Here is a 134,865-nt window from a genome sequence, read left to right on the forward strand (position 1 = left end):
AGACCACACAAGGAAGAAAAAGACAACCTATGCGCACACTATCAACTGTTTACTGCAAGAAAATTGGCACATTTATAACCCTCACTCATCATGGGACACCGCTCTATCGCTCCCAACCCAGTAACAAGTAATATGCAAATTACAGGATTAGACGCAAAACGCAGAAGGCTTACCAACAATGTACTGAAGGCACTAGCTTATACTAAGATTATACAAAGTACTAGCTTATACAAGAAATATAAACCAAACAAATCTTAGCAATAGCATTGTCAGTATATTGTAGCAAAAGCAGTGTCATGCATTTTAAGCAAAAGCAGTCAACACCTGATTTACGTCTCAGATATTCTCTTCTCTAATTAATGTGCAGAAAAAGGTATCATACTTCGCATTTTACCGCAGTCACCTTGGATTTGTCTTGTGGGTTTGGTCCCTTGTGCATTTTCTCCCTCTTTTGAAAATGCCTTACTGCGCCCGTCGGAACACGTAACGTCTCCGAATAAGAGAACGCTTCTGCAGTTGTAAAGCGATGTGCAGCGCTGCATAATTCTGCACTATTTATGACAAAAACATATGCATTGTCCTTTCGTTTTCTTCAGGCTGTGGTAGATACATTGAAAGATTCTCTGATCATCTCGCCGACTTTTGCCATCTTGGTCGACGTAAGTACGCGCAGTCAAATTGAATGCACGGTTGTTCCCAGCAGCACCAGCTTGACGAAAATGTTTTTGCGTAAACGCCGAACATAGGTTCACGATAGAAAGAACCAGGTGAATTGCACTCATTGAGAGCACTTGCAATCTGGTAAATGTTCACGCACGTATTCCCTGGAACTTGCTTCAGAAGGTTTTGTTTCGTGCGGCCAGATGTATTTAGGTGGTTACCGCCTGTATGGCTATATGGTTAGCGCAGTTAGGACCGAAGCATTTTGTTCGTAGTGTCAGTCTAAAAGTACAAGAAAAGCAATCCGCCCTTTTCAAAAGAAGTGGCTCCCTCTGGGGAGTGGCGAAAATTCGTCTGCATCGTTAAAGATCCCCAGGTGGTCGAAATTATTTGCCGGAGCCCTCCACCAAGGCACCTCTTTCGTCCCTTCTTTTACTTCACCCTTTATCCCTTCCCTTACGGCCCGGTTCAGGTGTCCGCCGATGTGTGAGACAGGTACTGCACCGTTTCCTTTCCCCAAAAACAAATTTACCAATTTACCGGAGTTCCCGCGTTTGAACCCGACCGCGGCGGCTGCGTTTTTATGGAGGAAAAACGCTCAGGCGCCCGTGTGCTGTTTGATGTCAGTGCACGTTAAAGATCCCCAGGTGGTCGAAATTATTCCGGAGCCCTCCACTACGGCACCTCTTCTTCCTTTCTTCTTTCACTCCCTCCTTTATCCCTTCCGTTACGGCGTGGTTCAGGTGTCCAACGATATATTAGACAGATACTGCGCCATTTCCTTTCCCCCAAAACCAATTAATAATAATATTAATAATACTGGTTGAAAACAAACGCACGTTGCAGAAGCAAGTGTCATCTGGTTCCACGAGAAGCCAGCTGCGCCTGCGAAGTGGTAATTTTGGTGTGTGCTTGACAGCTGCCGCCATCTGTTGCATGAGCTTGTAACTGACATGAACTGCGCATGCGCAGTAGGAGCAGGTGGTTTCATTTTCAACCAGTGGAGCTGAAGGAGAACCGACGCGCATGCGCAGAGTGGCCTGGTTAAAAAGGCGGATTCAGTTCAAGCGCGAAGCCGAATCGTGGAACACGTTCCCTTTTATCGACTACGGCTAGCACAAAAGTTGAAAGAACATGCACCGCCTTTTGCTCCGCAGTTGCTAGATTTGAGGCCCCGCAGTCTTGCGTAGCACCAACACCGGGATGCTTTCGGTGCACCCAGGCTGGTGATTGTACCTCTTTTGTAATCCAATAGGGCTTTTTGGCGGGCTGGTTGGCGCACGAAGTCATGAGAAGAAAACAGCACAAAAGACAGCACGTGACACGATTGCAGGGGCACTGAACCGTGGCCTAAAGAAGGCAGGATAGGCCGGAACAGCAAGACGACGTCCGGTGGAAGGTACCGTCTCTGCCAAAAGTAACCGGGCATCGGTGGTTTGTCCCTTAGCCGCGTAGCGAAGCACTTATGGCAGTCCTTAAGACCTGAATCTACGTAAAGTAAGGTCAGAGGCATTCCCCTCACGTACTGGCATCTTCTGGTTTTTAGGAGTGCCGTAAAGGTTCCGTTATATGGTTGAGAAGCAAAAACCTGTTGCTCGCTTACTTTCGGCAAAGGGGATACGAGTAGGCGCTCGAGAAGATATAGAGACAGGCCCGACAAGTGGCAGCGACAGTTAGGGTAACACATAACGAGGGACCTCGAAGAAAAAAAGAAGTGATGCCCAGAAATTCTGGACAAAAGCATTTTTGAGCGGGGAACCGTTCATGAAGGCAATTTTGTCATATAATGTAAGATTAAACTATAACAATCAATCCGAAGACCATCCGACTGCAGACTTTTATTTTTTTCCCCTTCACGCTACCGTCCAAAGCGTTACACATTGGTTTTCATAGAGTTTTAACTGTTCGATGCGATGGACGGAAACACTTTAAATGAAATATTTTGCTACATATTGTAATAATGGACCATTACCTTCAATACTTCCATGAGATTGTCTCCAATTTTCCAGTTTTCCAAATTTTTGCCCCAGAGAGAAGAGCAGTAGACGCACTGCCAAGGGATTCCGCGATGCTTGAACAAAAGGCAGCTGAACGCACTGCGAGAGAGCAGACTCAGAGAAAAGATGGCGCCGACTAGAGCGCCTCCTGCCAGCCATTCAACGCTCGCTTGCATTCTCTTTGGCCAACCTCACATCGCCAATGACTTCAACCTAGTTCAGGACCCATACCTTGTGTTTATACCGCCACGAATTCATTAAAGTAAGCCGGAAAATTGAGCACCCGAGCCGTACAAGTACGATTATGATATGACGTCATTTAATAGCGTTAATATCGTTCGAGCTCAATCTTTCCTATTCGTAACGCAGCTTTCTCTATGTAATTTTCTGCGCAGGTTATCGTCATATGGCGCATAGGATTGTACGTGAACAAGATGCCCGGTTAGAGACGACGCTGTAAAGGCACCAGAGGCAGTCGGTCTCCATGCCTTCAATGCTCCAGGTGTTTTCGGCCTGTGCTGTGCTTTGCAGATGCTCATTTGGCTGTCCGCGCGAATAAATCTCTGAGGCTGACAAAGGTGCACGAAGGTTACGCGTTTGTTCGATATTGAAGTATATAGCTTTTGTTTAGGAACCATCAATGCAAATTTATCACACGAGGAAGGCGAAGAAATAAGCAACCTGAATGTTGACGCCAAAGAGAACCTTCAATTGGCGGCGCAACGGTATGTTTCGGGGTGCCTCGCGGCAATGCGCTTTGCGCGCCCCCATGGTGACTCGATTTACAAGGGCGGAGCAACAGAGGACCTCAAAGTGCCTAAGTGCTCCTCGGACGAAGTTGATGCAACGGCACGCAACTGCGACAAGGAAAAGGAGCCTTGTATATAGCCAGTGTTCAACGCGCCTCAATGTTAGCAAACACACCTCTCGGCGTGTTTGCTTCGTCGACGTGCCAAGTTCGCTGGGCTGCATAACCAACCCTACGAGGACTATTATTACAGATATTCCCGCACGTACCGGTCTCTACACATCAGTCGTGACGGTGGCTCGGCGGTGTCAGCGACGCTGCCGACTCGTCGGCGCTCGGACTATCTTGCCAGACCGGCCGCTACGATCCTCAAAAGGTTTTAGGTCGTTGAAGTGCAGGCAGCAGTTTGCGAGAACCTCATTACCGGAATCATGAACGGGATCCATTGTAACGTTGGTGCAAACGCGAACTAAGCGGCAACGAATGATAGAGGCTTTAAATGTCCCGCCTGCGGTAGTTTTTATTTCGGCTGCTGCTAGGCAGCAGCGCAGCACTCGCGCCAGCAATCACGGAGTCCGCGTTTCGACCAGTTTACGTAATTTTTCTCCTCTGTCGTCATCACAGAGTCCCGAGTTTGAATAAGAGCGGCGGAAAAAAGTATTTCTACTTCGAATCCAAATCTCTTCGCAATAAATGACCTTTCGCTGTCGGACAAGCGGAAACAAAGCCACGAAATGCCGGACTATCGGATTTTACTAGCAACAAAAATTTGATAACGTTGTCCTCAGTGTCCTTTTAAGCGTCCTCCCATTATTTTTTTGTTTTACGTGGTGTCTTTCGATGTAGGCAATCTTCAAAACGGTTCAAGAGGGTCCGTTAAAAATACCAATCAACCCCGTGAGATTGATGTCACTGTTTGGCACATGTGGGGAGTCTCCTTGCTCTCTCCCCTTGTAGCTAATTTCCCGTGGTGCGTCTTCCCTAGTTCCCTTAACTAATAAGCGAGGGTGCTTGCGCGGCAGCGACACTAGCACCAGAAACGGCGTGATTGTTGCGGGCGTGGGTAGGACAGCTCTCTCCCTCTCCGAGGCTCCGGGAGTCGTCGGGTGCGGATATTTGGGTGCGACGCTCCGCTGATCGCCAGCGGGGCGAGGCCTCGCAGGAACCTTTCCCGCGAACTCATCCCGCCCGGCCTCGGAGTTTCTCCCCTGCTCTAGAGGGAGCGAACCTTCGCTGATAACCTTGCTGGTGAGTCGCACGACCACGATTTCTTAGCGTGTTTTGTCGTTAGCCGGCGTTATTGTTGCTGCAGCAATACATGCCGTTTTCTCAGCCACTGTCTTTGTTCCTTTGTTCTGACAGGGCAAAACACGGCCGCGGATAAGCGGGGAAAACCTATTCATTCCCCCATTTTACCCCAACATCTCACAGGCCAACATGGGGCCTGCTCTTGGAAGATTGGACGACTGTCCGGTTCAAGGAACGCTTTGTCTGGACCTGACAATTGCTAGGCCATAACGTGAATTTGGATCGGTAGGACCTGTGGCACGCTTTTTTGAATGCGCGGCGGATGGCGCTTCCGCATATTTGAACTAATCAACATTCCCAACACATTTTGCTTCAAGTTTTGCCATGAACCTCGTTCACTACGAAAGACAAGTGGTGCGCACCGATGGAGCACGAGGCCTAGCGCGCGCGGAGTTCCCAAGATCGGGTGAGTACGTAATCCGTGTGTGTTGACTGAGTTTTCCTGTGCATATTTTCTCACACAGTCTTTGTTTTGACTCCGGGAGTCGCGGCTCCGATAGCCGGGGGTAGCCTTGGGCCACGGAGGCCACAACAAGCTTGTTGGTGTTGCAGCTTGGCCCCGGGCACTCCGACACCGTTCTATACTGTTGGCGCCGACCGCTCAGAAGTTGCTTCATACAACAAGCGGGATATACGACCATCGTACAGAGCTGATGTCTCCTCGCGGCTACCCGTAACCCCTTTCGGGTCATTTATTGTTCTGTTCCCTGTCGTTGTCAGAGTGGTAGCCAGGTCTAAGGCTTTTCATAGCTGCCTGCACCATGTCAAGAGAGACACGACAGTGAGGAGCGTGGCGATGAAAGGGGCGCACTCATAGAGCCGTCTGGTTCAACACAAGAACAAAGCTTTGTTCACTCAAACTTTTCATTTGCACAGCTGTGCGACACGTTTCGCTAGCGAGTTCAGCATTGCGCCACGAATCCCACGCGGACGCAGTTTCCTTTCCTGCGACCTACGTTAAAGGCATGTGAAGAAGCCCTGTCTACATGAACCCGACAGGACCGGGTAGAGTCAGCGTCGGGCTAGGTGACTCGCCTCTGACTCGTCCCGATTGGTGTCTACATGAACTCTGTTCAAGCGCGTAAGTATCGCAGCGGCGCCTAGCGTCGAGGTTCGCAGTTACCGTGCAAGTTTCCGGGTCCTGTTTTTGGCCCGCGGGTTCCCGCAGCGCGCTCATGTGGTCATACCACTTCCAAGCCGACGGTGCAGCTCCACTTCTCTCTTGCTCCAACCGTTCCTGTCACACAAGACAGAATTGTGCTGCAACGTCGTATCATTCCGTATGGGTGTCGAAACTTGGGTGAGCGAATGTTTATACTCACGGCCGTGAATCGCTTCTTCAAATTCTTCCAGCAGTTCCGCAACTGCTGCCACGTCCAGTGGTAGCCGAGATTGGCCATTTCGGCCTGCAGATCTTTGAACACATCTTGGTTGCGCTGTCGTCTGCTGTCCAGCGCCTCGCTCACTTTTTTTTCATTTATTAGTCCCAGAAAACATTCCACTTCCCGGTCGGTCCAAGAAGCTCGGGTGGAAACAGCGCGGGGACCGACGGCGGCTGCCATTTTGGTCGACTGATCACATGACCGAAATCTTTCCCAGAGTTCCCTGTTACCCGACTCCCTGACCCGACTGCGTATACATGGTTTTTAGAAAGGCGGGTCAGGCGAGTTAACCTACCCCCTGCAGGCGAGTTAACTCGACTCGCTCTGCCGCTTATTTTACTCGACCCGACAGCGTCTGCATGAACCCGGCAACTGGTTTTTTACCCGACAAGCAAACTCTACTCGACTCTATCGGGTTCATGTAGACAGGGCTATGTGAAGAGTGTTTTGGCAATCATGTAGACGCAGATGCCGCCACCCGGGCTTGCTGTCCTGTGGCCATCGTCTCGCTTCCGCTGGTTCCGACGCTGCTGCTGTTTCCTGTTTAGCTCTTCCATTCGAGGCAGCTGTGGCGAGTTCACACACCTGACACCTCCAGCTGCTGTTACCCTGGCGGCTACTGCAGAATCCTGGCCTTCAATATTCAGCCGACCTTTTCAACGCGGTCAACTCCTGTGTTCTCGGTGCGATCATGGTTTACATGTGCCTGTGGCCTCCCTTACGGACTCAGGTCTGGACCGTATACCTCGCTTCGTACCGCCTACTGAATGTTGGCGCCAGCCGCATCAGGTGAACGTAGAAGACGGAGCGAGGCGCGAGTGGCTCGTCGATGGAATCTTAAGCCACACTGGTAGTCGGGCTACAGGCTTTGAGACGCCCCTTACAAAAATTATTTAGACAGACTATTGACTGTCCATAGAGTTCTGTCTATAAAGCCTATAGAGTCTCTATAGAAAAACCCTAGAGAACAGTCTCTAGGCAATACATATCCTACACACAGTCCATAGGCAACCTATAGATTTATGGAAATACACTTTAGTAGACTTTTGTCTATAGAGAGTCTAAAGGCTATGAATAGACAAAAAGAAACATCTATAGGAATGAAATAGAGTCTGTATAGAGTGTATATACTGTATATAGATCATTTTTAAAGGGTGCGGCTGGTGAGCAATTTTAACTAACAAATATTTATGGCGTGCCTTATTGGAGAACTAAAAGTGGGAAAATAAATTCTGGCAGAAGCGTTCAGACTTTAAAATCCCCTGACCTAGTAGCCAGATGGTGGGCTCCAGTTATCCTTTCTTCGTGCTCAAAGCTCTGACGAGGCTTTGCTCCCCGTGCGAAGCCAAAAAATGTTGCCACGTGAGAAATGTATATCAGGTGTATAATCATTGCATATGCAGGCAAGAGCGTATGCTAGTAGACTATTTCATGCCTGTGCAGATTGCCCGCATTACTTTTCGGCGGCCTTGTTTTCATGGTTTGCTTATAAATATAAGAATTAAAAAATGATGACCATTTTGCTCAATATCTTTCCGAAACAATTAAATTGCCGCAGAAAGCATGAAACAATGAATAGCAAGCGAGTCTAGACCGCAAATGCGCGATTGAGTATTAAGTAGGACAAAAGCAGGTAAGACAAACAATGCTCATGCAAAGCCTTAACCGGCTTGTCTTAACCTTCGAGCTTCCTTCAAAGAGCAAGCTTTGATTTCTGGACATTAGCTTCTTCGTCATTCCAGTCATACCTGCCCCTCTGCAAACTTTGAAATGGCAAGCTCTGTTGCCCTTCATTTCAGCTCACCACACATTTGGTTGATCGCCAATCTTTCCTTTCAAAATGCCCTTCTAAAATCATGTCAGCAGTTGATCTTTACGCGTTTCTAGGAACAGCGCAACGGTCTCATTCGCCTACTATCCTCTTCAGGAGCGAATGTCTTTGGCAGAACAACTGCGCTGAACAATGAACTCTCATGTGCAAGCATGTACCAGTGCACCCTTCAAGAGACAGAACAAACTAGCAGCTCCCTCACAAATATTTCTTTAGACAGTCTATAGACTTCTGCCTATAAAGTCTACAGACTGCCTATAGACAAATCATAGAGAATTGTTTATAGGCAATACAAAATCTATAGACTGTCTGTAATGCGAAGGCAAGATAACCACTGGTCATTAGGGGTAACGGAGTGGATTCCAAGAGAATGCTAGCGTAGCAGGGGGCGGCAGAAAGTTAGGTGAGTGGATGAGATTAGGAAGTTTGCAGGCATAGGGTGGCCGCAGCTGGCAAAGGACAGGGTTAATTGGAGAGACATGGGAGAGGCCTTTGCCCTGCAGTGGGCGTAGTCAGGCTGAAGACGACATCGCGCAGAACACGGGCGGTTTTTGCGTTTCACCTCCGCCGACTTGTGACCACCGCGGTCGGGTTTGAACCCGGGTACTCCGGCTCAGTAGCTGGACGCCTTAACCACAGAGCCACCGAGGCAGGTTGGCGTTCTGAGTGCTCTATCTCAAAAGTTCGCTGTTTTTAAGCAACGCAGATATAAAAAAAGGGCATCGCGAACAGCTGGTAACAAAAAAAAGAACAATCCACCTGTTTTGCTCCGAAAAGTATCGTTTGACCCCGGTTTTCTCGCTAGGAGCTTCTTCGTCGCACTCGAAAACGTCGCAATGCCACTCTGCTTGTCTGCATCATTCCGTGCCTGCCCGTCTGCGTAGCGCTCTTCTCTGTGATTTAGAACTACGAAGCAACTGGTCCGACAACAAGTTCTGATAAGGCTGCTCCGGAAGTCTCTTTATATCTAAACTCGTTCCTCCTGTTGCACTGGTAGCTTCAAGGACTGCAGAGAGGCGGTTAAAGGGTTGCACTTGTTTATTTTGTCCTGCCCGATGCCAAGGAGAGGGCAAGGAGAGGCACACGCCCCGCTTGCCCTCACTCGATTTTGCTGTCTTTTTTTTTTGCGTTTACAAACTGGACAGCAAAAGCGACGTGTACTTCTATTCGCAGCGTGCTTCGCCGGCTGCCGGGTCACTGTCAAGATCGCCGTCTGCATTCAGCGCACCGACCCAAGTATTCGTAAGGGCGTTTGACGAAGCAGTCGCGCAGCAGACGGCCGAGAAGCTGATCTTGCCTACGTGGAACGGGAGGCAGCATCGAGGGTTCTGCGATGGTGATCCTAAATAGTGCACGGTGTGTCCTTGGTCTGCTGCTTCTCTGCACGGCGTTCGGCGATGGTCTTGAGCTCAGTCGTGAGCATATCGAACAGCGTGACATGATGTTCTCGCAGGACCCGAAACAGGTGGGCGAGGTTCTGTTGGTATTGACATATTTACCTCGAATTATTCGTTGCTTCGAGGTCGTCAACCCTGTTGTGCTTGTGAATAATAAGCCTCGAGTTTCTCATGCTTCAACTATAGACATAACAGTTTATTCTGCAGTGCATACGCTAGAAAACGCGTTCACATTCCTATCTCTAGGCATATTTCGTCAGTGCGTTTCTCGCTGTGTGTTGTTTTCTCCTGTTGTTCCATTGAAACCTTACGCCCCTACTCCAACCCCAACACCCGTTGAATGTTTACTGAATCCGCCAACTTCAACAAGTCAGCGCCGTACTCTTGCGCCCACAACCGCCTTACCTGTGTCTGCATAACTAAATATCAATGACTGACGCAAGAGGGATCGTGCGTTACACGGCGCGACGCATTCCTACCCTGCACAACATTGCCACAGGAGTAAACCCCTGGTCATTCCTGGTCGTCGCCGGCGTCTTGTACACACACCGCGTCCCCACATCTCTTGACTGCTTATTGCACGCGGCTACACCAACGCTGTCATCGCCGCACCCCTACGTCCATATCTCGCCCCGCCTCGCCACCCCACCACACCCCTCACCCATACCCATGGCTACAGAACACTCCGAACGGCATCAACATGTCGCTCTAATCAAGCTTCCTCTCATATTCGTATTATGTCCGGTTTGAACGGCCCGGGAATTTTCTAAGACAACGACTTCCTCTCCCCAGTTCCATGAACCATGACAGTGTTTCTCTGACTACCGCCGTCGCCAAAGTGTAATAAAGCGGCGCTTAGAGAAGAGGGGGGAACGTTATTAAATTAGAGCGCAACACTGCGTAATAAAGCTCTCCGGAGCTCATATTTCGGTCCCAACTGAAGAAAATAAAAGCTAATCAAACTAAGGCACTAAAAACAGAGTATTATCTTTTTATGCCATCCTTCAATCATAACGCACGTAGACCATGTTTTGAGCATGGTATGAGTGAGCGAAACTCTATTTCATTGTGGGTGGCACAGCGCGAACTAGACGACGGACAAAAAAAAAAAAAGACAACACAGAGGAGCGCTCCTTGCTTCTGTCCGTCGTATAGTCAGCGCTGTACCACTCACAATGAATTGTAACCAACTCGCCCAGCTACCCATCCTTCTTCTGTGTATGTCTATTTCACACAACTTAAGTATTTAACAACAACTGTATTTAAAAATACAGTTGTTTCAACTTGATACAGTACAGCGTGGACTCAGCCTTCTCAATTAGTTCCACATTTGTGCATATAACACGCACGAGCCGTCTTGTGATTCTTAACGACTATTGGTTATCTTTCCTTCGCATCATATGCCTTAGGGGCTGTATTGTTATTCACAAAGTGGCACCGGCCACTTTCTTCCGCTTGCACACTTCGATAAGGGGCCACGTCAGCTGTTTTGCAGCGCTTCACCTCATAAGCCTGTGAATTTCAAGCGTGGATGTTGAGATTTTTTTTTTTTTGTGAAGCTGACACTCAACAAAATTCACCAGGGGCGATCTTATGAACGTAACGCAAATCAATACATGTTCAATTAATACGCCCAGCTGAAGTGGTTCTGACTGAATGCGGCTAGTTACAAAGGCACTTGGCTTTGGAGTGTTTGCTTGTTGAATAGTCTTGAAAAATGATCTTCAATTTGCGTTTTTTATTACACTGACAACGTGACTCAAACACTCACTTTACTCTAATGCGATAGCATTTGCCCTTACAGCCACAGGTCTAAGTACGACCATGTAGTATTAGTTACTAGCACACCCACGGCTGGTGCTAACATACAAGCCAAGATTAACAGGAAGTGGCTTCTCACCGCACAGCCTACCAGATCCGTATATTACCAAAAAAAAAAGCAACTCAGATAGCTCTGACGTACGCATAGATAATACTCATCGAGAAATGCCAAACATTTGATTGCGAAATAAGCGCGCAAAATTACGTCGGATTTTAATAAAGGAAAAGTCTATAATTCGAGCCCCTAGACACAGCTTATTTATAGCTACCCAGCACGGTCGTGATATTGCTGCATGATCATGGCACTAACGGAACGAAGTGCCCGCGCTCATTTTGGAACCGTGGCCTGTTTATCCATAGCAGCTTTGCGTAACCGAGTCTCTTCAATTGGGGCTCGTTTGAGGGCGCTACCCTCTCAAAGCATGCGCGCGAGCCCCTTGAAAATTTAGAATTCAAATCTCGCGGGCTTTCTTATGAGCTATAAAATGGAACTACGTTATACTTACTTTAAATAAATCAACAAAGGACATTTCTCAACGTGAAGATTTGCTCTTCGATAACGTTATAAATTCAAGTAATTTAGCTTCGTTCAGTAGCGAATTAAAAATATGCGGATGATGATGATGATGAAAACTTTTTTTAATTGGACCTGAAATTGTTGGTCCAGTGCCCTATACCAGGAGTTCGTTGGACCTTGCTGTGGCTCTTGTCCTTTCGGTCAGCCCCTGCTGAACTTACGTGTATAAGCAGTAAAGCATTTCCTCCCACCGATCCCCAATAGTGGGTTCTTCTAGCCTTTCTATTTCTGTCATGCCTTCGCAGATCTATACCATGCGGTACAGGTCCGCCACTATGCCACAGTATGTGCATTGTGGCACATAGTCTTCTGGCTAGATTGCGTGAAGTCTTTTTGGGCTTGAGTACGTATTTGTCTGCGACCTTCTCGGTGTTATTTCTTGTTCCTTGTCTAGTTCTTCGACCGGTAGCGCAAAAAGATATGTTGAACTGGCGAGGATTATGAAGTGTTATCCGGCCTCGGTATGATACAAAATCAAGTGAGGCACCAAGAGCTGCTTATTGGGTGGAAAGAGTAGAAGAGGAAGTTAAGACAGCCACGCGATGAAAGGGTACGAAAGCGGAGGGAGTTCAGTGCCCTCTAGGCATACAGGGAGCCGGCCGGAGCGGCCGAGGTGATAACCGGAACGAGATGTCGAGAGAAATACTACTCTCGGACAGGGCAGAATGTAGTACATGGAAGCGCCGCTCGGAGCGGCAGTGCTACGATACACGGCAGACAACTGCTTGCCACCCTGCACTATTAGAATCTTCGTAAAATATGTTCGTTTTCAGTTCTTTGGCACTACTTATCTGAAACATCCTCCCAGTCCTCTCATTGAAACATGATCCCAGTCATCAGTCAATGCAACGAAAATTTGTGATTTGAAAAAAAAATTGGTTTTAACGTTCCAAAGCGGCTCAGGCTATGAGGGACGCCGTAGTGAAGGGCTCCGGAAATTTCAACCGCCTGGGGTCCTTTAACGTGCACTGACATCGCACAGTACACGGGCCTCTGGAATTTCGCCTCCATCGAAATTCGACCGCCGCGGCCGGGATCGAACCCGTGTTTTTCGGGCCGGCAGCCGAGCGCCGTAACCACTCAGCCACTGCGGCGGCTTGAAAAAAACTGGGCTCACGGGAAAAAAAGACGCTTTCTATCGAGATCACTTTTCAATCGTACCATGGCATCATAGATGTGGTATGGGGCACAGTGTCTACGCAGAACGGGACGTCGGCTCCAGTCTTGAAACCGGGAGCTGAAATCCGGTGGTGGCGCAGGCAGCGAGAAACTCCAGGAGACCAAAACGACTTCCTCTTCGCCAGTGCGAGGCTTTGATGCAAGCATGCGCCGATATATATTCTAGAGTGACAATGCACGTAACCATCTCCGCAATCACTTATCTTCTTCTTTTGAAAGAAAATCTAAGCCTCAGTACACATGGGAGCCTGCCGAAGCCATACGTTGGTGACAGCACCGCACAACCGATACACCAAGATCATGATCATTAAACTATGTTTAGCAGTTCCATAACAAAAGGAGAAAAGCCCACGAAAACATGTCAAAGCGACAATTCAAGAAAATACATAATGCAAGCAATAGAGTCCTTTCGGCACATAAAAACATCATTTTCCAAGGTCTTGTATTATCCCTTGTGCACTTCTTTAATATGGGGATCTAACGTACGGCTAAAGACGTTGCTTGTCCTCCGGCTGTCCCGTTGCGGTTCCGGAATTTCATCGCTTCTCCAGCAGGAAGTAGGTGGATTTTTCAGAGTCAAGCGGACACAGAATGCATTGCTGACTTGCTCCAGCAAGTACGAAACTCGACCACTTCTATCCGCCGCTCAAAGTCCAGCACGTCCATGACCTACTTGCCTAATTGGCAGCGGCAGATGTTTGGCTATACCTCCTCCCCGAATCCGTCCGTCCCGTTCTGCGAAAGGAATTTCTGAAACATGTCAGTTCCAAACTGGGCGCCAGAAATAAAATTGCATTCTCTCTCCCACCCAGAGAAATGATATCGGCGGTCCGTGCCGGAACGGCAACCACTGCCGGCCAGAGCTGTGCTGCCTGCTGAGCCGGGACCACAGCCGAACCTGCCAGCCGCGGGCCGCACTGGGCGAACAGTGCACCGAATTCCAGGTCAAGGGTGGAGCCTATCCGGATCACTGCCCTTGCCTTGAAGGTATATGCAGTCGCAACGAACCCGAGCAATCCGCCGGAATGCTCCCCGTCCACTTTTCATACGCTTTCAATCATTATAGTTGCAATGAGGTGTGTCTTGTGTGGCCCTGAAGAGTGTTAGCGTAGAGGAGACATACCAGTGTAGCACGCCTCCCTTATATTTCATCCGTTATTTCCGTGCATCGAAATGCTTGGCACCAGCAGCACTTCCCCCATGGGTGCGCAGTTGAGCCGCTTGAGTCACGAGATTGAAGTATGGGTGTGCGAATAATACTTTTCGCAACCAAATCGAATTCGAATATTGTAGCTAAAACACGAAGAGAATACAAATCGAATATTGGTATGATTGTTCACTACCTGTGATAATATTCGTAGGAACCGAATATTCATGCGAAACAAAGAATATCTAACTACAGCGCTCTAACTCACGGAGCTATGGTAAGGCGCAACAGTGGTCTCCACTATGAGGCACGTAGCAAGAAGTCATTATAGTAACTCGGTTATTGTCATTTTTGTGGCTCGGAAAATTACTTTTGCTTCTGAAGACGACGACGATGAACTAACGCCACACCTCAGTTTATGAGAGGGACAATAGTTGTGCCTCCGACATCAGGCAATAAGCAAGGGTTTGCTGAACCTATCTTAACGCTACCGCGTCGAAAAGTCTTCGAGACCTTATGTTTGAGCATTGTGAACGCTGCCACATGACTGGATCACGTCGGCGCGTTGAACGCGCAGCCTATTCTCGGCAGCATACTATGCCACATCGGAGCGGGCCCTGTTTTTGACAACGCCGTGGAAGAAAAGTGCGGCGTGCCCGACTTGAAATTTGTCTCAGTTATTAGAAAGCTATTATAGAACTTGACTTAATATTCGATTCGTTTCCAATAATTTTAACTATGCGCAAACTGATTCGTTTAGCGAATCGTATAGGAGAGTATTCGATTCGCCAGTCGAAAATATCGAATATTCCCACACCCTTAGAAAGAGGAGCTCGACTGTGTACTTGCACAAAAAGGTAAGAAAGCAGCCAAGGCGACCAAAGGGTTCGCCGAGGCCAACGAAGCTCTGACGACCGTTGTAGCGCGTCAAACCGCAAAAGCAGCGTTGGCCACTAAGCGGGCTGCCCATCGTAAAAAGCAGAAGCAACTGAACGCAGCCGCACGCAAAGCACGAAGGACGTTGAAGGAAGCCTAGCATGCGGTGCAACTAAGAAAAGCGCCTGATGAGGAAAGCTCCTCAAGCTGCAAAGGCAGCCAGAGGAAAAGTGCGCGTTGCCTATTTTGAAGCACCGAGGCAGGCGAAGACTGGGCCACGTTTATAGCATCGAAATGCCTTGACGTATACCGCTGTGCAGCTAGCATCGTCTATTAGCCGTTTTATAGATGCGCTACACATTTAGTGCACTTCATTTCGTGCTAACGCCCACTCTCGCGATGACAAGATTGGCTATAAATATTCTGGTCATGCTCAATTTGACAGTTTGACTCCTTGTGGCTCCATGGGCACTTGTAAGTGAAAAGCGTATTTATAGCCCATATATATGGGGTTAAATTTTTATATTTTCCTCCCTACACGGTTCAAAACTGTGACATTGATGATGGCGTTGAGTGCTTTGGGGACTCCAAGACGGCAAGTCTTCAAGTCGTGCAGCCTCAGAGATCTGTAAATAAAAATTGCTTGACATCAAGACCTATACAGTTTTTTTAATGGCGTGTGGCGTCAATACCTGTCATTCATTCTGTGATCTTTGTTTAGCTTTCACTTTTTATTTTCGTCAGAAGAGTTATGTTTTGCCATTACAGTGCGGGTAGTCCACAGACGTTATAGGCCAGCTCCAGTTTCTCCTCAGTGTCCCAGTTAAGTGACCGTCATCAAAGACGACGACGACTTAGTGTCCTCACAGCATTATGTACCAATTACAACACGTAGCGTGGGAGGCTGCGGCGGTGGTTGAGTGGTCTGAGGCCTCCAGAAAAGAAGGCCTTCCAAATGCATCGAATTTGTTTCAAATACCTCTGAGGGCAGATTCTTTAAGGAAAAATAGGGAAAGGGTTTTCAGTCTCCTATACAGCACAGCGGTGCAGGCCGAAACAAACTCCACACAGTAAAAGTGCTGCCTGCCTAATTTAGTCACTACCAACTTGTCTAAATCGCAGCCTTAGTTTTTTTTAAAGCCAATTTGACAGAAAATTTCTGGATGCTTTAGAAACTGCCGGGCTCAGGTTGGGGTTTATCCCTGGCATCGGGCTTCGCCTTCACTTCGAAAGATATCCGCCTGTGTTTGCCAGAGATCAGTGGTATGAGAATTGAATGCTCATAAACTGTTCCGCAAATATACCATGTTCAGAGGTTCTTTTCAAACTTCAGCGTGTTGGTGCACAACATAGCCCTCTCATGTTCCCTTCTGTTTGTTCGCGCGCTGTTTCGTGTAATTTACGAGATAATACTCTGCGCTTCTAAAAAAAAGACGCTTATAGGCGGTTCCTCCCACCTTCGAGACGACCGCACTGTCACATGATTCTTTAAACAACTTCGTTCTTTATCATGGAAACCGGGCAGTACTGAATTAGGCCTTCTGGCTTCTAAACAAACTTCACGGCACTGAACTAGTCTACACATGATGACGGTACTTTATTAAGCGTTTCCATGAGTGCTGAGAGAGGTGTGGTAGGAAACTGATCCGTCGTGACTGGTAGAGCTTAGTTGATTTTCAGACTCAAGTATTATGACAGAGGGATTGCTGGCAGATTGGTGAAAGATAACTCCTTCAGTAGTTAACAAATAACTTTACGATACCAAATACGTCATACAAACCGTTCCTCGCAGGCATCTGTTCGCTGACCCAGGATCGGCGCCACAACCTGGGTGGCAATGCAACGTGCGTGACGTCCCAGGAAGAGCACTACGGGCCGTCCAGGCAGCAGGAGGGGCACTAGTTCTCTAGACCCGCGCAGCCAAGGCAGCTTCGGTCCTTATAACGGCAAAGAGGCCGCTCCGTGAAGAAGGCTGCCATCATGCCGCATTGCATTACACTTTCCAGCAGCCACTGTACGCATTGAGGCTTTTCGTTAATACCTATAACCTCACAAAGCCACAACCACATGAATGGAGCTCAATCTGCTCTACGCAAGTCGGGAAATGAGTTAACCTCAAATGGCCTGCTTTTTGCAATCCATTTGAAAGAAAATAACGATAGCAAGCCTACAAACAAAAGTAGAACACAAAAAGTTGGATTTCAAGGCAATTGTTCTTCAGTGCTTCGTCTATTCGAACGGTACGCCGAGTTACATGCTTTGTGCGTTAAAAAAAATTCAGCTGCCGCCCAAGACAGGTGTTCTTTTTTTGGTTTTCATGGACCTGAAAGGACAGGTTTAGTGCCTATGAGCAGCACCGGCTGCTCCTTCTCGTGCAAGAAAGTAAAACCACACAGCGACCGACTGCACAATTTACCACGAAACACGGCTACAACACAAGAAATACAAGGCACGGAAAACTGTGCAGGCGTCGGTAACGCTAATCTGAAATGAGAAATAAAATGTGTGCCATGTGTATTTTTTTTCTTTTTCTTTATTTGATTTTTACAGTGAAACTGGAGCAGGAGCTAAAGACAGAAGGCCTGACAGAGGCTCCTGCCCTAGGTAGCAATTTCTGCAGAGCGCGCAAAATACATCATGGTAGTAATACTAAAGATATATTGTGGATATATACAGTACAAATGTGTACAAATAGGCAAAAAATGTTCATTCGATATGAAAATTGTATGAAAAGTGATCAAATTATTAACAAAACACAAGTTATACATATATTACTTACACATGTTGAAATGAACATAGTACCACTTAAAAAAAATGTATATGTATACGTGCATATTAAGAATACGCAACATGGCATCTCGTATAGCATATACAGTGTTTATATATATATATATATATATATATATATATATATATATATATATATATAAGTCATGGTGGCTGGGGCTGGAACTATTAAGAAAAATAGAAAATAAATGGAGTGGTTTATAAAACATTATTTGACATATTGTTCATATCTGGGATGTTGAAAGTCGACTTTTCTTGAAATAATATTTAATAAATGCGGTATGTGAAAATTTAAGGTCCGTAGGCCGTAGCTGGTTCTAGTTACTGGTATTCTTTGCTCTTTACGAAGGGAGTACTTTGACATACTGTGACCTTAAGTAGTGAGGTATAGATTACTGTTGTTTATGTGTTGCAATAATTTGTAGCAGTATATCTGTGTGGCTGGAAGCATTGTGTGTTTGATAAATATATTTTCAGTAGAAAGATCGCGTACCTTACCGTGAAAATTCTCAAATAGTCTTAATACCTTTTTCTGTAATACTAACAACAGGTCATAATTATTAGCAGTAGTAGTTCCCCATACTAGTACACAGTATGATAATAGAAGAATAAACTTACTAATTCTATATATGAATCCAACAGTTTTACCTAATTCTACGGCTAGTTGAGGGATATGTAGGAAAATACAAGTATGAAAATACCCCTCAAACAAAATTTGTGAGGGCCCGAGTGAGATGTTCGCATGAGTCGATGTTCACTTGACTAAAATTAGCTCTCATCGAGTGACTTTGACGAGATGAGAAAAATTACGGTTTTCTGGAAATGTCCACGAAGTGGTTCATTTCTAGATACCGAAAAGCAGCTTCATCTAATGTACTCAGTGCTTATGATAGAACGCAGTAAGCTTCTTTTAAAGTTTCGTGCGCAGCATTGTTATTCGTACCGAAGAACTCTGTCACTCAGTGAAGAAAAGTACTTGCTGTGCTCCATGATCGCAGCCCCTCGATACGGCTATGACTTCGAATAAGTTGTGTGCACTGCCCAGTGTGTACGGGTACGTCGGAGGCTATAGCCAGCCACATCAACCTTAAGCAGATAAGACATTCCGCTGTTTCGTTTGGGAAATTTACGACTTCGTGGGGATTCGGATGCTGCGCTGTTATGCGATTCCAGCGGCGGCAGCTTAGCAAAATAAACCCAGTGCGCGTCTACGAGAATTATGCTTCCTCACCAGCACGCAGTAATTTAGTGTTTTTCAAAAAGTGCGCTAAAATGAAATTCGCTGAGCACTGAATTTTGTTGAATTGAAAATTATTTGCGCTGGATACAATGACGTTTCGACCGCAGAGTTTGCGAAAATTTGTGCTAAATCCGAAAGCTTGTACCCACGGCCGTGTGAGTGTACACTGCTGCGAGAGGTTTTGCGAGTACGCGAGGTATCTTGGGAGGGTCCGGTCTTCCCAGCAGGTTCACGAATTGAAGCGACTGGAAAATTGGGCACATTTTTATGTCAACAACCTCTAGAAAAGCTCCGGCATTTCTCGCCTAGCCTTCATTTCAGTCGACCAACTGTCGCTTACTGAACTCTATATGCTGTAGTCGAAATTGTCGTTGCTCACTTGGACACATGCCGAAGGGCGACCTCAGGACTCATCGAATACAATCGACACGCGTGATCGATGACTTGGAATGCAGTCTTCATGTGAAAGACATGCAAGACAGAAGGCGCAGACCGGAGAACTTTGGTATGTAAGTTGCTTTCAAACAAACTATTTTCACAACACGGAAAATTCACTAAAACTTGTAGGTTCGTTTTAGTTTGTCCGGCCTTTAAAAAAAGCTCCCATTATAGTGCAATATTTTCCGGAGCATTCAGAGCGATTTGTTTCAAAATAATACTAGGATTAAGTGACCCAACATCAGCATCTAGCGTAATGACAAAAATTGCACCATTTCAATAAAGCGTGTTGGAACTCAACGCCATCTTTTTCCTTCCTCGCAACTATAGTTGCTCTCTCTCTGATGTATGTCATAGATTGATTGAAATAACTTTATTACCCAACAGAGAACGATTGGTGATCCATCTGTTTAGACGATGGCTCCGAGCTCTTGGGTCCGGACGGCGTCGTCAGCCAGTTGGATGAGAGCAAGTTGAGTGGTTGAGCCCGAGCTGAGCATCAGTCTTCCAAAAGGCCTCTGTTCTTTCTTCGTAATGTGTTTGCTTTATGTTTGGGCACGTCCAGACAATGTGCACCATGTCAGCTGTGTTTTTGCACCTTTTGCATGTGCCTTCGTATAGTCCTGGCTACTCATAAGCAGGGGGTGGGGTATCATGTGGTTTGTAGGAGTCTCCAGATGCTCTTTGCTCTTTGTTTAATGATCTCTCAGCCGGTGAGTATAACGGAATAAATATTTTTACGCTTCCCATTTATGATCTCACCCTGACAGGCGAAAAAACCTGTCAGTGTGAGGTCATAAATGCTACCTAAAATATATTGGCACATATCACGTTGTCTCTACCTCAACGCTATGGTTTGTGGGCTCAGCAGATCGATGGCTCTGTGTACTGGCACTATCCACCCAGGATGAAGGGCCACGCATATTGTACAAGAATAATGTGACCGATCTGAAGGTGACGGTGACCTCCAGCCCACACCCCATCCCGTTTAGAGACCATATTGCCGAATAGTTAGGGCACAATAGATCGTCAAGCCGCTCCGCTTCCTGTAGACGCGTCTGCCAGCTATACCGCACTGGGGCGGCTCCACAGCGGAACCGATCTGCTTATGCCCCGCGTATTCGGTCATTCCAGCTCCTATAGGTGGCGCGGCGGCTGTACGACATGGCGGACGAGGCGGTGATGGCGCCGATAGCCGGATGCCATAGCAAAGCGGCTTCTTGACGTTGGGGCACCTTTCGTGTGATTTTTAGAGTGTAGATAAGCGGCAGTAAATTATTCTTGGTTATTAATAAGGCCATATGCTTAAGTTTGGCTTCATTACAGGCTCGAAATAAATATTTATCGTTATGAGCATGGAATCGCCAGTTTGTAAGTGCCGCAAAAACTCCGTTGAAACTTGCGAACTAAGCTTAGTAAAGCGCGACAAACACTTTGAACTGTGATTTTTTTTTCGCGTTCACTTTCTTGTTCTTTCGGCACTTACACGAAAGCGGAAAGAAACTACTTAAGCGACTGCAGTCTGACGCTATATTTCGTGCGGCCTTTGCCGCATAAATACTGCGTGTATTGATTGCGCGCTGATTTTATAAGGACACAGTTTAAAAGGAAATAAACAGTTCGTAACACTGGCCACGGTCTGCGGCGTAATATAGCTGCACTCTACCAATTACAACACAAATCGAAATAATCCTTTTAATGTTGGGCTGTATCAAACAAGCCAAAAGATCAAAATCCTTGAGCCTACAATTTCGACTCGTGATTGGCTGCTTGTTTAGTTAAACAGAAAAGTTTTACCAGTGGTTTACATTTTCTCACGGATGAATTCTGTCCGGTGCTCCTGAATGTAGGCGGAGCTTTGCTGCAGCCTTAATTCTATCCGACTATAGTCCACCTGCAGCGTACGTTGGTCACATGTATGCGGTAATAGAAGAGACAATGCAGCTGTTGTTTAAAGCTGCAGTAAAGGGGTCTTTCGAGCTTTAATTATAATATAGTCGAAATAGCGCACAAAATGTGTTTTTGACTAGCGAGGGAAAATGCTGTGATGAGGAAGCGTTTGCGATTATTCATCCACTTTGCGCATTATATCCGAGAAATGAAGGTGAGGTTCTTTCCACTCATATCGCTATTTAGGAATCACGTTGTGGCCAGAAAGCCGTATTTAAGCTAGGCCAAAATGGACTGAAGCTTGATGAAAAATGTTTGTTTGCTGCAAACGTCTGCCTTAAAATATAACCGTTATACTTCATATCAGCCCACTGTATAAGCACTGCACTGCTTTCATGCAGTTGTAATGCGATACTTGGTCGCATGATCCAAACATCGAATAGGAATGCATTGACGACATCGTGTCGTGGCGTCAACAGAGTACGTCGCTGACGAACAGGCGGGTCACTGGGCTGAAACACGTTACCAACCTGCAGAATGCACTTGATTACTGCTTTTTGAACTCTTTACGTATTCGCAGAAACAACATGTTTGTTGTTGGAATGTTCGCAGATCAATAACAGAATATGCTTATTTTTGACGCGTATCTTACGCTCCAAACCACTGCGATTGCACGCGCCACGCAGAGGTATCACCGGCTCGCCGCTTCAGGAAGAAGCCACGTGGCGCCGCCACCGTCGCTAGAACGACAGAATAATGTACGATGATTACTGTACGAATGGTAAATTGCATTTCGGCTGGAAAAGTAATGCCATATCCTCGCAGTATAAGCTAAACTATTTTCCCGACCTTTTTCTGAAACAAAAGTCCTACTATCAGCTTCCATGCACGATGAATGCCTAGCGTAAGACAGATCACTGTAAATAATAAAATTGCGTTTCTTCCTTGTATTTCAACGAGTGGTTTGCTGCGTCACACGGTGAAATTTAATTTGAAATTTTCCTCGTGACATATTTGATATGATTAATAACGTGTGCAGGCTTAGCGTTCTTAAGCGTTCGAAAATTGCTTAAGTTGCGAATTTTATGTACAGTATAATACATAATACTAAATTGCGAATTTTACATAAACTATAATACCACGAACCATTGCACTGTTTTTTAACGCTCAGTGCCTGCGGCATTGAGAGTTGTCGTTTGCTTTACGAGTTGCTTGTGACGCTGGATGCAACCAGACTTATCTCTAATGATCGCAGCCATGCGAAACTGCTTCGTCCTTGCTCCAGATTTTTTTTTTGGTTGCTTTGGCGCCCTATCTTGATGGTTCCTTGCCAGCTTTGCAAAAGCGGCAGGCATTCTGTTCGACGACCGCGGAACACGCTTGTAGCTATATCGCCGCCTCCATGTCATTCAGTTGTTTGTGGGCGCGAGTCGGCCCAAAAAAAAGTTTCTTTTGGAAGCTTTTTCGCCGTCTCTCTGACTGCCGGACTGCCGTCATCACTACGTGGTAATACTTTTATTTTGACTCGCAGTTTTGTGATTGTTCTACGACACAAGTGCCAGTAACGCCTGGTGCAGTTATACGACCTTAAGTGGATGAAAATAATATCGTGTTTTGAAGATTGTATGAATATAAAAAAAAATTGAAGCAGGTATTGCGCATGATCATGAAAATCCAGGCGCGTTCCTACGCTTCTGCTTATAAGTTCCGCCTATTTCAGCGTGGACATTCCGGCTTCGAAACCTCAGAGAAAGTGACACTTAATGCGAGTGATACAACGCTCCACACTGCTCACACTCTTCAAACCTAAAGTAGCGGTGCAGGCGCTGCAGTGGGCGACGCTGAAGAACGCGAAGCTGTCGCCGAAGCAGACACCGCTGTCGCTGTCGCCGACACAGGCAGTATTGCGCTTCCAGCAAAAATGTGGGTGCCGAGGGAATTGCAGTGCCTTACTGGCATCTTTTGCGTGCCTTGTGCACTGTTCACGGCTACAAATGATGAAAAAATTTTTAATACCAGAGAAATACATGCTAAAAAAACGAGATGAAATGGCAGCAAGGAAACAAGAACATGAATGAGATACAAATCAAAGGAAAAATGTTTAGAATGATCCCCCAAGATGGAGTAGATATTGCAATAATGGAGTGATTACTAATTGGCATCCACGGCTGCCAGGTAAAGCTGTACAGCTTTCACAGAAACTTCGTAGACGAAAAAAAATTAGCTTTAAGCGTGGATTAAACCCGGGATCACCGCCTTTGCGGGTCAGGCGGCTACCAACTGAGCTAACCCGGACGGCTAGCAGATAGTAGAGCGGCACAAAATCGATTAACAACTCGAAGTGGCAACGGTGCTAGTTCGAAGTTTGCGAGAACAACCAGAGTGAAATAAATCTGAAAAGATTTGTAAGCGATTTCCCGGAAAGGCGGTGGTTGCGGGCTCGTTCCCCGCACCAGGACCAATTTTTCTTCAAATGCGAAGATTTTGCAAAAGTGTTTTAGCCTTAAAGCTGTGTGGAGCAAACGGCGCGGCGAATTCAAGGCGGTGCAAGGCAGAAGGAGGTGCTACTAAAAGTTAATCCGTGAGACCACGTCTCCGGCGCCGTCTAAATGCGTGTTTCTACCCAGAATGGTCCATATATGCGTCATTCTATGTTTTCATGGTTTCATCGGCGTGCGTTCTTTCTTTTTGAACTGTATATACAGGCTCAAAAATCATCTGTCGTTTGGTTGGTGAAGGCCGTGAAAACTTCATTCAATCAGAACGGCTAAATCTAGTGAACACACTGACATTAAAGAATTTGATGAAATTCCCGGAGAAATAGCTATTACTGACATTAATGCAATGTAAAAGAGCACTTACAACTTAGGTGTGCTTCATTCAAAAGTTCGTTAGCAACTGCTGATTTCGTCTTCGTCTCCCAGCTCTTTCAGTCGCCGCCAACCCCAATGCCTTTCGGCATGCAGCGACGTACAACGAGTAAATTAGAAATGATCATTGCTCACTGATGTAGGGGCCGTACTTGAAGGCCAGCCTTTCAAGGGGTAACGCCCGGAAACACTGTCGTCTAGCGCTCAACATTTTTCTGTGCAGCCCTAAATGCCCCTTTAGTTTCAGGCGATGGCGCATGCCCACGATGGGGATTGGCCAGGGTTTGGTGCAGATACAAACAGGAGAAAAAGTCATCCAGGATTCGTCTCCAGCTGTAAGCTTCCCGCATGAAGAAGAAGACGAGGAGAAGAGATGGCCGAACCAAACTCCTCCTCGTCCCAGACGACGTCGCAAAAGGCAAAATCTTCCTGGCTCAACAGACACATTTATACTACAGCCCACCGCTGTCACCTGCGCCTTCCCGTTTGCGTCGTGGTTGCCGTATCGGTCGTCACACTGGCTGTCATAGCGCTACGTGTCTACGCGGGCCAGCGCTGGATCAGAGGTGGGGAATTCGTTGGCCGAGAACGTGCTTTCTGCTGCTCCGACGAAGCGATGGCGATGTACCGCTTTGTCAACACAAGTGTCAACCCTTGTCACGACTTCTTCGCGTACGTCTGTTCCGACGTCGTCAAGACAGGGCTCTCGGATCGAGACCTGCTGCAGGCCAAGCTCGAGGAGATCATGATTACCGGAGTGGTACCGAACAAGGTACGAGGCCGACAGGCAGCAGACTTTCTCATCAGGTACCACAGAGCATGTGTTGAAACCATGGCGCGCCCCGACGTCTTCATCTCTTCCGTCACTGATGCCCTCCTGATAGAGAATCACAAGCTTCTGACAAACCTGAGCAGCAAAAACGCTCTAATCTACATGATGAAGGCGTCCATCACGTACAAGCTGTCATCCGCAATAACCATCCAGTACAACTCTGCTACGAGGACGCTATACCTCAGGAGCAGTGACCTTTGCCCAATCACAGCCTTTCACCTAGAAATCCTCACCTTTGTGCTTCACAGTCTCAACAACACCTTAAACATTACTGAATCAAAAGAAACAACTGCTAAGTTCGCGAAAGACTTGTGCGTCCGCTTGCATTCAGGCAGCGAACAGATGGTGTTCTATACTGGAGCCAACTTAAGCCATGCTTACGATAGAGAGGTGTGGAACCTGGATCACTTAAGCGCGGCACTGACAGCGAACGGATACTCACTGAATAGCAGGACGGTCCTACAGGTCGCAGGGGTCCAAAGAGTTCGGACGCTCCACAAAACCTTCGCCGTTTATGAAAACAATGGTGATCAAGGTGTGAAGAGCGTCTACCTGCTTTGGTGCAGTGTCTTTGAAGCTGTTCGACAGTTCACTCTAAAAACGAAAGGGAATACGTTGTCGATACTTAAAGCTTGCTACAAGAGCGTTCATCTTATACCACGGATGTGGGAGACGTTCGCGGCGGAAATTTTTACCACTCCGGAGAAGGTTGCGCAAGCTACAGCGGTATTCATTGCAGTAAAAGAAGCCGTGCATTCGGATTGCAAAAGAAGTTCGCTTTTTGAAGGCACAGACACTGGACGGCTGGATGGATTTTTTGAGACACTGAGCCTCGTCGCACCGCTGTCGGCTGACTACAGCCACGTGGCTGTTCCTAAACCCGCGCCTCATTTCGCCGACAACCTGCTACGAAGCCGCGCTTACGACTTCGAGGTAGGCAGAGAAGCGTTGCATCGCCTACAAGATGGGGACATCCTTAGGTACCAGAAAGTCACGTTCATAGCCTTAAAGAAGCTTCGCCTTCCGGCCGAATACTACTACTACATCCCCAACACTACGAAAAACTCGTGGCTGGCCCAAATGGCCACAGTTGGCCGTCTTTTGGCCGAGGCCATGTGGTACGTAATCCTAAACGAGATCAAGTGGTCGCCTGCAGCTACGACTAACATCAAGCGCCTCCGAACTTGTTTTCTTAACTCTTACAACCTTAGTGCTTCAAGGGGGTTGAAACTTGGCAAGCTTATTTCTACCGCACTGGGTTTGTCGTCCGTTTTGAATGCCATGGGCGGCCGTCCAGACTGGCTGACTGTACGACCGGCGTGGAGCCTGTGGAAACTGTCGCACGCGCAGCTCTTCTATATTTTTGGTACGTATATGCGTTGCCCGAAGAAGGCTACTTCGGACCGGGGGTACAGCATCAACGCCCCGCTCATGCACGTTGAGGACTTTGCCAACGCCTTCTTTTGTCCGCCCCATGAACCGATGGCGAAACATCGGCGGTGTATTCATTCTCTGTCCGGACCATGAGGTTTTCCGTGTGTCTTACGCGGCTCTTACTGTGCCCTTGCTTGTTTTTCTTGCCCATTCTAACGTATGTGTGCTCTTATGTATGCAGCCTTGCACCATAGCGTTTACAGTGCGTGTCTCTAAAGGGTGTTGTACAGTATTTTGAACTGAATGCGAGCGCTCCGCTGTCTATTTGCTGTGATCAGAAAGAACAGCTGCATATGCAGTTTTCCTGATATCTTTTCGCATTATAATTATCTATTGAAAGTTTCTAGTGTAGAGTTAAATGATGTTTTAATCATTTTATTGCATTTCTGCACTGGATTTATTTGAGTACATTGCCACAGAATTGTAGTAAACAATTTTTGTTAAGCAAGCGGATAGCGAGTAATTGAAGCATTTTTAGACACAACACTTCAGAGAATTTTGCATGTAAAGTGCTCATAGATTTCTTTTTTTTTATGACTTGCACGGGCTAGTTTATTGCACTAGGATCTAAATAAAAAACACTGGGCTTATTGCTGAAACTGTATTACCTAGTGTGTGTTGACTCGCACGAAGTCTCGGCCTCACTGCTTCTCGAAATGCTCTTTTGTGACAAAAGTCGTGTCAGTCTTCAAAAGTCATTGTACGTTGTGAAATGAAGAGGAGGACTGAAGGAGAAAAGGAGAGGAGAGGTAGAAGTGATCTCCGTTACGTTCTGGCGAAGAGAAGAGTGCCCAGATGAGGAGTCAGCCGGAAAGGACGGAATAGAGCACACAAGGCCTTTTTTGTAGGAGCTACGGAGGACGGGTAGCTATCCAACTAGTCCTGAATTAAGACAGGCCATAAGAACACTGAAGTCCTATGAGGTGAATACACTGTGTATATATTCACGCAATCTAGACACTGATGTGGTCCCAATGGTCAAAGCATGGAGCGCAGGGTCAGATATCCCTTTTTGGTGAGTTCTGCAGAGTGGTCCTTGAAGGAGAATGCATCAAATATGAGCAGTAGCCCTGGAAGCGTTGGGGCTGTCCCCGCCAGCCTGGAATCTGACCGGACGGCCGGTTTTTCTTCGATGCAACACGGAACTACTCGCCGCGGTCACAGAAAGAGGCGTATGAGGGTGGAGCTGAGAGATGCCGCAACATGAAGCTCCAGATGGGCAACGCCCATACTCCGAGGTGGTGAGCGATGCGAAAAAGATGTTGTCGAGGACACATAACGACCGATGATGTTTAACGCGTGTACAATGGACGAAAGCACAGCGCTGTGTGAGGGACTGTATTGCGTTTGAAGACTAAGTAAGCTTGCCACTTTGGTGTAACTAATCATCCGAATAAAAGGGATGTCGCTCTCTGCGTCCCCAGGAAAGTCGATCAATTCATCGGGAGTAATTTCAATGCCAATAACCTCTGCCACACCGTGCCAGGAGTGGTGTATTGGAGGGTAAGCAACAGTGCTATTCACCGCCTGTTTACAGGAGGTGTTCCGAGGTCTGAATTGGGAACAGTTAGGGGTAAGAGTTAATGAAGAACGCCTAAGTAATTTGCGATTCGCTAATGACATTACTGTGCTAAGTCAGTCAGAAGATGAGCTGCAACGCATGATCTATGAGATAGACAGGCAGATCAGAAAGGTAGTTCTTAAAATTAACATGCAGAAAGCCGGAGTAATGTTCAACAGTCTAGCAAGAGAACAGCTGTTCACAATTGGCAGCGAGGTGCTGGAAGTGGTAAAGGAATACGTCTACGTAGGGCAGGTAACGGCCGCTGATCCGGATCATGAGAGGGAAATATGGCAAGTTCTCTCAGATCATGAATGGCAGTTTAGCAATATTGCTCAAGAGAAAAGTATACAGCAGCTCTTACCGGTACTCACCTATATGGGGCAATAATTTGGAAGCTAACGAAAGGGGTTCAGTCTAAGTTAAGGACAGCGCGGCGATCTATATGGAAAGAAAAATGATAGGTGCAACGGTAAGAGATCGGAAGAGGGCAGAGTGGGTGAGGGAACAAACTCCGGTTGATCGCATCCCAGTCGAAATCAAGAGTAAGAAATGGGCTTCGGAATAGCATGTAATGCGAAGGCAAGATAAGCGCTGGATTCCAAGAAAAGGAGTGGAGTGAAGAGAAGCGGAGAGAAGCAGAGTAGATTCCAATAGACGTCAAGCGTAGCAGGGGGCGGCAGAAAGGTGGGCGGATGAGATTAAGAAGTTTGCGGGTATAGTTTGATCGGAGCTGGCACAGAACAAGGTCAGTTGGAGAGACATGGCAAAAGTCTTGGTCCTGCAGTGGGTGTAGTCAGGCTGGTGATGATGATGATTGTGATGAAGCGGTAGTGGGACGTTTCATGTTGCCGATGTCGAGTCGGGCTACTGTTGACGGAACGGTGGTTACCAAAATGGCCACATTCCTTCCTGGCTGAATTTAGGCTTGAGTACTATCACGCTCAACGTTCGTGAAACCTTCATTATCACAAAACTCCTTCATTAGCTAAGCCGACGGGAAGACTGAGAGGACAAAACCGGCCTGCGGGCAAACGACACTCTCCAGGTCCCCGGAAGAAGGGGGCCGTATGGCTTGAATGGCGATGTGGAACAAAGCGACGAACGCGTGAACCGTTCGGTGAAGGAAGAAATAGACGAGGAGAAAAGGCGGTCGAGTAGTAAAGGGCTGCGGATTAATGTTGATAGACTCGAGCTTTGTCAATGCGCGCTGAAAGCAGCGACTTGGTCGGTTTCGAGCGGATGGCAGTGAGCTACTCTACCGCGTCCTGACCCTGCTTGGATCGCCTCCCTCATTACACTGAAAAAGCAGCTAGATAGCCGCATTCGGTTGTGCTGCGGCTCATTGTCTTAGAAGGAGCAGGAGCAAAACGAACACTGCTGCTGCACACGGTTCGGTCGGCGCTAGACTCGTCGCTACAAACAACCGACATGAATGTCGGCTGCCATGTATGTTTTTCAGAAATATTCACTACGATGGCAGGCGCAGTTTCCGTAAAATGCGACTCCGTCGTTGACTGGAATACAAAAAATTTGGTGAGGATTAACTCTTCTAAACCTAATTGAACAGAGCAAAAGCGCCGTACAGCTAGGACACTGGCTAGACGCTGTCCCGAATACCTGCCGTGCGACTGCAGCGCTATAATAATGGACAGCACAGCAACGGCCGAAGAGACCACCAATGCCATAGTGATCAGGTAAGCTGGAGCTAAGACCATCCTTAGTGACTCTAAAACGGTCCTACGCAACTACGCGGAAGGCCGTCTCTCCGCCGAGGCCTCCAAAATTCTAAGCAAACACCCAAAAAACCCTAAAGAAGTAAACTTGGTATGGCTCCCGGCGCACTCAGGTAACCCATGGAACGAAGCCGCTCATAAATGCGCCCGAGGATTTGTCAGCCGAGCAGCTGAGTCGACTTACGAACCGGTCACGCATAAAAGTGAGGCCCTAGACTCTTGCCAGGCGTTTACAGAATACTACAAAAGCATAAGAGCGTGCCTGACCCTTCCGCATAACTCGCTAAGTAGAGACCAAGCTATGACTAGAAGAAGAATAAAAACTAAGACCCAACCTAAATTATTGACATACGCGAATATCTTCCCAGAACTAATTAACCCGTACTCCTGTCACCTAAGCGGAAACCCGGCCCGGCACGTCATAGGTCACATAATTTGGGACAGGCCGAAGGAGCGATCCGCCTCCGCTAGAACTTGTGACGTCTCGTTCCCTGAAAGAATGGAAAGCTGTTCTCGCCAGCTCGGACCTCACCATCCAGATACGGGCGACAACGAGGGCGCAAGAGGTCGTCGCCAGAAGAAAACTGCCGACCAGCTGGAAAAGCTACAAGAATAACCCAATAACCACATCCCCAAAGCTGACAATAGAGTTTTCACACTCCTGGTAATGAAGAGTGAACCTTCGATGTGAGGAGCCCAAAACCGCGGCAGAAATCTTGAACATAGTAGAAGTGGTTGGACGACCATGGAAGACCAACACTCCCCTCTTCTGGGTTGCATGGCAGTTCCGGGGCGATCTGGTTGCACCTCACGTAGCAAACAAAGCGATAAGGCCGTGTTCCGGAGACAACAAAGAATATTCCCGGTGAGGCAAATGCACAGAAGCTATTCGAGACATCGCAACAGGATAAATCGCTTCGTCGCAACAGCATAGTCAACCTTCGTCGGTTTACTGAAGGGCTGGTTTGTGGTTTATTTAACGTCCCAAAGCGACTCATGCTATGAAGGACGCTGTAGTGAAGCGCTCCGGAGCTTTCGACTACCTGGAGTTCTTTAAACTGACATTGAACAGCATACGGACCTCTAGAATTTCTAGAATTTCGCCTCTATCGAAATTCTACTGCCGCGGCCGCGATCGAACCCGCGCCTTTTGGGTCAGCAGCCGAGCACCATAAGCACTGAGCACACCGCGGCGGCTTTGAAGGACTGGTTAAAAGGAATGACTTGGGAAAAATCTAGACGAGTTTTCGTCCCCTCCCTAGAAAATGTGCCAGGACTACAGAATTGTCACTTGTATTGGGCGCGACAAAAATTGAATGCGATCGAAAAGTGTGGGTATGGACTAAGTGCGAAAATTAGGGAAGGAAAAGGGTCTGGTGGTCCGAATTTTGACTATTCGCCCATCCTTTAGAGTATATCTGCAAACCCCAGGTTCATCGACACAGATTTGTGCCGATAACCCCCCCCCCCCAATCATTGTGCCCAAAAGCTTTTAGCAACGTTCCGGTGAGCAACAAGCTCATGAAAGATGAATGACAAGACCAGACGACAGCGATGGCAAAGCTTAAGAAGTTTTTGAAAGTTTCGTCATTTGTTTTCTGAATTCTGGCTCATTATGATTTCCAAGTTCTTTCAATGTTATTACAACCCGGCCCATAATCCTCAGCCATTCCTGCGACCGTTTCACTTTGCTGAGGGCGGGCATTTCGCCTCTTGTTTCAGACTGCACCGAACCCTGGCCAAACATCCCTCGTTGGTATGTTCCATTTTATGCAGATAACAACATTAACCACAAAACACCTGTGGCAGCGACGACAGACCAGGTGAATTCACTAGCTTCAAAATCAGCAAGAGCGTGAGAGCAATAGAGGCATGCATGTTCGCCCGGAGCACCCTCGATACCGGCAAGGATTGATGGATGGATGGATGAATGGGCGGAAGAAGGGTGGTAGCAGCTTCCACCAAGCTCGGCTGCACCGCCTATAACAGCGCCACCACTCGGCAGCGCTCCCGCTGCAGCCGCGGCCGTGAGGCTCTGTGCTAGCTGACAATGCAAACGGACATCCCCTGATGACAGAGCAAAATCCTTTAGTGTGTGGGTGTGCTACTTAGAGTGCATATTGACTTTCATTCGACAGTGGATAGTGACAATTTACTGTGCTGACACCCCAATTTACCTCCATTCATGCCAACCCAAAATTCTTGTGTGTGTGCGTGTTACCTCAAGTACATACTCATTTCCCCGCCAGCCTGTGCAAAGTGACTTGCCCTTACTCAAGTGCTTTACTTTTTTGTCTCTGTGTGTGTGTGTGCCAGCTTCAGTCCACATTGAGTTCCATTCCTGCTTGGAGTGACAATTTTATGTGCTGAGTGCAACTTTCCCTCCTATCATGCTAACGCATAATTTGTGCAAAACAAGTCTTTGGGCTAATCTGTAACTTTCTTGATTCATTGCAGCAGCGAGGCTGCACAAACACAAGAGAAGTTTTGCGTTCTCTTGTGTTTCTTCTCGTGTGTTTGCGCTCCTTCGTTGCCGTAATGAATCAACATAATCTGCGTGTGCATCTTACCTCCAGTGCATACCTATTCCCCATCCTTATAGTGCATGGTGCCTTACCCACATATAAATGCATTATTCTTCTCTCTGTGGGTGTGTGTGCCACCCTCAGTCCACATTGATTTCCGCTTCTGCCACAGCATAGTGACAATTTACTATACTAACTGTCAGTGCAATTTGACTTCTCGTCATGCATATATGTATCACCTTTTTTCGTGTGTGGGTGTACTACCTTGAATGCATACTGCCTTTCCCTCCTCCCTGTGCACAGTCACAACTTACTAATTTCATTCCCTTGGACACCGTTCACTGTGACCTACATGCTGCCAATCCTACATCAACCCCAAGAACAACTGAGTAGTGCACAAGTGTCTTTCTCTGCAGTGCAGTTTCCCTACCATCACTTACTACTACATGCTGTGTCGTTTCCCTAGGTGTAAACCTGCTCAGTGCTCCAATCGCTGTCAGTGGACCACACCTCAGCCATGACCGGCCAGTCCCTGAGTGGTCAACCCTACTTTCCTACTCCCTCCATCGCAATGCACTGTGTCTGCGGTGCAGTCCAAGAATGGAATTAGCCGGGCCAGTTGGTTCATGACACATAAATAACAGCGCGACAGACGGGGCCATAAGGAAGAGACACAAACACGAGCGCTGCTTCTTGTTTGTGTCTCTTCCTTATGGTCCCGTCTGTCGCGCTGTTATTTATGTGCGGTGCAGTGTCGTGTTCTGTCGTGGTGAACCATCTCCGGTCTGCAGTCCTCATCAATGAATTCCTTCCTGCCAAGCTCCCAAGTGGCCCGCCTGGTGTGAGCTGTGCTCCCGTTCTCGGGCCCCCTCCCCTTCCTCCACACTTACCCCTCTCCTGGCTCTGAGCAGTGATACCCGCAGAGGAAGCAGAAGATACAACCACACCCCATCATTACGAAGCGACTCTGGAGGGGCTTCAAACGTTTCGGCAAATACCTACAAAGGAATAAGCCGGGCTAGTTGGTACATTCTTTGCATGGAAACAGCGCAGCAGACGTGTGTCTTCCTTTCTTGGTTCCGTCTGCTGGGCTGTTTCCATGCGAATACCTACAGTCAGTCGTCCTGATCGTGGCCAGAGCACTTCTCACGAGATGGTACAATGCGGTGCGAGTATGAAATTATACATGCAGCGGCCAGTAAACAGGAACGGTTTCGCGCAGTGGGTATCACGGCGCATCAAAACGCTTTGAAGTACAAAACGCACTGCGCTCGGTGCCGGTGCGTTGTAGCTTAAATCCGAAACAAGTATACGGGGGGCGCGGAGGCTGTGTTGCTATAGCAGTAACAGCCGATGTTGAAGCATAAACAAGTATGGAGCTCCTTGCGTAGTTTACTCAGGCGAGCATGCAGATTTATTTTACAAAACCTGGGCTGCTAATATTCAATTGCGCCTCCTGGGTCGACTCCTTGCCCCTTGTGCTGCTTGGTCTAAGGGCCGTCATCCGAGAAGACTTACAGTGCTCAGCTGCAGAGCTCGTGTATGGAAGTGCTTTGCGTCTTCCAGGCGACTTCTTTACATCCCAGCAGCTTCCAGCCCAGCCCCAAGAATTCCTCCAACGCCTGCTGGACTGCGTTAAAGACATCCGGCCTACTCCCCCACGTTCGTCCCGCCACCATACCATTTTCGTACACCCCGACCTGGCCACTTCGACCCACGTTTTTGTGCGCCGCGACGCTGTCCGAGCAGCACTCACACCGGCTTACGACGGACCTTTCCGCGTTCTCCGCCGCACCCCGAAAACCGCCACCATTCTCCAAAACGGCCGCGAAGAGACCGTCAGTCTAGACCGCTTTAAACCGGCTTACATGGAGACCGCCCTGGAACGACTCCCAGCGCCGCCTGACCTAGTGCTCGAGTGCCATCGCCGGCCCTCCGTCCGTTCCGACTTCCAGTCTAGGCGGGGGGCCCTGTAGCACCCTCTTTTGGGCGGCGCCGACAACCCGGCTAGCGCGCGCCATCCTGCGAAGAGAATAAAGACGGCACCTGGTCGTGGCTCGTGCAGCCACGGCTGGCAGTGCTGTTCTGGTGTCGGTTCGTAGCAGTGGCCTCGTTTCCTTCGCTCCTGAGGCTTTAAGCCTACAATATCAAGAAGTATCAAGAAGGGTGTTGGGTACAACTGAAGCATGCATTTCACTTGCGCACTTGACAGATTTCCACCGAGAAATCTGAGCGATCATTCAATAAATACCAGTTGTTCCTTCCTACGACCAGTGCGGCTCCTTGAAATGCTTCGATGGATTTAACAGAGTTGTCTCCTCCTTAAGTGAACACTGGATTGTGTGATGAATTTAAAGCACAGCTCCTCCCAGAGTCACACAAGGATAATGACCACATCACTGCGCACAAGCAAGAAGCATGGACAAAGCAGTGGAATTTCCTGCGCTTCCAGCACCTGCTCGTCAGTTCCCAAGTAAACAACATATCACGCATACGTGGTATGACATTGTGCACTGCTAAAAGGCCGTGAGGCACTCTATGGCTGTTGATGGAGGCTGGGTATGATCTCAAGGGGCGTCCAGGTAAACCCACCACTTGCCAAATTGGCCTTATGTGAAAAGTTATGGAGGCAGCTAGTGCCACACGTTTAAACTGGAACCCTGCGCAATGAGTAGAGCACGGCCAATCAGTTTACCGCCAAAAATATGGCGCGCATGTTCGCTCCTAAACGGTCATCGTCGTCTTCTTATCAATTGCTGGCAACAAAGATGAGCAGAAGAACATATATTTCTGCCACAACTGGATCGTCTCCAATATTAAACACGCTGCCCCGTTTGTATACGTTCACGTGCAAAGGATGCTTCGTTCGAACAAAACAAAGCGTGCAAAAAAAATGGCAGACACTCCACGAAGAAGAAAAGGCCGAGAAAACAAGCGCAGCTCGTCCCAAACACTGGGCCCGCGCCGTTAAAATTTTCCCCATGCTGGGGTCGGCCCACGACCCCAGCTCAAAATTTCGGGCCTTAGGCCACCTGTGATCACCATGCTTCTGCCGCCAGCCGGGTGACCGAGCTGTCTCATCTGAGCCCAACTGTACAGCGGCGACGACTATGGCTGACAACGAAGAGCACAAATCAGAGGGTATGGAGCAAAATGAAGGCGACGGCGTAGGCAGCGGCAAAGAAGCGTCCACAGACGACGGCGCGTCAAAGAGCGCCAGGGAGGCACTCGGCAAGTCCAAATCCATGCCCGAGCTGGAACACTCGAGCGGTCGCAACAATACCAGGATCAGTCAGTCCGAGTCCAGCTTCGTCGCGTCTCTCAAGCAGCGCAGCATCGAGCCCGAGGAACATGAGGTGAGGCGGTTCGGTGAAGTGAAGCTGGTGCGGACACTGTCGCAGCTCGTCGGCTCCGAGCACAGCTTCGTCGAGGACGACGGCGCAGAAGATGCCGGCGAACAGCAAGAGGAGACGCCTGTGGGTGACACCATGTCTTACATGGACTTTCCTAGCACAATTGGCACAGACACCAAGCTCGACGCCGAGCTGAGGCATCCCGTCCGCAGTGCTGAGACTGTTGGTGAAGGCAAGACGGATGAGAGGCTGCTCGTCACGCGACTGCAGGGTGAAGCAACGGTTGCTCCTACGACCTTGGAGTCGAGTGTCGGCGAGCCTCAGATCGCAAAGGTGCCATCCGATCTCCAAACCGATAAGAAACCCATTTCCGCCGGCACCGAGGAAGTCACGGCGTACACGTCTTTCTCTGATTCGTTAATAGCCAGACCGGTCTTCGAGAGCACTACGGCACCTATCCAGGGTGAAGGTGCCGAAGAGGAGACCTCTAAGCCTGTTCCTGGCACATCCCGGCCGGAAGTAGCACAGTTAGCTGAGGAAGAAATGCAAAAACCGGTGCCCTTCAAGACACCGGAGGAAACGACAGCAGGATCCGAAGTCGAAGACACACTCGTCGAAAGAGCAGGACTTGGCAAGCATATCGAGGAGCCGGCGTCGAAGACCATGACTCGAGTAGACACCATAAAACCTCGAGGTGACTGGGAAGGCCCAGCAGGAGAAAAGCCAGCAGAAGAAACGACACTGGCGAAGCAGCCTCCCAAGCGGCGCGTCAGCACCCAGGTGTCCGAGAGCCAGGCCTCCGAATGGCGCATTATCGAGCGTCTCCCACCATACGATGCAACAAAAGAGGCCGAAGGATATGAGAGAAAACCGGAAGAACTGGGAGGAAAACAATTAGCCCACGGAGAGCAGCCAACAGGTACCATAGTGGAAAGGGAGGATCATGATTTGATACCAACCGACACGGCTGAAGTCACCGGCACTGTGCTTCAACTAGCCATGGAAGTAGACATTGAGCTAACTGCAACAGAAACTACTGAGAAGACGGAAAAGACAGCAGTCGACACCACACTTCGAGAACAACAAGCGAAGGAAGAACGCGCCGCCGAAGAATACCCAGGTATAACAGTTGCAATCGAATTTTCAACAGCAGGGAAACAGACATACGTCGAGACAACCCCTGTTATTGAGTATTATCCTCAAGAAACGCCACCAGTGCCCTTATACGTTGAAACTACGCCTTACACTGAAGCGTACACACCGGAATCTGGGGTAAAAGCAGCCCGGTCACTCACTATGGTGATACTTCCTGAAAAGGAGAAAGAGCTTGAAGAGTTACCGAAAGCCGAGACGGCGGCTCCTTCGCTAGATGCCTTGAAGAAGAGACGGCGGTCTTCCATAATGCCGCCCACTTCTGCCCTTGTGCCGGGATACCGAGGCAAGACAGAAGAAGCTCTTGCTGCAGTGGAGGCTGCGGAAGCAGCAGCTGTTCAAGAGCCGTCCTACTTAGAAACGACGCCTGCATTGGAGTCATACCCGCAGGAAGCACCACCCGTGCCTTCGTACGTTGAAACCGCTCCTTACATTGAATCGTGTACACCGGAATCTGGGGTAAAAAAAGCCCGCTCCCTCACTATGATGGTACTACCTGAGAAGGAGAAGGAACTTGAAGAGTTACCGAAAGCCGAGCCGGCGGCTCCATCGCTCGATGCCTTGAAGAAGAGACGGCGGTCTTCCATAATGCCACCCACGTCTGCCCTTGTGCCGTGGTACCGAGGAGAGCCGGAAAAAGCTCCTGCTGCAGTGGAGGCTGCGGAAGAAGCAGCTGTCAAAGAGCCGTCCTACATAGAAACGACGCCTGCAATGGAGTCATACCCGCAGGAAGCACCACCCGTGCCTTCGTACGTTGAAACCACTCCTTACATTGAATCATGTACACCGGAATCTGGGGTAAAAGCAGCCCGCTCCCTCACTATGATGGTACTACCTGAGAAGGAGAAGGAGCTTGAAGAGTTACCGAAAGCCGAGCCAGCGGCTTCATCGCTCGATGCCTTGAAGAAGAGACGGCGGTCTTCCATAATGCCGCCCACGTCTGCCCTTGTGCCAGGATACCGAGGAAAGACAGAAGAAGCTCCTGCTGCAGTGGAGGCTGCAGAAGCAGCAGCTGTTCAAGAGCCGTCCTACATAGAAACGACGCCTGCAATGGAGTCATACCCGCAGGAAGCACCACCCGTGCCTTCATATGTTGAAACCACTCCTTTCATTGAATCGTGTACACCGGAATCTGGGGTAAAAGCAGCCCGCTCTCTCACTATGATGGTACAACCTGAGAAGGAGCTTGAAGAGTTACCGAAAGCCGAGCCGGCGGCTCCATCGCTCGATGCCTTGAAGAAGAGACGGCGGTCTTCCATAATGCCGCCCACGTCTGCCCTTGTGCCAGGATACCGAGGAAAGACAGAAGAAGCTCCTGCTGCAGTGGAGGCTGCAGAAGCAGCAGCTGTTCAAGAGCCGTCCTACATAGAAACGACGCCTGCAATGGAGTCATACCCGCAGGAAGCACCACCCGTGCCTTCATATGTTGAAAGCACTCCTTTCATTGAATCGTGTACACCGGAATCTGGGGTAAAAGCAGCCCGCTCCCTCACTATGATGGTACTACCTGAGAAGGAGAAGGAGCTTGAAGAGTTACCGAAAGCCGAGCCGGCGGCTCCATCGCTCGATGCCTTGAAGAAGAGACGGCGGTCTTCCATAATGCCGCCCACGTCTGCCCTTGTGCCAGGATACCGAGGAAAGACAGAAGAAGCTCCTGCTGCAGTGGAGGCTGCAGAAGCAGCAGCTGTTCAAGAGCCGTCCTACATAGAAACGACGCCTGCAATGGAGTCATACCCGCAGGAAGCACCACCCGTGCCTTCATATGTTGAAACCACTCCTTTCATTGAATCGTGTACACCGGAATCTGGGGTAAAAGCAGCCCGCTCCCTCACTAAGATGGTACTACCTGAGAAGGAGAAGGAGCTTGAAGAGTTACCGAAAGCCGAGCCGGCGGCTCCTTCACTCGATGCCTTGAAGAAGAGACGGCGGTCTTCCATAATGCCGCCCACGTCTGCCCTTGTGCCGTGGTACCGAGGAGAGCCGGAAAAAGCTCCTGCTGCAGTAGAGGCTGCGGAAGAAGCAGCTGTCAAAGAGCCGTCCTACATAGAAACGACGCCTGCAATGGAGTCATACCCGCAGGAAGCACGACCCGTTCCCTCGTACATAGAGACAACCCCTTACTTGGAGACTTATACACCTGAAATCCCAGTGGGGATCCGAGATATACGACGAGAAATACAAGCTAGAACTGTAGTTCTTGAAGACATTACGAAAGAGGGCCTTCCAAGTGCCTCTACCGCTCCTGAAGCTGTATCCTCAAAGATGAGACGTCGCTCCTCCGTTGTTCCACCAACATCCGCACTTGTACCGTGGTACTCTGGTAAAGAACAGATGGTAGAGCGGCTGGAACATCCGCCTGCAGATTACAAGGCTAAAGAAGCACCGGCAGATGCAGAAGTCGCAGCTGTCCAAGAGCCCTCCTACACAGAAACGACGCCTGCAATGGAGTCGTACCCGCAGGAAACACCGCTCGTGCCCTCGTATGTGGAAACTACTCCTTATATCGAATCGTGTACACCGGAGTCAGGGCTAAAAGCAGCCCGCTCACTGACCATGATGGTACTCCCTGAGAAAGAGAAGGAGCTTGAAGAGTTACCGAAAGCCGAGCTGGCAGCTCCTTCTCCTGATGCACTAAAGAAAAGACGGCGGTCTTCTATAATGCCCCCCACTTCAGCCCTTGTTCCGGGATACCGTGGAAAATCTGAAGAAGCTCCTGTTGCAGTAGAGGCCGCGGAGGCCCCAGCTATCCAAGAGCCATCCTACATAGAAACGACGCCTGCAATGGAGATCTACCAGCAGGAAGCACCGCCCGTGCCCTCGTATATCGAAACTACTCCTTATATCGAAGTGTGTACACCGGAATCGGGTATAAAACCAGCCCGCTCACTCACCATGGTGGTACTTCCTGAGAAAGAGAAGGAGCTTGAAGAGTTACCGAAAGCCGAGCTGGCGGCTCCTTCTCCTGATGCACTGATGAAAAGACGGCGGTCTTCTATAATGCCGCCCACTTCAGCCCTTGTTCCGGGATACCGCGGAAAATCTGAAGAAGCTCCAGTTGCAGTGAAGGCCGCAGAAGCACCAGCTGTCCAAGAGGAATCCTACATAGAAACGACACCTGTCTTGGAGATCTTCCCGCAGGAAGCACCACCCGTTCCGTCGTATTCGGAAACAACGCCTTTCGTGGAATCTTTTCTCCCTGATGTTTCAGCGAGCGAGGCGGTTGATTCCGAAAAAAGTACCCCAGGAGCTAGAACTGTCATTCTTCGTGCAGATGCTACGGAAGAGAAAGCTGTTGCTGTGTCTGAGCCTTCTAAATCTGCTGCTATAAAAATGAGACGGCGGTCTTCGGTTGTCCCTCCAACGTCAGCCCTTGTTCCATGGTACTTCGGCAAAGTGGAAACTGTAGAGCGCCTGGAACATCCCCCGGCGCAATACAAGCCGGAGGAATTAGCAGGTGCAGATATGGCAACTGCCAAAGAGCCATCTTATGAGGAAACAACACCTGCACTCTATTCGTATCCACAGGAGGCGCCACAGTTGCCTTCGTACGCAGAAAGAGTGGCTTATACTGAAGCCCGTTTTTCAGAGTCATCACTGGCAGGACCTCCAGACCTTGAACAAGCTACTCAAGGCACGGAGTTGCCTATAGCTGATGCAAGGATGGAACGAGCTGTAGTAGAGGTCATGTCCTTTTCCATTGAAGAGTTGTCTCCAGGCGAGATAAAGCCTGCGGCAGGTGTTGACCACGAGGAAAGGGAAGGTCGCGTGGTGCCGGCCTTTACATCGGACGAGTCCCGCGAGATTGCAGTGCACGGAGGATCTGTGATTGCGGATGTTGCTGCCAAGAATAAACTAGACGATGGCGGCATCTTCGCCCACACCTCATATCAGGGTACACCGAAGCGTTCACGTCAGTATAGCGACTTGACAGGCGTGCGTATGCCGCAAGTGCCACCGCCGCAAGAAGGGCAGACGGTTACTGTAACAGTGCCTGATTTCGATGCAGAGGCCGCCAACGAAGAGCAAGGCTCCAGCCTCGGGTCACACTCTTCACAAGAAGACGAAGCGGTTTCGAAAATGGCTAAAAAGGAGAAGGTTGCTCTGACGCTCTACGATGACACGGCAGCCACAGCTGCTCTGGAAGCAAAGCAGCGCGAAGAGGAACGCCGGGCCAAAGAACAGGCGTTTATCACCTCAGCGACGATAACCCCTGAAGTGAAGGAGTCACAGCCGTTTGTGCCCACAACCGTACAGTCCGCATCCTTGATCGAAGCGGCGCAAACAGTTTCCCACGTACCGGAAATAGCAGTTCCAGAAGCAGTGCCCAAGGTGGAAGTGCTTCCAGGCGCAGAGCTGCAGCCACCCGTAGAAGTAGCTGTTTCTGGTGAGACAGCAGTGCAAGAGTGGAAACCGGCGCCCGTTGATATCGTCAAAGATATTCAGCGGCCACTTGAAGAAGAAAAGCCGTGTGCTCCTGGAGGACCCATTCAAGCGGAAAAGCTAGATGAAGGAAGAGTGAAGCCAGAGGGTGTCCCAGGACCTTCAGGGCTAGGTGTTCCCGTGACCGTACTTAGGCCCACTCACGACATACCACTACGAGTGTTTGCTGGCAAGCCAATATTCACCCAACCGTTAACATCCATTCCCCCGGGTGCCACTGAACGAGTGATTCGCGTCTCAGCGCCATGGGCTACAGGCCTCAGCCCCATGAAAGCTGCAGAGGCCGCAAGAGGCCGCTTTGAATGGGAAAAAGAACTGGGGAGGGCAACTGGAACGGATCGAAGGATCGAACGCCTCCACGAAAAGAAAACGGCGAAATACTCTGTCGTTCTCAAGGATGGCCAGCCGGTGGCAAGCTTCTCGAGCTCTTCAGAAGTTACCGAACCGGTGAAAGATGAAGGTCTTGAAGGTCTTGCCTACCAGTACGTAGCCAGCGAGGAACAGGTGCTCGAAAGAATTGTCACACTGGACGGCCCGTCAACTACAGCACCGGGCCCGCAACTAGACGACACAGACGGACGGCCCCCTGGAGCAGACAGTTCTGGTCTTGCTTCTGATGACCATTCTACGACGCCTGATACTGACAGAACTAGCCCCAAGCATGCGGAGGAACCATACTCCGAAACAACTGCGACGGAATCACAAACCTCACCAAAAGAAGCAACGCTGTTTGTACAACATCCAACAGAACACGCTGCGCCACCAAGTCAACCAGCGGCTCCCAAAATAAAGCAGGGATCCTCCTTTGATATTGGAACTCCAATCGACGAGCAGACCGAATCGTTTGCCATGAAAGATGACTCCACGAAGGAAGAGCAACCGACAGAAGAAGTGGGGACTGACGCTGGTTTCGAGGAATTCACTGCTGGTCGCGAGCAAAAACTCCCCGATTTAGCGACCAGTGGTGCGGAACCTCCAGCAATCTTGCACAGCGGCAAACAGGTGGAATCTAGTGAAAAGGTTTCTTCCACGAGCAAAGTCCCTGTTTACTTGACTGAAGTGGTTTCAGTGGCCCCCACAAAGTTTTCCCGGGTCAAAGGCGACACGTCGCAACACGCACCTGAAAATAAACCTTTCGAATCGAAGGAATCGACTGAAACCTTGGAGGAAAAAGCCGACATCCTGGCCACGGAACGAATTGGCCAAGAGTCTTCTGATTATATAGAACCCTCTAAAGTTATAGTCGAGGAAATAAGAGAGAAACTGGACTCTGGCGCAGAGCCACATCAGATGGAGCATTCCGTTTCAGAAACCAACAATGGGCAATTGCCTTTTGCAAGTGCGCCCGCAGGAGCTTCCCCTATCGCCGAGACCAAGACAGAGGCACTTGAAGACAAAGAAGAGAGACTGCAGATTGAATATCATCCTCCGCTTCTGGCCCCCGAAGGTACACGTGAATGTTCGACAGGGGTTGCCTCGGAAATCGGGTCACAACCGGTACAAGTCTCCACAGCGGCAGTTATGGGCTCGAAAACTATGGAAACAGCGTCTGGTAAAAAGGGAGAGCAAGCTGAGAAGTATACGCTATTAGCCGAGCCAAAGGTGTCGGAGTCGGAGACTAAAGAAGCGCCAGCGGTACGTTCTTTAGAATCGGTCACGGAACCAGCACTACACATGTCTCCTGTGCCTCGGCCAGAGACGCTGCCCGAAACAGCAGTTGGACAACAAGTAAGCGCTGATGTATCAGCAAAGCCCACCGATGAGCCCTTGCCCATGGTCGAACAAGATATCCTCCAAGTCTTATCGACGCATGCGATTTCCGAACCGCCGCATTCTGCAGACACAAAAGAGATAAGTGCTCTTTCTGAGACCGTCGCTGTCCCACCTGTGACGCCGACACTGACGTCACCCAAACCTGTGTCTGTTCTGGAGATCCCTACACAGAGGACGCCGGAAGTTGAGCAGCGATCACTCGTGGAGTTTCAGGGGCCGGGCAGAGTAGCCATTCTAACTCAAGTCATGCCACAAACCACCGTCCCCTGTGCTCAGGAGCTTGCAACCGATGTGCTTGAAGTAAAGCCTGAGCCTGTAGCAATGGAAGCTAAAATTGACCAAAATATGATTCCAGGATCAAAGTTCGAGGGCCTCGAACAGCCTGGGACCAAGAAGATGGCCACACAAGAGGCTTCGTTGGTGGCTACCACAACAACCGAACAGGAGGACATAGAACAGCTCCAGGTGGCCAAACCGAGCGAAATGGTGGCGCCCGCAGAATCAGAAGCAATGCTACCCGCCGACAGAGCCGCCGCACAAGCTTGGCAAGTTATAGAGACGCCCACTACAGAGGTGAGGTCGGCGGGAGACTTCAGCTCGGATGGTGCTGCTGTCCTTGTTGAGGTTGAGGACGTGGACGAGGCGCACGAGTACAACGAAGAGGTGAGAGAAAAACGGTCCGCATCGGTCGCCTCCTTGTTGAAGGAGTCGCCCGCTGAAATAGTGGCCCAGTTAAACGTTGCTTCCACGAAGCCAGCGTCGCCTGCCGAAAGAGTGGTTGAATCGGCACTGGAACCCAGGTTCCGAACTCCCCCGTCGGAACAAGAGCTTGACAGAAATATTCTCGCAGGGGCAATCAGTGACCTCTCCACGCTTCCCGAAGAAGCGACAAGGTCTCTGACAGATGCAACGGAAGCCGCCACAGCAGTTCTGCCAGCAGTCGAGCCTTTGGGCGCTTCCGATCTCGGACTCACTCTCCTCGAAGCACACCCTTTTTTGGAGGCCTATCCTGTCGAACGTGCTGCATACGAAGTCGCTGCCGAACCGGCAGCCTCAGTGGAAGCAGCATTGGAAACAGTCACCGAAGTTGCCGTGTCCGAAACTAAGCCAGCCGATGCGCCCATTGAAATATTACAGGGAAAACTGAAAGTGGCAGATATAGCTGAACCACCAGCTGTTGACGAAAAGGCACCTGTGCAGCCCCCTGCGCTTGAAATGGCATCCGATGCGCAGCCAGTTATAGAACGTGCGCCTCAACCAGTAGTGCACGCCGCGGAGTCGGCTCTCTCCGCTGCTGTAACGGAAGCACCGATGGTATCAGCACACCAAGTCCAAATTCCAGAGGGTTTTAAGGCTGAGGTATCCACGGCCGTGGTACCAACACATCCAAGTCTTGAAAAACCGGGAACAATGGTAGTGGCAGTGAGAGAAGGACCCGCCGAAAAACTCACTGCTGCCCAAATTGTTCCAGAAGCATTAGCTCTCACTCAGCACGTCGTAGAGCAGCCTCTGCCAAGAACACCAACTACGCCGTACTTAGTGTCTGGTGAACCAAGTACAACAGTCAGGGCTACAGCAGAAATTCTAGGAACGAAAATTGCTACGGAAGGTTCCGAACAGGCACTTTCACCTATTGAGCAAGCCGTGGAAGGGGCTTCAGGAGTAGCCTGTGTGGACAGCACGCCCCTTGCCCTTGAAGATTATAAAGACCTCGTGAAAAAAGCCCCGTTGCAAGCAGAGGTTCTGCCTGAAAAGGCATTTGAAATTGTAGACAGAGAGGTGTTAGTCCTGTCAGAGACGCTGCCATCTACAGTTACAGATGTAGTGCCTAAAACCACAGTTAATTTGCTAGAAGTGACAAATCAGGAAAATTCACAGGTTGTTCAGCCCTCTGTGCCTCATGAAGCCCCTGAAGAGTTTCAGCCTGCATACATTTCCAGACAAATTACTCGTGAAGTGGCGCAGCCAGAAGCCGTAGAACTACCGGAGGTACTACCAGAGACAACTGAACAACTACTACCAGTGCCTGAAGCAACAGCTGATATGCCTGTGGCTGCTAAACATGAAGAGCCTCAAGTTGTTCAGCCTTCTATGCCTCATGAACCGCCAGGTGAAGCCCCTAAGGAGCTTCAACCTGCACACATTGCCAAAGAAATTACTCGTGAAGAGGCGCAGCCAGGAGCCGTACAACTACCGGAGGCACTACCAGAGACAACTGCAGAAGTACTACCAGTGCCCCAAGCAACAGCTGATATGGCTACTAAACATGAAGAGCCTCAAGTTGTTCAGCCTTATATGCCTCATGAACCGCCAGGTGAAACCCCTAAGGAGCTTCAACCTGCACACATTGCCAAACAAATTACTCGTGAAGTGGCGCAGCCAGGAGCCGCAGAATTACCGGAGGCACTACCAGAGACAACTGCACAAGTACTACCAGTGCCCGAAGCAACAGCTGATATGCCTGTGGCCACTGAACATGAAGAGCCTCAAGTTGTTCAGCCTTCTATGCCTCATGAACCGCCAGGTGAAGCCCCTAAGGAGCTTCAACCTGCACACATTGCAGAACAAATTACTCGTGAAGTGGCGCAGCCAGGAGCCGTAGAACTACCGGAGGCCCTACCAGAGACAACTGCAGAAGTACTACCGATGCCCGAAGCAACAGCTGATATGCCTGTGGCTGCTAAACATGAAGAGCCTCAAGTTGTTCAGCCTGCTATGCCTCATGAACCGCCAGGTGGAGCCCCTAAGGAGCTTCAACCTGCACACATTGCCAAAGAAATTACTCGTGAAGAGGCGCAGCCAGGAGCCGTACAACTACCGGAGGCACTACCAGAGACAACTGCAGAAGTACTTCAAGTGCCCCAAGCAACAGCTGATATGGCTACTAAACATGAAGAGCCTCAAGTTGTTCAGCCTTCTATGCCTCATGAACCAACTGGTGAAGCCCCTAAGGAGCTTGAACCTGCACACATTGCCAAACAAATTACTCGTGAAGTGGCACAACCAGGAGCCGCACTACTGGAGGCACTACCAGAGACAACTGAACAAGTACTACCAGTGCCCGAAGCAACAGCTGATATGCCTGTGGCTGCTAAACATGAAGAGCCTCAAGTTGTTCAGCCTTCTATGCCTCATGAACCGCCAGGTGAAGCCCCTAAGGAGCTTCAACTTGCACACATTGCCAAACAAATTACTCGTGAAGTGGCACAGCCAGGAGCCGTACGACTACCGGAGGCACTACCAGAGACAACTGCAGAAGTACTACCGATGCCCGAAGCAACAGCTGATGTGCCTGTGGCTGCTAAACATGAAGAGCCTCAAGTTGTTCAGCCTCCTATGCCTCATGCACCGCCAGGTGAAGCCCCTAAGGAGCTTCAACCTGCACACATTGCCAAACAAATTACTTGTGAAGTGGCACAGCCAGGAGCCGTAGAACTACCGGAGGCACTACCAGAGACAACTGCAGAAGTACTACCAGTACCCCAAGCAACAGCTGATATGCCTGTGGCTGCTAAACATGAAGAGCTTCAAGTTGTTCAGCCTTCTATGCCTCATGAACCGCCTGGTGAAGCCCCTAAGGAGCTACAACCTGCACACATTGCCAAACAAATTACTCGTGAAGTGGCGCAGCCAGGAGCCGTAGAACTACCGGAGGCACTACCAGAGACAACTGCAGAAGTGCTACCAGTGCCCCAAGCAACTGCTGATATGCCTGTGGCTACTAAACATGAAGAGCCTCAAGTTGTTCAGCCTCCTATGCCTCATGAACCGCCAGGTGAAGCCCCTAAGGAGCTTCAACCTGCACACATTGCCAAACAAATTACTCGTCAAGTGGCGCAGCCAGGAGCCGTAGAACTACCGGAGGTACTACCAGAGACAACTGCAGAAGTGCTACCGGTGCCCAAAGCAGCAGCTGATCTCCCTGCTCCACTCACCACTCCACTCACGGATGCCCCTGAAAAGCTTCTCCATGCAACTCTTACTCAAGTAGCTCGTGAACTGGAACCGCCAGCAGCCGTAGAACTAACAAAAGTGCAACCAGAGACAACTACCGAAGCACTAGCAGTGCCCCAAGCAACAGCTGATCGCCCTGTAGCTTCAAAACAGGGAGAAGAGCCAGTTGCGCAGCCCTGTGTTCCTTGTAAAGCTCCTGAAGTTATTTTACTTGCTAGTATTATTGATGAAATGGCTCCTGCAGTGAAACAGACAGCAACATCTCCACAGCTACATTCACATTCTGAGGTCACGTCACTTATACCAGCGTACCCTGCAGAAAGCAACTTCAAGGTAGTAAAGGAAGAAGCAGGAGCCCCCGTAACGCAGGAAGCAATTGCGAATCAACCTGAAGTCTTCCAAGAGGTCGTCGCAAGCTCCGAGAAAGGGGTCGCCAAACCGAACGGACTTCTAATACCGCTAGTTACTAGCGAAACAGGTATGGGAATAGCTGCCGAGGCACCCGGAGTCACCCAGTCTGAACTCGCCATCGCCGAGGCATTGAGGGAATCGAGAGAGGAAGCTCTAAAGAGGGAAGGTCAGGAGGCACTCCTTCTGGAAGGAATAGTAGCTGAAGTTCTTCTGCCAGAACTTGAGGAACACGAAGCGGAAGCGGCCTCCCTCGAAACCTTGGCTCGGCCCCTGATTTCAGAGAGGGACCTCGACCAGGCTCAAATCTCCGGTACCTCCCTTCCGCCTATTGAACCTGTGACGTACGCCGATTTCCAGCAGTCTCTCAAAGCACCCGCTGGTTCTTTACAGTCAAAAACAACCGACCTGGTGTTGGTGCGCCTGACACCTGATTATACCGCTTCGCTGCCAGGTGCGGATGCAAAGCAACTGTATTTGGAGGGCGGCGAAAAAATTGATACCCCCATAGCCACAGCATCACACCGTGGAGCGGTAGAGAAAGAAGAAGAAATCAGCCAGCTGGCAGCGGCCGCCATCGCTGTGGCAGAAGCAGCCGTCATCATGGAGGCACAGGAGAGCCAAAGATGTATGCCAGCTGAGCCTTCGATGACGGGCTCCATCGTCACTGCTGTGTCCGAGTTTCCAGTTGTATTGGCGGTCGCCGACGCCAACATCTCGCAAGAGATCCGGGAGAAGATAGCCGATGACATCGAAATGCGGCCAAGTGTGTCGCGCACCGCTCTAGTTGCCGTGATCGCTGACGAAAGGCATGAACAACCCGATGCGCCATGTGCCGCTTTGGGCGCACCCAGCGTTACGACAACCAGCAGCAGTGCCGAGGACCGCAGCCGACCTCAGCAGGACCAGGCGGAACCATCGGATGGGTTGCAAGTACCCGAACCTCTCGTCCCAGCGCTAGACGACGAAATCCATGCGCCGATGCCCACTTCCTTTAATGTGCCCGTCATAAACATACAGTACAACTTCCATTTTCCAGCTCCCGGAGCTCCGGGCCCATCTGGACAACAGCCCCCGCCAAGCCCAGAGCAAGCCATGGCCGCCCAAGTACTTCAAGGAGCACTGGCCCAACAAGGCATAGCAGGACACATCCCGGGCCACCATGTGTTGACGCCGGAGCAGCAGGCCGTGAGGCACATGACAGAACGGCTTAACGACATCGCTTCTCGGGGAACCGAGCCGTACACTGGACGCCAGAGTCCCGCGAGGGGAACGTTCTTCCGACAGCTTCCGAGAAAGCCTGTAACTCCTGTTCCACCACTTCAGCCTCCGCCCAGAGCCTCCGCGTCGCAAGAAAGCAGGAGACGATGTGGGGTGCGTGCCGTCGTTTTCCTACTTGCCTTCCTCATGCTCATCTTCATTATGCTGTACGCGCTCGGTCTGTTCGGGAAAAAACGGTACTTCATGTATTACGGCTGAACTGCGGTGCCGTGAGATTCTCGGCAAGGAACGAATTCTTCCAAACGGCGGCGATGCACCATGAGATGGAGCATCTCGCATGAACAAGAGGCCACTGGTGAAGATGTGGCACATATCACTGACTACCATCGCCAAGCCACCAAAGAGCCAAGCCACTCAAACGCTGCGCGGGAGACATCTACCAATGAAGAACAACTCGCCTCAGTAAGAAATTTGACAGGAGCGGAGCCCTCGTCGGCAATGAGCCACGTGAAATCCCAGGTCTGCAAGGTTCAAACCGCGGTTGCAGTAACATCCAAGTAACAAAAGACGCTGCCCGATATGGCCGCCATAAGCATCAGGGTCTACGGTCACAGGCCAACGCCAATAACGCAATAAAAATGCACTGACTGTGCAGTTTAAACCCAGAAATTCGAGTTGTACTTTTTCTCAATGCAGGTGTTTCATTCATGCACATTTTTCGACAAGAAGCTACACTTGAGCATCCCCAGCACTAAAAAATATGCTAGTACTTAATGTACTGTGGTTTCTGAAATCATAAGCGCTTTCCATAAAATGATTCGCCTCTTTTTCCTTACGCGCGGTTAATAGTGCTTGTGCTCGTAGGTGAAGCCATAACATTCAGAAGCCATTCTCATACTTCCTGCGTGTAAATTGATCGAAAAATCAGTCACAGCAACCACATTTAAGGATATCAACCTTCTTCAGCCGAGGATTTCAATCAAGGAAGGGGCGCTCAGCAGCCGGTTGTGTATAAAGCTGTAGAGAAAATGAATATAACATTGAACAATATCAGGCCTTGTAAGATTCCAAATACACGTTAAATTCGATGGTAACGTATATTGATGTAGGCACTGCGTATCGAAGGCCTTGAGGGAGCATAACTATGCTAGAAAATACTTTCCCGGGCTCCTGAGCAGCCGAGTTTTTTACCCAAAGTCAAAAAGGGTGTCACGAAGGGAGAAAAACTCTGACTTTCTAAATAGTTTTCTAGCAAAATTCAGAGTGTGAGTGCAGAAACATAAAGGCCTATGAGGTTTCACATATAATGCCTCAGTAATTTAAAACTTGTTAATGGTATCGCCCTAAAAAGAAACCCAACCGACGCACAACAAAAATTATTGAGTTGAACAGACAACATACCACGAAACGTCACGAAACTAATGTGAAGACAACTACAGGAATGTTCAGGATCTGGTCGTAGCGCAAGCAAAGATGGAGTACGTCTAAAGAGACCATGCAGTCGCGGTGAACCCGGAGCTATGATTGCCGAGCGAGAGCACGGCACATGAAATCAAGAGGGTACGGAATTTGAAGAACTAGGCCCGTTCCGCTAGGCGGATTACGGGGCAGGCTGGAGTTTGCTGTCTAGCAACCGAGTTGAGAAACATGATAATGATGACAATGACCACTATCACCGTAACAGAATCGAAGTCTGTTCAGAATGACTATTTCAAATGGCGGGATTCTGGAAGTACTGTTTTGCCAGCTTTATCTGAGCTGGTAATATTAAGGAATAGTCAGTCACGTGGTTGAGAGCTTTGGTGCAGTAGTATGGTTAGTTGGGTTACGTTCATTTTGAAGGAAAAAACACAGCGCGAATAAAGAAGAAGAATTAAAAGTAGACAGCGCCCGTGTTGTGTACCTCTCATCCTTCGTACTGCGTCCTTGTTCGCTGTGTGCTTTTTCCTTCAAGGTTGAGAACTAGTTTCATTGTAAGCCCACACCATCAAAACCATTTATTTACCTCGACGATGCCGGCTTGCACGTTTGCCGTTAAATCTACTCGTCTTTTTCGTTTTCACTTACTGCCTTCTCCCTGTCACTACTCTCTCTTCTCTCTCGTTTTAATCCTTTATTTCGATGCACACTCGAAAGCAAAAGTGGCGTATTAGGCTATCGGTTCGATTAGACTTGACTGCCGGGCCACTTTCAAGCAGCGCCTACCGTGCAGACCGACGAGGAGGCGATCATCTTCATCCAGAGGCATGCTCGTGTTAGCATCCACTGTGAAGTCTTTTGGCAGCAGGCTTCTCTCGGAGGAATTGATCCTAAAGGCACTTGGGGTCGAAAACTCTACATGCAACGCGGACGCTCTCACGCCTTTTAAGCGACACAGGCCATGACTCGCGATTGTAATGTTAGAAAATCTGCTTGTCTTTTTTCATCTGCCTCCTCCCATCATCGTCATCCCCCGTCGTGATTCTTTCTCCTCTTCCCCTTCCTCAGTGCAGAGTAGCAGGTCATATATTTATTTTTCCGGCCAACCTCTGTGTCTTTCCCGTCAATAAACCCTCTCTCTTGGCGCTCTAGCTTGGCGTGATCACCGAAAGGTGCCACACAGCCATGCAACCGCGTGTGTTGCATACTACTTTTGCATCCGACTGCTCATTCTTCGCCAGTTTTTCTTATGAGAGAAGTGTGCCATACGGCATGGTTAGAAAGGGGGAACGGAATCTAGGGGAAAGTTAGTAGAGAGAGTGAACGCCAGTTTATCTCAGACAATCGTTGTTGTTACCCTCACACAATGGCACATGCCCGCATAGGGGGATTGGCCAAGAATTAGGGAGTTCAGAGTTTTTCAGATTACGTCGCGTGCACGCGTCACTTCGTCCCTTTCAACCCTTGAGGACAGCCAGATCGCAACCATCATTAACACCATCGGAGAAGCAACAAAATCCAATCCGGGGCCAGATATTGCAGTCAACGGTGCTCGTGCATTCACGCTGCTTGCTCATTCCCTTGTTTGTTAAGCCTTATCCTTAAAGCGGCGGCAGAAGCTAGAAGGAAAGCGACGGTCAGCCATGCTCGAAAAAGAATTCTGCACAACTCCTACGGTCCACGAGTACGAGTTCTCCCACCACCGCCATCGCCAAGGCGCGACAAACGAGGACGTAGGCCCTTCGACTGAACTAAGGCGCGGCCCACAGACGGTGGACCTGCCGGCAATGGACGGCGGGACCACGGGACTTCTGCGGCCGGCACATGAGACCCAGGACCGGCGGTTGCGCTCCCACCAGTCCACGTCCCCGACCAGGGAGGAGGCGCCGCGTCGCCACCGTCGAGACGCCGAGGGCGTTCTGGGCTTAGGCGCCTTCGTCGCTACAGGACCCGCAGGCCGCATCAGCCCTCCGGGAATGGTCGTCGATCCGTACTACATTGGCGACTCGGTCACGCAGATCTCGCCCACGTCTTTCTCCTTCTCTCGGCGGAGGCAGGTGATGTCGTCGACGCCCGTCAGCGAGGCGGATCTGACTGGCTTGACGCGGAAATCCTCTTCGACGACCACGTTCAGCGAAGACGACTTCCACATCAGCTACCACAAGGTAGACCGGATATTTCCTGGCCCGTTTCGGGACTGGAAAAGACGAGTTAATGCACGCTGCGCTGCAATTATTGCTGTTCTGCAACTACTTTCTTTACTAGATACAAAGGGGACATTTTTTGACAGATATCTTCGCAAAGGGATGCGGGGAGCATCGTCATATGGCCCGGCTTAAGAGTAAACCCGCGTAGTAGGACTCTTGAAGCATCTGCCCAAGTCATAACTTTCGGAGGTGGTAAGGACGGCAGTTGCTCTCACTATTAAGATGTTCACTTAGGACGTTGGCGATGCGTAAGAAAACACACAGCACGGCACAAAAACAACCCCCTTAAGCTCTATACTTTTTACAACGGCTGTATGTCACCGTCAGTGCTGTGCGGCTACTAGCTGAAAACTTCACCGCTCTTATAGCGACGAATAAGTATACTGTTATCCCAGTGTAATTCGCCATAAGACATTTGGACTCAGATGTGGGCATTGTCTATATACAGTGTTCAAACTGTAGCCAAGTGACACTTATTCTGAAGCGGAGATGAGGTCTAAAGCTACCACCCTCACCTCCTGGGCCAGACGAGACGTTGAAAATCAATATTTCGTTTCCAGTTTGCTTTTACCCACCTACTACCATTCTTGAGCAGAGTACAGTTCCTGTCATCCGAACATTCCAACCCCTTCACTCATTCTCGTTTGATAAAGGTCCCGGAGAGCTCCGCAGCGTCTTGGCTGGAGGATGGCGAAGAGGAAGACCATGAAAACGACTTGCATGACCGAGGCGTCGGACGCCGGTACAGGCGCCGCGACGCCGACCGCGTCCCGTCGGTAGAGCTGCCGTCGGTGAGAACGACCCACAAGACCATGTCGGAACAGCTCACCTCGCGCGGCACCTCGGCTCTCGAAGACGTGTCCATCGCGCGGCCGCGAAGCGAGGACCTCTCGGTGCACATGAGGGAGCCCGCGCCTGCTACTCTGAGCAGTCTTGAGGCAGCCATGGTGAGGAGCGCCATGCTAAGGCGCATCTACCGGCCGTCCAGGACTGGCTCGGACATCGCGGTTTGCAAGCGACGCGACGGGATGGCGTCGCGCGTAGGGTTCGGCTCGTCGCCGGGCTTCCCGCTCAAGACCGCGCTGAAGACGTTAAGCGACGAGCGCACCAAAAAGACGCCTCACAGCTCACCGCCACCGCCGCATCACGGGCCACCGCCGACACCGCCACCGCCCACGCCCCCGCCGCGCGTTCCCGCTGAGAAGCTGCTGCCGGCAGGAGGTAGCCAGCAGGCCGTGGCGTCGACGAGTCGGGAGAGGGGCTCGCCGGCCGAGACTAAAGAGGCAGGATGCCCTATTGAAAAGCCGAAGCCGGCCAGCCCACCTAGGCCAGTGCTCCAGATCAAGGAGTCGAGAACCAGCCGGACTCCTTCGCAGCCCCAGTCGCCGACGTCGCCGCGGACGTCTTCGTTCTTGCAGGTGAGTCAACGTACAAAGAAACGTGCGGGACTACCAGATGTGCTCAGTACGCCGCTGAGAGTCGTAACGCATGCAAGAGGTTTGTAGGTTGCTCTTTTATAGTTGCAACAAAAAGTAATTGTGGCAGATGATTGAGTGGTACCAAAACACTCACTGATGGTGAGCAAACGGTGTTTCTACGAAACAGTACAGGCCTAACTTCCCGACAGCCCACCCCCCCCCCCCCCCCTGTCGCCGTAATGTGTCATAAGCATAACTCCCCCCATCACATGCTGTTTGCAAATGACACTGCATCCAAATGGTTCGGACAACGGGAGCTCCCGAAAAAGTTGACGTGGTTCAGGTGAGCCCGGCCGTTTAAGGCCTTCCAGTTGGCAGTCCCAGGAGGCGAGGACATTTTTAGTGCACTATCTCTAGAACAGCCACCCGCCGATCGATTTCGCCGTTGTCGGTTTGTCCGGTCCATCCAGGCTGAACAGCTGCCCACCGTATCAGGTGGCAGTTAGAGGTTCTTAAACACCTTCCCAGAAAAGCACATCAACTCGCTCAATAACTGCGTTGTCATTAGCACCTGATCCAAGTAATACACTTTTACACGAAGCAGAGGACCCATAATCATGCATGAAAGTTGGAAAGTCCTTCCTGGCGACTTTTTCATGCTCGCAACCTCCGTCACTGGCACCTGCGTGCACAAATTGTGAGATGGCTATTAATTAGATTCTTTCAGACGTCAGGCAGCCACAACGGCCAGGGCCAATAAATCGCGTAGCTACAGCGGGTCAGGAAGCTCCGCCTCGGAGGTGAGGCCGGAGTAGGAACGCCGATGTTCCAGCGTGCAAAAAGTGACGACAGGAAAGGGAAAGGCGCGAAGACGCTGTAATTCAAAATTTGACGACAGAAAACTCAGCTTCTACAAAACGCATTTAACTTCTTGCTGGACAATATTCGTGAAGCGGTGTGCTCTAACATCCCAGGCATACTGCAACGTTATTAGCGCCCGTTTCAGAGCCCCTTTAATGACTGGTCGCGAGGGCCTCACAAGCCCCACCGGTGGCAGCACCATCCATCGCAGGGAAGTGGCGCACCGTTTAACTGCTGCACCAGGCGTGATATGAGGTCTCCCAGCGATGTTTGAATGTAAAGTAGGCAATGGCCAATTCAGCATATATTCCTCAAATTCCCGCGCACTCCGCAGCTGCGCGCGCTGCTGCTGCCTCCGCTATGCGATTTCAACCTCTTACCAGCTAGCGCGGTCTGTGATGCGTTTTTTCTTGTTTCGTTGTGCGTGAAGAAATCTCCTCTAGCTTTGTAAAAGTATGTGTTGTCTCTGCAGCATGTTTTGTCAATATGCTTTTTTTCCAAAATTTAAGTTTCTTGTTCACATTTTTTTTTGTACTCGTCCTCTCCTGCTCGTTCCGTAATTCGTCCGCAGTATGAGAGAAATTGAATATATACGTGTAGAGTTAGTTCCAGCATGAAAGGGAACAGTCCGTAAACAGGCTAGAACAAATTTCGTTGTCACTTTTATAGTGAAGTAGCTTCGTAGTCACATTAACAGTGAGCTGAAAATGTCCCGTGGGAATTCCAGGGGAAAACGATTTAGAACAAAAGAAAATGTATGCTTTTCATTCAAACTTACGGGGCAGTCACAGGCTGAATGCTGACAACGAGTCCCCTTTCATACTGGTGTTGCCAAGTCCTCTTGGTACAGATCTGGAACCACTCCGTTGCACGTCTTGAACTCGGGTCAGCGCAGCGTCTACGCGTCAGTACCAGAGATGGACATCTTCACGAGGGCGAACCGTCATGAGGGCGTCCTCACCCTCACCTCATGCGGATTTCACTCGGTGAGGTGAGGGAGGATGGGCGCATGAATATTCATGAGGACGAGGGATTAGACATGGAGAGTTGAGGGCGAGGGAGGGAAGACATGATGCGGTGAAGGCAAGGGAGGGAAGGCATGATGAGGTGATGGCGAAGGTGGGGAGACATGATGAGGTGAGGGAGGGCAGAATTCACTTTTCGATGGCGAGGGTGGTGGCCCACACCGTACTCCGGGCTAACGCTTTTGCTTGTGCCGCCCGTTATGAATTTCCATTTTAAAGCGCTACTTCTTAGGGTGAAGATCCCGGAGAAGACGTAGTTTCTGCACTCTGGAGGTGAACATGAAATGCGGGTGCAGCACACCTTCTCCATCGTCGTAATGTACTACACCGTCGAAAAAAAGGGCTCTTCTAACTCAAAAACCTTTTTTAAAGATTGTGTAAAGCATTCGGTGAAACACCCTGTATAGTACAATAACAAGCGGCTACTGGCGGGGTCGTGCGGGTGGCTGCCAGTTCAGGAACCATGGTTTCCGCAGTCAACAGTTTTTTTTATCAGCCCCGAGTCTGTTGGATGATCAGATTGTAGAGTAAAACACGTAGAAATTATACCTAGTAAGGCCATTGAATTCCCAAGCTCTAGGCTTTCTTTGCCAGAACGAAGTCAGATTTCAGCTCAGTGAGGTTTCACAGAATTGGCTGCAGCACAAAAAATGCTTTTGCGGAACTCCACTGCCAAATCAAAGCCTGTTGGCAGCGTTGGTGCGGAATTTTTTTATTCACGCTGTGAGTTGTTCACTACAGCCATATCTTCTTTCTATATTCTATTTTCTCTGGAACTGCGGCATAGGAAAGCGGTGCCGCAATTTGGTGGGCAAGGGCGACCACTGAAGTCTTACTATGAAAATAAAGCAGCACCTTAACCACCTCGGTCTGAATCATCCCTCGCTCCGCCTTGCATTGTACGATGCGCTAAAATAGAAAAAGTTGTACTGCTCTCCAATTAACATCAACATCTCTTGGTTTATTTCTGTCCCTGGTAAGACCTGTGACCGCGTAATCGCGCGCCTGATTTTATGAACCAAATTTCTAGCAGACATGGCAGGTAATTGACACTCAGCGTTTGAGTATGGCGTAGATGTGCAAACAAAAAAATCACGGGCAGTTTCGCTTGGGGTTAACCAAGAATTATCGTGCACTAGCACCGTTAGTCCTGCTCTGCATGGTTTATCTTGGCTTTCTATGCTCTTGCTTGGCCTGAACATGCCTACTTTAGTTGTAATGTCATATGATGCAAGTTTGCGTGTTATTGCATCATTTCAGACTTGTACTGCGGGAGAATTAGTCATTATTTACATTCACAGATACCGTGGAGTCCCGATTCCGCTCCAGGCGCAGAGGTGCAGCGGTTAAGCTATGCGCCACTGCCCTGCGATGGCAGGTGCTGCCATCAGTGGAGCTTGTGAGACCTACGTTGTTCCTGAGGAATCTCTCGCGACTAATCATTAAATTGAACTGCCACGGCGGGGAGTTTGCTCACAATCCGATGGGCAGCTTGTGATGATGTCACAACGTCACGTGACCAAGGTGGCCCACATGCTAGAAGCAGGATTCGGACAGACAGACAACCACTTTTTGGCAGACTGGAAGCAATAGAGCACTAAAATGGCAACCACAGGAATCAGTGAAATTGAAAATACCCAGTGCAGTCGCAATGTCATCGGTTAACGGTAGTTAAGCAACATACAAAATTTCATCGTTCTGAGTCTATTCTGTGTTTAGCACATATTGTAATTATCGTGGTAAATGCTACTGAATTGTTTTCTAAATACTCTTGGCATAGATTAGTTTTTTACACATACACAAACAACGTGCTGATTGATTTTAGCAGTCCATTTTAGCACAGTGGGCATGGCAGCAGCAAACGAGGCAGCATGCTAAGCAATCCTTTCTGCTTTGCCATCCAGGTTAGTGACTACAAATCTGCACATTGCTACAGGAGTGACGATCGCTTTCTAGTGCTGCTGCCCTGCTGTGTGTTCAGCATTTCCTTTCTTGCGTGATCGCATTATCAAAAGATCTTTTGTCTTGTGATGGTGTTGAAACAAATCCTAGCCCGATTGAAAAACAAATGCTATCGGAATTGCTAGAAGGCCAGAACAAGATTAATTCAACAATGGGGGGCCTGAAGGCATTTCAAAACATAACTGAGAATAAAGTTTCCGGCTTAACTCAGCGAACTGATGGCACTTAGAAAAAGTTGTCAGGCCTAAATGTCTTAGCCACGAAGGTACAAGACATTGAATCGGCAATATCGGAACTTCAGGAGCAGCTTAGTGCGGTTAGGAACCAGATAGATGATTCAGAAAACAGAGGCAGGAGAAATAAACTGATCATCTACGGAATAGCAGCGCTTATCGAGGAGACTAGCGAGAAACTGGGAAAGGAAGTAATTGATGGTGTTTATGTCTGGAACAAGGTTTAACAGTGAATGGTGTCGAGAGATGCCACAGGGTGGGTAAAAACGAAATAAGGCGCAACCAGTCATTTTGAAACTATTCGACTTTGGTGAAAAAATTTTGATATTACAATCATGCTATTCGCCCAAAAACACCCAAAATCCGCTCAAAATCCAAACACGAAAAAAGCTCGAAATCATATTAGCTGAGGACTCTTCTAAACGAGTTAGGGAAATACGGAAACAGCAGTAGAAAAGCTGTGAAGAGGGGAAAGAGGGCGCCAAGCTTTAAAGCTAATCTATAAGCTAAGCGTTAATAGCGTACTCTATGGTTGGGATGAAACAAGAGCTCCTCGCTTTAGGCTTAGAAAGAAATCAAGCTGACTCCGGACTAAGAGACTTCAGACCCTGAAAATACTAAATGTTATTTGCAGAAGTGTCATAAACAAGACAACTGAGTTGGAGACCCTTCTGCTTTTGCACGACCCTGAAATAGCAGTTTTGACAGAAATTTGGCTTAACAATACAGTGTTTGACAGTGAGTTCGTTACCACTGGCTACAGTTCGTACCGAAAGGATCGTGATGGTAGAGGTGGAGATGTCAGCATAAGCTCGATGACGACGAGCTTATCTCGTGCCTGTCCTTGAAATGCTGAATACAGCCGTTCAATGGGCTGAAACCGTCATGCCCCAAAATGTTTGCAAGGCACCTGGCCTTGGCTTGCAATATCGAGCCACTCACAGCAACGCTCTGAACCCATACCTTACGAAGCCATGCAAACAAAGCGGCGACATCTTCGTACTTCGACGCACGAATCCGCTTCCTTGAAAGCAAAGCGTAGTCTTCCTGTAGCTATTGTCGCAACTTGTCACTGTTCTTCCAAATGACGGACACAGTAGCGTCGGCGACACCATACTTTTTTTGCCACCGTAGCCTTTTTCAAACCGCTCTCGACGCGCTTCACAAAGCTTTGCTTGGTTTCAAGAGTTTGCCGTTTCCTGGCTTTCGGAGACGCAGACGCCATGAGAACTGAAGACAGCCGAGGCTGATAGACTTGCCTAGGTTGTCAACTTTTCGCTACATGCGACGACACTCTTAGGCGTGACAAGATGGTGCCGCACGCACGCGTGGTACGAGCAGTGCTAGCAGTGTTAAGCCATGCGGCTGCGGCCGCTGCTCCAGCATGCTCTTCTGGCCGTGCCATCATGTGCTTCCCAGCTTTGTCCAATCTAGTGTCGGTGTGCCCAATGGAGGTGCATAGGAGAGTGAGACGAAGGATTCCTGCTTTGGGACATTTTTTTTTCTATCCTCTCCTGCCTTCAGCCTTGCGTTGAACCAATCTGACAACGCTCCGCCTTTTGCCCCCTTTTTGCACAATCTGGGAAGCATGCTCCTCGTGTCCGCAGTACCCACTGGCCCGCGCCGGTATGCGGGCCTCCAGGCTTTCAAGAAACCGCACCATACGCGGTCTTCTGTTACGCGCTGCCGCGTATTAAGCGGTACCCAAAACACATTTCACTCTATGGGAAGCTAGGCAGTTTTCACAAAAAGCCACATGCAATGCGGTCCCGCATTATAAGCAGTTACGTTATAAATGGTCTGACCTGTATTTCAAAGGGGTGCTGCACAAGTGATTTCAATGTTAAATGCATTTTTTTTAATGGACTCAGTCTCGGGACTTAATGGCCAAAGGTTGTAGATAACAATGGAATAACATAAGTGCAGGACACATGTATGCATGCAGTGTGTGCCAGAAGCAAAGCCGGAGTGATATTTTAGAGCCAAACTCGTAACTGTCTAGGTTTTGTCTCACGTATTAGTTCAAACAGCTCTCACACACGTACCCACATACACACAACAGTATAAGCATCTAGCCTCTTGTCCAACAGAGCCTTGAGGGATTGTTGTGTATGTTTATTACTCAGTAATATCGCCAGAAGTTGTAGACTAGAAAATATAACTCGAATTTCAAAATGACTGTTAGTGAGGGTGAGGGAGGGCAGAGGATGTGAGGGAGGGCCAGTAAATTTTGCGTAGTGAGGTCGAGGGTGAGGGAGGGCCCTAAAACTGTTCAAAATGAGGGCGAGAGTGAGGAAGGAAAGAAATAAGGAAATTTGAACAAACCTTAACTCCCACCTCTGGACAGTACTATAGTCGGATACAACTCAAGAACGAAGCGGCTTTTCCCCGACAAAGAAGCCCCCTTCCAGCCAATGGCGTCGGCCGATTCTCATGAGCCTGCCAGTGTGACACGACAATGAAAGGAGGGGACTATCCCCTTTCATCTGCCACTCCCTGCACTGTCACGCTAGCAGGCTCATGAGGATCGGGCGACGCCATTGGGTGGAAGGGGTCCTTTGATGGGGAAAATCCGCTTCGTTCTTGAGTTGTATCCGACTGTAGCGCCTGGCCCCGGACCTGTGCCCTCCAGTAGGGCCGGATTGTTTTTGGTCTGCCCACGTCAGTCAGTCTCGCAACATTAGGCACCTCGCCTAAACACAACAATGTTACGGTAAGCCTGTAGCCGCTACACGTCGAACGGATGCGAGCAATGCATTCACGCAGGCGAGGATCGTTCAGAACGAACAGCGACGAGGGACCGGCCGGAAGTCGCCTTCGACACCGCGGTCGATAGCCGCCGCCAGCAAGGTCAGTGAGGATGACGACGACATGATCGCGGCCGCGGAGTACGCGCTCTCTATCGTTGGTGCCCCGACGCCCGCCGTGCAGCAGGGCCGGGAGCCGGTGCACCAGCACGACAAGGCGGTCCAGGTGCACATACGCACGCTCGACAAGCGCCTCGTTGTGTGCACCATCCTCGCCGGTGCCCTGGCCATAGCCCTGGTTGCCGTAGTGCTGTTCGCCCTGCTCGACAAATGACTCTCGATTCGGACTGTAAGGGACCACGCTTCTTTTTTCGTTTTGAGTAAGCAATAAATAATTGGGTTCAATGAAAGGAAAGGCACTAACGTCCTCACCTCTCGGTAGGTACCATGAGGAAAGGAATGAAAGCATGAAGAGAAAGAGGCACCACCGTGGAGGGCTCTGGATTTGTTACAGCGACCACTTAGGGTTCTTTAAAATGTCCTGACATAGCACAGCACACAGAAGTCTACTACATCTCACCTCTGGCCGTTTAAGTGTGGCATATATAGCAATGATATTCTGAACAATTCCGTTCAGCCTACTATATGGTATCAATGTCAAATGCAATTTTAACGGGGAGCTTGTAGTGTCGGTGTATGCAAGTTAAACATGTCACACATCACAAATTTGAACACACTGTCGGCAAGCAAACAATTGCAGCACCAAAACTGCGGTACACAATATATAGAGGCGTAGTCCTAAGTATACACTGAAAAACACTTCTAGGGAGTGGCTCAGTGGTTATGGTGCTCGGCTGCTGACCCGAAAGAAGCGGGTTCGATTCCGGTTGTGGCGGTTGCATTTTGATGAAGGCGAAGTGCGTGAGACAGTCAAAATTACCCAGAGCCGTCCACTATGGTGGCCATCACAGACAGTCATTTTGGGACGTTAAACCCCATAAGCTGACCAACTAAACACTGCTGCAAGAACCACAGTATACGAGCTTTAGTCATCAGTTTATTTTCTTTCAAAACATCTCTTCGAAAAACCAGCAGGATAGTGCAAGAAAAGTTTGTATACATGCAAGCTGTAGCAATGCTTAAATATGTACTTTGACTAGACTATATTCCTGTAGGAGGGGCTCTACAAAAACATTATCTTTATGTCACAAGAAATTGCTTCAGTTAATACTCACGTAATCAAAAGACAATGTATACAACCTAGAGCAGTCATATATGACGCGACACTTAGCCATGTTTGCCACACATGCTATTCAAACAATTCCAACCGCTCATAATCGCACTTTTTGCTGAAACGAAATCATAAAAACAGTACTGTTGCCTACATTCTGCATAAGTACCAGCATTATGCTTATCTGCAGGTACCATGACACAAAGAATGTCCAACACACACTTAGCCCTGCAGGAAACATATGCACATTTTTTGTCAATAAAATATCAAAAGAGAACCCTAATTCATCAAAGTAAAAAAATCTAAGTACGGAACAAAATAAACAGACCCAGAAAATTCCTCTCTCAGCAAAGCAATGGAAATATGCTTTGCATTTTCAAGTGCACATTTAAAGCCCTCGCATGCTATTCAAACAATTCCGACCGCTCATAATCGCACTTTTTGCTGAAATGAAACCATAAAAACTGTACTGTTGCCTATATTCTGCATAAGTATCAGCATTATACTTATCTGCAGGTACCATGACACAAAGAATGTCCAACACACACTTAGCCCTGCAGCAAACATATACACATATTTTGTCAATAAAATATCAAAAGAGCAAAACTCCTTGTTTATCAAAGTAAATGAAATCAAGTACAGAACAAAATAAATAGATCCAGAATATGCCTCTCTCAGCAAAGAAGCAATGGAAATATGCTTAACATTTTCAAGTGCATATTTAACCGTCAGCAAGGTGAAACAAATATTATAAGGGCACTTTTACTGTAAATAAGTAAACCTAAATTTGCGCAGGACTAAGACAGTTACCTCGTTAAGGCCATTGAAGATAATTTTTAGGAAATACAATTAACAGGAGGTGAGCGAGGAAGGGACAAACAAAAGCTGTGAGAACCACAGATCTGTGACTTTTGCAACACAAATTTATATGAACTTTTGCCTTAAGTTCTTCTCATGCAACACGCCTGTAAACTCACTGCCACCATCACCGACCTTTCAATTAGAACTACCCCAATGTGGCAACAGAAGTCATCCTTTGCAGTTTTTATGAGGCTTCTGTGCCACAATGGCAAGCAGCCTAACTGACAAAGCATTCAACAGTTTTTACCCTAAATGCACGAGGAAGTAGAATATCTAGAGGGTGTTACGGCTTAAAGAGCAACTGGTATATGAAAACCTTGAGCAGCATTATTTCCAGTCAACCAAAACAGGCGCTAGTTTCACTTCGTGCTATTCATCTTAATTTGCTGAAGTCTGCTAACCAGCCATCACACCAGTGGCGACGCAAGAAAATTTTCAGTTAGGACTGTGCGGAGCATAAAATTTCAGGTAATGACATCTTCATATAATTAAATTACCATGACAAAAAATTACATTTGTTTGTTATTGTGCATTTTTATTACTACAAGTGCAAGTCCTTCTAAAACACTTAAGGGCTCACTTAAAAGAAGGTACCAAAATGGCTGAAATAACCAAGTAAAAATTTTATGGCAAAGAATAATTTTTTATTTGCTATGTTGCCCAATTCCCTACTGTAACTGTAAAAAGAAGGTAGTCTTCAATAGCAGTAGTGCACTGAGCTGTTTTGAAATGCACTATTCCTCCACTGATGAGATACAAATGGTGTGTATGCGATGCCATTCACTGTAGTTGGCAACCGCCTCATCCATACTTTCATCTTAGGACTCACTACTTGCTAGAGCGTCATCGCTGCCTTTTTCACTAATGAAACACGAAATTGATATCCTCGTCTTCGTCTCTTGTACTGCCATCCTGACAGATAGCGATCTACCACGCTTGAGCACCACACAGATGATACTACGTTTGTTGGTGGAAAGCGCAGGAAAATCTCATGCTAACAGGGTGATCCCAGCACACAAGGAATGGCAGCTGCCATCTAGTGCGCACAATCTTGGTCATTAAAAGCCCCAGTAATAGAATGGCTACTGACATCTATGCTCTAAATGGAAAAAACCCCCTTTCACAACCTTGGTTCGTGAAAAGACATTCAGGAAACAGTGAAATACCGATGATGCGGTGAGCTCGTCATAAGCCACAAGGTGACGATCGCTCGTGGTGACCCGAGGTCATCCAGGGCCCTTAAAAGGCAACTTCCTCACTTTTTGAGAATTCCACGATATTCAAGGACCCAAATCTGCATCGGTTCTGCCATTTAAAATTATGACATAAACGACGATTAAATTCCATGTGTCTCCTCACAGCAGGACAGGACGTCGTGTAGAGTAAGATTTCAAATTTCCGCTGCCATCAACCACAGCTTGCCCTGCCTCGTTGGATGCTGCCAAACAATGCTTGGCAGGCCTTGTGTGCAATGGCATTGGTTTTCTTGCTTCAGGGTAAGAGTTTATGCGTTGAAAATGTAGCGGAACTGTAGATGACGTCATCATGTTCCGCCGACTTGGCGCTGTTTGCTGCGGAGAAGCTTGAAGGCCATCGCAATTTTATTTGGCGATTACGTCACCATCTCAGACGCTACCACAAAAGGACTTCACATACCTTACCCGTATATTTCACACATTCGACCCCTTTAAGCCCTAAATGGTTAAAGGAACACTGAAGACAAGTGTGTCCATTTATTTATCTTAGTAAAAATCAACAGTACGGACCTTTCTAGCAATCCTGACATTTATGTCGCCGCATAAAAGACAACTGCTGCGAAAAGTGGATTTAAGAATAGGCTACTTCTGTATCATCACTCGATTCAAACTCTTGGTGCCAAGACCGAAAGGGACTACGAGATCACTGACCGAGACTGGATGTGTGTGTAGCCTGGCCATACGGCTGTATTTCTTTTGTCTTTACTTGCTAATGAAAGCTCCATTTTCACAGACAGCAGTCAATTTTTCATTATACTGCAGTAATCTATTGATACAGGCCAACTTCAATATGTCGTCAGTGTCCCTTTAACATGCCCATAACAAGGGATGCCTTGTACCTTACCAACAATGACCTCCCTTAATACAAGCCCTTTTACAAAAGCCTGAATTCTAAATTAACTGTGCTCGCTCATTTCCAGTGAACTACCAAAAAAGGTCATCTCCTGTTTGGCACCAGGCATGCCCGATAATTTACCTCATGCAGAGAACCCAATTTCAAATGTAACAACTTCTTCTCGATTGGCACGAAAGTTCATAAATTTTTTGACATTTGCTTTTTGATATTATTACGTCTCATACAGCTGCCTCATCAATAAACCGTGGGACAAGAAAATGCGACCACACTTGGAATAAAAAATGCATTTTCATATGCTAAGGCTACCCAAGGCCGGTGAGATCTGCTGCACTTCAAGTCTCAAACAACTCTGACCCTTATACTTGCATACTTGCCAAAATACTTGCCAAAATATTTGTTCGTGGGCATATGCGCACTTTCTCTTCATTGAATGTTGCCAGAACCTGAAACTCCGCAAATTCAGGCTTCGCAGTTGAACACAATAGCTGTTGCTACTGCACAGTGCAACCCTCTTGTAACACTATGGCCAAGGCCACTAATTTCCTGCAGTGGAGAATTTCAAATTCCACGAAGTGAGACCGAAGAACCTGCAATATTCGGCGGGAAGCCTCGAGCACATAAACGCATGCGGCCTTTTCCACAGAAGCGGCCATGCACTTCGCTTCGTCGACCTGAGGTCGTTGGGAAGTTGGCTTTTCCTCGCAGCTCATGCACTTAGTGGGTGAGCTTGCGGTGAGTATCTCAAAGAGAACCAAAAAAAATAAATTTGCATGCTCCTTTTCAGCAAGCGTGTCGGGCAAGAAAGGATAAAAGCCAAGACATGTGGGGCTCCTCAGGACCTCCTAAAAGCCCTTCGGTTTCCTTTAGGCTAAAAAGTCTGAGAACCTCATTGTATATTTGCACAAAATCTGTTTGGTTGAATACTGCACTCTGTGTGACAAAGTACTTTTCCTCTTTATTATTTCAAGCAAAAGTAGCTTCTGCAAGAATTTCTAAGTATGTTCACATTTACATACGCCTACCTCTTGATCGCAGAAAACAGCTAATCTGATGAGCCACTGCACTGCTCGGGGTAAATGGTTTCTCTCGGCAGTAAAGGCAGTTCAACAGATTAACATTTTTTGTCATTAGCCTGTGCTTAACAAGCCAACAACAAAAGTTCGTTACGCACTTGTAAAACCGTGTTTAAGTACAAGAGGTACTGCGAGTGCAAGCGGTACTGGGATCGTCACCCAGCGCCTCCACCGAAAATATGTGACGGAACAAAGGGCCGAGACACCGTTCCCTGGCAGCGTTCCCAGAAAAGACCTCAACCACCTTGTCTCTTGGTGCTACTTGGGGGCCACCTGGTGGCATTGTACAGGGCATAACTTTCGTACGTACTATGGTTCATAATACTCCATGCATCACTGTATTCACCTTGCTTCAAAGGGTTTTCTCATTATGCACACTGTAGTGCACGTATAAATGCCTATGGATCGAAAACACTACATTAAATTCGAAGGGTCCGGTGCAGCACAGACCTAATGGCATGCTAATTAAAAACCACCTCACTGACACTTTTGCCTAGTTAAGCACCTTAAAAAGAAATCGAAGCATCTGAACACTTCTTGTAAGGGCTAAATAAAGTGTAAACTTTTCTTTCCTCCTACTATTTACCCTTCTCCCCTTGCATGGTGCAGGATATCCTTAAGCCTGGTGCCGCATTCTCTCTCGCTCTCATTTAAAGACCTGAACAAGCAAGCTTGTAAAGCTTGAGATCTCATGAGACATAAGCTTCGGATGCTGTTTACATGTCGTAACCATCATTCCATTGCTGCATTTTGTGGCAGTTAAGGTATGCAGCAATGAAGAATGCACTGGCAGTTAAGTAGTCATACTGATGGAAAGTAAAATGACTTAAAGGGAATACTTTCTCATATGAATATGTATACATAATACAATGTGGAGTGCTAAGGAGGAATTTCATGACATTTTAGCTACTTTGTGAGGTAACCACAACCGCTGCATCACAAAGAATGTGTTTGCTGGCTAGACAGAAACCTGCTGTCACTATCTGAATGCAATCACATGATACTATGATGTCACAGAGGACGGTTGCCATTGCCAACAGCACTCCAAATCCCAGAAAACTGGCAAACTGTAAAATGAAGTTTTCTGCAGAGCAACCTCTGAAAAAAAAAAAGATACCCTACAACATGAAAGCTATCGAATGATACTGTTTCTCCAAGGTCACTGCGCAGCTTGACGTAAGTAGAACCAGTGTTACAGATTTACAACAAAATTTTGTACCAGGTACAACTGTGATCAGACAGAACAAACCAAAATTCAATCCCCGAGAAGAAGACAGCAGCAACGTAATACTTACATCATTAAATCAATGACAGCATACAGCGTGCTTAATGATAAGGAGTGTGGGACTTCCAAATGAGGCCGCCGCGGTGGCTCAGTGGTTATGGCACTCGGCTGCTGACCCGAAAGACGCGGGTTCAATCCTGGCCGCGGTGGTCAAATTTCGATGGAGGCGGAATTCTAGAGGCCCGTGTACTGCGCAATGTCAGCACACGTTAAAGAACCCCAGGTGGTCGAAATTTCCGGAGCCCTTCACTACGGCGTCCCTCATAGCCTGAGCCGCTTTGGGACATTAAATCCCCATAAACTATAAACTTCCAAATGATACAAGATGGCAGCATGATCATTTATGCGCTCTGTTTGTGAATGCTTGACACTACGCAAAAGTGGGAGCTATTTCATCCCATTTTGGATCGTAACTTTAAGGTGGTCCTGCACATTAAGCTCACCTCACATTGACTTGTGCATGAGAAGCTATGCCTGCCTCATCAGGCAAGGCTCAATCAAATGAACTTCAGGAATGCCTGCAGCTGAAGGTCAATAAAAGCTAATTCTAGTTGTCGACCATGATCACTAACCTGCCTCTATTCACAACATCCAGAACAAAATTCAATCATTTACATTCTGTGACAAAATCTTGCATTACCAGAGCCATGGCACAAGAAAGGCAGAAAAAAACTAACAGACAAATTCCAGATACAGTGGTCATATATGTCGTTCCTGCGTTTTTCACACAGCTACGGCTATAATGCAGCTGCAAGGTTTCTGCACTTGAGGCAGCTAGAATAATCCAAACAGTGCCCAGTGTACTGCCTAAGTAGATTTCATCGCCAAAAGCGGTACAGTGATAGCAGCAGCAGCAAATGTGGGCATCACATGACAATAAAAGCATCGGAAACATACAGTGTAGCGATTCCTCTGTAAACACTGAAAGCAGCAGCACATAATAGCCTCATGGTAAAAGGGCACAACCACCACAATCAGGTAATCCTCCGTGGAAGTGATTCCACTAAAGCTGGAAGGACTGAACTGCAAGAATATCAGTGACCCCAACTAAACTAGGGAAACGACAAGCTGCCTCACGGATCACACAGCAGAATGTTTCACTGCTCCTTAAGGAGGCATAGAGCTGCCCTGGGCTGACAAAAAATTTTCCACAAATCTGACTGTATACTGCCTCCCTTGCATAGATAAAAGTCAGCACAAAGAAGGAAGCTTCTGTTTGAAGAGTAGGGACAGCATAATTTTTATAGCACAAATGTGGAATTTGCCTGCTCCCGATAAACAATTTTAATCAAAATTTTCTGTTCACAGAGTTTTAGTTTTAACAGTGTGCAGCAGCAGCTGTAGCTCTAATGTGATGGCTATGACATCACATGAGGCACACAAGGACCTGCAACATCAGTGCTGGTCATTTCCACTAGATCATTCTAGATACGAAACAGGCTGGTGTATGAGATGGAAAGAATAAAAATGAATAAGCAGGAGTTACATTGCAGTTACTGTATGCCTCATGCAAAGAAAAATTTACTTACCAATTATTTGCTGTAAAACTTCCCGACTCCATTAATTGGGAAAACAGGATAATTCAGACATCCCCTCCAGTCCCGTCAAACCTGGTTACTATTCTATAGCCGGAAACTCTTGTCATTAATTCGGATGAATATAGAAATTTGGCCATGCTCTACTCAATCCAGACAAGACAGTGGAGCTCGCATGTGCACAGGGCACTGGAAGTGGGATTATGGTGATGACAAGTGAGCGGCTCGGACGTCTGGTGCTGGCGTCGAATCGAAACATAAAGGCACCATACTTTTCGCTACGATTATTATTTGAAAAGGTAGAATTTGGATTCCTTTTTGTTTTGTGCTTTGCTTCGCCATTTTCTTCTCTTTTGGTGGCATGTGCATCGCGCGATTTGTAATCGTTCAACATAAAGTCATGTGTCTGTATGCAGGGCATGCTTTGTTGCTGATGCCCTCAGTGTCCTAGGGGACATACGTGTTGGTTCATCCAACAGCGTGTGTGCACTTAGCCATTTGGCAGAACTCCAGAAAACAGTTATTGTCAACCAAATGCCTCACATAAAGCAATCGGCACTTACATTTTTTAAAGAAATAAGTGTGCTAATGTGGGACACTTGGCTGAGAGTTTAGTGCGAGAACACTACTTAACACGGTCTCAACCAAGAATCTTGTCTGAAGCTAGGGTTAGTTCGGAGGAGCGTCGCACAAGCTGCCGCCAATGGAAGAGTGACCTTGAGGGTAACCTTGGCCAAAGCTAGCATAGCAACAACCCATGCAGAAACAAAATAAATATTGCCGCAACTGGGTTTCGAACCCGTGGTGGCGCTAACAGATCAGCTTCGCTGGCCACTGCACGAGAGCACAGTGTTATTTATCGCTGTAGGCGATCACATCTCATGTTAAACTGCAACACACTCTCGCACTGTGCATTGCACATCGTCGCGTTCATCAGCTTCCATCAGCGGCGCGAACAGATCTGATCAGCTTAACCGCGATCGGAGCTTAACCCGAGTCTAATATCTTCAGACGTGCAGACGACCCAGCAATGAGCAAACCAGGTTAAACACATGCTTCTGCAGGTCTATTCGGTTTAACTACATTAAAACTTTACCACTTGTTTTCGTCCCACCGCTAATTTGAAATTTGATTAATGAGAACATTTTCTCTGGTCCCATGAAATTCAAATTAACGGGGTTTTACTGTACCAGGAGTAGGCAAATTCCACCCAGTGATCCACGTCTACTAACACCCAATGCTCAAGAGTTACTGTATGGCTGCCTATGGGAGCCAGATTCAGCGTTTACTTTCCATGCGCCGTTCGCCATCATATGGTTCAAAGCATCCGTGCATTGCCAAATTAGTTGACAACTTCAAAACCTTTGGCAGCCAACTGCTGAAGTTCATTGGTTTGCCTCCTATGCTCGCACTTTGCAGACTTCCTTTTCTGACATCACTGCCCATTTCCATTAAAAATCGAGAGCTAACAACCATATGCAACTTTCCTCTAATCTTCCGAAAGACGGCTTTAATGACTTCTAGTGTTGGCAACAGATGGCAAAACCCAGCACAAGGTGAGTGTAGGAAAGATTACTTGTTGAGGCAGTTCTGCATTAAGCCAGAGTACAAGCAAGAAAGTGCCTCACTCAATACAACACTATTTTTTCTTAGAGCGAATTCAATAGCCAAAAATTAGCTGGCTGAGCGAGCAACCACTCTGACCACTCCACCATTTAAAATGGCTCCTGCATGTAACGGTGGCAGTTTTCTCTCATGACCTCGATGCTTCGGAGAGCTAGGTGGAAGACAGTCGTGCTGCTCTGACTTCGTAGGGAGCCAATACAGCAATTCTATTGTGCACCACCCTGAACAAAAAAAATGCACAATGAGGAATTTTGGTTCACTACTCCTTCAAAAGGTTCAGTTAGACAGTTTCATGCTTAGAAATACTACTCCATCTACAGCTTCCTCCTATATCTCTACCTTCAATGCACGGAGACCTTTGTGGAAGACTTCAAGCTTAAAGAAATGGCACAAAATAGAAATGTGTGCACCAAATTCAGACCCTCCAATCCAGCAGTGTTGCCGCTCTCGACATGCAGTGTGGAAGCAGTCAACCTCTTCCATGCCAAAGGGTCTCCACGATGCCGGAGGAAATGTGCAGGCGCTTCTCCTCCTCTGACTGCACCACCTTTGTCAATGTCATGCAGTCACCTGCAAGAACGATTTTGTCACACACAGAATCACGATTGAGAACAGCCGCAGGGATCTAGTAGTCAGAGAAAAAAGGAATCATGATCCACTTCAGGGAAGTTTTACACAGAAAAGAAAGCCGGGCATATTGGCACACTTCAGTGCGATACACGTGAGAAAACTCAGCACTCGTCAATTTTGTCACACACCGTATTTACTCGAATCTAACGCGCCCTCGATTGTAACGCGCACCCGTTTTTCGTGACCCCTCCCCCGAAAAAAAAAAGCTCCTTGATTGTAACGCGCACCCGTTTTCCTTCGCAAAAAAAAAAAAAAAGTACCACGCATCTCACGCTTTCATACACTAATACAACTTTGTCTCGTTTGGAAAAACAAAGTGTAAAGAAGACGACGAGCATATGTGCAAGCCGCATGGTCATCGCCTGGTGCATGCTCCTGGCTCCATTGTAAAGAAGACGACGAGCATATGTGCAAGCTGCATGGTCATCGCCTGACACACGCTCTCGGCTGGAGTAGCTGACCCGCTGTTGGCCCTGCTCCCGTTAGGAAGCTTCTCAGAATAAACCCCACCTTACAAAAGGTTTAATCTCGATGCGCTAAAGTTGCGATAATAAAACACACACACACACAAAAGGAAACAGCTTATCTTGCCAAGATTGTTTTCACTCGTCGTCGCTGTCAGACGACGGACCAAAGCATTTCATCCTCGGTGCCGTCCATGGCATTCGATATACCACATTTTTTAAAGGCCTTGCTGACCATGGCAGACGGTATCATGCACCACGCATCTTTCGCCCATCCAGCGAAGTCTTGCAGCGAGGGACGCTTAATTCTGTTGCTGAGAGTGAATTCATGGCTGCCATTCACAAGCCATTCAGTGTAGAGCGCCCGAATTCTGTCTTTAACCGGCTTGTTTAAACAAACATCGAGCGGCTGGAGCTACGATGTCATGCCGCCGGGTATCACGACAAGGACGGTGTTGCATGCAGCGAGCTTGTCCTTGATGCGTTCGTCGAGATGGCACCTGAACGCGTCAAGCACAAGCATCGCACTCAGGCCCAAACTGCCGCCGAATCTCTTGCGCCAGACGTGATCGATCCAGTCGGCGATCAAGTCCGTCGTCATCCAACCTTTTTCATTTGCGCGCACAATCACGCCACTCGGAAACACGATTCCTTTCGGGAGCGTCTTGCGTCTGAATATAAGATACGGGGGCAGCTTTTGTCCATCCGCGGTGCAACAAAGCATTGCAGTGACGCGTGTTTTTTCGTGGCCGCAAGACAACACGCGTACTTGCTTCGCCCCCTTCTTTTCAACAGTTGTGGTGGCAGGCATGTCGAAGTAGAGCAATGTCTGATCGGCATTTCCAATCTGGCCGAGATGGTAGCCGTTCCTGCGGCGCAAATTCAAAACGTACCGCTGAAAACTGTGCAGCTTTTCTTCATACTCCTCGGGCAACTTCTGGCATATACCCGTCCGCCTTCGAGGAGAAAACCCTTTTCTCTTCATAAAATTTAACAGCCAGCACCTGCTAGCTTTGAAGTCGCTCCACGTGAGCCCCGTTTGTAGGGCTAACTGCATCGCCCGGACTTTGAGCAGATCAGTCGTCACTGGCCGCTGCGCCGCTCGCTGCTCTTGCACGTATTCTGCGAGCCGCTCTTCTATTTCGGCGAACCGGCCCTGCTTCGGTCCACTGAAACCCTTTCGTGTAGCCTTGCTGGCGAAAATCTTTTCCTTCTGCTTGCGCCAGTCCCGCACGCATGTTTCTGGAACTCCGAATGCGCGTGATGCGGCCCGATTTCCGTCCGTCTCTGCACGCATGATGACTTTCCTTTTAAATGCGGCATCATGATGAACTCCACGTATCTTCGCTGTCGGCACGTCCATGCTGGTAGATCAAAAGCAGAAAACGGGTAGACTAAGCACGAGGAGGACGCTACTGCAGCTAGGCTGGCTAGGCATAGACAGCTCAGCTCGAAGTGCGTACGAGGCGGCCATTTTGAAATGTCGATGGCGATATGATATCGGAGATTTAGTGTCGTACTCGATTCTAACGCGCACCCAATTTTTGGACCCGATATATCGGAAAAAAGGTGCGCGTTAGATTCGAGTAAATAAGGTATATTATGCTAAATTTCAAGCTGACTTCACTCAAAGGCCACTACACGTAGAGCATGTTGGTGACACATTTCAATGTTTGTGACACTGCCACCAAGCGTACTTGGAAATACTCATGCTCACGAGTTCAGACTAGTTCAGGCTCACTTGGTCCTGCCCAAGACACAGGGTAAACCAATTTGGCCACAGCAAGCCAGGAAGATGGCTCACAATGGATACAACACAAAAATCGCCCATTTGGGTTTTTACAATAATGTCACACATGACACTGCAAGTCACAATGAGACAAGAAAATGTACAACTGTGAGAAAAGTGCATCTGAACTTGTATGAAATGCAGAGAGTGCTTGCCTAGAGATGCTGAGCTTCCAACATTTTCTGGAAGTGAATGAACCATGTGTGCAATCATATTTAGCGCCCTTTAAAGCACAGATGCACACCTCACAGTCGCTGTGAACAGCGGCACGCCAGCAATGTGCCAACATCTGGCGTCCTTTATGTGCATGCAGTCAGTTCTGTCCACGTTTACCTAGTGTTTTGCTGATCCATCAGCTAACTAACAGAAGATGGTCAGCTTTCACTTTCATTTATTCAGCCAGATCCACGACTGTTGGCTTTGCAGCAGATATATGATGAGCCTATGAACTCACATTCAATGTGGTAGTAAAGCAATGCACAGCAAACAGCCTGCAGAGTGGTAAAGCTCGCAGCCACTATGCCAGTATCTTTTATTCTGTTTTAGCAACACTGTCATTCATTGCACTGCCATCAGGCATGAGTACATCTTGCACATATGTGTGCAGTAAGCACATAGAAGTGTTCAGACCTAAGTGGTGGCGTTGTGGTAGAGCATCCGCCTCACATTCAGGAGGTGCTGGGTTCAAACCCTAGTGCCACCGGGTACCGACCAGTTTTCTAATCATTACAAGATAGGTACAAGCCTGGCGCTCAGCTCTTCTGGGGTTAAGTGCTTAGAAAAGAGCCTCTGGTCACGTCACCTTCCCTCGATGGAAAATCTATTCGTGAGGGACCGAAATCCACCGTGAGCTAAATAAAGCCCACTATGGCCCTTTTTCGGATCGCCTGTTCAAGCCCACAGTGAGGGGATATGAAGATGTAGGCTCCTTTCCCAAGCCACCATCATCATCATCAGCCTGTCTACACCGACTGCAGGGCAAAGGCCTCTCCCATGTCTCTCCACCTTTGCCAGCTGCGGCCACTATATCCCCACAAACTTCTTAATCTCATCCACCCACCTAACTTTCTGCCGCCCTCTGCTACGCTTACCTTGTCTTGCAATCTACTCATTACCCTTAATCCACTCTGTTACCAAAGCCATGCAACCATGGAAAGCAAGCACTATGCTTAGCCATGACTTGCACCATTTCAGAAAACCAATGGTCACGTCAGCAGCTTGTCATAGTGTGTTTTTTATCACAATTTAGAAAACATTTTACATTTCCCTGTTGTTCAGAAGATATCTTTTGCAGGTCTGTTTGCTCATAATGGCATTACGAGACATGGTGTGATTGAGTGCAACAGTTAAAATGGGAGCGATGTTCGATAAGCTCGCACCGTGGCTTCCGTGCTGCCAAGTGTCACTCATTAATTTGGCTCACGTCAGAAATATATGCGCATAAACATGGCAGGGCTCATGTCCAATGTACATCTGAGGCAAGCGCAATAATAAACAATGCAGTGACAGAATGTTTCTATTCAAAGAAACAGACAGTCTTGCAGATAAGATCCAAGTTAGATTACCTTCATGAGGACTCTGCACCAGCCCTGAAGAGAGTTTATATTTGCATCAACGAATTTAGGCAGGGCCAAACTGTGTAGTAAAAATGAAACACACTCTTGATGCCCAGTTATTGGTCACCGCTCTTGAAATTAAGGAAAAAAATTCATGGCATCGTCAGAGAGGACTGCGAATGACCGAGATTGCCAATACTGTTGCCATGTCAGTGGAAAAAGTGGGCAAAGTCCTCGACAGAGAACTGCGCACAAAAAACCTGTATGCACAATACGTGTAGCGATTGCTGGCTATCAACAAAATGTGCATGCGAAAGGACATTTCCATGCCACGTATGGCTGAGCTTAAATTACAATCTGCTGGACTTCACCCATCGATTCGTGGCCCTGCACATAAAAACGAATTCATCACTACGAATGAAGGTCGAAGCGGTGGAAAATATCTGATGAAAGTACTCCAAGGAAATAAACGCCACTTTGTCAAAGCTGGGTTGGTGATGGCCAATTTTTTTTTTTTTTGAAAGCCAGGAAATCACCCTTATGAACTTGCAAAGGTGGAAAAAACTAACAGGGGCCTATTCAACAACGTAACCAGAATGCTTGAAATGCGATCTGAAACGTACGAAAAAAAGAGCCGACCGATACACGTGCAAGCTACTGCTCTTTCACCAAAACAATATACTTGTCGTGACTTACAGAGAGAGCCTGGTCAGGCTGATCAAATAAGAATAAGTGGTGAGCCTGCCCAGATCCTTTTCTTTCATTTTTGTCGCACCTCTCATGGAGCACAAGACAGTGGAAAGAATAGATTTGGTGAAAGCATTGGAGACTGCACTCAACTCATCACTGACTGAAGAAGAAATGATGAAGAAGGAGATACAAATGGGAAGTCAAATGCCATGTTGAGGAAGTAAAAATACAGAAGGACGAAAGAGTGCAAGACATGAAGCATTTTGAACGCCACGAATGTCAGAAGAGAAAATGTCCATGCTGTGTCGCTTAGTCGAGTTGGTTGTGTTCCTAGCTTGTTGACAAGAGTGCTGAATGCGTACATAGATAGTTATAGAAAACTACTGTGATGTATACTGTACATTCAGTTCCTGCAGTTTATTATGCGGAGATGTGTGTTCATTCAAATAGTATTAGCACTAGTTGTATAGTGATGTGAAGCTTTTGCCTTGGGCAGTTAGGAAAGCTTATTATATGAGTAGGACACAACGAATAGTGATATGAGTAGGTTGAATAGGGTGGGTGCAGCTGGCAAAGGACAGGGTTAATTGGAAAGACATGGGAGATGCCTTTGCCCTGCAGTGTGTGTAGTCAGGCTGATGATGGTGTTGATGAATAGCATGTTGTGTTATGGTGTGTTTTATTGTGTCATTGTGGGAAAAAAAAATTGCATTTCTGTACTGTTACGTTCCCTTTGCAAATCGTGTATATATGACCACTCCCTGTGTCCTTTCTTGCTGTCCCCTCACTTCTTTCATTTCACTTCTTCAGACTGCCTGCTATCCTGTATTTCCGCTGCCCCAGCTCAGGTGCCGCCGCCACAATGATGGCAGATGCTACTACTGCATAGAGGATGACTAGCGCAGTGTGATAAGTGACGTTCTTGGAGTATGGGCCCAGTGACAGACAGTTTACCAAACCAATGCGTGATGCAATAGAGCGAAAAATTCTTATTAGATTGGTCAGCATGAGCGAAGAACATTTTTTCCTCATTGGAAAATTCTTGAGAGGGAGCCCGATTCATTGCTCAAGACGAGAAGGGAGAACAGGTGATGAAGAAGAAAAAAGGTGAGGAAGGTTGAAGATGATGGAGAAGTGCTGCAGAAACAGAAGAAGGCTGCACAAGACCAGTGCAGAAGCTGGCGGCACCTCCACCCAGCCGTGTGGCACTCCCTAAACACTGGGTCAGCTTCACCTCCATAGCAGCATTGTCTTTCCATGGGCTGTTTAAACTCTCCTCTTCTGGCCTTGTCAATGCACTGTTTTATATGCGCAGTGGCTTTGTCTTCTATTGCCGCATTATACGCTCTTTATCATATTAAAGTGAAAGCCTTTAACGGCTCACACTCGCGGTGTCCGTCCGCCCGGTCACATGACCTCGCGGTGTCCGTCCGTTACATCCTAGGTCACGTGACCCTGTCACGTGATCACAACCTGCCAACTGGACTGCGAGCAAACTGCCCACTGTGGCTGGCGGTGTGATCCGGCGCCAAGCAACAACTATGCATGCACATCGTGACGTCACCGCTCAAATTCAAATCAGTGCAATCAGTCGCGAACGGCTTTCGCCTTCCCGCGGTTAAGAGATATCTAAGTGCCTCCAACGGATTTTTTCTAGCTTCATCTTTTCTCTCTTCTCGTCTTGAAATATGACAATGCTGTAAATTAACTGACTCCTGTAATAGAAATTATTGCAAAAATAAGGCCCTGACTTAATCCTTCACCCGCCTATTATTTGGCAGTTGCGAACTGCCTTGTGCAATTCTTTTTTGTTTGCAAACTTGAACACCTAAGTAGAAAAAAAATAACCGAGATGCTGTCCCTTCTATCACTGTATATTTTGTTGCTTGGGCAATACTAATATTTGGCCAAGTGAGCAAAATTGGAAACTGACTGGGGCCAAATATATAAGCCCGTGAGTAGGACTATGATCCAGAAAAGAGTTTTGACCTGCATTTCTACCAGAATTATCAAACCACCCTTGCAGTGTTCTCAGAAGGTGAACTCTCCATGGCCCTTTCCGCATACCTATTGTCATGTCACGAAACTGGCTGCAACCCCTGACAGGGTTACATATGAAGACTGGCAGAACAGATTGATGGAAACCCTTCAAATTTATAAATAAAATAAATGACGCACATTCCTTACAGCAGGGATCTGAAGACCATAGCTTGCAAGCCCACTGGGCGAAAAAAATTACAGCCTTTCTTTAGGAAGCACATACTAGGCACCTCACACGATGCACTGCTTAATGGCGCCTTGCACACAGATGGCAGGGCAGCCCTGCCATAGCATGTCAGCTTTTTTCCACTCGTATCCCATCTCTGTACAGACATGGACAGCTTGACAATAAATGACTGCTCGCTACGCAAGTCAACAGCTAACCATAGTTCATGTGACTTCAATTTGTCCACAGTGTCCCTTAATCTGCCACAAGACTGTGTCTGTGGGAAAGCGGTACAATGTGCGATGTCACTTCATGTCTTGTCGTCATGATAAGTACGGTGTGTTAACTCCTGACTCTACTGGCAGCTAACTAAATTGGCTCCTGGTTGAGTATGGATGTGCGTCCTAGAGCTCCAGCCGCGCGTCTCTGTGAAGTATCCAGAGCACACCACTATCGCATTGCACTCTTAAGGTGACGTGAGCATCCCCGTAATTTTTCTCACACCAAATGCAGTTATCGAAATTAAAGGCCGGCACCTGTTTACATTTCTATGGGTCTGTGATTGTTACCAGCGCCAATTACATTTTCACATGCACGAAACAGCAAAAGAATACTTGTCAGCACAGCCTCTGAGCAGGCCAGTCTTTGTCTGCAGGAAGAAGAGGTTAAATCAGCCCGCGTCTGCGGGTTTCACTGAGCCTCAGCCCAGTGGATCATGTGGGTCTGCGTGTCTTAATGTGCTACACCGACTCTGACTCCAATGGACCCGAGACAAAATGAGTGCAACTGATTTGGTGCAATGGGTGTCACTGTTAAGTCCAAACCTGAGAACATTTGTAGCTGGCAAATATGAGTGAGTTTAGATCATCTCGTCAAAGTAAGCAAAAGTGTTGGAGCCAGCCAGGAAGAGACAAATGACGTGCACAAAAAAAAGTGAAACAGAAGACCGCTTACCAAACAGCATCACAACTTCATCATCCGGTACACTTCTCGGGAAACCTGTACAATAATGTAACACAAAATTATATCAACAACTTCATGAAACATCTAAGAAGGAGGCTTTGTTAAACATTAGCTACATTTTTTTAACACAGTTATGTCAGAAATGTAGAACATTCTTGCAAAAAGTGAATTATTCACTTACTTATACAAAACTTATTGCTAAAAAATGGACGAGCTCAATTTTAGTTAATGATGATGATGAATTTTTATGGCGCAAGGGCAGCTTTGGCCAAAAAACGCCATGGCAGAAGGTAGTTTTTCATTGCACAAGGTGGGGTCAGAGACCCATTTCCCAAGCATTTCCCCCTAAAGAAGCCTAGCACCAGACCAGGGGAGAGCTTGTACCCATTGTATCACCGGTGGGTACCCGGCAGCACTGGGGATTGAACACTGCACCCCCCACATGCGAGGCTGATGCTCAGGCCACTAAGCCACCGCTGTGATGATAAACAACATTCATTCAGGAATTCAGTTTGCTCCATGGCATTGCTAAAAGCAGCAAAATATAAAAGTTTCGGAGCTTTACTTCCATATTTCTAAAGGTCGGGAAGAGTGGAGGAAAAGCGGAACTTGTAAGCTGTGGTATATCTGGTTAAGTGCAAGTTATTACAGGCAGCACTATAATTTTAAACCTTGTGTTATCCTATCGCTGTGCAACTGCTGACTGCCAGTAACCTCGTGAAACGAGCACAGAAGTTCCACTCAAAGAACAATTATAAAACAACACAAATTGTGCAAATCAACTTAGCCTGAACTGCAATACGCTAAAGCGCCTCTCGGACCAGCAAAAATCTTTACTATATCAGGGTCTTTACTATATCAGTTGTTGGTGATGGCATGACTCCGAGGGTGCTCTTTGGCTACTTGCTAAAAGCAAATTGTTGGTTTGTAAAAAAAACACTTAGAAATTAGAAATACCTTCCATCCTGCTCTTATCGACTCTTTATGTGATAATTATTTATTTTCATTATCACATTTTATGTCATGTTCTCGATTTCATTTGTCTTCTGGAAGAACTGCATGTGCACAAATACAACATGGCTAAGAATATAACGCCAAATTGATTCCATGTAAAAACCAAAGCTTTGCGTGAACACAGCTTTGTCTTCCGCAGCCTCAGCGTCATTTAAAAAGGCCATAGTTAAGAGCGGCAAAACTGCCCATGCAGTGCTGCCGCGATCATGCTGCGAACGTTCGCCCTTTCCTTCCCTTCTCTAATCATCACTGCACTTTTACTGGCTGTCCTTTCTCCCCGACCCGCGCTGCCTTCTTTCTATGTTCATAGCCAACTTTACTTTTCTTTTTTTCCAAGCGCGCCGCGCACTATGCTTCACGGGCCCAAGGCCGTTGAAGAGTTGGCTTCCCCTCGCACTCTTAAGCTTAGTGGTGAAGCCATCTAAAAAAAAAAATGCCGTTTGCCTTTGGTATCCATTTGCCTCTCTACATTGGCCTCGCAATCCTCGACTTCGCTCATGCTGGGATGTCATCATTCTGAACGAAGTATGTCGCCATGGACAGATGCTCTTTACTATAGCAGTTTCCACTAAAAATTTTTTTAACGGAAAATAATGTACAGTTGTCTGTGGAAAGTAAAATGAAACCGTAGTTTCACTTTACTATATCTGTGTTTACTATAGCGGGGTTCTACTGTACATCAATGTTCTCAGAAAAAAAAAAAATTACCACATCTTCCAGAGTAACTATCCCACTTTTGTCCCTTGAACTTGTCATGCAACTTGTGCAACAATTTTAGTCATACGGGTTACGGTTTTCTTCCATTAGTTTTTTTCTGCATGCCAGCATTCTCTCCATGATCCACAAGCCCCAACAACTTTTGTCACCAGGAAAGACCGCATATTTTAATAAAAGAGCATACAGCAATAATATAAAGCTGCACGTTTTCTCCATCCACAAAATACCGCCCGATGGCAGGCACTTCACTGCAGCACAAGTCTCTGCCGCTGCTGCTACAAACTTGCTGAATAATATTACGTGACAGCTTAAGGGCCCCGTTCTGCACTAAAGATTGCGCCGGCGTTGTTGTACCCGAAAAATCCAGATTGGTCAAAAAGTGGGTACACCACATATAAAGCAGCGGATTTCAAAAAACATTAGAAAACTGGCAATTAGAAGCTTGCAACTGGCTATTAGAAGCTTGCAAAATGACTCAAACACCGTTAGGATATGCGAATATATAATGTAGAGAAATAGTGCCAAAGGGAAAATTGGGGTAGTTGGGAATCGAATCCCTGGCCCTTGAGTTGCTAGTCAGAAACGCCGTACGCACATTTGTATGGCTTGGTTAAAGCGGGCTTTGTATGCACGTTGTGTGGTCTTCCACATAATGATTGAAACTGTGAAAGAGGAAACAGTGCCCATATGTGTGAGTGGGCAAGAGGAGCCACTGCTGTGTCATATCATACCCTTAAAGGCGGAGCTTAAGCATCTGCCCAATTTTTGGACAGTGACAATGGGGACATGTCGTCGACACTGGCACGAGATTGCTAGAATTTTTATGCATAGAACAGGAGACAAGTTTGATTGCTTTCACTGCAAACGAAACACCTAGTTTTCCTGCTGCTGGCATGCTGACATAGCTTTTGTTGTTTTTACTGCTAAGATTTACGTGTGAAAAATTTTTTCTAGAGAAAGCAAAAAAAAAAAATACTGGCCAAATAATCACAATAAAAAGGGGTACAGTCGAACCCGACTATATCGAACTCGTTTATATCAAATTACTACGTATATCGAACAATTTCTGAACACCGTAATGTTATAATGAGAACATATATGAATGAGTACAGTTAAATCAAACAAAAATAGCAGCCGCACGCGATATATCGAACTTCAACACCGCAAAAATTTCCCCAGAAGTTGGCTTTCCCGCACAGCAGCCGGGCCAGCTGCTGACACCCCCCTCCCAAAGTGGTTTAGCCCAACTGCATTTGTGTGGCACGGCTCTCCCTCCCTCAGACAGCCACCCCTTAGAAAAAGTGGTTCGACCTATCTCTCGCTCTGTCACAGCCACGTGGCACGTGCGCCTGCACACAGTTCAGTTGCAAGTCGCGTCCTCGGAACGTAGTGCTCGTCCGCTCTGTTTAACGAGATGGCTGCCGTGAAACGGCAGAACTTGACAATATCTGCAAAGATAGAAATTATCAAAAGAGTGGAACGTGGAGAAAAGAAGTCGGATGTCGCCGAGCATACAGGATCCCAAGAAGCACGCTGAGTACTGTCTTGAAAATAAGGCCGACATTAGGGCTAAGGCGGACAAGAGGCCTGGTGCTACCGGCGCCCGCCGCGTATGCACGGTTTCATATGAAGACGTGGAGGCAGCAGCATACAAGTGGTTCCTCGATGTCAGGTCACGGAACATCCCTGTTTCTGGCCCCATAATTGAGCAGAAAGCGAAGGATCTCGCTTTCATGCTGAACAGACCCGACTTCAAAGGCGGTTCAGGTTGGCTGCAGCGCTTCAAAGAGCGCCACAGAACTGTCGGCCGGGCTGTCACCGGTGAAAGCCGCGCGGTGGACGTCAGCAGCGTGCAGAAATGGATTGACGGAAATTGGAGCGACATCACGGCAAGATATCATCCTCGCGATATATTTAATGCCGATGAGACAGCCTTGTTCTGGCAAATACTGCCCAACAAAACGCTGGCGTGTAGTGATGATAAGTCCCACAGCGGGAAAGTTAACAAAGCTCGAATATCGGTGTGGCTCGCCACCAACGTCGATCGATCGAGCAAGCTTCGACCACTTGTGACTGGCAAGAGCATGCACTCTCTCTTCCGGTTACCTACGTGTCCAACGGAAAAGCTTGGATGACAAGCGAAGTTTTTGGCAAGTGGCTGAAGTCCAGGGACGACGACCTGGTAAGCAAAGGCAGAAAGGTCTGCTTACTCGTTGATAATTGTTCTGCTCACCATTGTAAGCTCAGCGTCAGCAACATAGAGCTTCGCTTCCTGCCACCGAACACAATGTTGGTGCTGCAGCATTTGAATCAATGTGTCATTCGTCCACTGAAGGCAGGCTACAGAAAGCGCCTTGTGCAACGATTATTGCTAAATCTCCGCACTGGTCGGGAGTTGAAAACTGACCTCCTAGGCGCAGTAACGATCTTGAATGCATCGTGGAACGACGTCAAAAACGAAACAATTCGAAATTGTTTCCGTCACTGTGGACTCTCTGCTTCCGGCGAGGCTGGCGCCACCTCAACTGAAAGTTGCGATGAACCCCTTGACATTGATGAACCGCTCGAGGAACTTGAAGATTTGTTAACACTGTCAGAGTTCCCAGGTGCCGTTTGTGATGGGACTGCAGCTACAGACTTTGTCTCTGTTGACGACGATGTTGCGACTACCGGAGAGCTCGCTGACGAAGATATTGTTGCCAATCTGGCTAGGGATCTCGCCGGCGACGGTTTACAGCAGCTCCATAAGCATGTTTAAAGCTGCGAACATGATTTTTGTGTATTTGTCAAGACACACATCAAGAAAGAAGTTAAGTGTGCCAAGCAAATAAAGTTAAACATTTCGATGCCTTATTATTTGGTGGGCCAAAAACAGCGAAAGTAAAAAAACTGACCTTTGAAGGATGGGTCATTGTAAACCACGGTGCAAAGCCCATATGAAAAACCTGGCGACAGAAGCGACTTGACAGTGTCTGCATACCTGCATAAATATGAAAATAAATAAATAAATAAATGGGATATCACTATAAGTGCATCAGCTAGTTGTTTCATAAACACCAGTATGTATGTGGTAAGGCTAGTTTGTGTAGATTCGTGACACGGGATGCAAAAAGAGGCAATGCAGAGCCAATGCTCATTTACTTTGTGCTTTCTCTCTGCTCTCACAATTCTCAGCCAAGTGGACACTTGAAGGCATGCCGTTTGCAACACACACATGCCAGTACCAGTGCAGGAAATGTGATGTACAGTTCATCTTTCACAACGTTTTCATCGAAACTCATGCAGCACACAGTTGCGCACGCATTCTCCCTCTCTCTCTGGCAAGGATGTTGGTTGTCACCAGATTCACATGCCGCTAGTAAAACAAAATTAAGACTCCACCTCATGAAACTCATGACATTGGATTGGCGTTTCAGTAACGCTTTCAGGTGCCAGTTATGATTTCAATTCAAAGCAAATACAGAAAAATGTAGCTTATTCAAACCTGATTAATTGGAATTTCTGGAGAATTCAAACTGTATGACTTAGTCTGTCCATGCTCCATTGGAATCTGTGTAACAAATAGCCCGTTAATTTGAACGTGATACTTAGAACCAAGCGCCTGACCAGCCGAACGCGCAGCAAACTAAGCGACACTCCTGTGAGGCTGCGCTGCCTCTTAGGAGATGTGGAGAGGGTGAAATTAGTATATACAAGGTGTGAGGCTGCATAAACTGGGAGGGGCGACTCTCTTCGTGTTAGCAGCGACATGGTGACGAAAACCAGCTGCATGACCTCCGAGATTTGTACCCAGCTGGTATTTGTAGCTGTTGCACTCAAAAGCTTTATTAGCCTGCTGCATAAGCTTCTGTTGTTGAGTGATGGACGAGGCGACCAGCAACAAGCTACAGCAAATAAGATGTGTCGCAGCATTTCTAGCACTCCGAAACCGAAACCATGCGGTCGGGCGCGAATGCGCACGTGATGTGCGCGAAACCATGACGTGCGTGGAACGAATGAATTCGAGCTTTCACTGATGTTTGCTGCATGTCTTTGTTTCGGTTTTCCGGCGCCCTTTGTGTCACATTCCATGGGATTATTTGCAGCCATTGTGGTAAACCTAAGCAATGTGTCATGGTGTAGTGATTTAGAAATGTAGTCTGCCCGCAATAATCACCAAGTGAAATTGCTTCAAGAGAAGAATGAAAGCATGCGTAAAGTCGATGCCGGTGCAGTACCAAAATAGGATGTCGTCAAAAGGCATGCTCATTTGTTTGGCAGTTTACGACTCGGGAGTCGGAAGGCTGGAAAATCAGCCAAGGTACCATATAAACCGGAATATAAGTCAAGATTTTTTCTTAAAAACAGCGAGCGAAAGTCGCCCCTCGTCTTATAAAGCGGCCTTAGCAGAATGTGAGTCGCAGTCTGGCAACCCACGGAGCCTGTTCGCGAACGGATAGCCAAGGCCGTATCGACATCCAAACGCGATTGCTTTTTTTTTTTTGTTCGAAGCCATCGGATTGTTGGTCTTCGTGTGCGCTGTTTTGTTTGACCTCGTGCGCAATTCCGCGTTAGCAATGAGTGCAAGCGGCACGCGGAGGCAGTTCACAGCGACTTTCAAGAAGAAAGTTATAGAGTTCGCTGAAGCGAACGGGAACATGGCCGCTGAGCACATGTTCGGCGTTTCGGAGAAGGGCGTGCGGTATTAGCGCAGACAGAAAGATAAGTTGTTCGCGTGCAAGCCGAGCAAAATGTCCTTTCGCAGACGTCGTGCAGTACATCCAAAACTTAAAGACGAACTTGGGGACGCACCTTCATGCGCGGTCACTACCCGTGACTGTGCATTCCATTCAATGCAAAGCTTTGGACCTTGCGCGGGAAGCTGGACTATGCCGAGAAGTGTTCAGCACACCGAAGTCATGGGTGCGCCGTTTTATGAGGCACAAGGGATTATCTCTCCGTCGCCGCACATCCATATGCCAGAAGCTGCCAGAGGAAATCGCCGATAAGCTCGTCAGCTTCCGGCGGTATGTGATTCCGCTTTGAGAGGAGCACGATTACATGCTGGGACAAATTGCGAACGCCGACGGGACCCCTGTCTGGTTTGATATGCCTTCGGCTACCACGGTCAGCGAACGCGGCGCCAAAGAAGTAAAACTTCTGTCGACAGGAAGTGAGCACTCGCGCTTTACTGTCATGCTTGCATGCACGGCAGATGGCAGAAAGTTGCCTCCTTTTGTCATTTTCAAAAGGAAAACCATGCCGAAGAAAGCCTTCCCTTCAGGTGTTGTTGTGTGCGTGAATGAGAAAGGGTACATGGACGAGGCTATGATGATTGATTGGATTCGCGTGGTGTGGAATCGTCGGCCCGGTGCACTGCTGCGTCATCACAGCATGCTGGTTTTGGATGCTTTTCACGGCCACCTGACCGAATCTGTAAAGCGCGCACTCACGGAAGCTAGGACCGACCTCGTCATTCCACCAGTGGTGGAATGACGTCTACCCTTCAGCCACTTGACGTGGTACTCAACAAGCCCTTTAAGAACAGAGTGCGACAGGAGTACAATGAGTGGATGTCCGGCGACAATCCGAAGACGCCGACGGGCCGCCTGCAAAGGCCTCCGCTTGCGACCGTCTGCAGCTGGGTGTTGTCGGCCTGGCGTTCTTTGCCATGGTGCAAAAGGCTTTCAAGAAGTGCTGCATAAGCAACACGCTGGATGGAACTGAGGACGGCGCACTGTGGGAGGCGGTGAGCGACAAGGAATCGTCTTCCGATGACACTGATGAAAGTTCGGAGTGAAGTCGCAGCTCCGGTGGTCCAAGGACGCAGCCGACATTGCAAATAAATGCGTTTCGGCAATATTTGCTTCTTCTCTATTTTTTCCTATTTTCTTAACTTCAAGGTAAGGGGGTTGACCTATACTCCCACTCGACCTATATACGGTTTATACGGTACTTGCGGCCAGCTGGCAACTTTCATTTTTCAACCTAAACAGTCGCACAACCTCCACGACTCACAAGTGTGCATTAGTGAGTTCAGGAGGTTGCACTACAGCTTTGGCCGCAAAGCGGCAGTCATGCAACAGTCACACCTTGCTTGATTTTCCAGACCTGCGATTATGCTCACAGGTCGTCACACACCCTTTGCGACTTCGATGCAGCAGTCTGCTGCACAAGCTGGGACATGTTAAACACTGCCCACCAATTCTTTAGTTTTGAAGGTGAAGAAGAAGCTCAATAGGCTTGCGATTTAGAGTAGAAGGCGTTGGCCATTGCCCTCTGGAAAAAAAAAGCAAAAGGTGCTCACTGAATTTTTAGCACAAAACAGGGCAATTTCATTACCCAAGTGCTTCCCAATAACAGTGTACTGCATATTCTGCTGATATTCGGCAGTCTGAACTCCAGTTAATTCGCACTGCATTGGCCATCCCTGAGGAATTCTAATTAACTAGACTGTATTTTTCGACCTATGTAGCATATCCAGGCCTCAAGAAAGCCAACTGGTTAGTTTTCCAGCGGAAAACACCGATGGTTAATTCTTCCACGTACAGCTGTTAGTCTGTCTAATAAATCAGCCGCGAGGCTGCGCTTGTTGTGTTAACATTTTCGTCCTTGTTTGTGTGTGCGCAGTACCCTTTGTTGAAATGTCTGACTGACTCGCCCACCAACCTCCTTAAAGCAGCAGTTAGTCAACACTGTGGTCATCCAATTCTTTTTTCTTCTGTGTCGATGTCTTGTGGTATACGCCAGACATTATGAAGAACCAACTTGCTCAATTATCTACCTACCCTTACAGCTAGCACTTATTTTTCACAAGAAATCACATGGAGGTATGCACATATTGACATGCGTCTTCTTTTAGGCAGGCCCACACCAAGGATAACTGGCTGTTATGTCATGGCAGTATCTCCTTTTTTTCTGCTGTCCTCTGTTTACGCTGTTCCACTATGCTTTTGCTCAAACTTGCCCAGCCTCGGACCTTAGCTCATGTCAAAGCACTTGCCTTGGCCGCTCCTCGTCGTTGACAGCCACCAGGGCACCCCTGTCCCACACAATGTCCATGGTTCCAGCACACTCCCTGCAAAGCAGTGTGTCATGTCATTAAGAGCAAGCGCAAACTTAAAATGCTTTCCAGTCAAAGGCTTTGTGCCACTAGACACCACATGAAAAAGACTTTGCAGTGGGCAGCTCATAAGACTGTCTTCCACTACACAGAAACAATTAGTCGCACCACATGAAAAGTAAAGCTTCCCTGATACGTTCCCAGTTCATACACTCAAAATCATGGGTAGTGAAAGTGTTCCACAGCGTTTTATTATTTTTCTCCTGGTTAATATATCCATAGGTAACATGACTTCCCGTCTACTACGTTTAAAGTTCTGACATATTCTGGCCGTACGATCCGTTTAGCGAACTGCAGAAAGACGGAAGTGAGATGCAAAAGCAGTCCCCCACTATGAATGCTTTTCTGCAGTTCCCAGGTGCAAATGACGAAGCATCATTAAAAAAAGAAGCAGTGCTCTAACATACGAGTGGGCCATACCTGCGTGGACATGACATGAAGTGGAGAAACGGAGCAGCTTCTTCATGGTGCTTAAGGGCAAGGGGGCAAAGTATTTAAACTACAACGATGCGCTTACATATGAGTGGACCGGGTCTAGGGAAAGCAGCACGAAAGCAAGAGCGCAAGGAAAGTCAGCCACCGCAGCAGCTTCTCCGCCAGGAAGAGATTTCGGCTACTTTCGCCATTGCCGTCGACGGACCGGACGGATGTGTTGCGAGGTTCCTTCTGCGCTTAAAATAACATAAACGCGGTCCAATTTCTGTTCGCACTAGAAAAGTAGCTGTTCAGGCCTTGTATCAAGAAATGGTGAAACTGCCATAATGCTTTTGTGCCTCATATAGCAGTTACATTTTCCAAAAATTAGGCGGTTGGGATTATTTAGGCATGTGCAAATAGTGGTTTTCTGCTTCGAAGCGAATTCAAATCGAATAGTAACTTTCTTCAAATAATTTCGAAGCGAACATTTCGAATACTTCTAGCACACAAAATAAGTTGAATGGCACAAGAGGCATTTTAAAAAACATCTATTTTTCGAACACACAAGGCCATTACTAGAAAAAAAAAAAAGAGAATGCATTGAACTTCTTCGCACTCATTGAAGCGTGTCAACGTCCTGCAAAAAGGGCCATCGAAAATTGAGGAGTTGGCCTACATGCAGAGCCAGCACATTTGGGGGGGGGGTGAGACCTGTTACGAGTTCCCTAAGTGCTGGTCTTACTTTCGATTGCATCATTGCGCAGCTATTGCTTTTAAGCAAAGACTCCATGAACACCTGCTATCGAGTGTGCAGGGTTCTCCATTAGGCGTAGCCAAGTTTCACAGCAGTGCTCTCCCCTCACCTTCCCGAAACCCTCCCATCCAAGCCCCTACGGTCAAAACGCAGCGCAAAGATGACATATGGTTATAAAATGTTTATTTCAATGTGATGGTATTGCAACATGTACAAAAGATCATTGAGTAGTAGTTTTTAGTAGTATTGTCAGAGAACCTGCATGGCCATAACCCTGCACTTTAAAGGACGTAACAGGCCCAAAAGCGCAAATGCATGGGAGAAACTTTGCGCCTCCATTAGATGACAGGTGAAGGCATCGCCCCACCCCACCACCCCGTGCGCACGCCTATGCCTGCTAAGCTTACGCACTGCATGCCCAGTGCCACCCTGCGTCAGGCGTCGGAAAGGGGCACCCTTCACAATGTGCCTCGTGCTAGCTTCCTCTCGCACTCACGTCGTCACGCTTGGTCAGAGAATTTCACATAGAGAAGAGCGGCTGCGGCCCCTGCAGTCTGCTGAAACTCGTTCCGCGGAGATCAAGAAAACCGCGCGCCCTCCGACTAGAGCACGATCCGCGGCCACTATAACGATCCGACTCTATGGAGAGCCACTGCGCACGCGCAGATCGCCCTGAGGACGTCGCAAAGCACTAGCCAGCTGTTCACACCCTTCCCTGTCGGGACCAATCAGTGTGTGCGCACTAGCAGTGCGTGGAAGCGGATCGCGCTATCGTAAACCTATCCACTGATGCACGCCACCGAGCACGGTTTTAGGCAAGTGCGCACCGCGGGTAGCTTGGACGTGGACACTACAAATCTCGGCACCACGCTTCCGCCTGCTCGCGTCTGTTGCTGCGAGCATGCGCAGACCGGTTCCAGCATATGCGCGGGAGCACAGGCACGCGACATGGAGTCGGGGTTTTGAAGCTTTATTTGCTCGGGGTGAATACTTCAAAGCTTTCGAATACCAAGCATTCAGTTCAAATCGTATTTCACATACTTTAATATTTGACCGGATGTTCGAAACTATCGAATATTCGCACAGGCCTAGGATTATTCGTTTTCCTGGATAATATGCTGCTCTGCAATATGTTTTAAAAATTGTATCATTGAGGTTTCGCTGTATTCCATATTTTTTCTTCAACTTGGGAAAGCAGATTCATACTGCATTAGAGAAAAAAATATTCAGTGAAAAAAGGAGCAAAAAATTACAGCCGATTTAGCTTACTTGGCCAAGCCCGAAGTATGTACACTAGCACGTTGCATCTCATTCGCTTTAGGTTGGGGGATAGGTTCTAAGGTGAGGCTTCAAAGCAAAGATCAGCGAAATTGGTGATTGCAGACCTTAGTGGTAGCACGCTACACGAAATTTTGGGAATATCTAACTCACTTTAAGAGGGCATTGCGATAGCAGTGTTTTCTGGATTCACTGCACCTGAATAGAAGCTGATGAAGATAACATCCAATGCATAGAACCTTCCCTTCTGTATTCCAAGTACATTAAAAAGGCTCTCCCCAGTTTGAAATTTTCAGTCCCCTTGAGTTCTGGTTATCCGAAGTCAAACACAGTGTTATCTTGGCGCACACAATGTCTCAGCCTTCCCTCTGATACTACGAGTGTTAAAGCTCCAAAAATACTCACTTGCTGAAGTCAAATATGCTGCAGATGAATACTTGCAAACGATGCTCAAGAGTCTGAAACAATCCACACAACATTCTTTGACAATCACAGTCATATGCGAGAAATGGTACAGTGTGCGGGGGCTAACATCCCTTAAGGTGCAAGTGGGCTGTGAAAGACGATGTAGCAAAGAACTCCAGGTTAATTTTGACCACCGAGACTTTTTCAACGCATACTGCCATTTTATAGTGCATAGGCGTCCGAGCACTTGGAGAAAAACCTGAGCACTTCAAGGGCACTAGTGATGCTCAGATAACTGCTGCACACGCCAAAGCAATTTTTGGTTAGTAAAGTGATCAGTAAACTGACAACTAAAGTTCTGTAAGTATTCAGACTTTGAACTAAACACTTTGAACTAAAAGAGCTTTAATGCAAGCCGAGAACCAGTCCACTGTCAACCAAGTCTACTCTTCAAGGCAATATTCCTGACTCTGTAAATACGTACCATATTTTCTCGCATAACAGATGCATTTGCATAACTAATTCACCTGTTAATTAATATACTTGCTACTTTGGCTCTCAAAGATTATAATATTTATGAACAGTTTGTCCCCCACACAATAGAATCAACCCCAAATTTTCATAGTTTCTGGCGAAAAAAAACTGTTGATTACACAAGTAAATATAGCAATTTTGGTGAAAGCAAAATATTGGTACTTTTGCTACTTGTGAGAGAATATTTGTACTATTGCTGTCGTCAGCTTGACTTGACTTTTCTTTGTTCTCATTTTGCCCAAGGTGATTTTATCCCCTCTGCTCTATCACCCATGTAACTCTTGTAACATTTTTTTTATGTTAGCTTCATGGCAGCTAGCCTTACGCAGCAGCTTCATCAAACACAAAAAGCAAATGACAGATTCGTCATGACAAGGAACTTGCATCACAGAAACTTTCAGTACAAAGAAGCCTATGTTAAATGCTTTTGGCATATTTTTGACCATGCTTTTGAAATAATTTGATTAATAATCATTGCAAAACTGTTAAGTTCAGCTTCTGTAGTTTCTAGCTTGTGTAGTTTCCAGCTTTTCACAACACAGAAAACTCGACACATCTTTAGAGTAAATAGCTCTTTTAATAAAATGCAATAATTTCTTTTGAACGTTAAGATGCACTGCTTTCAACTTTTGAACATATATAACTGCCTGTTTTGCTGAAGTGGTCCGGTTATATTCTTCCAAAGCAGAATCTCCCTTCATTGATTTCTGTGACTATCAGGCTTATCATATCTTGAGCAGTAAACCTTGCACATATCTATACTCCCGTTTCATACAAAGCAGGCAACGCCGTGGAGGCTGTGGAAGTAGTGTGTCTGCTAAACCGTTACTCCGCCACATGTCATTCGTTCTTCTCAAAACTTCAGAGAGTGCTTGGATGAAAACAAAGAGCAGTATGAAACGATGTGCTAGCTCTGAAAATCACGGTCGAAGCTGTGAGACGCTCAGTGTTTGGGCTCTCTGGCTATAATTTTCGCTAAGTGTGAACTATTTTTTCAGTGCGGTCTGGGTAGGAGTGATTTGCACTACCAAAGGCATATCATACTGCTACATGTAATTCTTGCTTTTTGACATCTCGATGAGTCGCAGGACGAACTAAGGCACAGTTTCCGAACTGTACTGTCTACAGTTTCGTCCTCAAAAATTGCTGCACATAAGTTGAAAAGACACATTCTGACCTGGAAGCAGTACTTTAGTGCATTCTGAAACATTCACTAAACTGAAATTTGCAGCGTACTGAGATTGGTGGAACTCAAACTCATTTGCATCTGATTCAACGGCGTTTCGGTGAGGTATTTCGCAAAAGTGTGCCATGACGAGATATTGCATGAACACACAGCTGACGGTGAAGTAACTTGCGTACATTGCAAGCTCCTTACTGTTCATGCAACAATACCAATGAAAATGTGCACTTAAAGAAGCACTGCACCACAATGCAAGAAAACCTTGTGCCAAGGTACAGCTTTGGTCAAATGTCTTCACATCACATGCTCCTTTTTTTAGCTGTTTTGTTGGGTAATTATGCAACAACTTAAAGCTCTGATTTTTCAAAATTGGAAAAAGATACTTCTTGTACCTTCTCCAAATGTTTAAAGCTTCGTGGGCACTGCAAGCACCTGAACATAATGCTCAAAAGCGAACCCTATGGCCTGAAAGCATTTGGCCAAGGTGTGTTTTCCAGATGAAAAGCCAGTTTTTCTGGCTAGTTTTATTGCTTAAGAGAAAGTAAACAAACATTTTCAGGCACTACACAACGTTGCATTAAAAACCACAAAAAGCTTTATGCGATTTCTCACTCAACTGCGTCATAGACTCATCAACCAGCAGACACTTTTGCTTGCCAGAAACCTAGCCATAAAGCAAACGCATTTTCCATTTGCTAGCATGGCTTCCCATCTGGTCGGGCTCTTTGCTTTGCAGCAAAAAGCACACTTACACGAAAAACTTTGCAGTGCAGCACGGGGCAAGTGACCACCTCAAAGCGCAGGCCACTGTCCTTGAAGAACTCACTCGCCGATCTCTCGATGTACTCCACGCCAACAACGTAGTGGCCAAGACTGCAGAACCTGCCAGGAGAGAAGCACGCGACAGACACAAATGGAGCTGCAGCCATGCTTCGTACTTGCTTCTTGAGAACTGCAGAGATGACATTTTTTCCACCCCAGGGCTCATTGTCTTCAGCTTTTTTCTCTCAAGAATACAATCGTCCCTCACGTGCTCTTGTCGGACTACACTGAAAAAGCCACTCCCAACAACAACAATACACAGTACCTTGATTTACACCCTGCACTACAGTATGCATAAATTGCAATCAACGATCAGCTGCACAAGCTCATCTATTTAATCTCTCTTCAATATGCACTGTTTAATCACACGGCGTTACTGCTGGCTGATGGTAAAAGAAGGACACGGCAAGGTATGGTGCTAAGGATAGAAAAAGGCCCCTGCCATTTGCACAGAGAATTCATAATGTAGAATTTACATGCCATCACATCAGTTCCAATCATTCAAAGGACCGTGTACAGTCAGCACAGAATCTGAAACTATTGCACAGAACTAATTACCAGCTGCATACAATCTGTCGAGACCAGTGAGTGATTGTGTATGGTGATGAATGAGAGAGGGCATAGCAAGTGCCATCTTTTCAGCTCTGCGTCACAACAAAGGAAGAAATCAACAGCCGCCTGAAGGGGCACGATGGCCATCTGCTACAGAGGAAAAGAAAGGAGATGATGACGAATTCACACAAAGACAAGGGAACTCATACACCAAGTAAAAAAATAACAACACTGTAATGGCTGTTGCAAAAGCAATAAAAAATAAAACAAGGAAAAAAAATGTGCCAGTCACTACAAGAATATAATCGTCCCTCAGTGTGTAATCATATCCCTCTAAATAACTCGAGACACAACAAACTTCTGTTATCCCATTTCGGTTATCCTGATGTGATAAAGTGACCCACTGGATCCCTCTGGTTTGTTGTTTCGTGGTGGTGCTGAACGGCTAGTACACGCACACAATGGATTTAAGAAGCTATGAAACACGATGAATAAAGAGTGCACTGCACATTTCAACAGCTTAGAAATGTTTCCAAAATATGACAAACATTTAGCAGGAAGCTGGAAACTGCTGTATGAGCTGATAAAGAACAAATATTATTAAACAAACGCACACAGATCCCAACATGAAGTATCACCATTTGTGGCATTCTTACTTGCTGCCACCCACCTAACACTGTGCAAAAATCCTGCTTGTTACACCACTTGTTTTATTTTTTCTTTCAGTGACTGATTTAATACGCTGTGATGACAAAAAAAAATACGATGCAAAACTCGAAAAAGAAATTGCAGAATGCATAGTAATGAACAGAAGTTTGCATGATGCATAGTCACGAAAAAAAAAATACATTTTTCTACGTTGCCTCGCTGGTCAGTCAGCTAGCATTTTTCCAGAAGAGAACACTTGTCCCCTTGTGCATCAATGCTTTTTGTATTTTTTTGTCCCCCAAATTCACACCCTGCAAACTTTTGTCCATAACTATACACTGCACCTGTAGAAGATAAGCTGTGATTTAGGTAGTGTGCCCTGGTACCCTGAAATGCCAGGTCAGCGGCTGATAAGCAGATAAGACTCAGGTGCCTCTGTAGCAACCACGACGGACACCTCTAACAGGCGACGCGAACGCCAGCACGTCTACTGTTCAGTTGAATTGTCTTTTCTCACTGGACTCCTTCTTGAGAGAACACAAGCCTAGACAACAGACACATAACAAAGATAACTCGAGCGTTGCGCTATCAAAACTGTGTCTCTGCTTACCACAACAGTTCGTAAGCCTTTCCACAGAGCGGAATGAACACCCGAGCATTCTCCTTTCCAGCCAAGATCAGCTCTTGGTTTTGGTGCAGCAGCCTGAAAACAAAGCGCTAGTTAGCATAACATGTAACAGAACAAGAAAGCAAATTTAATTTTACTACGCTAATTCACTGTTCACATCGCTAACATGAACCTAACTGCTAAATGAACATCCAAAACGAAGAGCATTAATACAGAGCTCGCGCTAGTGAAACCATGAACAGTAGCTTTGCTTGAAGTACCTTATACGTATCCTGCAGCCCCAGTTTCCACTCACCGATGGATGCCATGCGTCTGCCATGGGGTGTCTCCCGTATTCCACCGTTTCGACCAGAATTCTTTCTGATCCCGGACAGCTGGCGTGGGCAATGATGCTCTCTTGTGCCTGTGTCCACTGAACAACACCGTAGAGTGCACATAAGTTTGAGACACAACAACTGCTACGCAATGCGGCACAGCTACCTCTAAGACGAGCTCGGCTTGCGATAAATACAACAAAACTGTACTGTTAAAGCACTGCAGGAGAACACTATCGTTTCTAAAAAGTGACAAGCTGTCGAAAGCCCGCCTGACGCATCGATATAAAGTTGGCGCTTACTTCGAGCTCCAGCGTTGGCCCATCGTGAATACGGACTCAGCGAATGCCGAAAAGAAAGCAAATGTTGTCTTTCGGACGAGCGACCTCCTTTGCAGTTACCTCATGTTATAAAAAACACGCGAAACACGCGCGAGTGTTGATACCGCAGATAGCGATGCAGCGCCATTTTTTAGGACACTCCGTGTTTCGATGATGATAGTAAACGCAAGGATTCAGTTTCGTTTTTGGACAGGCCACGAAAGTATCGGCAAAGATTTATTTTGCATTGATATATTGTGGCGTTTTCTCTGTGGTAATTAAGTGACGTCATCATCGCAGTATGCCAATACCAAAAAATCCTGCGTTCACGACTTGGTCAATGGGTATTCCAGTTATTCGTGGGATCAGCGGAACGGCCGCTCTTGCAGGATTATGTGTGGTCACTTCTGCGGCCTGAAGAAAAAAAATTAATCGTTCCGAGGTATTCATGACCTTCCAGGATTATAACGAATGAAGCTTTCAGTGGGCGTTTTCTTAACTTGGTCCAAGCATCACAACGCGGTCTCAGTTTTGCCTGATAACAAAGCCCAATCTTGAATATTAAGCGCATATGCGCTGAAATTATTATACAACCATGCATAGAACGACTTTACCCGCGCAGGTATTTGATACTGCAAGGAAAGGAGAGAGTTTTGTCACTGCCGTATGGTAAATACGATAGTCACTGTAACTAAAACCGTTCGGCAAATGTGACCAGGCAAGCATGGTAACGGTAGCAACAGCAATCTGTTTTACTGTATTGGTCGTACGTACGGCCCGCCGTGCACTCTAATGAAGCTAAAGAAAGTGTCACACTTGTCCAGTCTGCCCTGAGAAAAATCGGACACTTCGCCGATGATCATCAAGTAATGCCCTTTTCAAAGCAGCCCGGACTCCTCGAATTAAACCCTGACTTAAGGCTTTATATATACACCCTCCCATTGCATGTTTTGCTGAAAATCGAAATGGTGGCTTATAAAGGATCTATAATTTTCAGCTTGTACTTGGATGCATGCGTCGTGTTACTAAATACAACGGAGGCCCTGAAATAATGAACGGCGATTACATCCATGGCAATGCGGGTAATGGGCGTTAGCTATACTCAACATTGCGCTTAGCTTATTTTTGAATATCCCTTGAATTATACTGCAAAACATGAGTTGGGGATCATTATGGCTTAGGTTTGGGCTTGTCAGGGATACGAGCGATGTGCAGGGGGTGTTCATGTGATTGCGGACGCTTGATATGTGTGACGTCCACTAGCCGGAGACACGGAACCTTCGCCTTAAGCGCAAATGCTCTAAATGTGTTTTTTTCTGGGCCTTTTTTTTGTGTGGGGCAAGTTTTTGCATCTGTGTGACACAAGCCGCAATGCTTTTATAAATACACTGCGATTACGAAGCTTGAGCAATCGATATGACTGTAGTTATTATGAAGTATAATGCAGGAAATATTGTAAAATATTAGCCACTTTTCACTGTATGCAAGACGTTTTATTAATATTTACTGACTGATTTATACTTATTTCTAAACGTTATAGACACATTTCACTGAATTTCAGTTTGAGCCACGCATATTACAAGAACTGGGGAAAAAAGCCCAAGTCCAATGCAGTTCCACCGACCTGCCAAGAAGCAAGGGAGGCTACCTCGACCGAGGAATGAACCTCGAACTGGAAGTATTAAGTGTTGTCGCAGCTTGCTCCTTTTTAATAAGGGAGCAATTACTTTTTGGCATTCACCCAAGCGCAGCCTTACGGCTACGAAGGAAAGCTATAAAGCTTTCTCAGAAACCTCGTAGTTGAAGAAAAATTCCTCCTGGTCCCGGGTTCGAACCCGGGTCCACCGCTTCACCGGAGCAGTCGTTCTACCAACTGAGCTAACCTGGACGCCAAGCCTATGGTAGGGCGAGAGCAAAGTGATCATTAACTTGAAGTGGGAACAGTGGCCGTCATGTGTTTAGGGGAATCCCCCAAGGTGGAGTAGATTTGTAATAAGGGAGTAATTACTCACCGGCACCCACTCAAGCGCAGCCATACGGCTACGAAGGAAAGCTCTACACCTTTCTGAGAAACTTAAAGAAAAAATTGTCCAGGTCGGGGGTTCGAACCCGCGGGACCACCGCTTTACCGGAGCAGTCGCTCTACTAACCTGCTTAATTGTCTTATTCGCTGACTAAAACCTCTCTCGGTTTTGAGAAAAGAAAAGCGCATAGTTGTCTCACTTTGGCGGTGAACGCCTCAAGCGCGGCACGAACCCTGACTAGAACACTGAGCTACCAAACTTTTAGTCGGCTTTTGCGGTGTGCTTGAGGTGCCCACCGACAAGGTGGACTAGCTATGCGCCTTTTCTTTCCTGAGAACCGAGAAAGGTTTTAGACCGCGAATAAGATTAGACTGGGAATAAGACTGTCTTATTTTAGCTTCGTGCTAGAAGGAGAGAGAGAGAGAGAAAACTTTATTGTTGGAGAGGAATTCGGGACACACCCCTGGGCCTCCGCACGACCCCACTGCACTCGAGTGTTTATGTTCCTAAGGTCCATAACATTGGCAGCCCGGCCGGTGGCAGTGGTCTGCAAGGCCGGGTCCTCCGAGCGCAGCAGGGTCTCCCAGTCCTCCCAGGTCTTAAGGTCCTCTAGGCCCCGCGGGTGAGGGTCCGCCGGACAGAGGGAGAGGATATGGAGGGAAGAGGCGAAGGGTTCTGGGCACAGGGTGCAGGCCGGAGTGGAGAAGGAGGGATGCTAGTCGGCTAGGGTGAGGGGAGAGTGTGTGTCTGTAGTTTGCGCCAGTGTTGCGTGTTTGTTATCTAGGGAGGGGTGGGGCGGGGGGTAGAGCTGGCGCGAGACTGTGTAGGCGTGCGTCAGCTTGCAGAACGAGTGCATTCGCTCCCTCGCAAATCCCCGATCCGAGCCACCGGTGCCCTCTTTAAGGAACCTCGGGCTAAAAGGTTGGCAGCCTCGTTTCCGAGATTTCCGGAGTGCGCAGGCGCCCATATAAGCTCAACATGGCGGGGTGGGTGTTCATCGGTCGAGCCCAGTATGCCAAAAGCAGGGGCATGAACTGGGCCTCGCGCAAAAATTGAGAACCGGAGATTTAAAGACTGTTAAAATGTACTGGGGCTTCCGTGCGGGTGATGGTAGTTGCGATGGCGGCTTCCTCTACAGCCTCTAGGGCGGTGTCTGAGGGGTGTGGAGAGGTAGTGTGAGGAGGGCAGATGAAGAGGAGTCCACCACGGCTGCGGTTGCTTCGTCACCCGTGCAGGCAGCGTCCACCCATACGGCGTCCGGCTCGGAAACTTAACACTTGGCGGAATGGTTTCGCACGGGCTCTGCGGCGCTGCTCATGGTAGGAGGCGGGTGCATATTTCTCGGCAGCAGCTTGAAGCTCTAGGTGAAGGGGTTATCTGGGAAGAGGGCTTGCCGAAACGTTACTAAGCTCCCTGAGACTTCTTCCTTCCTTGTTCACTTTGTTTTTGCATGATAACGAAGACGTAATGCGCACTCATTGGTACAATTGTAACTTTTCGTAACCTGACATTGCGCTAATGTAACTGATTGAAATGGTATGTGCCGATAGCTAATCTCTTCGTGTAATCTCCGGGTCAAAATACGATCAAAAATTTGTCTTCTAGACGTCACCTATAATCTCTGTCCAAGAATGGGCCACAGAAGGACTTCAGACAGGGACATTTGCAACATGCAGGTGATGGTGAGTTGCGGCCTCACGGTTTCCCGAGCACATATGTGGGCTCAGCCGCCCAACGTTTAGTTGTGCTGCGTGACGTTGGCTGCATCAGGGGAAAAGAAAATCGTGGTGGTTGAACTGATGCCGGATGTTTGGATCATTTAGGTTCTCGGGGGAGGCAACACACCACTGTGACCCCCGCTTCCCGTAGACGACACCTCTGGGCTGACCCGACCGGGGAAAATCGGCTGTAGCCTTCTATCCCCCCCCCCCCTCTATCTTGCACTTTCCATTCTTCTTTCTCTCTCGATAACTGTCATGCATCCTCCTCCTTTCTCGGCTTTTCCTTTTAAATGGGTGGTTAGGGTTAACGTTGTGTGGAGTGAATGTCCAGATTTGCCTCACATTTTGTTATAAGCAGTGGCGTACAACTGGCGTGGGCAGGACGCGTTCCCTAGATGGGCTCTTGAGCGTCTAGGACTATGGCCGAACAACACATACCTTCTGCATTCTTGATTTGACCGGAACGACCTCTCAGTTTTTCCAGAACAACTTATTCCGTGTACCACATATCGCCCATAGAGAAAAAAAAAGGAAAGCCAGGCAGAGTATATTCCCAGTTTCTTGTGTAAAATGCTGTCACAGATGGCCTGGGCTCTAGACACAAGGTGATAGAATTAAACAGCGGTGACCTCTTCCTTGAACCGCTTCACTAAATTCAGCAATCAAACCTCGCAGACATTGAATCCTTTGGCGAAATAATTGTCTCCGTGAAGCCACACAGATTTTTGAATACAGTACGCAGTGTCATCTCAAAGAATGACTTTCTGCACTTAAAAGAAGGAGGAATGCTTGAAGGACAGTCTTAGCAGAATGTAACTAACGTACATATAATGAATATCCACAGAGAAAACAAATTACGAAAAAATCCTGGTCCTGACCTTCTCCTCCTACACCCGGCCTCAGTCAATTCAAGAAGGTGCACAAATATCTCTGCAAGTCCACATAAACCAAACCCCGGCGCTGCTTCAAAATGGAACTGGATAACTAGCGAGCTCTAGCCGAACACGCAACCAAATTTCCAAAGTGTTAATATGAACCCAAAATAAAAGTTTTTCTGGCTGTCTGAGTGAGAGTTCGTGTCTTCTATGACTAGTATGAAAAAAATGGTGTTTTTGAAGAGTGAAAAGGCGGGTGAATTTTCTCTGCATGCACGCCGCAGTGTAGCTTAACAAAACTTGCTATCGTGGTAGATGATGTGAAGTTATAAGAGGTCTCAACGAGACCTAACACGAAGAAGACGGTAGGACGAAGGCACCAGCCCACTCCAGACGCCGGCTGACTAAGCACGTGTTAGACAACATTAAAAAAAGCAGCGCTGTGTCGGTCAGGGACCGAAGGTCTACGAACTCTGCGACCATTACCTTACACCTTATCTTGCGTATTTACAGCACTGCTATCATGCTACCATTCGCCCCTTGATGATGGTCGGGAGGAGTATCGAAAACTCGCTCATTAGGCTGGACGCCCTGCATCAAGTCCGACACTCTCCGTCGTCGCGCGGATATTTTCGCTAATTTTATAAGCGACTCCAAGGCTGCGTAAAACGAACTTCTGAGCACGGCACACGCTTTGCTTCGTAACAGCGACTGGACATCACCTTCTGTAATTGCAGGTCAGTTCACGTCCTCCACATTTTTTGCAGTCATTGTTATTGCGCTGCTAGAACTGTGTGTTCCCACCATTTTGTTTCAAACTTGATTTTACATGGGCCTATAACAAACATAGAAGGTTGAGGAGCGAAAAATAACTGGGAACAACAGGGCCGTTATGCTGAATATCGTTTTATTTTGTTTATCTTTCATCTCTGTCACACCGCAACTTGCAAGGCCAAGCGTATTGCACCCCTTGACAAAGAATTTACCCTCTCCCTCAAATTAATTCTTACTTACTGGTAACTTCGTTGTCCCCTTATCGAATGGGCCTTTTAAAGTAGTTGACTAAAGCTCGAATGCAAACCTAGAAAAAAACACTTGAATAAAGTCTCCCGTGATGCGTAGCCTCCGTGGATGCGACTTTCGCTCTGACTCAAGTGAAAAAAGGAACACAGCAAAAAAGAAATGCTTGCCAACTTTTTTGCCGTTGGAAGAAGAAAACAAAACGTTAAGGCCTGAGCCCGGTGCAATGTCATTCGAACGTGCGACATTAAACACACTTAAATCAACTGTGTTTCTATTCGGCAAAATGAACGCACTGTTTACATGAGTAAATAATGGATGGAATGGTAATACCAGCAGTGCGTAAAACTTACAATTACTTAATTATTTATTTACATACCTGCAAGGCCTGAGAGCATTAATAGAGTATAGGCGAACAGAACAATTTAATAAAAAAATCGCTCATCGCTATCTTGAAGGCGATGTTCGGTGATGGCAGCGAAGGATCGAGGCAGGAAGGTGGCTCCCATTGTTACTTGTGAGCAGAAAAAATGAATTAGAGTGCATATTAGGACGACATGAGGGAACACCAACTTTAAACATGTGATCATAACTTGAGGAAATTTACGATAGATGAAGCAAAACCTAGTGTTTCTCACTAGGACTGGTATGGAAAACATTTTAGAAAAGACAGAGTCTAGCACTTGCGACGACAAGCAAAGTCAGATAAACCGAGGGAATGTTTCATATCTGGAATGCTTAAGTAACGAGAGTAATTGGGAGCGATGAAACGAGCTGCACGATTTTGAATAGATTCCAGAGCCCGTGTTAGTAAATCGTTTTCGGGATCCCAGATTGCCCATTCTTGTTCAAATCTAGGTTGAACTAGATATTTATAAAATGCGAGTTTAAGAGAAGTTTAATCAGAAGAAAAATTGTGGCGCAGATAGCATAGTGTGCGGTTGAACATTTTTCGTGACGAAATCAATATGCTAGTCCCATGCGAGATGGCGCGTTAAATTTATTCCAAGATACCTATATCAATCGACTAATGTTAGCTTCGTGATACTGACAGAATAAGTTAATTACAGAGGTTATCAGATTGACGCGATAGCTTCATTAATGTACATTTGGAAGCGTTAAGTCTCATAGCATGAGAGCGATGACGTTATTTGTTATCTTGCTTTTTACCCTCCGCCTCATTTCCGGATGACTAGATCAAGACGACATGCACAGTCGAGAGAGAGACAGCGTCTTTCGTGTCTCAGATTTTTCTTCTATCTCCGTGGCACTCTCTCATCGCCATCGCGTGCCGAGGCAACAGAATATCATCCTTTACTGAATTGGAGTTTGTGGCTGAACCTTGTGCGTTGCGTATGCCTAACATTTTATAGCAAAACCGCATGGAGGCAAGGTAATTCAGTTGACGCAAGCTCGGCTTCAGTACGTGCTGCTTTCCTTTATTGCTTCGCTTGTTTGCTTGTCTATATTCCCCTGACCACTGAACCCTTGCCAAATAAACCCGACCACGGCGATAGAATTTCGATGGAGGGTAAATTCTAGGCGCCCGTGTAATGTGCGATGTCAGTGCACGTTAAAGAACTCCAGGTGGTCGCAATTTCCGGAGACCTTCACCACGCCATACCTCATAGCCTGAGCAGCTTCGGGACGTTGAAGCCGATAAATCATTTCCTGCTCGGTCAGGTCGGTCACTTAGTGCTTGGCAGCTGTGTAACTTTATTTTCATTTGCGGGCTATCGTTGCTGCCACATGTTTTCTGCACCTCGTGAACATTTTAGCCTCATTTGTACTGCAGTTTTAGTGGAATTCCACACAACTAAAAGAAGAGACCGTTGTATTAGCTGCCCGTGAGTATTACTTTCAAAGAAATAGCTTTAGTGTAGTCAAAACTACGCCTGCAGAATTCTGTTTTTACTAATTTTAGATTGAGTTTTACTGTTTTCACTCCTGCTCCTGTTGTTTTACTTTTGACACTTCTCGTGCCACGCTCTGCAGAATGTCCTCTTCTAAAGCCCTTCTTTCTATTCATAGTTTTTGATTGCTTTGGTTCCTTACGCCATCCTAATTAACAGACTTCCACTTTCAAGGCAGTCCTATACGTGTATATATTTATTGTTCTGTTTTTCACCTACAGCTGTTAAAGACCCGTTCCAAAGGTTTCGCGTAGTATTATCAGTTGGCCGAAATTTTTATAGCGAAATTATGACGCACTGACGTCGTTTTCCTAACTTCAGCAAGAACTAGGGATCAATCACGAGGAGAGAGAGCAGGCGATGGCGGTCACGTTGACGGACATGCAACGCCTCGGTGAGGCCAAGATGGATGCCATCACGAGGACCTACGTCTCCATCGGGGCTGGCGAGGGACACACCTTCCGGGAGAACACCGAGGCGTTCAAAAGGTGCGTCCTTGGTTTCTCGGAACACACTGGGTCGGTTCGGCGGCTGCGCAGTTTGTTAATTAGAATGAGTTCGGGGGGACTCTCAGAGTTTAGATTGAGGCAAACTAAAAAAAGCCCGCTTACTGAGAACTCGACGCGTGAATCAATCAATCAATCAATCAATCAATCAATCAATCAATCAATCAATCAATCAATCAATCAATGAGACGCATGTACAGGATGTGCGTGAATGTGAACAGTCTGTCTGCAACTTCGCACACAACAATAGATGCGGTCGGAGCATTGCATTGTCTTTTTCGAGCCGAAAACGCCGAAGAACGCTTGAGTGAAATATCGAATTTGAATTTCGTTACAGCGGATACTCAGTTACTTTTTCGAGGCGACGTATAGGAGTGGGGTGAGATGTCACCCACATCAGGAAAGTGACCTTCGCGAAGGTGCAAGATAACCGCTAAGAAAACAAGATAATATAACGAGATAACAAGATAACGAGGCAGGATAACCGCTGGTCTTTGAGAGAAACGGAGTGGATTCCAAGAGATGGCAAGCGTAGCAGGAGGCGGCAGAAATGTTGGTGGGCGGACAAGATTATGCGGTTTGCGGGAATACTTTGGCCGCAGCGGCCCCGCTTGGTAGCCCTTGAGCATATGATGGTAGCGGATTGCTTGTTACTCATGAAGACGAGTAACCCGAATAAAAAGGCGTGTATGACACCGAGATTCGGCTAATGGGCAAATGTTTTCGGGCAAATTACAGCTTGTCGAAAAAATTCAGCTAAATAATGTACGCGAGTATATATGAAAACAAAACTGTGTACATACCTTCACATCGTAGTTGAACCTGGTTTCGACATGCAAAGCCGCCCCTGCAGGTCACCCATCCATAATACCGATTCATGCAGGCTTCACTTCAGACCGCGGATCCTCGTCGACGTGGAGAAGGTGAAGACCTCCACCACGGTTCTGGGCAGCGCCATATCTTTCCCAGTCGGCTTATCGCCAACGTGCTGCCAAAAGCTGACACACCCCGCAGGAGAGATTGGCACTGCGCAAGGTAGGCCTTGGACAGTTTGGTATGCGTAGTGATAATGCGCAAATGAGAGGAATTCATACCTGCCCGTCAACAGCGCGTTGAAAGCGTGAGAAGAATAGCTTACTGGAGTCAGCTGCACGAACGCGTCAGTTGCACTTATTGGAGCCTGCGAGAAACCACTGAACGATGGGACACTCTCCATTGCCGAATAATTTTTGGTTGGCCGCGTCTTCGTCCTGTATTTTCGTCTAATCCCGGGGTTTTGTCTTTTATCAGTGCCTCTATATTCCATGTCGGGACTATTGCTCGCCTCAGTGCAAACTCGGAGGGAGCAACAGCTCGAATGTACTGCGCCTGTTCGCAACAGTCCAAAGAGCACGTGGTCTCACCTCTGTATGCAAACAGTGGAAACGTCTATCGGCGTGCCCTCGAGGTATAGAGAGACAGCTTTTGGCAATAATGTGCGCACATTCTGGGTAACTGCGCGCAAATCTGAAGTTACCATCGGGGCACATGTGGACGTCATGCAGCGGTGGTGGTGACCCTGTCGCCGAGACATTCCTCTCAGCAAACAGAGACCGGTTCATGGCAAAGTGACGCCAGCAGCTATGAGACAGATCGCGCACCTAGACAGGAACTTGCCAACAAAAAGTGCTCAGCTGAATAGGTCTAAGGACAAAATAAATATCCCAGACGACCATCAAAGTTCAGCGCTGTAGCTGGTTGCTTAACTACGCCTCGCTTTGAGGATACTGATTACCGTGCTGGTTAATAGTACAGCTATCAATGAAATTCGCTGTATTTTTGAACGATTGCCGGAGACCGAAGAGGCAGCGCCTTGAACGGGTTGACGTCGCATTGACGCTCATCGGCTCGAAGGTCAACGCCTTGTTTCACAGGTCTCTTGAGTCTGGCTGAACTGAACTCAACTGAATAGTGGCGCCCAGGAAGTGTTGGAAACACTTTTCAATGCCTTTATGTTAGGTGAAAATTTTTGACTTCTCAATCTATTTTTTTTCGCCGATGACTCGGGTCTTCATTTGCCTCGGGAATAAAAGCTGCAGCGAAATATTGAGTCCACAGTTTTTTGACGTCTGGTCGTCGAGAACTGTGGGCGAATCGCACTCGTAATAGTCCCAGCGCATCCTCAATTGCGGCAGTTTCCGACGACAGAGCGCCATCACCAGTGCATCACCATGTATAGGAGAGATCAGAAGGTCATTGCTTTCGTTGGTTGTGATGCCGCATTTTTCTGACAAAAAGCAAAAGCATCCGAGGCTTTCATGATTTTCTCAGCTTAACTTTTTTTGCGATTGCTATCACTCATCCCTTTCTCATTTCGTCAAAAATGACGGTAGAGTGATTTTGTTTTTTTGCTCATGAATTGTGAGCCGTTGAGGAGTGCAGTAAAGCTCTTGATACGATGTTCAGTATTTCATTTTATTTGCAGTTCTCTAAACCAAGCTTTCAAACTGAACAGTGTTATCAATAAATTCGTTGTTTTTCTTTGAATACAAACTGTATTGTCTTTGACCTTTCACCAATCTTTAATCCTGGACTTGTATCCTTACGTCACCGCCATTCTTTTGAGTCACCAACATTCTAAGCACTTTTTGCTAACGTCTGCCGCATATTCCATCACATTACCTTTGCTATATTTAAACCTTAGGGCCTTGGGCGCAGTTACTGCGCCTGTGTCGAGATCTCGATAGATACTGCCACATTCTAGAAATTTATGCTCCAATTTTTTCTATAAATATACAATACACTGCGCATGTGTCGTCTTCTTCGTTAAATTTCCTTCCGTAGCTCTTCTGCGCACAACGCACATCACGGCTTTACTTAGGCCGGGTCGTCATCGCATGAACCTTGAACACGAGGAGGCACGTCCATGTTTGTTGACGCAGTAACCAACGGCAACACTCGCGCTTCCACTTGGCGACGACTCTGTTCTCGTCACTGCGCCATACCGCGAAAAGCCCCCACGTTTGAGTTTGAAGCGCCTGGTGCTTGTCGCGCTCATTGTCTTCCCCTGCTACGCATGCCCTGCTTGCTCAACTCTCGAATGCCTTCGGTGTCCACACTCGGACATCGGATTTGGACTGGGACTCAGGCTGGGGCTAGCACTCACACTCGAAATCTAACAAAGCCCGGGCCCCGCGACCTTTATTCTCTTAACGGCATTGCTCGACTTGAATCTTGAGGCTGTTAATAACAAGGGAAACAAAAAACTAAAACTCTTAAGTGATCTTCGGCGGATTGTTTGAATGCGTTAGCAGCCAAACATTCGTTATATCCGTGGTCGACACACTGAAATTCGCTATATCGAAAGTTGTACACTTAGGTTCGTTATATCCGAAGTCAGCAGATTAAGTTCACTGCTTGCATAGCGCTTATATTTTAACGCATTAATAACGCCCAAGCCGTAGTCACCTATACGTTCTACCCCTCACGATTCTGAATGCTTCTAAGAATTTCTCGCCACCTTTGCCACACGTTTGTAAATGAGCGCTGCTTGCGACGGTTTTCTGTTTACCACAGCGGCGCAGGAGGCCGGCACAGTGATGATCCTGAGCTCACTAAGCACCGTGTCCCTGGAAGAGGTGAGGGCCAGCGCTCCGGACTGCGTCCTCTGGCAGCAGGTGTACATCTTCCGGGACCGGTTCCTCACCGAGTCTCTGGTCAGGAGGGCTGCTGCCCAGGGATACTCCGCCATTGTGGTCACAGTGGACTCGCCCGTTCAAGGAGACATCGTCGGGAGGGTCGACAGGGTCATCTTCCAGAACCGCCTTCCAGAAGGGCTCAGGTTAATTCTCTTTGTTGCGTCCTCGGGACTGGAACCTGCTTAAAGCAGGGAGTTTATACTCAGCAGTCTGTCAACCATTCACCTGATAAGGCGTACGTGTTTACAGTTAACATCTGGTCAGCACCTGAAATTTTCGAGTGTGTTTTTGCCCATGCCACGCAACGATTTTGCGCGCACGTTGTCGCAATACTCGCACTTAACACAATCTTCGCACTTAATTCTTACATCTGTAAAGCTGTTATTATCGCAAAGGTCAAGGGGAGCTTCGCGGGAGCACTGAAATTAACGAGAGGAAGTTTGTTTTGTTTCGCTCTTAAATCTCAGGTGCGTGGTACGTAGTCAGCTGGTATAGTGTTCCAACGGATGGAGCGCGCGCGCCCAATACCATCCTAGGATTTTACCACCAGCAAACTAAACATGCATAATATTTGCCTATACTCCGAGGATGCTCCACTTTCACTTTGGACGTTAGAAGTTATACTAACCGGCACTATAACTGTGTGCAATCAGTTTTAATTTAAAAGAAGGCCTATGGAAGGGGTCGAGGTGACAAGAGTACGGAAATGATAGGCTCTTTACGACGTACATATGAACCATGCCAACAGTCACTGAAACCAAAGAATGCACAGCAGTGTGCTTTTTATTTGCGGCGTTGATAAAATTATTGGTGCATTATTTTGTTACCTTAATGATAATAAATTTTAAAGTAAAATACTCACAACCTCTTCCTTGTCAGGTAAGGTGCTCTACCACCTTTTGCACTGGGGTATTCGGTAGGTTTGTTCTCATGGGCTGCGACTTAATTAAATGATGAGATTGAAAGGTGCATGACTTGCCGATTGAATTGAAACATTCAAATTTTGAGACATTTTGAGGAAGAAGGAATTCCGAACTCTGCTTATTTGTAGTTCCTTTCACTTGCCTTACGAATAAACGAAAATCGCAATGAGTGGCTCCCAGAAATGAAAGCGCCACTCTTATGCTTTGGGCTTTTAGAGGTGTACAACCTGTTCGGTTTATGAACATGCTTAAGCGGCTCACTACTCTAGTTCTTGTTCGCTTGCTCCATAGAGACCACCGCGAGTTTCCGGTGTGTGCGCAGTTACGCCAACCTGCAAGCTTCGTTTCGGGATCATCCATCCACTGAAGGATTCAACTATGGCGTGAATTGGCCTGGCATGGACGTTTCGCCGGCAGCCACTCTAAAAGACATCGCATGGCTACGTAGCCTCTCAGATCTGCCCATTGTCGTCAAGGGAGTTCTCACCGGTGAGCTCTGGAGTCTTAACTTAAAGCTGTGCGCTCGGTCATTCTCGATGTTTTGTTCTGGTGATCTTCTGATGAAGTACGGCGCCGGAGGTCAAAGGTAGCGCTTCTTCACCCTCGACCTGGCACTGCCTCTCCTGCTGGTTCAGAAACCAACTGGGTTACTACCGCCAGGCCCGTATTTAGTTGGCGCGTAACCTACACGTCCTCTCCCACCCCCCAGGCATATGAAGCCCATGTTCATAACGCACGCGCAGCCTTTCTGAAAAGCATGCAGGCCCTGGATTTTGCCTCTGGGCCGTGTATAGTGTGGCTCGCCTTGAGCCATCGGCGCTCCATACCTTTGAAGGGTAACGGCGGCTTATGTCGTCCCCGCTTCGGAGCTTAGGAGAAAGTTTCATGGATACTGCAAACACCCCACTACGTGGTTCTGTATCATAGTGCCGGAATACGCTTGACGAACGATGCATATGTTGGTCCTGCCCACATATCCCTCACTCACGGCACATCACTCCCTGAAACTTCCCTCCGACACCACCTGTCGCCCTCCGCTCTAGAGGTCCATATCAAACCTCCACCGAAAGTGTGGAGCCAACAGCTGCAGGTTGCATGCGCTGTACCGCTCCTGGAGTGCGCGCGACCTCGTGCTGTGTCACTCATAGCTTTAGCAAAGTAAAGGTGAAAGCTTCAGAGAGAGAAGGTTTCTGTCACACACTTGTGCCACACTGTGCGTGGCATAGCATGCTCGCCAAAACACAGGCCATTCCATCCGCAACAGTACCAGCACTTAGCAGCGCGCGAAGTGGCATACACAGTCCCTAAGAAAGACTGCTGAAGTCACTCCTCCCTGATCCTGCTCAAGAGCGCGTAAGGAAGCGTCTGAGAGACAAAGAAACAAAAATTGACCCTGTCTACTTTACTTTGGCCGCCATCTGTTTTTCGCATTTCGATGCACAGGCAACCAGTCTGATCCCAGTTTGACCGAGCTGTAAAAAAGGACGCTTGGAAAGAACGGAGATGTACAGACAAACGCCATTTGAAGCTGATTATTTCGGGATTAACCTCCTCAGATTAAGTTGCTCTAACAAAGTTTATTTTTGCAAGAACGCTGTGACGAACACGTGAGCGTAGCTAGCCGATGGATTCATCTATCCTGCACAGTCATGTTTGGTGAGGACTAAGTGACCGTCAGGCCAGGAAAAAAAATCTTGGATTGTTTCAGCGTGAACGAATGCGGTAGCCATCAAATCGCGCTGGGCTGTACAAGTGAATAACAGGACAAGAACGACGGCTAGTTGGCCACTCATTCTATAAAAAAAAATATGCCAGATTGGTTGCGAAAAAGAGAATTGAAGTAAGTAACGAATAGACAGGTATTGTTTGGTTTATGAGGATTTAACGTCCCAAAGCGACTCATGTTATGAGTCCAAAAGGGAGTCAGGCTAACAGCAGCTGTCCTGTTCGCAGCCGAGTCGGCAATGGCGGCGCATCGGCACGGAGCGGCTGCGGTCATTGTGTCGAACCACGGCGGACGACAGCTGGACGGAACTCCGGCCACGGTGCGTGCTCTTCGACTTCCGTGCAGGTCAGGCAGACACGGGAGCAGGGGAACAGCTGGAGCGGCGGAAATGACGTGAAGCGGCGCGAGGTTAATCCAGGCTCCGAAGTAGCATAAACCTTTTGTTCCCCGCTTGTCCTCACGTGTTACATGTTCATGTTTATTCTTTTGCTTTTATTTTCATTACTGCTAACGACAAGTTAGGGTTTGGTATAAGCTGATAAGGATACAAAGGAAAAAAAGACTCACGGGACGGTTACGGTTGTATAACGCGGTATTTAGCGATAGCTGTCTAGGCGTTTAGTTTTGGGGATATATTCCTGGTGCCCTGGTGTAGTGATCAAGTGATGCACCCCTGCACTGGCAGGCGACTGCTCCAAACAGAGCCACCCGTAGGCTTATGAGACCCAGGTTGACTGTTGCATTAACGCAGCCACCGGTTACGCAGACGGCGAAAACGACCAGAAAGCCAGGGCCTGGCGCCTAACAGCTATCGCTATAAAACAACATCAAAACTTAGGCAAAAAGCGAAGTCGCATTAGCACTCAGTACGCAGCAAATAATGCATATCAAACCAGAAAAATACAAACATCGAGACCGCGGGAACAGGTCAGATGGCTTTATACCCTGGACATACAAAATGCGTTCTAAACAGTATTAAGTCTCAACCAAAGAGAGGAGCTTATGAATATCGTTTTCTTCAATACATGATGCAGCAATCGGCCCGGTGGGACCACCGGGCCAGAAAGGCCTGATCTAACCCAGCCATAAAGTCGGGGTAAGAGGACGACGTTTATTCAGTGACCAGGGATTTTATAGCCAAAAAAAGGAGGAGGAGGAAAGAAAGAAGGTTGCCGAGAGGCAGACATGGTTCTTGGCGAAAACGATTAATAGAACGATAGAGGGCACGCGTGACTTTGACAGAGCTGTTCAGAACTTCGTAGCAGATGATTATCCAGGGACAATATAGTATTTTTGCCAAACGTGCATCTAACAACGTACATTTTCCCTCAGAGCTCACGAAGCACAGCGTGCTCTAATTTTCTTCCAAGAATGATCCTAAGCATCATTGGGTTTCGTAGCTTTATTTGGTGTTTGCTACTGTTGCAGTGGAACAAATGCAAATATATGTTAATTTAGACCAGTTTTAGTATGACGGCCATAATAATAATAATTGGTTTTTGGGGAAAGGAAATGGCGCAGTATCTGCCTCATATATCGTTCGACGCCTGAACTGCGCCGTAAGGGAAGGGATAAAGGAGGGAATGAAAGAAGAAAGGGAGAGGAGGTGCCGTAGTGGAGGGCTCCGGAATAATTTCGACCACCTGGGGATCTTTAACGTGCACTGACATCGCACTGCACACGGGCGCCTTAGCGTTTTTCCTCCATAAAAACGCAGCCGCCGCGGTCGGGTTCGAACCCGGGAACTCCGGATGACGGCCACTGCAGGCTTACATTTTGAAGTCGGTTGTGGGAAAAAGTAGAGGGAAAAAATCTTTTTGATGAAAGGAAAATCGCAGTAACTGTCTCTCTTCTCAGTGGAGATATTTCAACCTCACCGTGAGGGAAGGGATGAAGGTAGGAGCGAAAGAAAGAAGAGAGAAGAAATCGCCGTAGTGGAGGGCTCCGGAATAATTTCAGCCGCCTGGGGATCTTTAACGTGAGTCGTGCACTGACAACGCACAGCGCACGGGCTCCTTTTGAATATCGCCTCCTACGACACGCGGTTATTGCGACCTGGATCTCTTCGCGCGTCCTCGACACATTTCTTATTGTGTAAATAGTTTGTTCTTACTACTTCTCCCCCTATCCTCTATTCCTGTCCCCTCACCTCTTTCATTTCATTTCTCCATTCTGCCTGCTGTCCTTCATTTCCGCTGCCCCAGCTCAGGTGCTTCAGTATCGATGACAGATGCCGGGGCTAGCAAAAATCTTTTCCTTCCTTTTTACAATTATTCTTAATAAAACCACTACCACCACCATCCTCGAACGCGCCAACCCTTCAGCCTCCACGGCAGGTAGAGGTAGAGAAGCTTCCATCATAACCCTGGCGTGTTATTATGCCGGAAGTAAATTTGATGGAAGGTTCTCTCACAGCATTAATGACAGTTTACGAATATCCCTCAAGAGGACAATATGCAACAGCTGTACTTTACCGGTACTGACCCACGGGGCAGGAGCGTGGTGGCTAAAGAAAAGGGTTCAGCTCAAGTTGAGGACAACAACACAATGAGGTATGAAAAGTATAGAAAGAAAAATGACAGGTGTAACGTTAAGAAACCAGAAGCGGGCAGAGTGGCTGAGGGAACAAACGCGAGTTAATGACATCCTGGTCGAAATCGGGATGAAGAAATGTGCTTGGACAGGGCATGTACTACGAAGGCAAGATAACCGCTGGTCTTTAAGGGTACCAGAGTGGATTCCAAGAGAAACTTAGCGTAGCAGGGGCGGCAGAAAGTTAGTTGGGCAGATGAGATTAAGGAGTTTGAAGGCATAGGGCGGGCGCAGCTGGCAAATGACAGGGCTAATTGGAGGGACAAATGAGGGGCCTTTGCCCTGCAGGTGGCGTAGTCAGGCTGGTGGTGATGAGATTTGGCGAAGGAACCTTTAGAGAGCGTTCACTGCACTTTGTGCAAGCGTGAGACAGCGCAGACGAATCACTGGAATCATCATGAAAAATATAGAAATCGTTTTAACGCGATACCGTTAAATACCCCACTGGCCAGAAAATTTGGTGCCGGCGTTGTCAGCTTTGTGAGTGAAAAGCCCTGGCAGGCGGTTCTTGGGAAGCACCTAGGAGGCAGGTGGGCCACCTAGGTCACATGACCTTGCGGCGTGATCACAACCTGCCCCCTGGATTGCGAGTAAACTGCCCGCCGTGGCAGGCGCGGCCGTTAGATAAATGATTAGTCGCTCTGGAAGAACAATATCGGCCGCACAAGGTCACCCGCTGGGAGCACCTGCCATCGCAGGGCAGTGGCGCATCGCTTAACTGCTGCGCCACTGCGCCTGGAAGGGTACGGGGACTCCCCGGTATATATGAACGTAAAGAAGAGAATCATATTTTGCATACACGGGAATTTACCCATTACGATACCGCGTCATACCCTTGTCCTCTCCAATTTTTATATTTTAATGTCTGAATAATATAGAGTGTACGTGTTATAGCACAAGGCGCGCTGTACCCTTCCGCAGATCGATGTATTGCCCGAGGTGGTGGCGGCCGTGGGCGACTGCATGGAGGTGTACCTGGACGGAGGAGTGCGCTCCGGAGCAGACGTGGCCAAAGCGCTCTCGCTCGGCGCACGGGCCGTGTTCGTGGGAAGGCCCGTGCTCTGGGGACTGGCCTATGATGTATGCTCATTTCTTCGTACACCATCAGTTACAGATATATTGTGTCTATTGAGTTGCCCGGGCACCACAGAGTGGCCCAGAGTGCATAAAATATCTCTGCTCAGCGTACACTACGAGCTCTGGAAGAAGAACGTCTTCCAGCTCCTGCGCTGGTACCTATGCGTTGGTTATCTGCGCAGCGATTACATTAAGAGTTCTTGGTTTCTATTAAACATGGACCAAGGTAACTCCACCACTCTACGGGCACTTCTTTCAAAATTTCCGGCATGCCGAAAAGCCCTAGGTAAGCGCGTAATCCCCATGTATGGGCTACCTTGAAGGGCAGTCACTGCTCAGGCTTTCAACCGTCGGCTGAGATGTGGAACAATACTGCCCCTATTTTCTGTTCTGTGCCTACAGGGCTGGTGAATCTCGCACGAACACATGCAGAGTCATTGAAGCACTGACGGATTCTGGTAAACACTAGCTTTGACCGAACTGTATTGGCGCTAACAGGAACTCTTTTGATGTTCGACGCGCTTATGGAAAAAAAGGACATTTATCGCCTTTACTTAAATGTTTCAACTGTTATTTAATTCTTTCGCTTATTAAAATATGAATTAGTGAGTCGAATAGCGGGTGTTCCTAAGTAGCGCAAAACGAAGTTAATAGAGACGATTGGAAGATGTTTTCGTGCTGCAGTGTATGTAGATGCGCTGGTGATGATGATTAAAACTTACTAGAAAATATTTGTCGTCTCCTCGCAATTTGAAAAGATATGGTCCAAAAATGGGTAGGACTTCTAGGGCACCCCATATTCTTCTTTTCTTTTCAAAAGAAAAGTAAGATACCTGACTACACTTGCCATGCTTCAAAACCAATGGCATATCGAAATCCGGCACTAAAGCACCCGTTACTCCACGTGAGCGCAGATTATTCTGACTCAATGCTTAGGTTCATCGTGTGCTGTGGGTTTTTGCCTCCTAGGGTAAACGAGGAGCTCTCCAGGTACTGGACATCCTGAAAGAAGAACTGGAGCGTACTATTCAGCTGCTGGGTGGGTGGCTTTATACAGTTTTGGCACTGCTGGGCGGAGTAGATCTTCTATTTCTTGTTCTTGCAGATGACACCGAAACATTTCAGCTGCTAGTAATAACTCTGCAATGCATAGTTACCTTAAAGCTCAAGTTGTCAAACGTGACTGACAGTTCCCTTACTTAAGAATTGACATTTTATCGCACTGAGTTGTCTATTAGTGTGCATCACACGCCTCGGTGCTTCAGACGCTACGTTGACACCACTTGCATATGTCAAGCGTTACACATCAATTGGATAAAGTACATCGTAAAAAACGGCTCTATGTCTTGGAAACTGTCTTTTGGTGATGTTAATGATAATATAAAATGACCTTGCGCCAAGACTACACACAAGAAGGAAGACAATACGGGCGTTTACTCACAACTGTTCATTGAGAGAAAAAATGGACGGTGGTTTAGCTGTGGTTAAACCTGGAGTGACGGGATAGCTACAGCTGCCCGAGTAGAACTTGCTCAGCAGCTGCTCCGCGTCACGTGACCAGCCACGGCACCAGATGAACCACGTGACTAACCACGTGACTAACCACGTGACAACGTGGCGGCGACGCAACAGGGTGCCGGCGCCTCCGCGTTGCAGGCTCGAAGTGCTACCGTAATGTTGCTATCGTTACAAAAGGTCGAAATATATAACCCTCCCAAAAACCGCGCGTGTGCACCTGGGTACAAGGCAACAAGAATATGCAAGCGAAAGTATTATCAGAGTAGGCATGAAAAAAATGTCTTCTCAGCCTGATGAAAAAAAAGTGATGTGTCACTGACATAGTTCGAACCCGCATTTTAGATGCGAAAACCTCCCAAAGTTTCATGTGCTGTTTGTTGTCTGCCGCTGCTCACAATCTTCACATCGCAGAACCGTGGTATAGAAGTGGTGAAAGCCTTAAAGTGTTCTGCAAGAAGCTCTGACTCACTATTTTTATATCTTTATATCTTTTGCATCTTGCCTAAGCTCGTTGTTACGCAATGCTCCGTCCGGTCAACACAGGATTTTCCGCAGTACAAGAGAATCTCGCAGACAAAAAAAAAAAAACTGAAAATGGGTTTTGGGGAAGGAAATGGCCGAATATCTGTCTCGCATATCGGCGGACACCTGAACCGTGCCGTAAAGGAAGGGATAAAGGAGTGAGTGAAAGAAGAAAGGAAAAAAAGAGGTGCCGTAGTGGAGGGCTCCGGAATAATTTCATTGACCTGCGGATCTTTAACCTGCACTGACATCGCACAGCACACGTGCGCCTTAGCGTATGGCCTCCATCGAAACACAGCCGCCGCGGTCGGGTTCGAACCCGAGAACTCCGGATGAGTAGCTGAGCTCCCAAACGAATGAGCCACCGCGGCGGGTCAACAGACGAAGTTTGTGGCACACTTTAAAAAACGCTGACGATGCCTATTCTATAGGCAACCTTTTAGTTTCTGCAAGTTAGAAGGCTGTTTAAGTGAGGAAGCCTACTGGGGGCAGAGAACAGCGCTGGTGCTTAAAACAGGGTAGACAATTTTTTTAGGTTGCGTGGGACTATGTGTACGTTGAGCACCAGAGCAGGTCTTTCTTTGCCTTTCGATTATTTTCTGCTTGCGCCAGCCTTAATCTTATTCAGAAGTGTTTCTGTAACAGGGACCAAGACCAACTCAGAATGATGATGATGATGACTCAAGGAAGCCAGCTGTAACTTGCCTGCCCAATTGATTATGAATGCTAGCTTGCTTCTCATGTGCAATTTCCGGAGCGAGTACTCCAAGCAGAGGGTTGCGACGCCTCTTTTCATTATCTTTAAAAAGGCAGCATTACACGGCAAGCGCTCACTCGGCACGCGAGGGGAATAAGCCTACAAAATGGGCCCATCTGCAGGCACTACACGTATATCTAAATGCTGAAGCATGCAGTTATCTGGTAGTTAAAATATAAAAGCCCTTTTCCCAGTTTTCTAAAATCATCCAAGACACAGTCCATTGCTTTTTAAAAACAACTGAAACATTGTCCATTTAACGAAGAACTTTAATGGTTGTATCGTTATTGAAATGAATAAAACGATCGTGAAAGAGCGTGTGACGAATTATAAAATGATATTGCAACGTATGGGGGCTCTACATCCACAAGAGGGAGAATAAACATTTATTATGGAAAAGGAGACCGGGGAAGAGTGTGGGTGGGGTCTTTTGTCCAGTCTTCAGACCTTTCAGGGACGCTTTGGCAATGATGACTAGTGCCTCGCCAAAGTCACACACAGCCTGAAGAAAGTGGTTAGTCCGTTTAATGCTTTGCTCAGCTAAGCTTTCGCAAAACTTACGTATACCAAAAGGTTGGCTGTCAAAAGAGGCACGGTCAGCATTTCGTAAAGTGTGTCCATAATGTGGCCTACGAGATTTCCTTGGTTTTCAGGACAACCTACATTGGCCGGACAAGGCGTTACGTGAACAACCGACTTATGAAACATGCAAAAGATATAAAAAATAATGAGGGTTAGCGACTTGTAGATCACTGCGGGGCTTGCACCGATGTGTTCTACAGTTCCACGATGTGAATGTTCTGGGCAGAGGCCGACCGCAAACAGCTCGTTAAACTATGGAAGCATTTTACATAAAAAAATGCGGATTTGAACTGTGTTAGTGAATTGCTAGTGTTAGTGAACGCAACTCATTTGTTTGTAAATAAGCCTTGCGAAGGCAGATGCGTTTCTCACCTCATTTTTGCTTCATGGCTCAGTGGTATCTTAAGCTGAGTCTATTGTCTATACGCACTTAACAGTGTAGAAAATAAAATGCTTGCTCGGATAGCCTAGGTATCAGTGGTTGTAGCTTTAACCCTGTAAAATATTAGCCGCACCCTCGTGCCTTATCTTTTCTAGCTTAAGCACCAAAAAAACAGAGCAAGCAGTTTATTATGCCAATACTGTACATACTTTCGTGACGTCTTTTAATAACCAGATCCGTCTTTGGCGGACCGTAACCTCCCGTGAGGCCAAAAAAAAAAGGTGATATAAATTGCGTTAAAGCTTATAGGTGACCGACAATTTGTCGTTTCTCTATAGGTTGCTCTGATGTTAATGACCTCTGCGACGAATTCGTCATGTATGAGGACCATTGTTTTCGGCCGCTGCGGTCCGCTTTGTCGAAGGAACGAAGTTGGAAGAATGGATACCAGCAGGACCAGTCAAGTGTGGAAGACCTGAAATACAAAAAATAAAAACAAAAACGGCTCGTGAAGACAAATCCTTCCGGATTATGGGCAGTAGGGTTTCTGTCGTCGAATAATATGAATATCTGATAGCGGTTAAGTATCACTAACGAAGAAAAAAGAATGGCAGAAAAGTTCAGCGGCCTCAGTAAAGGCTCAGTATGACGAACCTTTTATCAGACGAAGGAAGCCACGCTTTCATACATAACACGGACATATTTCGTAGAATGCATCGCAAGAAATCCCAGGAATCCCAAAATGAATGCCGCGACAGCCGTTCCATATATAGCCACACGGTCACGTGGCTATGACGTGGTATCACAGGGTCCGACGACACCCCATCGGATGACCAGAGGGTCGCTAGAGGAAAATGAAGAGAAACTTCAGGAAGCCGCGACATGCGTAGAAAACTATGTCAAGGCCAGAGGCCTCGCGTGCTCGACAGAAAAATCTGAAATTCTCCGCGTCTGGCGAGGGAAACAGAATCGCACGGTTCCGGCAGACGACGACGAGCTAAAACTTGAAATCTAGCTCGAAGGCAAACCGATCCCAGAGAAACCCATGATTATAATCTTAGGAATGTGGATACAGTCGAACCAGCTATGTACTCACAACCTCGCCCTACTAAAAGCATCGACTCTGCAGGTTGCTCGCATGATTAAGCGGGTCTCACCGAGACGATACGGCATGCGCGAGGAAGACACGCTTAAACTCGTAAGGAGCCTAGTGGTGAGCAGGATTACCTGTAGTCTCCCTACTGTAACCTTACCCAAGGAGACACACAACAAGCAGAAACAATCCTACGCCGCGCCTACAAAGCTGCCCTACAATTACCAAACAGCACACCGGCCGAAAAGTTGATGACCCTAGGACTCCTAAACACGCTATACGAGCTCAAAAGAGCTCATCTTGTAACCCAGCTACAACGTTTAATGCTTACAACAACGGGCAGGGAAGTATTAAGAAAACTGGGTTGCGATGGAGCGCTAGTAGAAATTTAAAGGACAGACACAATACCCGACGAACACATACAAACATTAAAGGCGGCTCCACTGCCCAGAAATATGGACACAAATCTGCACACTGCACGCAGGGCAGCCAGAGCCACCTATATACAAATAACACTAGCCCTGAGGGACACACCGGTGTATGTGGACGCAGCCAGATACGCCAAAATTCCAGGACAAGGCAATTACAACATGGTGGCGACGGTGATAGGCTCGGACCTACGCGAGATCACTAGCGCATCTCTAAACGACTGCACGGTAGTCGAGGCCGAAGAGGCGGCCGTAGCTGTAGCGGCAGCGGAGGGCTACCGGTCCAAGTAGTCTTTAACGATCATATCAGACTCGCAAGCAGCCTGCCGAAACTATATGAACGGCAGAATCAGCCGCAGGGCGCTCCGCATACTCCGCTCTTGCGGCGCACCCGAAAAGAATATGCAAGGAAGACCACTTTTGCGTACGATAGTATGGACGCCAGGTCACGAAAGAGTGGTAGGCAACCAAGAGGCCGACAGGGTAGCTCGAGAGCATACGAAAAGCCGAGCTTCCCGCGTAGGCGGCACGAGGTTTTCGTACCTATCCCTCAGGGATATACAGCGATTTTAGATTATTTTAAGGGGGTCAGAAGACGCTACCCCCCACCACACAAATCACTTAGCAGGGAAGAGGCTGTAGCTTTGAGACAGCTGCAAACGGGTACCTACCGTAACCTGCATATACTAAGCAAAATTCACCCCAGGCAATATAAAGATACGTGTTTATGGCGTAACGAAACGCCCACGCTATGTCATGTTTCGTGGGAATTCCCGAGAATACCCGTGGTCCCAGCCATACCAAACCCGAGTGCGAGCAGTGGGAGGTATTGCTCTCCAGCGACCGCCGGTGCGACCAAATTGATCTAATCCGGCGGGCCAAGCTGGCGGCGGCATCCAGCGGAGCCCTGGAATAGGGGCAGACCCTGTGCAAGAGAACATGACCCAAGTCATCTGACACCGCAGATGAACAAAACTAGAGCAAAATAAAGTTTATTCTCTCTCTCTCTCCCATCGGATGTCATCACGTGGCTTCACATCACCCCATCGCACGTTCATAAAGTCAAAGGTCAACCCAATGATGACCCAATTTCAGAGGTCAATTAAAGGTCAGGGGTCGAGGGTTCGACACCATAACTGTGCTGCATATGGCCAGACACGGCTATCTTTGGTTGGGCTGAAGGTCCTTCAAGGTTGTTGTGCTGCCCACCCGAAGACTGCTTTACCTACATAGTAGTGAAGCTTTTCGCTTAAAAAAAGTATCGGAACGAGACCAGCAGCAAGAGTGAAACATTTTCCAAAAATAGTAAACGCAGGTCCCAATTAGACACACGTAGGGTACTTGTAAATTAGGCGCTTCCACATGGTTGTGCCGTGCGTGCACAGTGGGTGCCCGGTCACTGCGGCATCGCCAGCAACGAAGAAGCTGACGACCTCGCGACCGCTGCACACCAACTACCTGCCAGCGATCTGCCCCTTGCGCTGGAGGACGTGCGTGCGGCCATCCACGACCATCTCCGAAAGCAGCACCCCGACCCACGCATCGCGGGAGGTGAGCGCATCGACAGTGTCACCGGCTGTCGCGCACTTACACGGTCACAACGTGCAATGATCCTCCGCGCGCGCATTGGCTGCGTGTGGCCCGGGGAACGACGGGTGCGTCACGGAATCGCGACGAGTGATGTGTGTGACGGATGCGGTGCAGTAGAAACTCTAGAACACCTGCTCCTTCGCTGCTCCGCGTTCGCCGATGCTCGTCGCGATATGCTCGCGGCCTATAGGGCGCAGGGCATACTACCAGACTCCATCAAGACGCTATTGTGGCCGCAGGGCAGTGCGCGCACTCGTGAGCGAACATTGGTGAGCCTCTGTGCATTCCTCGAACACACGGGCTTGACGTCCCGTCTGTTCTCAGTCAGGTAGTTACACGCAGTGACCGAACGCTCCGCGAGTTCTACCTTGAACGATTAATAACTGGACGCCCCACTCCAGTTGTAACCAACACAGTGCTGTGCGCGTGTGTGATTTAATACCTCTAAAATGAACTAATCACGCGCACAACCTGGACACATTTCTTATTGTGTAACTAATTTGTACATATTACATCTCCCCCTATCCTCTCTTCCTGTCCCCTCACATCTTTAATTTCATTTCTCCATTCTGCCTGCTGTCCTTTATTTCCGCTGCCCCAGCTCAGGTGCTTCAGTATCGATGGCAGATGCCGGGGCTAGCAAAAATCTTTTCCTTCCTTTTTACTATTATTTTTAATAAAACCACTACCACCACCACCGCGGCGGCTGCGTTTCGACGGAGGTGAAACGCTAAGGCGCCAGTGTGCTGTGCGATGTCAGTGCACGTAAAAGATCTCCAGGTGGTCGAAATTATTCCGGAGCCCTCCATTACGGCACCTCTTCTTCCTTTCTTCTCTCACTCCCTCCTTTATCCCTTCCCTTAAGGCGTGATTCAGGTGCCCAACGATATATGAGACAGATACTGCGCCATTTCCTTTCCCCCAAAACCAATTATTATTATTATTAATTATTATTATTCCCCTATCCCCTCTTCCTGTCCCCTCACCTCTTTCATTTAATTTCTGCATGCTGCCTGCTATCCTTTATTTCCGCTGCCCCAGCTCAGGTGCTTCAGTATCGATGGCAGATGCCGGGGCTAGCAAAAATCCTTTCCTTCCTTTTTACTATTATTTTAATAAACAAACCTCTACCACCACCACCATTCTCCAAGTATGGTGTAAAAACTTGAGAAGTGCGCCGATTTGGGCCGGTTGGTTAATGATGGCATGAACTGGCCGTGTATGACACCACCCGGAACGCTGTACGACGAACGAACGGTTGCATCACAATTTTGATTCGAAAGTCCAAAAAGGGATACTGTTCAAGGTGCATATGTCGTCGGTTCGAATACCTCTCGGAAGCTAGCCACCAATTTGACTAGGGCAAGTAAGCTCTAGGCAACGAGAAGTGTTATGACACCCCAAGGAAAGCTGTACGACAAAAGGTTGCGTCACAATTGTGGTACGGACTTGGTGTTAACTGGCCCCACATGAGGTCGGCCGCACACACAGAGAGAGAGAGAGAGAGAGAGAGAGAGAGAGAGAGAGAGAGAGAGAGAGTTTATTGCCAAGAAAGGCAGAGAGGTTGTGGAGAACCTGTTACCCCCCTCCATTTCGATGCGGCCCATCTTCACCATCGTGCGTCAGGACAGCACCGGTTGGGCTAGGAGGGAAGTATCCCTCATGGGGGAAGCGGAAAGAGCGGCGGGAGCGCCACCTCGAAGTCTAAGCGGAACTTCGCGGAGCCATTGAGGGTATCTTCGTGACCCAGCCAGCGTCACGAGCGGTTGTAGCCGCACGCTCTCGTCACCTTCCGCGGGAGGTGCACGGAAATCCGCCGTGCGTTGCCGCGGGACTTCTGGTTCCAGGAAGCGAAGCGACAGCAGCAAACGCGCCCTCTGGTCACCTTGCCCAGCAAATGCTAGGGGATGGCTTTGCCCCAAGAATGCATCGCGCACGAGACAACCCGGCCGCCATCGTCGGCGCATACAAACGTTCGCCGCCGATAACTCTGATGTCGCGCCCCTGCCCCAGCCGGTAAGTGGTGGTGGTAGTGGTTTTATTAGAAATAATAGTAAAAAGGAAGGAAAAGATTTTTGCTAGCCCCGGCATCTGCCATCGATACTGAAGCACCTGAGCTGGGGCAGCGGAAATAAAGGATAGCAGGCAGCATGCAGAAATTAAATGAAAGAGGTGAGGGGACAGGAAGAGGGGATAGGGGGAGAAGTAATATGTACAAACTATTTACAGAATAAGAAATGTGTCCAGGTTGTGCGCGTGATTAGTTCGTTTTACAGGAATTTAATCACACACGCGCACAGCACTGTGTTGGTTGCAAATGGAGTGGGGCGTCCAGTTATTAATCGTTAAAGGTAGTAACTGGACGCCCCACTCCAGTTATAACCAACACAGTGCTGTGCGGGTGTGTAGGAAGTCCTTCTTACGATGCCTTCTATTTCCGAGGGATGCCTCGTTGAAGCTCTGTGGCAAGCTGGCCCGCTCTATGTATTAATTGCAAGTGCAGAAAATAGCATATGAGTGTTCATGCTTTGTCGTCCCTTCCTTTTCTCCCCTCGATCACGAACCCCTCCGCGGTTAGCGAGCGGGGAACGCTGCATCCGCGGCTGGGGAGTGTGTGGGGGGGGGGGGGGGGGGGGCGGAAGGCGGTTCCCTCCATATTTCCACAAGGTTGGCCGGTTGGTTCGTTCTTAGGGAAATGAAATGGCGCAGTACCTGTAGCACATATCGGCGGTCACCTGAACCGCGCCGTAAGGGAAGGGATAAAGGAGGGAGTGAAAGAAGAACGGAAGAAAGAGGTGCCGTAGTGGAGGGTTCCGGAATAATTTCGATCACCTATGGGTCTTTAACGTGCACTGACATCGCATAGCACACGGGCGCCTTAGCGTTTCGCCTTCATCGAAACGCAGCCGCCGCGGTCGGGTTTGAACCTGGGAATTTCGGATCAGTAGCCGAGTGCCGTCAACACTGAGCCAGCACGACGGGTCAATAATAATAATAATTGGTTTTTGGGGAAAGGAAATGGCGCAGTATCTGTCTCATATATCGTTGCACACCTGAACCGCGCCGTAAGGGATGGGATAAAGGAGGGAATGAAAGAAGAAAGGAAGAAGAGGTGCCGTAGTGGAGGGCTCCGGAATAATTTTGTCCACCTGGGGATCTTTAACATGCACTGACATCGCACAGAACACGGGCGCTTTAGCGTTTTTCCTCGATAAAAACGCAGCCGCCGCGGTCGGAAAAATGAATTTTAGAGTTCTCGGCTACTGATCCGGACTACACTGGTGAGAACCCGTCCGTGGCGGCCACGTTTTGATGGAGGGGAAACGAAAAGGCGGCCATGTGCTGTGTGATGTCAGTGCACATTAAAGATCCCCAGGTGGTCGAAATTATTCCGGATCCCTCGACTACGGCTCCTCTTTCTTCCTTTCTTTTCTCAGAACCCCCTTTATCCCTTCCCTTGCGGCGCGTTCAGTGGCCAACGATATGTGAGACAGATACTGCGCCATTTCCTTTCCCCAAAAACCAATTATTTTATTTTGCTGCTACTCTGCGCCGGGGAAGAGGAGGAGGAGAAAAAAGATGCTCACGATGGGGGATGATGATGATGATGATTATATAATAAGGCAGATGAAAAAAGACAAGGCACATTTTTTAACATTACAAACGCGAGTAAAGGCCCGAGTCGCTTATGTAGAGCACGCCTCGATTCAGGGAAATGTTTTCATCTCGGCAACACCTTACGTTACGCCATCGTTAACTCGCAAAACGATACGCACTTGCAACTATAACTTGACTCCTCAGGTCGCAAAAACGAATTCTGACAAGTGGTGGGTATATATATACGAAAGACGTGTATTGGGTTTTCTGAACTGGCGGAGCATGGCTTCCTGTGTGCGTCATGCGACCATTTGAGGACGTCTTCCTATTTTTCTTGTGATCACTGGGATTTTCTGTGCCATCTATACACCAAGACTGCATTAAATCTTTTCCTTCATTACCCCCTTCTAAACCTTTTGCAACCACGTGTATAATCGTATCTTCGTTTTTTTGTACAAAATATATTTATTTTATATTTTGTTTTCATGACAGTGCAGACCTTATTGGTCCATGCAGCAAGGATAAAAATACAGATAGGAGGTTTAAATTCCATCGTATGAACAGCAGTATACATAAATACATGTAATTTTTAAAAGTCACGCATGTTATAAAAGAAACTTCGAATACATCTTCGTCACCTATAAAATGTTCCCAAAACAAAGTGGCGGGAAATGACTTTCAGTGGTTAGCAAATAATGTTATTCACCTTTTTGAAGTTTTAGTGTTTATAAACCTGTTCAGATAATAAGTGCAATTTACAAACTGCTTTTGGAAAAAAAATGAAAATTTGAAGGAATTCGTGTTTGCGAAGTGAGGAGTAAAGCTATACTTGTGTGTACCAAGCTTTGCGAGTTAACGAAGGTGTAACATAAGATGTTGCCGAGGCGGCAAACTTTCCCTCGACCAAGGAGCGCAAAAATTCTATCCTTGCTATCTTTAGTCGCGAACACAGGGCGTTATAATTTATGGTTTCTGGTTATGGTTAAACAGTACCAGTATATATGCTGATCTTCTTTGCTTTTATTTTTGCACAAATAAACAATTCCTGGTTAACGTCTTGTATTATTTTTCTCTTCTTTTGGACAACAAATAGAAAACATGTCTTCTGTTCCTTCTTCATCATCATCTTTTCATTGCGCCGAAAATACACAACATCACCATTAGTCTTTTGGGGCTACATAAGAGAAGAGGAAGACCGGAAGAAGGTGCGAAGCAGTTCATGCAAATATTCGACAAAATACGGTTTCCGAATCTCTCCTTTGAAGCTGTCAGCTCACCTCAGCTTCTCTGAAGGGAAGCACATTCTAACATGACCCGAGGAAGAGCAAGGACCTCTAGACCCCGCGGGTCAGGGTCCGCTCTTGATCAGGTTCTAGCTAAATTTAACGACACTTTTATGACACTATATAAGAAAAACTTGCGCTTGGTAAAACCCAAATTTCCCGAGGGTTCCCTTTGGTGGACGGCTGATTTGAGCATTGAGCGGTCCCGTGTGAGCACTCTTCGCCGCCGTTTCCATCGCATTTCAGACCCTCAGTTAAGAATTTTCCGCTACTCAGTTTATTATAGGGCTCTTGCAACGTATCGAAATAATATTCGAAACACACTGTTTTATTAATAAAAGAAAGCAAACTTTTGAAACAGATCTAATATAGTGATTATAGAGGTATGTAAGCTTGCAGATGCTTTCTGGTACAGGGGCCATCGCGCCCTTGCTGGGTCATACTCCCCTAAGAGAGCTCTGCCCATCAATGTGGAAAATACCCGACGAGTGTTAGAGGTAATATTTATTATTAGTTTTATTTTAGACGATTGAAATAGATTAGTTTTTATTATTGCTACTTCAGGCGTTGAGTGTTCGGACTTTCCAATATTTCTAGCCTGTTTTTAAGAGCAAGATTTCTCTCTTACACACACTGAAACTCCTGTTTTGTGAGGTCAATATTTCATGACTTGGTCTTTACTGATGCTTAAGAATTTATCGCAGGCGCTAAATTTCTCGATCACCAGAAGTAGCGTTCCTCTTTGTGAGTGAATAGAGGTGTGAGAGTGAAAAACTTAATTGCCTCTCAAGAGTATTAGACGTCGAATCCAGTGGTGTGTGTGTCTCATCTGTGCTGCTGAACTCACACGGCGAGCAGTTTCATCAGCCTGTGACGCTTAGGAATACGCCGAATACTATCTGCCGGTGCATCCCAACACTCCGTCTACCAAGTTTCGTTGTGGTGAATTGTGGAGTCCCTCCCGTGCACTCTGCTCCTGAGTAATAAGTGATCGCCCGGTATTATTAAAGTTTACCGAGTTCCACAAATTTCTTATGGCACCAGTTGAAAACATCAGTATTTATTGTTTAATACAAATTTCCTAACAGGGAACTCGCTTTTGCGGCCCAGCAATGTGTATGAATGTCGACAAATTGTGTTTAATGTTATAAATGAGAAGATATTGAAGAAAAAACTTTATCACGACAGCCATAGTATTCAATCTTCTGAATAAGGATGCGGTGGTTGATGAGGTCGAAAGCTTTCGGAAAATCTAAAAAAATGGCTAACACCGAGTCCTTATTTCCAAAGTTTTGTAATATGACTTCCAGTTGTGCAAGTAAAGCTAACTTTGCTTATTAGGTTTTTTCCGGAAACCCTACTGTGCCTGAGTTATTCTTTCGACTTTTTGAAAAAGCAGTCAGCCGCAGAGGAGTTATTTGTTCAAGTCCTTTGGAAAACACGAGAAGAAGAGAAATGGGACGATAATTTGATAGATCATCTCTCTTGCCTTCATTATGGGTCAAGATAATTCCTGCATATTGCATGTTACGTGGCAATGCAGCTGACGACCGCCAGGCATTAAATATTTGCCTTAGCTCCGGTTGAGTTATATCAATGGGACTGGGCTGACTTGAGGCATCTTCCGACATTGTTGATGAGTTAACACTGTGTCCATTGCTTGGATCCATGTGATAGTAATTACGACTATTGTTTTGCTCTTCTGCCACGGAAAGGATGTTACCGTCAAAGCATTGCCTAGATCAACCTGTTAGCTTCACGTTATCTTTAGTTACTTTTCAGACTGGTTCAGGTGGCTGCACTGTTAGAAAATTGAGGATATTCCACACGTTCTGCTATGTCCCCTTCGATGAAATAAAGAGATTTGTGTGATAATTCATTCTGGCCGCACACATTTGTTTGTTGGCGAAATTTCTATACTTTTAATGTTCTTTAATTTGTAAAGGTATTAGTCTGCAAAAACACTAGTTTTTTAATGAGCTTTAGCTGATCAGAAGTTACAAATGAATTAGGAGCTTTTTTAGGTCCTTTTAACATAACTGGTGGATAGTAGTCATTGTAGACATGACTCATATTTGTTCAATAACCTATAGTTAGCTTCCTTGGCGTTAGTCACCCAAAGTACATCAGCCTAATTCAAGCTGGCTAAACGATCGCGAAATGACGATAACATTTCTTATTTGATTACACCGTAGTCGAGTGTTCGTCTTGAAGGTTTCCTTCAGCATACAGTATGGTCAACAATAAAAATGTGAAGTTGGTCACTGAGTGCGTAATTAACGGACATTGTTCCTATTACGAAATGTCTGCACTACGACGTAATGCGCTTTTTCCAGGTAAGTGAAGGTGTTCCTGCCCCTTTATTTAGATAATGTGTCTTTCCTTTTTAGTGGTAACATGCAGCTGTCTTCAACAACCGGTTTTTATGGACAACTGCCACATCATTACCTTCTCAGAGAAATTTTATATAGCATATACGCCACCTTAAAAGAGAGGTAATATGCTTTTATGGGGACACATATTTGCAAAACCAAAACAGGCATAGTGGCACACCTGAGCAGAGGCATACCACTATTTTGTATGTCGTCGATCCTAAAACAAATAATTAATACAAATCTAAAGGGCTTGCACATGAGTAAAACTATATTTAGGAAGAAAAGAAACACACAAACACCCAGACATGACTAGGCTGCTCAGTCGATCAATTCGTAACCTATTCCTTCCCTTCCTCTTTAGATTTCTATTTTCCTAAAAGGATTTAGCGGCAAAACCGACAGCACACAGTACGAGAGACAGAACAAGCGCTTGTCCATTTTCGTTTACTGTACTTCTCCCTCCCTTCCTTATGTAACAAGACCAAACGAGGTTCTTTGAGCTAATAAAGTCAAGTGCTGTGTGTTTCGGCTCTAAGTTCTTTTACAAACACATATGCTCCCCAGCAAGTATTACATTTCTGTTTGACGCAATATTTCCTTCTGTAAGTATACCATTTCTCGTTTTTTGTGAGCAAATGCCAACTCACAAGTACCAGGAAACTGAGAAAGTCCTCAGTAAAATTAACGAACTTCAACGTATGTACCTACGAAACACACTCTAATAGTACTAGCCAAATTAGAATGCCATGAGGAGAGATACTATTTAAATGCACACATTTAGAGCTGCACCAAAGTAACATGCCACCAAACAAAGCTTAAGCCTTCGGCTTACGCAACTGTGGCATAAACTCACGGACTGCATAAACTCAAGGTTTATGCAGTCTGTTGTGCTGATAATACTGCATTAAGGAGGAGAAAAATAGCTACACCTCGTTTAAAAAGTGTTTCAATGCTTTGCATGAAATATTCTCTAATGGCCAGGTATGCAGGCTAGGCAGCTTTGAAGCTGTATGTATGCAAAGCATTGATGAAGGGCACAAGTCTTCGACCGGAATGAACTTGCTTCCTACAACACAAGGTGATCCAGTCGGCAGATGTGTAAAGTTCTCGGTGACAATTACAGATCCATCTTTCAGAATGAAGTAGCTTTTCTTGTCAGGGGAGAGAAGCACGCCGCCTGGAAGTTTAAGATTTTTTAAACAAGGCGCTTGACGTGGAGCAATAAGAGACCTAGATTTATGTGGTCCAGTGAGCACTGGAAAATTTGGCGTCTGCTGAGCCTCCTTCAGTACAGCTCCTTGCTCTCATAGACTGTTAGGCAGCTGCTCAAGTTGGCGCTCTGGTTTTGGGAGCAGCCTTTCAGTGCAGGCATGTGGTTCTCATTTGGAAACATGCTCCATAAATCGATTAGTCACAGATGTTCAACATCGGATGCCATATGGAATAGCCCGTTTACACTGTGCGAAGTATGCAGCTTGCCCTATAGTTAATACAGACTTCAGCGAAATGATTCAAAAGCTCACCTGCATACTGCGTTTCCCTTTTTGTGCCATTAGGCATTGAAAGAAAAGGAACACCGACATGTAAAGCCATAAAATTTTGATACGTCAATGAGAGAAATGGTGACAGCAGCATAGGCACCGGATATGGCAAGAAGAAACCAAACTCTGTGGGCTTCCGCCAATCCAGATCTGGGAGTCTAAGCTTCTGTCGGTTAAATTTACAAAGAACAAACTGTACGTCCTTGACATTTCCCTCTGAGAGTTCCATGCGGACTTTGCTCCAAGCTTTAAAGCTTGGGGCCACAGGAGCAGAACACAATCAATTTGCGCTCCACACCTAGGCAAAGGAGGTGCATGTAATATAACGGGACATCCCTCACAATGTCTATTGGTTGCCCCTCTACAATACTGCTACCAGTATGACACTGCCCCTGCGCCCCAAGTTGTGCTCGACGGCTGCCGAACTTCGGGTGTTCAGTGGCTCCTGGTCGGCAGCCTACTAGATCGGGAAAACAAGCTCGGCAGCTGATCAGGGCGCGAGCATATGCCAGGCTGCTTGGCTCAAGGCTGGCCTCAAAGGTCGGGCCAGCCTTCAGCTCTGACGTAAAGCCAGCTCTCCCTCAAAAAGCAGATAACCCTATTTGGATCCTACCTGCACCGCCGGGCTACATTTACCACGGAACCTATACACTGCGCTTTGGTATTATTCAGCACTGTTGGCGACACATTAAGTTCTTTAAGACATATAATATTGGAGTTTAAAAAGCAAGTATTTTGGCAGCGTTATTATCAAGCTCTTGGGGCTCGAAGCGACCATCGCAGAGTTTTGCTGGTTATGGCAGAAGTTTAGATGCGGAAAGGCAACCATGCGCCTTCCCGCCGGAGAAGCGCGCTCGCTTCAACATGAGCTGCTTTTACGATTTCCTTTCAGAATTCGGCGCCACCTTGCTGCAAGGCGACTTTGTACTTGAAATTAATTGCATTTGTGTGCCTGAGCTGTAAATGAGCTTGTGAAATTTATTAGATATTCTTGTTTTGTTTATTGTTAACAATTTTAGGAGCGCTCGGGTACGATGCAACAAAGGACGATCGCACGTGAGCGCCTGAGCGTCTGTTTCTTTTATTAAGGCGCGCTTGCTTTAATAAGGCGCAATATCCTTTCGAACGGGAGCAGCGCTGACATGTTACATGTCAGCGCTTTAAGGGCGTGGCGGTTGTGCATTGAAACTTAGCCGCGCCAGCATGCCAGCATGAGATTATACCGGTTTGGGCGCAGAGCAGGTGTTTCTTTTCTGACTGCGCCAGCCGCATCTGTGACATTAGACGATGCAGCGTTGCGCACAAAACCATGGATGTGCTGTTCAATGCATAGGTGCATTGGATAGGCAGGCGCTGTTCTGTAGTCTTTGCTATCGTTCTGAAGTTGTGCGGCATTGTGTACACGCAGCTTTGGGGATTCGTGTGCTGTGCTATCCAATGCTTCGGTTTCCATTTCGGGCTCATCACATCCGAGTGTGAATAACCGTTTGTGCGCAACTTTCACTGCGAAGTGATTTAAAGCATGGGCGGCACTTCACCACTTTCTGAATTAGCGAGTACTGAATTGAGGCTACGTTCTTGCGGGGCGGTCGCAGAGAACCGCTTAAGGCACAGAGTTTGCTATCGCTGTCTATGTGCTGTTCAGCCCAGTGCGATTGCTGGTGCCGATGCTAGCTGACTGAAGGAACTGCATTAAGCCTTTTCTATTCTGTATGGACGCAAAATGCTGAGGAAAATTTCGCGTGCTAGACTTGTAAAACGCTCCCTTGATAACGCTTTATCTAATAGATTTCAAGGATACAGTGCCGTCTTATGCAAGGTTAAACCGGCATGAGTTGGTTCCTCACCGTGTAGAGCAGGCCTTTGCCACATGAAAACCATTCGCGTCTGACTTGAGCCTTCGCTATCATATTGTGGGCTGCCAGCTCACGGTTGCCGGCTACTGTCCCACTCGTTACTGCTGTGTGCATTGTTCTACATTTGAGTACATTGTCAGCTGCTACATTTCTTACCACCGCGCTGCATGGGCTTAGAAGAAAAAACTGCCTTAGATGCTTCAGACATGCATTACTGCGGCTCCTCAAGGTTTGTCTCGACTGCCGGAGTTTACAACTTTTATGTCGTTGTTTTCTTACCCATAGGCAACTATGTAGATTTGCCATGAAAATAATTTATTTCCATCGTTCGCCACAAATGTGAATGCCGACGTGTTGGGGTGATTCTAAGTTGCGCCTTCCTCTTCCATTGTTTGCAATATGGTGTGCCAAAAACATGTCGGCGAAAGTAGTGCAAAACAGGTTCTTGAATGAGCTCAGCAGATGTATTTAAAAAAAAAAACTTACCCCTATGCAAGTACTGCCTATAAAGCTATTTTCAATTGGTCGTATGAATGGAGGGTGGTTAAAAAGGAAGTAAGTTTTTTACTGAACGTTTTGTTATTGCAACTAGAAAACTGCTTAATATTATTTCCCACTGCATTTAACTAAGAGCAGTGTGTGGAGGATACCATCCAATGGTAGCGCATTAGCGTTATAATGTAATCCTACTGTGCAAGCAAAATTACCAGCCATATCCGACGTTTATCAACAGCAGTCTGTGTCATCACTTTCTAAGATCAGGTTATAACAGCGTAGCCATCTTCAGTCATGCCATGGTATAGCTTTGAGTAATATAAAAAAAATCTAAAACATATTGGAAACTAGAGGGCGTATTATTCACCCTGCACTTGCATTTACATTGTTTAGGAATTATATTCATCGGTAGGGTGTCTAGTTTAATGATAATCTTCAAGGAAAGTGAGCTTGCTAAGTTCTGGGTGCTTGGAGTGCAACCAGTGTTCATGTCACTTTGAGTGCTGCTTTCGCAAGATTACTGTCATGTGTAAGGAGCAACATAGTGCTGTTTCACGTAAGTATTTTCGATTATTCTTTGAGCATCTGTGGCCGCAACAAAGTGTTCGTGGCGTCATTCTCTTAAGCCAAAAAATTATTTAAATTTATCAAGTAGGAGCTGAGCACATTGGACAAGGCTCATTAAATATGGAAATTAAGATTTAATTTTGGACTGAAGTGTTGAAATTCCTAATCGCCATAAAATAGTTTGTTTTGGTGGTGTTACTACCCTAAATCGAAACTCATGCAGTTTAAAGCTGTGATACTGGCTGCCACTAAAACCTGGGAAACTGTTTTCAGTAATGACCAAAAAACTCGACAATGACCAAGGTACTCGACTTATTAGTGCACTAATCGCAACGAAAGTCGTCATTTATGTGTTGCCTATCTAGGTCAATGGCAGGCTAGGCCGTGCAGCCTGCGTATTGCCTCAGGGTTCATAAATCTTGAAAACCGGAGCCTTTTTTTCGTGAGCGCATATCTAGAGAGCGCATATTTGTTTTCAGGAATCCAAATACACTACTCTCATACAATGACTGAATTTAAAGGAGTACAGACACCTAAGTTTAGTTGCGTGTTTCCATCTCTGTAATTATGCTCAAAATATTAGAATACATTGATCATCACGGTGATTTTTTGCCTATGGCCGCTAAACAATTAGTAACTCAATTTCTTCTCTCATACTGTTTCGGTTTCATCAACGGAACGATGTCTGTGAGGGCAAAAGAGACTTTAGATCATCTGAGGCATGAAAAAAACTGCAATATGCAATATAATCGCTAATTATTTATCATTTCGTGTCTTGAAGCGGGCTGCCCAAATCATTGTAGTGAATTAAAACTGTACCATAGATTGTTGAGTAATCTTTAAAAAGTTCATTGGAGAATAGGAGTAGGGAAAATTAGATCGCATTAGGAGATAAATTCCTGCTTCACGACCGTACTGCTGTGAGTTTGTTGTGTTGGATTTGATTGTATTGATTGTATTTCATTTTTTTTATGCTTCAGGTGACTTAGACCAACCCTTCATGTCACAGCTCTTGTTCGGTTGTTTAAACTGAAACAGCATCAAGTAGAAATTCAGCTATATATAATTTAGCGGTAACATGGGTATTCCGGGAAATGGTCTCTGATTACTGATGTCTAACGCATCATTTCAAAGAAGGAAGCACACAAGCAAATTTATGGTGTCTATAGACCTTTAAGTTAGCTGTATCGAAATGTACACAAGCAGCGTCTTTACTAATTGTGTGAGGAAAATCATAGAAGGAAAACTATAATTATCGTGGCCTTCCATCTCTGTAAGAGTGCGCATTAGTAGGTGTCAATGTTCCTGCAAGTTTTTTAACATTCTTCACCAGCACACGGTACAGTATGAAGCACCCTTAGCGTAGAGCTGTCAGGCCGTGCACATCAATTACTAAAAAACTAAAATTAGACCATAGCCTTTTAGTTAAGCGATCATTACGACTTGCTTTGTTGGCCTTACAGCCTATGCAGCAAAGTAGAAGTTACTTAAAATGTGCGCTCAGAATCAGTGTTCACATGATGAGACTGCTCCTTCTGCTGAGTGGCAGCAGGTTGTAAAATTTCGAGTTGGACAGTTCAAATCATCGTTTACACTATTCTGTACCAACAGACATCAAAAATAATATTTCAGGATAATAGTGCGGGAAAATTATAGGTGTTTAATGTAATAATGCCTGAACAGCTCTAGAGCAAGCCAGAATTGTTAAGTGTTGCAGTCTCTAGGATGTATATGAGGTTTGAAAGGCAAGCTTTGGACACTGGATAAGAAATGCAATACTGCATTTATAAAGTTTCATTCGTAGTAATCCTGACTATATAATGTGCTTCATGATTGACAACTTAAATGCATTTCTTCTGTAGGCTAAGAGTGATGCCTTCAAGTAAATTTAGTCCAGTTTACAGGCTCCTGTGGGGGCAAAACTTTGTTAGAGGAGCTTTAGCCTTCTCATATTTTACCACAGTTATCCTGCCTCCTCAGTCTATCTAGTGTTGCTCAACGAGCTAGTGTTTGACACAATATTAGTACACTTTACAGATAGATATAACCTATCTTTGTAGTTATTCTACTGAGCTAACAATTTCCTCATTACGCCGTGTTCATGCAGAATAGTAACGTTATTTTGTATTTTGGCTGACTTTAGTTGTGATATTGTGATTTGGACAATCTTTCCGTGATACTCAAAGCTGCGATTCAGGCGAATGGTAATGACACATTGTTAAAGAATTCAGAAAAATTGGACACATGAAAGAAATACAAGCACACATGCGCTGCCTCGCAACTGATTTTTGTTCTGATCAGCTGACCTTATAAAGTTTCCTTTCCGCAAAAAGCCCATCAAATATCAAAAATAAAATAGACAAGTGGTACTAGTCATCATACACGATGTTCAAAAAACACACCACATCGTTGTGGTGCAACTGCTGAGAGATTTATTCTCATCTAACTTTATAACTTTATAAAATCATCTTTGTTTCTAACTATCATCATCTATCATTCTATCTTCATGTTTGGGTGCACCACAGCGATGTGTTGTTTTCCCTGTCTTGTATGATGAGTAGAAGTGTTTTTTTTTGCTTTTACGTTTGCTGTTGTGTTTTTTATGGAAAGGCAAAGTTATAAGGACACTTCCTCTGAATAAAAATCAGTTGCGGTCAGTGCCTGTGTTGTGCGCCTTTCTATCGCATGTCCCGTCTTCTGCACTGCTCAACAATTAATCTTCCTACGTTGTGGGAGCTTCCTCTCTACATGATAATTCCCTCCAAGAAGGTCGTGTTCTATATCTATCATTTTTTCTCTGTATTTTCTTAATATATTTTTAATAAGTGGACTGCTAGATTACTGCTTTTACAAGATCATAATTCATTGCAGTATAATTTCTAAAAGCTTATTTGTTTTTTTATTCTTAGGTAACTATTTGTGGTAGACAGGCTATTTTCGTTATTCTGAAGAGTTATGAGGGGCGGTGGGGGGGGGGGGGGGGGGCAGAGTTATATTATGACATGGTTATGCTAAGTGTGAGCAGAAATTTCTTTGTTTCTAACAAAAAAGGAAAGTTTCTTGGGATAACCTGCGTTGTATGTGTAGAGTTTCGGAATTATTTGAAA

The 134,865-nt window shown here is 47.2% G+C and overlaps 6 protein-coding genes across 6 annotated transcripts in view; 5 read left to right on the plus strand and 1 right to left on the minus strand.

The window, feature by feature from the left end:
• LOC144107376 (uncharacterized) overlaps positions 1 to 3,233 on the plus strand; it is a 35,894-nt gene extending 32,661 nt beyond the window's left edge. The window contains exons 10-11 of the mRNA XM_077640368.1: positions 597 to 659; positions 3,053 to 3,233. Coding sequence (XP_077496494.1) covers positions 597 to 659; positions 3,053 to 3,103 — 114 coding nt within the window. The 3' untranslated portion in view covers positions 3,104 to 3,233. The remainder of the gene's footprint in view (positions 1 to 596; positions 660 to 3,052) is intronic.
• A 5,872-nt stretch (positions 3,234 to 9,105) lies between these two features.
• LOC144106698 (uncharacterized) lies at positions 9,106 to 17,439 on the plus strand. The gene is made up of 3 exons (XM_077639540.1): positions 9,106 to 9,391; positions 13,713 to 13,887; positions 16,716 to 17,439. The coding sequence occupies exons 1-3, from the start codon at positions 9,260 to 9,262 to the stop codon at positions 16,823 to 16,825; spliced, it is 417 nt and encodes a 138-aa protein (XP_077495666.1). The 5' UTR covers positions 9,106 to 9,259; the 3' UTR covers positions 16,826 to 17,439.
• A 17,728-nt stretch (positions 17,440 to 35,167) lies between these two features.
• On the plus strand, positions 35,168 to 49,198 carry LOC144106438 (uncharacterized). Its single transcript, XM_077639249.1, has one exon. The coding sequence runs from the start codon at positions 35,347 to 35,349 to the stop codon at positions 48,793 to 48,795; it is 13,449 nt and encodes a 4,482-aa protein (XP_077495375.1). The 5' UTR covers positions 35,168 to 35,346; the 3' UTR covers positions 48,796 to 49,198.
• A 2,299-nt stretch (positions 49,199 to 51,497) lies between these two features.
• On the plus strand, positions 51,498 to 60,822 carry LOC144107083 (uncharacterized). Its single transcript, XM_077640066.1, has 3 exons — positions 51,498 to 52,121; positions 52,817 to 53,581; positions 60,429 to 60,822. The coding sequence occupies exons 1-3, from the start codon at positions 51,600 to 51,602 to the stop codon at positions 60,741 to 60,743; spliced, it is 1,602 nt and encodes a 533-aa protein (XP_077496192.1). The 5' UTR covers positions 51,498 to 51,599; the 3' UTR covers positions 60,744 to 60,822.
• Positions 60,823 to 61,465: 643 nt separating this feature from the next.
• On the minus strand, positions 61,466 to 95,280 carry LOC144107732 (thiopurine S-methyltransferase-like). Its single transcript, XM_077640886.1, has 9 exons — positions 95,101 to 95,280; positions 94,780 to 94,896; positions 94,467 to 94,559; positions 92,587 to 92,716; positions 90,118 to 90,170; positions 87,144 to 87,218; positions 83,056 to 83,141; positions 78,422 to 78,466; positions 61,466 to 70,702 (listed from the first exon to the last, which is right to left on the minus strand). Exons 1-9 carry the CDS (start codon positions 95,121 to 95,123, stop codon positions 70,602 to 70,604), a joined length of 723 nt encoding a protein of 240 aa, XP_077497012.1. The 5' UTR covers positions 95,124 to 95,280; the 3' UTR covers positions 61,466 to 70,601.
• Positions 95,281 to 103,031: 7,751 nt separating this feature from the next.
• On the plus strand, positions 103,032 to 117,426 carry LOC144108354 (L-lactate oxidase-like). Its single transcript, XM_077641609.1, has 8 exons — positions 103,032 to 103,159; positions 104,061 to 104,212; positions 106,733 to 106,997; positions 108,100 to 108,266; positions 109,731 to 109,822; positions 113,017 to 113,175; positions 114,142 to 114,211; positions 117,272 to 117,426. Exons 1-8 carry the CDS (start codon positions 103,032 to 103,034, stop codon positions 117,424 to 117,426), a joined length of 1,188 nt encoding a protein of 395 aa, XP_077497735.1.
• Positions 117,427 to 134,865: the final 17,439 nt, after the last annotated feature.

Source organism: Amblyomma americanum, chromosome 10, assembly GCF_052857255.1.
Source record: "Amblyomma americanum isolate KBUSLIRL-KWMA chromosome 10, ASM5285725v1, whole genome shotgun sequence".
In the NCBI taxonomy this organism is placed as follows: Eukaryota; Metazoa; Arthropoda; class Arachnida; order Ixodida; family Ixodidae; genus Amblyomma; species Amblyomma americanum.

What these genes read in the sequence shown, in the direction of transcription:
- LOC144106698 (XM_077639540.1), top strand. Translation starts at nt 9,260, where the DNA reads ATGGTGATCCTAAATAGTGCACGGTGTGTCCTTGGTCTGCTGCTTCTC. An exon ending in TCTCGCAGGACCCGAAACAG is followed by an intron (nt 9,392 to 13,712) that starts GTGGGCGAGGTT and finishes TCTCCCACCCAG; the next exon opens with AGAAATGATATCGGCGGTCC. An exon ending in TCACTGCCCTTGCCTTGAAG is followed by an intron (nt 13,888 to 16,715) that starts GTATATGCAGTC and finishes CGTTCCTCGCAG; the next exon opens with GCATCTGTTCGCTGACCCAG.
- LOC144106438 (XM_077639249.1), top strand. Translation starts at nt 35,347, where the DNA reads ATGGCTGACAACGAAGAGCACAAATCAGAGGGTATGGAGCAAAATGAA.
- LOC144107083 (XM_077640066.1), top strand. Translation starts at nt 51,600, where the DNA reads ATGCTCGAAAAAGAATTCTGCACAACTCCTACGGTCCACGAGTACGAG. An exon ending in TCCACATCAGCTACCACAAG is followed by an intron (nt 52,122 to 52,816) that starts GTAGACCGGATA and finishes CGTTTGATAAAG; the next exon opens with GTCCCGGAGAGCTCCGCAGC. An exon ending in GGACGTCTTCGTTCTTGCAG is followed by an intron (nt 53,582 to 60,428) that starts GTGAGTCAACGT and finishes GCATTCACGCAG; the next exon opens with GCGAGGATCGTTCAGAACGA.
- LOC144107732 (XM_077640886.1), bottom strand. Translation starts at nt 95,123, where the DNA reads ATGGGCCAACGCTGGAGCTCGAA. An exon ending in AAGGCTTACGAACTGTTGTG is followed by an intron (nt 92,717 to 94,466) that starts GTAAGCAGAGAC and finishes CTCTCCTGGCAG; the next exon opens with GTTCTGCAGTCTTGGCCACT. An exon ending in AGCATATTTGACTTCAGCAA is followed by an intron (nt 87,219 to 90,117) that starts GTGAGTATTTTT and finishes ACTGCTTTGCAG; the next exon opens with GGAGTGTGCTGGAACCATGG.
- LOC144108354 (XM_077641609.1), top strand. Translation starts at nt 103,032, where the DNA reads ATGGCGGTCACGTTGACGGACATGCAACGCCTCGGTGAGGCCAAGATG. An exon ending in AGAGATTGGCACTGCGCAAG is followed by an intron (nt 104,213 to 106,732) that starts GTAGGCCTTGGA and finishes TGTTTACCACAG; the next exon opens with CGGCGCAGGAGGCCGGCACA. An exon ending in TCTGGGGACTGGCCTATGAT is followed by an intron (nt 113,176 to 114,141) that starts GTATGCTCATTT and finishes TTTGCCTCCTAG; the next exon opens with GGTAAACGAGGAGCTCTCCA.